The sequence below is a fragment of the Anolis sagrei genome, chromosome 7 (assembly GCF_037176765.1).
Source record: "Anolis sagrei isolate rAnoSag1 chromosome 7, rAnoSag1.mat, whole genome shotgun sequence".
NCBI lineage: Eukaryota > Metazoa > Chordata > Lepidosauria > Squamata > Dactyloidae > Anolis > Anolis sagrei.
This window is the reverse complement of record NC_090027.1, coordinates 19,557,561-19,666,143: the sequence shown is the minus strand read 5'-3', so window position 1 is coordinate 19,666,143 and position 108,583 is coordinate 19,557,561. Positions and strand designations below refer to the sequence as shown.

General features: G+C 42.1%; 2 protein-coding genes across 2 annotated transcripts; both read left to right on the top strand.

The window, feature by feature from the left end:
- The first annotated feature begins 17,964 nt into the window (after positions 1–17,964).
- On the top strand, positions 17,965–54,044 carry LOC132782532 (kunitz-type serine protease inhibitor bitisilin-3-like). Its single transcript, XM_067470852.1, has 7 exons — positions 17,965–18,131; positions 22,613–22,792; positions 31,413–31,592; positions 39,630–39,677; positions 45,842–45,871; positions 47,465–47,492; positions 53,933–54,044. Exons 1-7 carry the CDS (start codon positions 17,969–17,971, stop codon positions 54,042–54,044), a joined length of 741 nt encoding a protein of 246 aa, XP_067326953.1. The 5' UTR covers positions 17,965–17,968.
- A 19,175-nt stretch (positions 54,045–73,219) lies between these two features.
- On the top strand, positions 73,220–105,090 carry EI24 (EI24 autophagy associated transmembrane protein). The gene is made up of 11 exons (XM_067470705.1): positions 73,220–73,398; positions 77,986–78,133; positions 81,564–81,709; positions 82,816–82,876; positions 85,462–85,528; positions 89,496–89,620; positions 91,724–91,843; positions 95,124–95,235; positions 97,530–97,641; positions 100,771–100,845; positions 103,593–105,090. The coding sequence occupies exons 2-11, from the start codon at positions 78,092–78,094 to the stop codon at positions 103,753–103,755; spliced, it is 1,023 nt and encodes a 340-aa protein (XP_067326806.1). The 5' UTR covers positions 73,220–73,398; positions 77,986–78,091; the 3' UTR covers positions 103,756–105,090.
- Positions 105,091–108,583: the final 3,493 nt, after the last annotated feature.

Sequence of the window (108,583 nt, the reverse complement as noted above, 5' to 3'; positions counted from 1 at the left end):
TATCCAGGAAGTCAACAAGCTCGTACATTCCTCTTTCTTTCCTAATTTTTCTTTTTTTTTCTTTCTTCTTTCTTTTTGTTTCCTTCTCTGTTTCTTTTCTTTCTTTTCTTTGGCTATCCAAAGATTTTATCTATACTATTTTGTGTTTTTATGGAAAATTTTAATTAAATATTATATATATAGAAAAGAAACAAAATCTGGCTACCAGTATTAAAAAAAACTCTAAAATCATAACAGTAAATAAAGAACAACACTCAAAAACAGGGGAACTCCAGACAAGAACCATCCAGAACGCTAAGATCTTCTGGGGAGGCCCTGCTCTCGCTCCCGCCTTCCTCACAGATGCATTTGGCTGGGACGAGAGACAGGGCCTTCTCAGCGGTGGCTCCTCGACTGCAGAATGCCCTGCCTAGAGAGAAAAGATCAGTCCCCTCCCTCCTGTCCTTTCGAAGAATGGTGAAAACCTGGCTTTTTGAACAGGCCTTCCCAAACATGGCACAGATCTATGATATTATGGACAACTGACGACGCAACCGGACAATGATTTGAGACGGAGATGCTTTCAAAATGTTTTTAAATGCTGTGTACGATTTTTATGTTTTATATTGCTGTTGGTATTTTGGAGTATTTGTGATTGTTTTGGTTTGTTGTGGCTGCGCCGGCATCGAATTGTTGCCAATTGTTGACCACTCCGAGTCGCCCTTGGGCTGAGCGGGGTGGTATATAAATGTAGTAAATAAACAAATTAGAAACAATCGGGGACAGCTAATCACCTCTCAACCAAGGATTCCCCCAGGCAGTAAGAAGCCACACCTTGAAACTGCTAGGCCATTAAATGCTAATCAATGGAAATATTCACACCTTTGTCCAAGAGACAAGAGTTCTTTTTCCCCACCCTGGACATTTTCCTAGTTTCCAACAGGCCTCTGAGGATGCCTGCCATAGATGCAGGCGAAATGTCAGGAGAGAATGCTTCTGGGACATGGCCATACAGCCCGAAAAACTCAATTTTCTAATTTTGTTCTGTATTTGTTCATATAATTGAGATGTTATTGATATTATAGAATATGTGGGTTGCATGATTTGTAAATAGTAAGGTAAACAATGACAATACGAGGAACAGCAGAACAACATTACTACATATTTACCATCAGAGCCTTCTCGCTCGGCTCATATTTGCAGTTGGTGCTCGCTCACCATCATTGCGTTTCTATGTTGACATCAGCATCACTACAGGATGCCAAATTTTGGTGCTAGTGTGCTAGCTTCCCTTAAAGTTCCAGAAAGAAAAATGTGAATTTTGATTGTTTGGTTTTTTATTAGATATCCAAAAATGTGTAAACATGCAGCAATAAGGAACAGAAGGTCTAATGTCAGAGTAGAAGAACCAGTTTCTCCAGTACATGTTCTTCCTACGTGAAACTGCCTCCTTTTCAGAAATGAGGATTATTATTAGATATAAATAGAAAGTGCTGGTGATAAAGCTCTCTAAGGTTTAGTTGAAGGATCATAACCTCCCATACAAATGCCGTTTTTTGATATATTCTGGAGAGATTTTTCCCTCTCTGAAGCATCAACAAAGAGAGATCTCTTTCCAGAGAAGCTAGACTGGCATTTTTAAAATGATGTTTCCCCTTTTTGTTCCATCTGACCTTAGAGAATTGATTTTTCAGGTAAACTCAGTGTAGTGGTGCAGTGGGTTAAACCGCTGAGCTGCTGAATTTGCTGGCTGTAATGTTGGCAGTTCGAATCCAGGAAGTGGGGTGAGCTCCCGCTGTTAGCCCAGCTTCTGCCAAGCTAGCAGTTCGAAAACATGGAAATGTGAGTAGATCAATAGGTATCGCTTCAGCAGGAAGGTAACTGCACTCCATGCAGTCATGCTGGCCACATGACCTTGAAGGTGTCTACGGACAACGTCGGCTCTTTGGTTTAGTAATAGAGATGAGCACCACCTCCCACTGTTAGCCCCAGCTTCTGCCAAGCTGGCGGTTCAAAAATATGCAAATGTGAGTAGATCAATAGGTACTGCTTTGGCAGGAAGGTAACTGCGCTCCATGCAGTCATGCTGGCCACATGACCTTGGAGGTGTCTATGGACAACACCGGCTCTTTGGCTTAGAAATGGAGATGAGCACCAACCCCCAGAGTCGAACACGACTGGATCTAATGTCAGGGGAAAACCTTTACCCTACCTTTACTAATCTCCTTCAGAGCTACACTAGTGGAGCGCCAGAAAACTATTTTGCATTATAGATGCTTGGCTGGGCATTGAGCACATTGGTTTAGAAATAGAGATGAGCTCCCCCCCCCCCCCCCACTGTTAGCCCCAACTTCTGCCAAGCTAGCAGTTCAAAAACATGCAAATGTGAGTAGATCAATAGGTATCGCCTCAGCAGGAAGGTAACTGCACTCCATGCAGTCTTGCTGGCCACATGACCTTGGAGGTGTCTATGGACAACACCAGCTCTTGGCTTAGAAATGGAGATGAGCACCACCCGCCACTGTTAGCCCCAACTTCTGCCAAGCTAGCAGTTCGAAAACATGGAAATGTGAGTAGATCAATAGTTATTGATTCAGCAGGAAGCTAACTGCACTCCATGCAGTCATGCTGGCCACATGACCTTGGGTGTCTATGGACAACGCCGGCTCTTTGGTTTAGAAATAGAGATGAGCACCACCCCCCACTGTTAGCCCCAGCTTCTGCCAAGCTAGCAGTTCGAACACATGCAAATGTGAGTATTTTATTTGTTGTGTCAGAGCAGCCAGTCCATTATATTACATTTCTAACAGAACAAAGCAAACAAACAGAAAAATACACAACTTGTGAGTTTGGTAGCTGGTTAAATGTCCTTTGACCAGTATTTAGCCACTTGGAGTGCTTCCGGTGTTGCTGCAAGAAGGTCCTCCATTGCGCATGTGGCAGGGCTCAGGTTGCATTGCAGCAGGTGGTCTGTGGTTTGCTCCTCTCCGCACTCGCATGTTGAGGATTCCACTTTGTGGCCCCATTTCTGAAGGTTGGCTCTGCATCTTGTGGTGCCAGAGCGCAGTCTGTTTAGTGCCTTCCAAGTCGCTCAGTCCTCTGTGTGCCCAGGGGGGAGTTTCTCATTTGGTATCAGACATTGGTTGAGGTGCTGGGTTTGAGCCTGCCACTTTTGGACTCTCGCTTGCTGAGGTGTTCCAGCGAGTGTCTCTGTAGATCTTAGAAAACTATGTCTAGATTTAAGTCATTGGCGTGTTGGCTGATACCCAAACAGGGGATGAGCTGGAGATGTCTCTGCCTTGGTCCTTTCACTATTGGCTGCTACTTCCCGGCGGATGTCAGGTGGTGCAATACCGGCTAAGCAATGTAATTTCTCCAGTGGTGTAGGGCGCAGACACCCTGTGATAATGAGGCATGTCTCATTAAGAGCCACATCCACTGTTTTAGTGTGGTGAGATGTGTTCCACACTGGGCATGCATACTCAGCAGCAGAGTAGCACAGAGCAAGGGCAGATGTCTTCACTGTATCTGGTTGTGATCCCCAGGTTGTGCCAGTCAGCTTTCGTATGATATTGTTTCTAGCACCCACTTTTTGCTTGATGTTCAGGCAGTGCTTCTTGTAGGTCAGAGCACGGTCCAGAGTGACTCCCAGGTATTTGGGTGCGCTGCAATGCTCCAGTGGGATTCCTTCCCAGGTGATCTTCAGAGCTCGGGATGCTTCTCTGTTCTTGAGTATGTGAGTAGATGAATAGGTATTGCTTTGGCAGGAAGGTAACTGCACTCCATGCAGTCATGCTGGCCACATGACCTTGGAGGTGTCTACGGACAACGCCAGAAATAGAGATGAGCACCACCCCCCAGAGTTGGACATGACTAGCCTTAATATCAAAGGGAAACCTTTACCTTTACTTAGGTGTTGTATAATGTCCTAAACATTTGTTTTATTCGGTTTCAATTTTATGATGTTTTAATTGTTTCTTAACTTTAATTATTAACTGATTCTTTTAACTATTGTCTGTTGTCATGAGTCCCAAACTGGAGAAAAAAAATGGTGGTGATAATTCTTGTAGTAGTGATGGTGATGATGATGATGATAGTGTTGTGATATTTCTTCAAAGCATTGCCAACAATATACAACCTTCCCTTCCATTTATATAGATGGTCACTCGTTGGCCTGAGAGGTGTCTTGTGTCCAAATTTGGTGTCAATTCGACCAGTGGTTTTTGAGTTTTGTTAATCCCACAAACGGACATGACATTTTTATTTATATAGATTCTGTTGTAATTTTTACTTATTCTTGTCTCCTGAAGCCCTGCTAACAGTATGCAGCCTCCCTCCAGCCAAAGGACCTTGCCCCAACCGATTGACCCGTTATTACTATAACCATAATCGCAAACAATGTGAATCCTTTGTTTATGGTGGCTGCCTGGGCAATGGAAATAAATTTCCAACACTTGACAGCTGCGAAAAAATGTGTGAAGTCTCAAAAGGTACGCAATTTTCATATCGGAATATGTTTGTAGACACAGTGATGCTGGATTTCTGATTTTAAAAATACAAAGTGATGTAACAAGTGTGTGCAACACTCATGTGGGAATGAAGGATCTATGGGAATTCCTTCTGATCCACAGAAGTAAGATCCCATCACATTTTAGGAATCTTAGGATGAAAAACTCAGCATTGAAAAGAGTGAAACCATATATTTTCTTATTTTTATTTATATTGTCGAAGGCTTTCATGGCTGGAATCACTAGGTTCTTGTGGGTTTTTTCGGGCTATAGGGCCATGTTCTAGAGGCATTTCTCCTGACGTTTCGCCTGCATCTATGGCAAGCATCCTCAGAGGTTGTGAGGTCTGTTGGAATTAGTACAATGGGTTTATGTATCTGTGGAATGGCTGGGGTGGGGCAAAGAGCTCTTCTCTGCTGGAGCTAGGTGTGAATGTTTCAACTGACCACATTCATTAGCATTTGAAGGCCTGGCTGAGCCTGGGAAAAATCTTTTGTTGAGAGCTGTTAAGATCCACAAGCATGTGGACAGCATATTATTTGAGAGCACAGAAATGCTGGACCACTCTCACAACCACTATGTCAGACTACACAGGGAAGCCATTGAAATGCACAAGCATGTGGACAATTTCAACAGAAAGGAAGAGACCATGAAAATGAACAAAATCTGGCTACCAGTATTAAAAAACTCTAAAATTACAACAGCAAAACAGCAGAGAGGAAACAACCAGGCACATCTTAACACCTCTCAACAAAAGATTTTCTCAGGCTCAGCCAGGCCTTCAAATGCTAATGAAGGTAGTCAGTTGAAACATTCACACCTAGTTCCAGCAGAGAAGACCTCTTTGCCCCACCCAGCCATTCCACAGATACATAAACCCATTGTCCTAATTCCAACAGACCTCACTACCTCTGAGGATGCTTGCCATAGATGCAGGCGAAACGTCAGGAGAAATGCCTCTAGAACATGGCCCTATAGCCCGAAAAAACCCACAAGAACCTAGTATTTAAATTTCGCCCTTCTCACCCCGCAGGGGACTCAAGGCGATTACAATGTACATATACATGGCAAACATTCAATGCCATAGACATACAACATATATAGACAGACACAGAGGCAATTTAACATTCCAGCTTTTCTTGAGGGTATTTTGGCCACTAGGAGAGCTGTCGCTTCACCATCCAATGCTCTGAACTATAATCCCAGTAACTACAACTCCCAAATGTCAAGGTCTACTTTCCCCAAAATCCACCAGTGTTCCCATTTGGGTATATTGAGTCTTGCAAAGTTTGGTCCAGATCCATAATTGTTTGAGTCCACAGTGCTCTCTGGATGCAGGTGATCTACAACTCCCAATGACCACCAAACCTTTTCAGTATTTTCTGTTGTTCATGGGAGTTCTGTGTGTCAAGTCTGGTTCAATTCAATCGCTGGTGGAGTTCAGAATTGTTGCAACCCAGAGCAGGAAACTGGACCCTCAGACAACAATCCACCACACTTGGCTTCAGGAAAACAATCCTTTTTTATTAATGAAAGATGAAAACAAAATAGAGGAAAAATGCAAAGGTAAAAAGTCACAGGAAAAATCAAAAACAAGAAATGTCCATAACAAGATCATAAAACCCACAGCAAAACTGCTGAATCCTGGAACCTGTTAGCAATCCACTAACCGTACTTGGAGCAACTAGAAAAACTCCAAGGAACAAGGCCATTTGAATCAGGAGACTTGCATGAATCTGGAACGATGCCTGGTCTGAAGCTGTATTCAGGCCAGGCATACTTAAGGCCAAGAAATCTATTGTGAGACACGCCTGAAGTTTTTGTTTGGATTTCTCTCAATCTAGCTGACCTACGTAAACTTTGTGCTTCTCCCCGAGTCTGCCAAATCTGCCCCCGCCTATCCTCATTAGGCAGGCCAGGTGTCAGATTCTCTGGAGAACTGAGACTGGGAGGACAAGGGAGTGAAACGTCTCCGCTCGGCTCAGAATCTATGTTCTCATGGGAATCTTGACTTTCACTTTCCAAGGCTGTAGGATTTTCACTACTCAAACCATCATCATCTAAATTGGCCTGAGAATACACATTGACATCTACATGGGCATCAGGAAATACAATCAGAGAATCAGGTTCAGGGCTAGGCAAAACTACGGTGAGGTGGATCAGTAATTGGTTACATGGACGAACCCAGAGGGTGCTCACCAATGCTTCCTCTTCATCCTGGAAAGAAGTGACGAGCGGAGTGCCATCAGCAGGGTTCCGTCCTGGGCCCGGTCCTGTTCAACATCTTTATTAATGACTTAGATGAAGAGCTAGAAGGCAGGATCATCAAGTTTGCAGACGACACCAAATTGGGAGGGATAGCCAATAGTCCAGAGGACAGGAGCACAATTCAAAACGATCTTGACAGATTAGAGAGATGGGCCAAAACTAACAAAATGAAGTTCAACAGTGACAAATGCAAAATACTCCACTTTGGCAGGAAAAATGAAATGCAAAGATACAGAATGGGGGACAATGCCTGGTTTGAGAGCAGTACGTGTGAAAAAGATCTTGGAGTCCTCGTGGACAACAAGCTAAACATGAGCCAACAATGTGATGTGGTGACAAAAAAAAGCAAATGGGATTTTGGCCTGCATCAATAGGAGCATAGTGTCTAGATCTAGATCTAGGGAAGTAATGCTACCCCTCTTTGGTTCGACTACACCTGGAATATTGTGTCCAATTCTGGGCACCACAATTGAAGAGAGATATTGACAAGCTGGAATGTGTCCAGAGGAGGGTGACTACAATGATCAAACGTCTGGAGAACAAGCCCTATGAGGAGCGGCTTAAGGAGCTGGGCATGTTTAGCCTGAAGAAGAGAAGGCTGAGAGGAGATATGATAGCCATGTATAAATATGTGAGAGGAAGTCACAGGGAGGAGGAGCAAGCTTGTTTTCTGCTTCCTTGGAGACTAGGACACAAAACAATGGCTTCAAACTACAAGAAAGGAGATTCCATCTGAACATGAGGAAGAACTTCCTGACTGTGAGAGCCGTTCAGCAGTGGAACTCTCTGCCCCGGAGTGTGGTGGAGGCTCCTTCTTTGGAAGCTTTTAAACAGAGGCTGGATGGCCATCTGTCAGGGGTGATTTGAATGCAATATTCCTGCTTCTTGGCAGCGGGTTGGACTGGATGGCCCATGAGGTCTCTTCCAACTCTTCGATTCTATGATTCTATGATTCACACACAGGCTGAACCCCAACAAGGATGCTCTTCGATTGTAGATGAACTATAAATCCTAGCAACTACAACTCCCAAAATTCCAAAGAAATCCCAACAGTATAAAATTTGGGCATATCAGGTATTTGTGCCAAATTTGGTCCAGTGAATGAAAATACATCCTGTGTACCAGATATTTACATTACAATTCATAACAGTAGCAAAATTTGCGTTATGAAGTAGCAACTAAAATAATTTTCAGGTTGAGGGTTAGGGTTAGGGTTGTGTTGGATGTGTTGCAATAGCAGATTCTCAGATTAGTTTAGTGTTTACACCTTATTTTATTTTTCTGGTTATTTAATATTTAATGTTTATTTTACTTAAGTGATATTTGTTTTTACTGTTCTCATGTAGTACAAATCCTATGTAAAATCATACCATGTATTTTGATATTAATATTGAAATCTGAAATATATACAGAAACTCTTCCAACTCTATGAATATGTGATTCTATTATTCTACAATTCTATAAAAGCAGGTAAACCCTACTTTGTGCCAAATTAATTAGATACCCCATTAGACTTCGGCCTTCCTGAAAGGCCCAGGTCAAATAGGGTATTGGGTCAGTGGGGACTAACTTTTGCATAGTCTTGGGACTACTCAAGGATCAGTCCCCAAAGCCCTCTTGCTTTTTCAGGTTCCGTGAGCTCTGAAAACCAAGAGGGCACCCACCCCTTCCACCAACCCCTCCTCAAACCAGTCTTAAAATTGTAAAAAATGTACCCGGCTGCTCTGGTAGTTCTCCTGACATGTAGAAATGACATGCCAGGAGCCACTCTAAACACCTTCGCAAAAGCATACAAGAAGCTCGGCCTGTCATTGAACATCAAGAAAACCAAGGTGCTTTTCCAGCAGTCATCAGCCAATCCCTCTCCAATGCCAGAAATACAGCTTAATGGTGTAATATTAGAAAATGTTGACCATTTCCGCTATCTTGGCAGCCAACTCTCCACAAAAATCAACACTGAAATACAACACCGCCTGAGCTCTGCGAGTGCAGCATTTTTCCAAATGAAGCACAGAGTGTTTGAGAACCGGGACATCTGTAGGGAGACCAAGGTGCTTGTTTATAAAGCACCTACATGAAGCCGCTGGGCGAGATCATCCGGAGTTTCGGAGTGCGATGTCATCTGTACGCAGATGATGTCCAACTCTGTCACTCCTTTCCACCTGCTACTAAGGAGGCTGTCGAGGTCCTGAACCGGTGCTTGGCTGCTGTGACGGTCTGGATGGGGGCGAACAAATTGAAATAGAATCCAGACAAGACAGAGGTACTCCTGGTCAGTCGCAGGGCCGAACAGGGTATAGGGTTACAGCCTGTGTTAGACGGGGTCGCACTCCCCCTGAAGACACAGGTTCGCAGTTTGGGTGTGATCCTGGACTCATCGCTGAGCCTGGACCCCCAGGTTTCGGCGGTGACCAGGGGAGCATTCGCACAGTTAAGACTCGTGCGCCAACTGCGACCGTACCTTGGGAAGTCTGACTTGGCCATGGTAGTCCACGCTCTGGTTACATCCCGCCTTGACTACTGCAACGCTCTCTACGTGGGGTTGCCTTTGAAGACGGCTCGGAAGCTCCAACTAGTCCAACGGGCGGCAGCCATGGTATTAACAGGAGCAGGGCGCAGGGAGCATACAACTCCCCTGCTGTACCAGCTCCACTGGCTGCCGATTAGCTACCGGGCCCAATTCAAAGTGCTGGCATTGGCCTTTAAAGCCCTAAACGGTTCTGGCCCAACATATCTATCCGAACGTATCTCGGCCTATCAGCCCACCAGGACCCTAAGATCTTCGGGAGAGGCCCTACTCTCTATCCCACCTGCTTCACAGGTGCGGCTGGCGGGAACGAGAGACAGGGCCTTTTCTGTGGTGGCCCTGCGGCTTTGGAATGCCCTCCCTGTAGAGATAAGATCAGCCTCCTCACTGATGGTATTTCGAAAAAAACTGAAGACATGGATGTTTGAACAAGCATCCGGCTAATCCGGTGCGATGAAGTTCATGATCAAGGACTGGCAATCACAGACAACGAAATTGGATTATGATTTTAATTAAGAGATGCTTTGGTCTGTATTGGTGGCCCAATACTGTGTATTGTATATGTACTTGTGTTTTATATTTTTAATCTGAATATTGTTGTTTTTAAATGTTGTAAACCGCAATGAGTCGCCGATTTAGGCTGAGATATTAGCGGTATACAAGTGTACTAATAAATAAATAATAAATAAATAAATATTGTCCTCCCAACCCTGTTATACACCTGCGAGACGTGGACTATCTACAGACGCCACATGCAACTCCTAGAATGATTTCATCAAATGTCAGTGTGCTGGAAGAAACAAAGACCACTAGCATTGAAGCAATGGTCTTCCACCATCAACTCTGCTAGACCAGCCACATTGTCCGGATGCCCGACCACCATCTCCCAAAGCAGTTGCTGTACTCTGAACTCAAGAACAGAAAACAGAATGTTGGTGGGCAGGAAAAGAGATTTAAAGATGGGCTCAAAGCCAATCTTAAAACCTCTGGCATAGACACTGAGAACTAGGAAGTCCTGACCCTTGAGCGCTCCAGCTGGAGGTCAGCTGTGACCAACTGTGCTGTGGAATTTGAAGAGACACAAATGGAGGGCAAAAGAGAGAAATGTGCCAAGAGGAAGGTGTCAGCTCACAGCAGCCGTCCCCAATAACGACACAGGACTCCGATCCGTAATCAACTAGAAACTTTACTGCAGGATGCTCAGACATAACAAAAGCCGAGATTGACCAGCGGCCGCTGGTCATCCCCTTTATACCCACCCCCACATTTGAAAATACTCTTCCCGCCAAATGGTAAATCCCGCACAACTCTCCCGCCAAATGCCAACTGCCTTCCCCCGAGGAAACCAGCTGCAATGTCCTTACCAGTGCTCTACGTCAGGACCCTGGTTTTCAGCGCCAAAACTGAAGGTCTGGAAACCGGTTCCTGACAGGAAGGTGTGTCAAGCCAACCTTGACCAGAACCGCCTTCCACCTGAAAGCCAATGCCCTCACTGTGGGAGAAGATACAGATCAAGAATAGGTCTCCACAGTAATCTACGGACCCACGGCCAGGACACGAATCTTGGAGGACAACCCTACTTGTATAACGAGGAATCACCTAAGTGAGTTAGTATGCAGCTCTGGTAGTTCTAACATGTAGAAATGATGTGCCAGGAGGCAGTGGGGGCCGAGGGGGGGTGAGGAGCAAAATCACTCCTGTTCCTCCCCCCCCCCACCCCCCCGCCGCCTCCTGGCTCATCATTTCTAAACACAAGGAGGACTACTGGACAGTGTAATAGTGGCCCAGTGGGGGTTTGAGTGTTTCCCCACTGGAAAAGCCTGGTTTTTATTTATGAGTGTGTGGTAAGAAATGTTTACAAAACCCGCTTTGGCTCGCATTACTGTCAAGTCTGGAAGTGCCCTTACACACTATGGAGGTTGGGAGATACAGTGCAGCTGCTCTCAACCTCGGCATGTGGACTTTCCTGACTCTGTCAGTAGCCTGTTTTGTCATGCTTGTGGGTGTGTGGTTTTGTTATTGCATCAGTGGTCTGCTCCACTGTATTTTTGTTCTCACCATCTCTTTTTGTACTATTTACACCATTATCAGAAAAGCTTCCAATGCCAGGTCCTTCTACAAGACCAGTGCCAAGTACTCCTGAAAGGCCAATGCCAGGTCCTCTTACAACAACAGTGCCAAGTACTCCTAAAAGACCAATGCCAAAACCTCCTACAACACCAAGGCCAAGTCAATCTCCAGGATCAAATCAGGACCAGTCTGTTGGTAAGACTTTGAGGAAAAATAATCAAAATGAGACTTTTGTGATACTTTGTACTTTTTACTTTCTGGGTATGTTGTTGTGCAGTGAACATACAGATAGAAGGTAATATTGAAGAACAAAGTTAATGTGAAGGGTCGGGGTTATCAGGCATCTTCTATCCTGATTTAGGTTTTGGCAGCCCCCCAGGCCACTGTTAGGCAGGATAGACAGAACAGGAAATCCATCAGAAGTGTAGCATCTCATCTCAGATGAGTCCCTGGGTTTGGGGTCCTGGGTCTGCCATTCGTCAAAGAGAGCTTCCTCGTCTTCAGAAGTTGGTCAGGATACCTTCTGAGACAGGCAGCTTGTTGTTGTTCATTCATTTAGTCGCTTCCGACTCTTTGTGACCTCATGGACCAGCCCATGCCAGAGCTCCCTGTCGGCCGTCGCCACCCCCAGCTCCTTAAATATCAAGCCAGTCACTTCAAGGATACCATACATCCATCTTGCCCTTGGTCGGCCCCTCTTCCTTTTTCCTTCCATTTTCCCCAGCACAATTGTCTTCTCTAAACTTTCCTTTCTTCTCATGATATGGCCAAAGTACTTCATCTTTGCCTCTACTATCTTTCCCTCCAATGAGCAGTCAGGCTTTATTTCCTGAAGTATAGACTGGTTGGATCTTCTGGCGGTCCAAGGCACTCTCAGATCTTTCCTCCAACACCACAGTTCAGAAACATCGATCTTCCTTTGCTCAGCCTTCCTTATGGTCCAGCTCTCACATCCGTAGCTGACTATGGGGAATACTATTGCTTTGACTATGCGGATTTTCATTGCCAGTGTGATGTCTCTACTCTTCACTATTTTATCGAGATTGGACATTGCTCTTCTCCCAAGAACTAAACATGTTCTGATTTCCTGGGTGCCGTCTGCATTTGCAGTAATCTTTGCACCTAGAAATACAAAGTCTGTCACGGCCTCCACATTTTCTCCTTCTATTTTCCAGTTGTCAGTCATTCTTGTTGCCATAATCTTGGTTTTTTTTATGTTTAGCTGCAACCCAGCTTTTGCATTTTTTTCTTTCACCTTGATTAGAAGGCACCTCAGCTCCTCCTCGCTTTCAGCCATCAAAGTGGTGTCATCTGCATATCTAAGGTTGTTAATGTCTCTTCCAGCAATTTTCACCCCGGCCTTGCATTTGTCAAGCCCCGCATATCGCATGACTGCAGCCATGAAATCAGGACATGCTTACTTCTTGGGAGGAGAGCAATGTCCAATCTCGATAAAATAGTGAAGAGTATAGATATCACACTGGCAACAAAGATCTATATAGTCAAAGCAATGGTATTCCCCGTAGTCACCTATGGATGTAGAAGCCCCCGGTGGCGCAGTGGGTTAAAGTCCTGTGCCGGCAGGACTGAAGACTGACAGGTCGCAGGTTTGAATTCTGGGAGAGGCTGATGAGCTCCCTCTATCAGCTCCAGCTCATCATGCAAGGACATGAGAGAAGCCTCCCACAAGGATGATAAAACATCAAAATCATCTGGGCGTCCCCTGGGCAACGTCCTTGCAGACGGCCAATTCTCTCACAACAGGAGCGACTTGCAGTTTCTCAGGTCACTCCTGACACGACCAAAAAAAAAAAAAACCCTATGGATGTGAGAGCTGGACCATAAAAAAGGCTGAGCAAAGGAAGATAGATGCTTTTGAACTGTGGTGTTGGAGGAAAGTTCTGAAAGTCCTTGGACTACGAGAAGATCCAACCAGTCCATACTTCAGAAAATAAAGCCCAACTGCTCATTGGAGGGAAGGATAGTATAGGCAAAGATGAAGTACTTTGGCCACATCATGAGAAAACAAGAAAGCTTAGAGAAGGCAATGATGCTGGGGAAATTGGAAGGAAAAAGGAAGAAGGGCCGACCAAGGGCAAGGTGGATGGATGGCATCCTTGAAGTGACTTGATTGACCTTGAAGGAGCTGGGGGTGGTGGCAGCTGACAGGGAGCTCTGGTGTAGGCTGGTCCATGAGGTCACAAAGAGTCGGAAATGACTGAACAAATGAACTACAACATTGGCAATTTGGTCTCTTGTTCCTCCGCCTTTTCTAAACCCAGCTTGTATATCTGCCAACTCTCTCTCCATGTATTGCTGGACAGGCAGCTATTTGCTACAAATTATTCAATATCACCTTGTTGAATAAAATAATTACCAAATTGCATTGGTTATAGTACTATTATCCCAAATTTAACTTTAATGGCTGCATCCCATGAAATTCAGGAGTTTATAGTTTAGCAAGATCCAAGAATTCTCTGGGTGAGACTTCTAAATGCCTTTCCCTCGACTGCTAATGTCAGGATTCCATAGGATGTTGCCCTGGAAGTTCAGGCAGTGCAATAACAATGCAGTGTCTTAAGGAGTGAACTCTATGAACCTCAGAAGGCAACTTATGCTTCAATGGATTGGTTAGAAACACTTGTTAAGAAAGGGAGATGTAAGTTTCACTCCCAACCGCCCCAGAAACTTTCTGCATGAGGGACATCTGTAGAGTACTTGCATGTCCAAAACTGGGATTATTTATTACTAGCTGTACCCGCCACACGTTGCTGTGGCCAACATTCCCTCCCTTTTTCTCTCCTTCTTCCCTCCCTCTTTCCTTCCTTCCTCCCCTTTTCTTCTTTCCTTCTCTCCTTCCTTCCTTCTCTACCTCTGTTCTTCCTCTCTTTTTCTTTTCCTTCCCTTTCATAGAATCAAAGAGTTGGAAGAGACCTCATGGGCCATCCAGTCCAACCCCATTCTGCCAAGAAGCAGGAATATTGCATTCAAATCACCCCTGACAGATGGCCATCCAGCCTCTGTTTAAAAGCCTCCAAAGAAGGAGCATCCACCACACTCTGGGGCAGAGAGTTCCACTGCTGAACGGCTCTCATAGTCAGGAAGTTCTTCCTCATGTTCAGATGGAATCTCCTCTCTTGTAGTTTGAAGCCATTGTTCCGCGTCCTAGTCTCCAGGGAAGCAGAAAACAAGCTTGCTCCCTCCTCCCTGTGGCTTCCTCTCACATATTTATACATGGCTATCATATCCCCTCTCAGCCTTCTCTTCTTCAGGCTAAACATGCCCAGCTCCTCATAGGGCTTGTTCTCCAGACCTTTTATCATTTTAGTCGCTCTCCTCTGGACACATTCCAGCTTGTCAATATCTCTCTTGAATTGTGGTGTCCAGAATTGGACACAATATTCCAGATGTGGTCTAACCAAAGCAGAATAGAGGGGTAGCATTACTTCCCTAGATCTAGACACTATGCTCCTTTCTCTCCTTTCTTCCTTCTCTGCCTCTTTCCCTCCTTTCGTCACTTTTTGTTTCCATACTTCCTTCTGTCTTTCCTTCCCTCCCTCTTTTTCTCCTTTCTTCCTTCTCTACCGCTTTCCCTCCTTCCTTCGCCCCTCTTTCCTTCCTTTCCTTTTTCCTTTCCTTCTCTCCTTCCTTTCTTCTCTACCCCTTTCTTTCCTTCCCCTTTTTCTTTTCTTCTTTCTCTTTTCTTCTCTGCCTCTTTCCTTCCTTCCTTTGCTTTTTGCTTCCATCCTTCCTTATGTCTTTCCTTCCCTCCCTCTTTCTATCTTTCTTCCTCTTCTTCCTTCGCTCCCTCTTTCCTACCTTTCCTTTTTTTTCTTTCCTTCTCTCTTTCTTTCTTTCTCTACCCTTTTCTTTCCATCCCTTCTCTTTTCCTCTTTCTCTCCTTTCTTCCTTCTCTACTTCCTTCCTTTCTTATGTCTTTCCTTCCCTTCCTCTTTCTATCTTTCTTCTTTTTCTTCCTTCGCTCTCTCTTTCCTACCTTTCCTTTTTTTCTTTCCTTCTCTCCTTCCTTCTTTCTCTACCCTTTTCTTTCCATCCCTTCTCTTTTCCTCTTTCTCTCCTTTCTTCCTTCTCTGCCTCCTTCCTTCCTTCCTTCCTTCCTTCCTTCCTTCCTTCGCTCTTTGCTTCCATGGTTCCTTCTCTCTTTCTCCCCTTCCTTCCCTTTTTTCTGTATCGTCATTTAGCTTTTCGTCATTTAGCCTTTTGGGGTTTTTAAGTCCTTTCTACTTTTTTTTGGGGGGGGGGGTTATGAGTGATGGTCACTTGTTGGTGTGTTAGGGGTGTAGTGTCCAAATTTGGTGTCATTTCGTCCAATAGTTTTTGAGTTATGTTAATCCCACAAATGAACATTACATTTTAATTTATATAGATGGTCACTCGTTGGCCTGAGAGGTGTCTTGTGTCCAAATTTGGTGTCAATTCGCCCAGTGCTTTTTGAGTTTTGTTAATCCCACAAACGGACATGACATTTTTATTTATATAGATTCTGTTGTAATTTTTACCTATTCTTGTCTCCTGAAGCCCTGCTAACAGTATGCAGCCTCCCTCCAGACAAAGGACCTTGCCCCAACCGTTTGACCCGTTATTACTATAACCATAATCGCAAACAATGTGAATTATTTGTTTATGGTGGCTGCCTGGGCAATGGAAATAAATTTCAAACACGTGACAGCTGCGAAAAAATGTGTGAAGTCTCAAAAGGTACGCAATTTTCATATCGGAATATGTTTGTAGACACAGTGATGCTGGATTTCTGATTTTAAAAATACAAACACAAAGTGGTGTAACAAGTGTGTGCTTTAGTGAGCTGATTTCAGACAACAGCTGCAATGCTGTCAACACTCATGTGGGAATGAAGGATCTATGGGAATTCCTTCTGATCTACAGAAGTAAGATCCCATCACATTTTAGGAATCTTAGGATGAAAAACTCAGCATTGAAAAGAGTGAAACCATATATTTTCTTATTTTTATTTATTTATTTACAGTATTTATATTGTCGAAGGCTTTCGTGGCTGGAATCACTAGGTTCTTGGGGTTTTTTTCGGGCTATAGACTACGTTTAGATTACTGCAACGCTTTCTACGTGGGGTTGCCTTTGAAGACGGCTCGGAAGCTCCAATTAGTCCAATGTTCGGCAGCCATGATACTAACAGGAGCGGAGCGCAGGGAGCATACAACTCCTCTGCTGCACCAGCTCCACTGGCTGCCGATTTGCTACCGGGCTCAATTCAAAGTGCTGGCGTTGGCCTTTAAAGCCCTAAACGGTTCTGGCCCAACCTACCTATCCGAACGTATCTCTGCCTATCAGCCCACCAGGACCCTAAGATCTTCTGGGGAGGCCCTGCTCTCTATCCCGCCTGCTTCACAGGTGCGGCTGGCGGGGACGAGAGACAGGGCCTTTTCTGTGGTGGCCCCTCGGCTATGGAACGCCCTTCCCATGGAGGTAAGATCAGCCCCCTCGCTGATGGTGTTCCGAAGAAGATTAAAAACCTGGATGTTCAAACAGGCATTTGGTTAATCGGTGCAATGAATGTGATGATTACAGGAATGGTAATATGGACGACGAAACTGGATCACGATTTTAGTCATGAGATGCATTGGGTTGTTATTGTTGTGTCAATATTGTGTATTATGCTTTTATGGTTTTAAATTGTATATTGTTGACTGTTGTACCTTGTTGTAAACCGCGTTGAGTCGCCTGTTAGGCTGAGAAACTGCAGTATACAAGTAAAGTAAATAAATAAATAAATAAATAAATAATGTCCTAGAAGCATTTCTCCTGACATTTCTCCTGCATCTATGGCAAGCATCCTCAGAGGTAGTGAGGTCTGTTGGAATTAGGACAATGGGTTTATGTATCTGTGGAATGGCTGGGGTGGGGCAAAGAGCTCTTCTCTGCTGGAGCTAGGTGTGAATGTTTCAACTGACCACCTTCATTAGCATTTGAAGGCCTGGCTGAGCCTGGGAAAATCTTTTGTTGAGAGGTGTTAAGATCCACAAGCATGTGGACAATTTCAACAGAAAGGAAGAGACCATGAAAATGAACAAAATCTGGCTACCAGTATTAAAAAAAACTCTAAAATTACAACAGCAAAACAGCAGAGAGGAAACAACCAGGCACATCTTAGCAGTGGGGGCAGAGGGGGGATGAGGAGCAAAATCACTCCTGTTCCTCCCCCCCCCCCCCCCCCCCCACCGCCGCCTCCTGACTCATCATTTCTAAACACAAGGAGGACTACTGGACAGTGTAATAGTGGCCTAGTAAGTTTTTTGGGGGGGGGTTGGGGGTTTGAGTGTTTCCCCACTGGAAAAGCCTGGTTTTCTTTGATGAGTGTGTGGTAAGAAATGTTTTTAAAACCCGCTTTGGCTCACATTACTGTCAAGTCTGGAAGTGCCCTTACACACTGTGGAGGTTGAGAGACACAGTGCAGCTGCTCTCAACCTCGGCATGTGGACTTTCCTGACTCTGTCAGTAGCATGTTTTGTCATGCTTGTGGGTGTGTGGTTTTGTTATTGCATCAGTGGTCTGCTCCACTGTATTTTTGTTCTCACCATCTCTTTTTGTACTATTTACACCATTATCAGAAAAGCTTCCAATGCCAGGTCCTTCTACAAGACCAGTGCCAAGTACTCCTGAAAGGCCAATGCCAGGTCCTCTTACAACAACAGTGCCAAGTACTCCTAAAAGACCAATGCCAAAACCTCCTACAACACCAAGGCCAAGTCAATCTCCAGGATCAAATCAGGACCAGTCTGTTGGTAAGACTTTGAGGAAAAATAATCAAAATGAGACTTTTGTGATACTTTGTACTTTTTACTTTCTGGGTATGTTGTTGTGCAGTGAACATACAGATAGAAGGTAATATTGAAGAACAAAGCTAATGTGAGGGGTTGGGGTTATCAGGCATCTTCTATCCTGATTTAGGTTTTGGCAGCCCCCCAGGCCACTGTTAGGCAGGATAGACAGAATAGGAAATCCATCAGAAGTGTAGCATCTCATCTCAGATGAGTCCCTGGGTTTGGGGTCCTGAGGCTGCCATTCGACAAAGAGAGCTTCCTCGTCTTCAGAAGTTGGTCAGGATACCTTCTGAGACAGGCAGCTTGTTGTTGTTCATTCATTTAGTCGCTTCCGACTCTTTGTGACCTCATGGACCAGCCCATGCCAGAGCTCCCTGTTGGCCGTCACCACCCCCAGCTCCTTCAAGATCAAGCCAGTTACTTCAAGGATACCATCCATCCATCTTGCCCTTGGTCGGCCCCTCTTCCTTTTTCCTTCCATTTCCCCCAGCACAATTGTCTTCTCTAAACTTTCCTTTCTTCTCATGATGTGACCAAAGTACTTCATCTTTGCCTCTACTATCTTTCCCTCCAATGAGCAGTCGGGCTTTATTTCCTAAAGTATGGACTGATTGGATCTTCTGGCAGTCCAAGGCACTCTCAGATCTTTCCTCCAACACCACAGTTCAGAAGCATCGATCTTCCTTTGCTCAGCCTTCCTTATGGTCCAGCTCTCACATCCGTAGGTTACTACGGGGAATACCATGGCTTTGACTAGGCAGATCTTCATTGCCATTGTGATGTCTCTATTCTTCACTATTTTATCGAGATTGGACATTGCTCTCCTCCCAAGAAGTAAACATCTTCTGATTTCCTGGCCACAGTCTGCATCTGCAGTAATCTTTGCACCTAGAAATACAAAGTCTGTCATGGCCTCCACATTTTCTCCTTCTATTTGCCAGTTATCAATCAGTCTGGTTGCCAGAATCTTGGCTTTTTTTTATGTTTAGCTGCAACCCAGGTTTTGTGCTCTCTTCTTTCACCTTGATTAGAAGGCACCTCAGCTCCTCCTCGCTTTCGGCCATCAGAGTGGTGTCATCTGCATATCTGAGGTTGTTAATGTCTCTTCCAGCAATTTTCACCCCGGCCTTGCATTTGTCAAGGCCCGCACATCACATGACTGCAGCCAGGAAATCAGAAGACGCTTACTTCTTGGGAGGAGAGCAATGTCCAATCTCGATAAAATAGTGAAGAGTAGAGATATCACACTGGAAACAAAGAGCAATGGTATTCCCCGTAATGTGAGAGCTGGACCATAAGAAAGGCTGAGCGAAGGAAGATAGATGCTTTTAAACTGTGGTGTTGGAGGAAAGTTCTGAGAGTGCCTTGGAATACGAGAAGATCCAACCAGTCCATACTTCAGGAAATAAAGCCCGGTGTGAAGAACCCTTACCTTAGTTATAGCCAGGATGCAGGGCCAGGAAAGCTGTAAACCTAGAAAGATAGAGAATTGGTAAAGCGAAGCATCAGCAGCCATTTTGGAGAAGGGAGACGCCACCTTGAGCGTAGTTCAGAGTAGGGGCGTGTCTTAGGCATTAGACGGCAGGGAATGGCCGGGATTGGTGTAGAGAAAGGGGGCGGAGTTTAGGAGAAGCTGAGAGGAAAAAAGCAGCGTTTTAAAAATCCTGAGGGGAGAGTTGGAGTTGGGAGTTAGGGAGAGCAGTTGTAGATTTGGAAAGCAGTGAAGATTTAGGAAGAAGTCTAACTTAGAAATAGATTCAGATAGTGACTTCAGAAGAAGGATTGTTTCTAGACAGACCCTGTGTAGTGGGCTGTTTGTAGGGAAGAATCCATAAATTCTCAGTTTGAAAGTTATGACTGGAACTTAATTCAAGCACTGTATGATTTTAACGAAACCAATAAGCATTCTGTACCTGAAGATTTTCAAGATTGTTTAATAAACGTTTCATTCTATTTTTACTACCACAGATTGTGTGTGAATACTTTAGATAAGCATTTAATCTCTCTGAAAAACAAACTGCATTGTAACACAAAAGGTTGTGTTACTAGGTTTCCTCAGTTCTAAAGGTAGAAAAGCATCAGACAAGCAGAAGAAACAGTTTCAACAATTCTCAGTCATCAGTAATTATATAGCCATAACTTACTCAGTTTATGTTTCTCCCTATTAGACCTAAGAAGAGTTCTTTCCTGAGTAAAAAGAGCCTAATAATCCGGTTTAGCCCTTAACAATTGGTGGCCACTCTACACATTGGTGTCTATCAATTGAATGGTGATCATTACATATTGGTTTACAGCATTTTATATTTGGTCTGTAAATCTCTATAATTTGATTTGGCAGCTGGTGAAATCAATTATTGATCCGGAATATAATATTGGTGGCAGCTTGAGTGATTGTTTGGCCAAAACCATATAGTTAAACGGTCATTTGATCTATCGGTCCTTTATAATTTGGTGTCAGAGATTAAGATTGATTTGCCGTTCTTTATACCCGACGGCTCACTGGAGGGAAGGATAGTAGAGGCAAAGATGAAGTATTTTGGGCACATAATGAGAAAACAGGAAAGCTTAGAGAAGGCAATGATGCTGGGGAAATTGGAAGGAAAAAGGAAGAGGGGCCGGCCAAGGGCAAGATGGATGGATGGCATCCTTGAAGTGACTTGATTGACCTTGAAGGAACTGGGGGTGGTGGCAGCTGACAGGGAGCTCTGGTGTGGGCTGGTCCATGAAGTCACGAAGAGTCGGAAACGACTGAACAAATGAACAACAACATTGGCAATTTGGTCTCCTATTCCTCTGCCTTTTCTAAACCCAGCTTGTACATCTGGCAACTCTTTCTCCATGTATTGCTGGACAGGCAGCTATTTGCTACAAATTATTCAATATCACCTTGTTGAATAAAATAATTACCAAATTGCATTGGTTATAGCACTATTATCCCAAATTTAACTTTAATGGCTGCTTCCCATGAAATTCGGGAGTTTATAGTTTAGCAAGGTCCAAGAATTCTCTGGGTGAGACTTCTAAATGCCTTTCCCTCGACTGCTATTGTCAGGATTCCATAGGATGTTGCCCTGGAAGTTCAGGCAGTGCAATAACAATGCAGTGTCTTAAGGAGTGAACTCTATGAACCTCAGAAGGCAACTTATGCTTCAATGGATTGGTTAGAAATATTTGTTAAGAAAGAGAGATGCAAGTTCCCCTCCCAACCGCCCCAGAAACTTTCTGCATTAGGGACATCTGTAGAGTGCTTGCGTGTCCAAAAGTGGGATTATTTATTACTAGCTGTACCCGCCACACGTTGCTGTGGCCAACCTTCCCTCCCTTTTTCTCTCTTTCTTCCCTCCCTCTTTCCTTTCTTCCTCCCCTTTTCTTCTTTCCTTCTCTCCTTTCTTCCTTCTCTGCCTCTTTCCCTCCTTTCTTCGCTTTTTGTTTCCATACTTCCTTCTGTCTTTCCTTCCCTCCCTCTTTTTCTCCTTCCTTCCTTCTCTATCGCTTTCCCTCCTTCCTTCGCTCCCTCTTTCCTTCTTTTCCTTCTCTCCTTCCTTCCTTCTCTACCCCTTTCTTTCCTTTCCCTTTTTCTTTTCTTCTTTCTCTTTCCTTCTCTGCCTCTTTCCTTCCTTCCTTTGCTTTTTGCTTCCATCCTTCCTTCTGTCTTTCCTTCCCTCCCTCTTTCTATCTTTCTTCCTCTTCTTCCTTCGCTCCCTCTTTCCTACCTTTCCTTTTTTTCTTTCCTTCTCTCCTTCCTTCTTTCTCTACCCTTTTTTTCCATCCCTTCTCTTTTCCTCTTTCTCTCCTTTCTTCCTTCTCTACCTCCTTCCTTCCTTATGTCTTCCCTTCCCTTCCTCTTTCTATCTTTCTTCTTCTTCTTCCTTCGCTCCCTCTTTCCTACCTTTCCTTTTTTTCTTTCCTTCTCTCCTTCCTTCTTTCTCTACCCTTTTCTTTCCATTCCTTCTCTTTTCCTCTTTCTCTCCTTTCTTCCTTCTCTCCTTCCTTCCTTCCTTCCTTCCTTCCTTCCTTCCTTCCTTCCTTCCTTCCTTCGCTCTTTGTTTCCATGGTTCCTTCTCTCTTTCTTTCTCCCCTTCCTTCCCTTTTTTCTGTATCATCATTTAGCTTTTAGTCATTTAGCCTTTTGGGGTTTTTAAGTCCTTTCTACTTTGGGGGGGGGGATTATGAGTGATGGTCACTTGTTGGTGTGTTAGGGGTGTAGTGTCCAAATTTGGTGTCATTTCGTCCAATAGTTTTTGAGTTATGTTAATCCCACAAATGAACATTACATTTTAATTTATATAGATGGTCACTCGTTGGCCTGAGAGGTGTCTTGTGTCCAAATTTGGTGTCAATTCGCCCAGTGGTTTTTGAGTTTTGTTAATCCCACAAACGGACATGACATTTTTATTTATATAGATTCTGTTGTAATTTTTACCTATTCTTGTCTCCTGAAGCCCTGCCAACAGTATGCAGCCTCCCTCCAGACAAAGGACCTTGCCCCAACCGTTTGACCCGTTATTACTATAACCATAATCGCAAACAATGTGAATCATTTATTTATGGTGGCTGCCTGGGCAACGGAAATAAATTTCCAACACCCGGTAACTGCGAACAAAGGTGCAAAGTATCAAAAGGTAAGCAGTTTTCGCATGCTAATGCTGAGTTTGTAGCTATTGAACAGAAATAATTAGCCACAAAGTGCTATAATTTTGTATAGTGAAAAAAGAGACAGGGAGAGATGCAGTATGCTTGCTGCTTAGCTTCCAAGACCTCTATACATATTTCCACACCATCTGGATCTATTTGGTGAACTTTTCCCCTGCCATTCCCATAAAGGGAGTGTTGAATATTGTTTAGTTGAATACCTAGGCTAAGGCAGTCTATGGATCTCATTAGATGCAATCTTCTTTGCTTCTGTGTATTGTCGAAGGCTTTCATGGCTGGAATCACTAGGTTCTTGTAGGGTTTTTTGGGCTATATGGCCATGTTCTAGAGGCATTTCTCCTGACATTTCGCCTGCATCTATGGCAAGCATCCTCAGAGGTAGTGTTGGGGTTCAGTCTGATCCTGATATGTGTGAACAGGATTCTCTGATAGTTTTTCAAACTGAGCAAGCTCTCCCTGACTATGACAGTGTGGAATCTGTTGTTGATGCAGAGGTCAGTGGGAATGAAAACGAAACCCAGCAGTTAGAAGAGAATGTTTTGGAAGTTAACCGTGATATCTCCCCACCTGGGCTTGATAATGAGGTCCGAAGAGAACAGATAGTGAGAGATAGATTTGTTTCCCAGTCTGTACAAAGGTCACAGCGTATCCAGCAGAAAGAGGCCCAAACAGAAAAGTCAAGGGGCGTTTCTAAGAATAGCTTCTTTGGTATAAGAGCATCCCTGCCGGGTGCTTCTTTGGGTCAAGCAACATTCGGGACTGTGGCTGGTCTTGGCAGAATTCCTGTGTTCCATGGCCAGTAATCCCAGAGGCTTGTAGTTTCCAAGTTCATGGTTAGTAAAAGGCTAACAGACTCCTGGTTATTGTTTTGTGGCTTTTGAAGTTTTGCTCAAGTTCAGAGATCCTATTGACTACTGTGTTTTTCTGTGGCTTTTTTACTCTGCATTTACCTTTCTTTTGTAACCAATTTTTCATCAATAAACAAGGATTGCTTTTCCTACAGTCCAGAGTGGTGGATTTAATCTTATGGTCTTGTTTCTTGAACTGGGATGCAACAGGTAGTGAGGTCTGTTGGAATTAGGACAATGGGTTTGTATATCTGTGGAATGGCTGGGGTGGGGCAAAGAGCTCTCTGCTGAAGCTAGGTGTGAATGTTTCAGCTGACCACCTTCATTAGCATTTGAAGGCCTGGCTGAGCCTAGGAAAATGTTCTGTTGAGAGGTGTTAAGATGTGCCTGGTTGTTTCCTCTCTGCTGTTTTGCTGTTGTAATTTTAGAGTTTTTTTAATACTGGTAGCCAGATTTTGTTCATTTTCATGGTCTCTTCCTTTCTGTTGAAATTGTCCACATGCTTGTGGATTTCAATGGCTTCTCTGTGTAGCCTGGCATGGTGCTTGTCTATGTGGTCCAGCATTTCTGTGTTCTCAAATAATACGCTGTATCCAGGCTGGTTCATCAGGTGCTCTGCTATGGCTGACTTCTCTGGTTGAAGTAGTCTGCAGTGCCTTTCATGTTCCTTGATTCGTGTTCAGGCATTGCTGCGTTTGGTGGTCCCTATATAGACTTGTCCACAGCTGCATGGTATACGGTAGACTCCTGCAGAGGTGAGAGGATCCCTCTTGTCCTTTGCTGAACGTAGCATTTGTTGGATGTTCTTGGTGGGTTTGTAGATTGTTTGTTTCCTCATCAGCGTCTCTATGCAGTCAGTGGTTCCCTTGATGTATGGCAGAAACACTTTTCCTCTGAGTGGATCTTCATCTTGACTCTCGTAGCTTGTTCTCGGTCTTGCAGCTCTTCTGATGTCTGAGGTGGAGTCTCCATTGGCCTGGAGAGCCCAGTTGAGGTGGTTCAGTTCATCTTGGAGGAGGTGGGGTTCACAGATTCTTTTTGCACGGTCTGCCAAGGCTTTAATGGTGCTTCTTTTTTGACTTGGGTGATGGTTGGAGTTTTTATGTAGATATCTATCTGTGTGTGTGGGTTTTCTGTAGACGGTGTGACCCAGTTGTTGATCTGGTTTGCGGATGACTAGGACATCTAGAAAAGGCAGTTTTCCTTCATTTTCTTTTTCCATGGTGAACTGGATGTTTGGGTGGATGCTGTTAAGATGGTCCAGGAACCTGTTGAGTTCTTCTTCTCCATGGCTCCAAATGGTGAAGGTGTCATCCACATATCTGAACCATATCGTGGGCTTTTTGGTTGCTGTCTCCAGGGCTTGTTTTTCAAAGTGTTCCATGTAGAAGTTAGCTATGACCGGATTGAGAAGGCTCCCCATCGCTACTCCATCTTTCTGTTCGTAGAATTCTTTGCTTCTTCTCTCCGTTTTCAGGCACTGGCAAGCCATAGTCCAAAAGACAATATTCAACAATATAGTCTAATTCCAGCAGCTGCCAATGGGAATCCGTGTTGCCTGAAAACAGATAGAAGACTCCATTTTGTATATTACATATAATAATATTACTACTATTACTAATAATATTACAATATACCGGTATAGTACAATATAAAAGGCAAAGGTTGTCCCTTGAAATTAAGTCCAGTTGTGTCCGACCCTGGGGGTTGGTGCTCATCTCCATTTCTAAGCCGAAGAGCCGGCATTGTCCGTAGACACCTCCAAGGTCATGTGGCCGACATGACTGCATGGAGTACCGTTACCTTCCCGCTGGAGTGGTATCTACTAGGGCTGGGCGGTTTCGTTCGTTAATTTCGTAATTCGTTATTAATTCGTCTTTAAATTAGTTTACGATCCGATATTGAGCCATGCAGGAATAGTGTGAGGAGTAAATTAGATTCGAAACAATTTTTTTCAATTTATTTCGTTACTGTTTCGTTATTATTTTGAAATTGTTTTGTAATTATTTCGTAATTATTTTCACATGTCTGGTGCAAGTTTTATAGTTGTTGTTTGTTTTATCACACCAACAGTCAACAACAGAGGGAGAGGGAAGCTTCAGAAGTTCCCCCTGTCCCATTTGGAGGTTTTTTTAGTATATTGTGCAATCGCGTCCGCCATTAACAAATCGATTTGAAATTAACGAAATTTCGTAAATAACAAAATTTTGAAATCTCAAAATTTCGGAAGTATTTAGAATTTGGAAACGCTAGCACCCCCTGGAAACGAATCGAGTTTAGAAACAATTTTTTCCGTGGTTACCCAGCCCTATCTACTGATCTACTCACATTTGCATGTTTCAAACTGCTAGGTTGGCAGAAACAGGGGTCTTCAAACTATGGCCCGAGGGCCGAATACAGCCCTCTAATGTCATTTACCCGGCCCTCTCTCAGGGTCAACGACTTGAAACAATTTGAAAGCACACAACAACAACAACAACAACAACAACAACAATCCTATCTCATCAGCCAAAAGCAGGCCCACACTTCCTATTGAAATACTAATATGTTTATATTTGTTAAAATTATTCTTCATTTTAATTATTGTACTGTTTTTGTTTTTTTGCACTACAAATCAGATATGTGCAGTGTACATAGGAATTCATTCATGTATTGTCGAAGGCTTTCATGGCCGGAATCACTGGGTTGTTGTAGGTTTTTTTGGGCTATATGGCCATGTTCTAGAGGCATTCTCTCCTGCCGTTTCCCTGCATCTATGGCAAGCATCCTCAGAGGTAGTGAGGACATCACTACCTCTGAGCACTGAGCTGCTGAGCTTGTTGATCGAAAGGTCACAGGTTCGAATCCGGGGAGCGGCGTGAGCTTCCACTGTCAGCCCTAGCTTCTGCCAACCTAGCAGTTTGAAAACATGCAAATGTGAGTAGATCAATAGGTACCGCTCCGGCGTTCCATGCAGTCATGCTGGCCACATGACCTTGGAGGTGTCTACGGACAATGCTGGCTCTTCAGCTTAGAAATGGAGATGAGTACCACACCCCAGAGTCAGACATGACTGGACTTAATGTCAGGGGACCTTTATCTTTTATATATATATATATATATATATATATATATATATATATATATGCCTTAAATGAAATGGTAAATTAAATATCAAAATATTATTTTGCAATGTTACTTTATTGTTATTGCATTATTATTATTATTAGAAATACATTAAATAGCATATTAAATGCTAGAAATACATTTAAATTAAAATAAATAATATTTTGTTGGGTTTTTAAAATTATATTTTTATTAAACACTCCGAAAAGGATATTATTTACATAAAGAGAGGTAGAGCAACATGATAAGAGAGAAAGTGGGAATTACAAATATATATATTTTGTTATTTAAACTAAATATTGCAAAATTATGGTTTTTTTCTTGAAGTGACACACCACCTGAATTATGCTCAGTTTTTTGGCGAATTTTGACACACCACGCTCAAAAGGTTGCCCATCACTGACCTAGGAGGATGTGAAATTTTTTTTAACTGTAGAAGTAAACTGGAGATGTGTATTTGTGTTTTGTGGGAAATACAACTCTTTGAGTTCCAATCAAAAGCTAGTGCAGCCCCTAACTGTCACACAGTTTCCCGCAACCAATGAATGCTTGAGAGAGGCTTGCATCAATTCTCTTAATCCTCAGCTTTCCTCAGTTATGTTGTCCACATCAATTACACAAAGAATTCTGGAGGCAGCTGATGGTCACTTTCTTTGTAGTGCCCATGCACACATATGTATAGCAGAATTGGCTTGATCAGACTCCTTTTCTTACAGTCTCATCAGTGTCTCACCGTCACGGTGGAGTTTGAGAGATACCGCGCAACTGCTCTCTTGCCTGGCATGTGGACTCCCCTGACTCTGTCAGTGGCATGTTCTGCGGGTTTGTGGGTTTGTTATTGCATTTGGTCATCTGACCCAGCATGGCTCTTCTTCCGTTCTTCTGTTCTTCTGCTCTCACCATCTCTTCTTGTACTATTTACAACATTGTGAGAAGTGCTTCTAATGCAAAGTCCTTCTACATCGGTGGTTCCCAACATTGATTTATTTTATTTTTTGTTATTAGCACGGACCACAAGGTTCAAGAATAGTAAACTGTGTTAACACTGTTCAACGGAGAAAATGTTGTGGGCCTGAAAATAGTTGTTCTTTTATGATTTTGGGGTGCCGAAAACGAAAATGACATTTAAAAATGTATATTGGCTCTAGTTTTTATGATATAAGCAATCACGTGATATCGTATGGTTGGAAAAATGCATGTTGCGACTTACACTATGGAAGATTCTAGAATACTCTAGAAAGTTTGATGACGCAGTATTAGTGCCGTGTGCAAAAGCCAGGAAGCCCTATATAAGGCCAGACTTTTGAATGGTGAGGGTCAGTCAGTTGAAGACTGAGACAGTATCGTTAAACATCGTTTTACATTGTTCTTTTTACTGTAGTTATTAGGCTTGGGCGGTTTCGTTCGTTAATTTCGTAATTCGTTATTAATTCGTATTTAAATTAGCTTACGATCCAATATTGAGCCATGCAGGACTACTGTGAGGAGTAATTAAAAATTGAAACAATTTTTCCAATTTATTTCATATTGTTTCGTAATTGGTTCAAAATTGTTTCGAAATTGTTTCGTAATTATTTCCGTATGTCTGGTGCAAGTTTTATAGTTGTTGTTTGTTTTATCAGTGATAAAAAATAAATTATCACACCAACAGTCAACAACAGAGGGAGAGGGAAGCTTCAGAAGTTCCCCCTGTCCCATTTGGAGGGTTTTTTAGCATATTGCGCAATTGCGTCCGCCATTAATGAATCGATTCGTAATTTTACGAAATTTCGTATATTTTGAACTTTTTAAAAGAAAATTTCGGAATTCTTTAAAAAAAACGAAACACAAGGGCCCCCTAAAAACGAAACGAGTTTAGAACCAAATTTTTCCGTGGTTACCCAAGTAGTTATGCCTCGCACGTGTGTAAATAAAGCACTATGGATAAAAGATATCAAGGCAAATGGACTCCGTCAATGCTGTCAGACTACTGCTGGAGCATTGTAAGAGACAATCCTTTCCTTGAATACAAAAGGAAAGTCAAGAGAAGCAAACAGGATATAAACTAAAGTCACGATTAAAGCGACATTTAAACTTTCAGACTTTTCAACTGCATTAGGCCTACTAATATAGTTTCTTGCTGCACAAACATAAACAATAGACTAATTAAATAAATATTTCCCATGTATAAACTATTGGCAATATAATTTGACTAAAATTTAGTAAATATTCACGGTTTATATTCATGCAGTAAGGTTAGGCGCATTATCATAATATTAACGAATTACCTATTGTGGAGAAAATTGAAATAGCTGTTGCATAAAAACCAGAACCAATTAACACATTTAATTATTATATTTGAATTCAGCATATTAAATTTATTAAGAAACGGCACGTTTCGTTTCCGCAACTGAGAAAAACGAAAAATTTGTAGAACAGTGTAATCTGGGCCAGAACCGTTTAGGGCTTTAAAGGTTAAAACCAGCACTTTGAATTGTGCTTGGAAGCAGATCAGCAGCCAGTGGAGCTGGCATAACAGAGGAGTTTATGCAGAGACGGCTCTAGGTAATTTTCAATGGTAAGCAAACAGTATTTTGGCACACATCCCCCCCACCCCCAACTAATCACTGATATATATTTTCTGTTCGTTGTGGGAGTTCTGTGTGCCATATTTGGTTCAATTCCATCATTGGTGGAGTTCAGAATGCTCTTTGATTGTAGGTGAACTATACATCCCAGTAACTACAACTCACATATGTCAAGGTCTATTTTCCCCCAAGAGCGCCTCAAGTGCGCCCCTGGGCAAAATCAACTATACTGCAAATGCTTACTTTGCGTAATGGGTTGAGCCAACCCTGGTCGTATGGTCCCTGTACACCGCTCCAGTAAGTAACCTGGCTGCTGACCATTGGATTAATTGAAGCTTCCGAGAGGTCTTCAAAGGCAGCCCCATGTAGAGGGCATTGCAGTAGTCTATTCGGGATGTAACAAGAACATGGACCACCATGGCCAAGTCAGACTTCCCAATATAACTGCATGGAATTCTGGAATTTGTAGTTTAGGGAGGTCCAACAATACTCTAGGTGAGACTTCTAATGACCTTATCACAAAATTGGTATCATGTGCCAGTTTAGTCCAGATCACCCAATGAGTCTGCCAGCTCCCATCAAATGATGCCAGTGGGGCTCCATGGGTGAAGTACAGCAGAGCCGGTGCATAACACCGCCACGGCAACATGGAAGGCTTCATTGCAATTCATGCGGGGAAGCTGAGTACTCCACATGCGCTCCCTGTTTCCCCCCATGGGATCGCCTTTGGCTGGAGCCAGGCGATGTGGAGCATGGGGCACTGGGTTCCCCACGTCCCCTGATGAAGTGGAATGTCTCTGGTGGCCATGTGAAAAAGTTATAAATATCTTACTAATCCCAGGATTCCATAGGTTGTTGTAGACTATTTATTTATTTATCTATCGTGTCATCAGCGACCATACCATTGTGTTACAATTCTAACAGAGCAAAACAAACACACAGATTAAAAAGAAAAAGAAAAAAACACACAGATTTTGCAAATTTGGTAGTTGGTTAAATGTCCTTTGACTATCTGGCCACTTGGAGTGCCTCTGGTGTTGCCGCAAGAATGTCCTCCATTGTGCATGTGGCAGGGCTCGGGTTGCATTGCAGCAGGTGGTCAGTGGTTTGCTCTTCTCCGCACTCGCATGCCGAGGATTCCACCCTGTAGCCCCATTTCTTAAGAGTGGCTCTGCATCTCGTGGTGCCAGAGTGCAGTCTGTTCAGCGCCTTCCAAGTCGCCCAGTCTTCTGAGTGCCCAGGGGGGAGTCTCTCATCTGGTATCACCCAGGTGCTGGGTTTGGGCCTGCCACTTTTGGACTCTCGCTTGCTGGGGTGTTCCAGCGAGTGTCTCTGTAGATCTAAGAAAACGATGTCTTTATTTAAGTCGTTGATGTGCTGGCTGATACCCAAACAGGGGATGAGCTGGAGATGTCTCTGCCTTGGTCCTTTCACTATTGGCTGCAACTTCCCGGTGGATGTCAGGTGGTGCAATACCGGCTAGACAGTGTAATTTCTCCAGTGGTGTGGAGCGCAGACACCCTGTGATAATGCGGCATGTCTCATTAAGAGCCACATCCACTGTTTTAGTGTGATGAGATGTGTTCCACACTGGGCATGCATACTCAGCAGCAGAGTAGCATAGCGCAAGGGCAGATGTCTTCACTGTGTCTGGTTGTGATCCCCAGGTTGTGCCAGTCAGCTTTCGTATGATGTTGTTTCTAGCGCCCACTTTTTGTTTGATGTTCAGGCAGTGCTTCTTGTAGGTCAGAGCACGGTCCAAAGTGACTCCCAGGTATTTGGGTGTGTTGCAATGCTCCAGTGGGATTCCTTCCCAGGTAATCCTCAGAGCTCGGGATGCTTGTCTATTGTACTAATAGTACAATAACAGTGTAGTATCATAAGGAGTGAAGTCTATGGTTCTCAGAAGGAAACTTAGCTTCAATGGATTGGATAGAAACACTTACAAGTTCCCTTCCCAACTGCCCCATGATCTTTCTGCACGAAGGACATTGTAAAGTGCTTGCATATCCAAAATGGGGTTATTTATTATTCTGTTGTAATTTTTTACCTACTCTTGTCTCCTGGAGCCTCGCCTACACTATGCAGCATTCCCCCATCCAAAGGACCTTGCCCGAACCGTTTGACCCGTTACTATTATAACCAGAATCGCAAACAATGTGAAACATTTATTTATGGTGGCTGCGAGGGCAATGGAAATGCGTTTGAAACACTCGAAAGCTGTGAAAAATGGTGCAAAGTTTCAAAAGGTAAGCAATTTTTGGAGTCTAGTGCTGTTGAACAGGAGTTATTCATCCAGAAATGCTATAGTTTTGTATTATGAAAAAGGAATCAGGAAGGGAGAGTTGTAGTACTTGTTGCTATGCTTACAGCTTAGCTTCTAAGACTCCTGTATATATTTCCACGCTGTCTGGATCTCTTTGATGAGGGTTTCCTCTGCCATTTCGGTGGCACTGATCAGTGTTTCTCAACCTGGGGGTCGGGACTTCTGGAGGGGTCGCGAGGGGGTGTCAGAGGGGTCGCCAAAGACCATAGGAAAACAGTATTTTCTGTTTGTTATGGGGTTCTGTGTGAGAAGTTTGGCCCAATTCTATCATTGATGGTGTTCAGAATGCTCTTTGATTGTAGGTGAACTATAAATCCCAGCAACTACAACTCCCAAATGTCAAGGTCTATTTCTTCCAAATTCCGCCAGTGTTCACATTTGGGCATATTGAGTATTTGTGCAGATCCATCATTGTTTGAGTCCACAGTGCTCTCTGGATGTAGGTGAACAACAACTCCAGAACTCAAGGTCAGCCCTAACCCTAACCCTCACCAATACTCTTTGTTGGTCATGGGAGTTCTGTGTGCCAAGTTTGGTTCAGTTCCATCATTGGTGGAGTTCAGAATGCTCTTTGATTGTAGGTGAACTATAAATCCCAGCAACTACAACTCCCAAATGTCAAGGTCTATTTCTTCCAAATTCCACCAGTGTTCACATTTGGGCATATTGAGTATTCGTGCAGATCCATCATTGTTTGAGTCCACAGTGCTCTCTGGATGTAGGTGAACTACAACTCCAGAACTCAAGGTCAGCCCTAACCCTCACCAGTACTCTTTGTTGGTCATGGGAGTTCTGTGTGCCAAGTTTGGTTCAATTCCATCATTGGTGGAGTTCAGAATGCTCTTTGATTGTAGGTGAACTTTAAATTCCAGCAACTACAACTTCCAAATGATGAAATCAACCCCCCCCCCCAACCCCACCAGTATTCAAATTGGGATGTATTGGATATTTATGCCAAATTTGTTCTAGTGATCCATTCTCTTGTTACATCCCGAATAGATTACTGCAACGCACTCTACGTGGGGTTGCCTTTGAAGACTGTTCGGAAACTTCAACTAGTCCAGCGGGCGGCAGCCAGATTAGTCACCAGAGCGTCATACAGGGAGCATACCATCCCTCTGTTATGTCAGCTCCACTGGCTGCCGATCCAGTTCCAAGCACAATTCAAAGTGCTGGTTTTGACCTACAAAACCTTATACGGTTCCGGCCCAGTGTACCTGTCCGAACGGATCTCCCTCTACATCCCACCTTGAAGTTTGAGATCTTCTGGGGAGGCCCTGCTCTCGACCTCACCTCTATCACAAGTGAGATTGGTGGGGACGAGGAGCAGGGCCTTCTCGGTGGTGGCCCCTCACCTGTGGAATTCACTCCCCGGGGAAATTAGGTCATCAACATTCCTCCTCTCTTTCAGAAGGAAATTAAAAACATGGTTGTGGGACCAGGCTTTCGGGCAATCTGGCGGTTAGATAAGGACAATGACGACCAGAATCAATAGTACTTGACAATGTGGAATGAATTTACGGACTCTGAGATGGCGAACACTGAGCATTAGATTGTTTTTATTGATTTTGATGTATATACTGACTGTTTTGATTGTTATAATTGCTGTTTACATGTTTTATCCATTGTTATGTTTATGCTGGCATCGAATTGTGCCTTTGTAAGCCGCCCTGAGTCCCCCTTCGGGGGTTGAGAAGGGCGGGGTAGAAATGCCCGAAATAAATAAATAGTGAATGAAGTACATCCTGCATATCAGATATTTACATTACGATTCACAAAAGTAGCAAAATTTTTAACAACAATACAATAAGCCTTTATTGGCATGACATGGCAGAGAGTATAAAAACATAGTACACGTAATAAAAAGGGCTTCTCGTTTGCTACACATTCAGTTTGCAGACTTCATTCAGGAATCTTGCCACTGAAAGGCAGCAGCTAAAGTCCTGGCAATTTAAAAGCAAAATCACTTTGTCAGAATCGCTGCGGTTCTTCAGTGAATCTATGGCTTGTGTTAGCAGACTGGATCTTAGCTCCTGGTAGAGTGGACAGTGCAGGAGAATATGCGGTATGGAGTCTAGCTGTCCTGTGCTGCAGGGGCAGACCCTCTTGTCGCTTGGGAGGCCGTTGAGTCTTCCTCTATGGAGCGGCGATGGCATGATGTTAAATCTAGCCAGCATGTAGGCTCTTCTGTAAGAGGGGTTGGTGAGCTCTGTGATGTAGAAGGCTGGATTTCCCTGTGTGTATGGAATTGCCAAGTTAATAGGTGAGCAGGATTTGTTTGCCAAGCTCAACAATTGGTTGTGGTCCCTTTCTAGCAGCCTCCTTTTGATGAGGGTAAAAATCTCGGAAAAAGATAGTAGGGTCAGGAAATCGCTGTCGTAGCCCAATTCCCCGATCTTTGCTAGGACAGTTGAGCACCATTTGGAGTGGTGGAGTTCGCTCAAGGTGAGTTGAGTCAGAGAGTCGCTGGGACTTTGATAGTGTACAGATAGCCAAAATTTAATGACGGTTAGCCAGATAGTAGCCTCAATAGAATATTGCCCAGATTCAAGACAAAGAACTGCATACGGGACACAGTTGGGGGCACCATATAGTTTGTGGAGGAATTTCGAATGTAAAGATCTGATGGCGCTGTTATTGGGGGTTAACCAGATGGGTGCTCCATAGAGAAGTTGTGACATCGCCTTTGCTTTGAAGACTTGCAGAGCTAGGGGATATATATTGGTTACCCCTGGAGTGGAAGAACCTCCTGGTCGCACTGCCACTCGATTTGGCCCGGGCCAGTGTATATTTTAAGTGGGTGGACCATGACAAGTTGTTGCTAAACCAGAGACCTAGGTATTTGAAATGTTTTACTTGCTCAATATAATGGCCCTTTATCTTCCAGACTTGTCTTTTGTTGTTTTTCCCAAATGCCAAGATTTTGGTTTTATCGTAGTTCACCTGCAGTTCGTTCATCTCGCAAAAATCAACAAATTTATGCAGGAGTAGCAAAATTATGAAAATAATTTTATGGTTGGGGGTCACCACAACATTAGGAATTCTATTAAGGAGTCGTAGCATTAGGAAGGTTGAGGAACACTGTCATGGCAGTTTGTCTAGCACTGAAGGAAACCTTGGAGAGGACTTGAACGACATCCATCAAAAAGCACTTTGTAATTGACTTCATGTTCCAAGTGCATGAACAGAAATAGGGAACAGGAATATTTTTAATGGAAGAACATGCTGCCTCCTCCAGACCAAAAAATACGTAAATTCCTAATCCCAGTTGCCTTGGGCTGTTTCGTGCAAGTATCCTGTTAAGAATGAAACTACTTTATTAATACTGTGTGCCATCATAGAACAAAGAAGGATCTGAACTCTACATCAGGCAGTAGGCCCAGCAAAATATCAAGAAAGGACAATCCCTGAGGCCTTATTACATGATGTAGAGTTCTGCCCCTACTTTGTTCCATTATGGCACATCGTATTAATGAAAAGGCTTTATTCCTAATGGAATATTTGCATGAAATCACCCAAGGCAGAGCAGCCTCTCTTTTGTTATACATGTTGGTGCCAGTCCATCTCCGAGCACAATTCAAAGTGCTGGTTTTGACCTATAAAGCTCTATATGGTTCTGGCCCAGCTTACTTGTCCGAACGCATCCATCCCTACGTCCCATCTCGTAATCTAAGATCATCCGGGGAGGCCTTCTCTCGCTCCCGTCAATTGCGCAAATGCCTCTGGCGGGGACAAGAGACAGGGCCTTCTGAGCTGTGGTCCCTCGCCTATTTATTTATTATTTATTTATTTACCTTACTTATATACCGCTGTTCTCAGCCCGAAGGCGACTCACAGCGGTTCACAACAAATACGAACAGCAAAAATTCAGTGCTACAGTATAGAAACAGTTAACAACCTAACACATTACACAATTAATAAACAATTACTACAATACCCATTCACTGTCGTCCCATCATCAAAAACATGTTCCAGATTCGTCATCCATTGTTCCATTCCAGTGTTCATTAACCAATCATTGCACTAATTATTCGAACGCCTGCTCAAACAGCCAGGTCTTCACTTTTTTGCGGAATACCAATAGAGATGGTGCTAGTCTAATGTCCGTAAGAAGGGCGTTCCACAGCCGAGGAGCCACCACCGAGAAGGCCCTATCTCTCGTCCCCGCCAGCCGTGCTTGAGAAGCAGGCGGGATTGAGAGCAGGGTCTCCCCGGAAGATCTCAAAGTCCTGGTGCGTTCATAGGCAGAGATGCGGTCGGATAGTAGCTTGGGCTGGAACCGTTTAGGGCTTTAAAGGCCTATGGAACACACTCCCAAATGAGGTAAGATCTGCTCCCTCCCTCCTGGTTTTTAGAAAGAGATTAAAATCATGGCTTTGGGATCAGGCCTTCGGACAGTAGATGTTTGTAGAGTTTAAAGGACATGGACTAGAATGACAATACGATTGGCAAGACTGTTTTTATTATTTACTAGCGGTGCCCTGCCATGCGTTGCTGTGGCCCAGTCTGTTGATCTGGAAAATAAAGTAATGAGAAAATGTTGGTTTTTAATATATGTAATTCCTTTATGCTTGTGAGTAAACAGTACTTCTTGCTGTTTCTTTGTCAGTGTTGATGTGGAGAGAGTCTGGTTTGCCTACTCTGGAACATGCAACATATTATTGTCCTTCTTTAGGGGTGCCTTTCAAATCTATGATACTATATCTGTGTGTCTGTGAATCATATCTATCTGTCTATCTATCTATCTATCTATCTATCTATCTATCTATGCCTGGATTGAGAGCAGTGCATGTGAAAAAGATCTCAGAGTCCTCGTGGACAACAAGTTAAATGTGAGCCAACAATGTGATGTGGCGGCAAAAAAGGCCAATGGGATTTTGGCCTGCATCAATAGGAGCATAGTGTTTAGGTCTAGGGAAGTCATGCTACCCCTCTATTCCGCTTTGGTTAGACTACACCTGGAATATTGTGTCCAATTCTGGGCACCACAATTGAAGAGAGATATTGACAAGCTAGAATGTGTCTAGAGGAGGGCGACTAAAATGATCAAGGGTCTGGAGAGCAAGCCCTATGAGGAGCGGCTTAAGGAGCTGGGCATGTTTAGCCTGAAGAAGAGAAGGCTGAGAGGAGATATGATAACCATGCATAAATATGTGAGAGGAAACCACAGGGAGGAGGGAGCAAGCTTGTTTTCTGCTTCCTTGGAGACTAGGACGCGGAACAATGGCTTCAAATTACAAGAGAGGAGATTCCATCTGAACATGAGGAAGGACTTCCTGACTGTGAGAGCCGTTCAGCAGTGGAACTCTCTGCCCCGGAGTGTGGTGGAGGCTCCTCCTTTGGAAGCTTTTAAACAGAGGCTGGATGGCCATCTGTCAGGGGTGATTTGAATGCAATATTCCTGCTTCTTGGCAGGGGGTTGGACTGGATGGCCTATGAGGTCTTTTCCAACTCTTTGATTCTATGATTCTATGATTCTATCTCTATCTATCTATGGCTGGATGGCTCTTTGTCAGGAGGACTTTGATTACGTTTTCTTGCCGTGATGAAGGGAGTTGGATTGGAAGGCTTAAGTATTTTGTGATGGTCATAGGGGTTCTGTGTGGGAAGTTTGCCCCAATTCTGTCGTCCATGGGGTTCAGAGTGCTCTTTGATTGTAGGTGAACTGTGGGTGAACTATAAATCCCAGCAGCTACAACTCCCAAATGACAAAATCCTAATTTTTAGAGTGATGGTCACTCCTTGTGTTGTGAGACGTTTTGTTGCCAAATGTGGTGTGATTTCGTGCATTGGTTGTTTTGTTTTTAAGGTACTCCTTATGCACAGAGCATTTATATATAGATAGATGCATCTATCCATATGTATGGGTGGATTAGTCTTTGTCAGGAGAAGTGTGATTGCGTTATCTTGCCCTGGTGAAGGGAGTTGTAGTGGATGGGCTAAAGTTTTTTCTGTTGGTCATGAGGGTTCAGCTGGGAGAGACCCACCTCCCACCGGGCAGGTTTGGAGGTCGCCGAAGGCAAGAGGGGTGTCGGGCCGCCGTAGAAATCAAGGTCCCGGCTTAGAGAAGACGGCGGGCCTCCCGTTTCGTGTTGTTTTTGTTGCCCTTGGCGGCCCCCCGCAGCTCCCATGCCCTCCCCGGCCGTTTGTGCTTACATCGGCCTGGTGGGCTTTCTCAGGCTGGGCTCGCAATCTTTCCTGATCTTTTTCCATCTGTGTATGTGAGGCAGCGGTGGGAGCGATGGGGTAGAGCAGTGCTTCTCAACCTGGGGGTCGGGACCCCTGGGGGGGGGGTTGCGAGGGGATTTCAGAGGGGTCGCCAAAGACCGTCAGAAAACAAAGCATTTTCTGTTGGTCGTGAGGGTTCTGTGGAGGAAGTTTAGCCCAATTCTATCATTGGTGCGCTTCATAATTCTCTGATTGTAGGTGAACTATAAATCCCAGCAACTACAACTCCCAAATGTCAAAATCTATTTTCCCCAAGCTCCACCAGAGTTCATATTTGGGCATATTGAGTATTCATGTGAAATTTGGTACACATGATATGGATCTAAAATATTGTGAGAGAAGGATCTCTTATTGAATCCTAGGTTTCCATAAGATTTGAGATCCCACTGAAAACCAGAAATCTCACAGGGTGGTGTTTCTCAATCTGGGGGTCAAGACTCCTGGGGGAGGGGTGCAAGGGGGGATGTCAGAGGGGTTGCCAAAGACCATCAGAAAACACAATATTTTTATTTATTCTGTTAGTCGCGGGGTTTCTTAGTGGGAAGTCTGGCCCAATTCTATCATTGGTGGGGTTCAGAATGCTCTTTGATTGTAAGTGAACTATAAATCCCAGCAACTACAACTCCCAAATGTCAAGGTCTATTTTTCCCAAACTCCACCAGTGTTCACACTTGGGCATATAGTGCCAATTTTGGTCCAGACCCATCATTGTTTTATAGTGCTCTGTGGATGTAGGTGAACTACAACTCCAAAACTCAAGATCATTGCCCACCAAATCCTTCCAGTATTTTCTGTTGGCCATGGGAGTTCTGTGTGCCAAGTTTGGTTCAATTCCGTCGTTGGTGGAGTTCAGCATGCTCTTTGATTGTAGGTGAACTATAAATCCCAACAACTACAAATCCCAAATGACAAAATCAATTCCCCCAACCCAACCAGTATTCGAATTTGAGTGTATTGAGTATTTGTGTCACTTTTGCTCCAGTGAATGAAAATACATCCTGCATATCAGGTATTTATATAATAACAGTAGCAAAGTTGCAGATATGAAGTAGCAATAACAATAATTTTATGCTTGGGGGTCACCACAACATGAGAAGCTGTATTAAGGGGTCGTGACATTAAGAAGGTTGAGAACTACTGGGGTAGAGGGAGGCAGGCATGCGGCAGTGTGCATGCGGAGGGCGACTTGGGCGCAGGGGAAGCTGGGAAATGGAGTCCTTCCTCCTCATCGTATTCCTCCTGAGACTTCTGCGCATGCTCCGTGTTTTTAGGGTATTGTGAGTTTGTGTTGTTGCGTATTGGTGTTTTGAGGGTTGTTGGTCATACCTTGGGGGAAGAGGTATTAGCAGGGCAAATTTGGTGAGATTTCATCCGGTGGTTTCTCTGTTTTTGAATGCCTAACTATGCCCTTAAGCTTTTTATATATATAGATTGTTTTAATGATTGCTTATGTACTGTCTAATTATGATTTATGTTTAATTGTGGTTTTATTATTGTGGTTGTTATGGTTGTCCAATGTATGGCACTGAAGTTTTGTCAGTTATGTGTAAACCACTTTGAGTCCCCCCTAAGGGTGAGAAAAGTGGTATAGAAATACTGTAAATAATAATAATAATAATAATAATAATAATAATACGTTGAACTAGATGGGTTATTGCATTGATCCAACATGGTTCTTCTTTATCTTCTTATGTCTTTCCGCTTTTATGCTATCTTCTTGGGCTACTAACAGAAGTGCTTCCAACACCCACTACACGACCAGATGAGGAAACGACCACTGGTAAGACTCAGAAAAACCATCAAAATGAGATGTTATTAATCCTAACATGGTAGTTTCCCACTCTGTATTTTTTTTTAGTAATTGTGGGAGGTTTTTTGTGTGCTACATACAACAAAATTATACACACTTCAACCAAAGTATCAGAGAAGGGCAGGAAAAAATAAACATAAACAAATATGAGAAATATGTATAAAATTCTATAGCTATATAAACATGAATTAAAATAAGGATAAATGACTTATTTGTTTATTTATTGCATACTATCCGTCCCCTGCCATGCGTTGCCGTGGCCCACTTTGGTGATCTGGAATGAGAAAGTGTTGGTTTCTAATATATGTAATTCCTTTAGGCTTGTGGGCAAACAGTATTTCTTCTTGTTTCTTTGTCAGTGTTGATGTGGAGAGTGTCTGGTTTGCCTACTCTGGAACATGCAACATAGAATTGTCCTTTCAAACCTATGATACTATAGCTGTGTGTGAATCATATACTGTATATCTATCTATATCTATGGCTGGATGGCCCTTTGTCAGGAGGGCTTTGATTATGTTTTCTTGCCCTGGTGAAGGGAGTTGGACTGGATGGCCTTAAGTATTTTCTGTTGGTCATGGGGGTTCTGTGTGGGAAGTTTGCCCCACTTCTGTCATTTGTGGGGTTCAGAATGCTATTTGTTTGTAGGTAAACGATAAATCCCAGTAAATACAATCCCCAAATGTCAGGGTCTATTTCTCCCCAAACTCCATCTGTGTTCATATTTGGGCATATGGAATATTCGTGCCAAGTTTGGTCCAGATCCATCATTGTTTGAGTCCACAGCGCTCTCTGGATGTAGGTGAACTACAACTTCCAAACTCAAGGTCAATGCCCACGAAACCCTTCCAGTGTTTTCTGTTGGTCATGGGAGTCCTGTGTGTCATATTTGGTTCAATTCCATCATTAGTGGAGTACAGAATGCTCTTTGATTGTAGGTGTATTATGAATCCCAGCAGCTACAACTCCCAAATTACAAAATCAATTTTTTTGAGTGATGTTGCCCCTTGGATTAGAAGGTGTCTTTTGTCCAAATTTGGTGGCAATTCGTCTAGTGATTTTTGAGTTATGTCAATCTCACAAACGAACATTACATTTTATATGTAAATAAAAATGTAATGTTCGTTTGTGGGATTAACAGAACTCAAAAACCACTGGGTGAATTGACACCAGATTTGGACATGATACCCCTAACAGACCAACAAGTGACCATCACTCATTTAAAAAAAACAAAAATAGCAGAAAGGACTTAAAACCCCCCAAAAGCTAAATGATGAAAAGCTAAATGACAATGCAGAAAAATAGGAAAGGAAGAGGGAGGGAAGGAAGGGATAAAAGAAAGGAAGGAGAGAAAGAGGGAGGGAAAGAAAGAAGGAAAGAGAGAAGGATGGATGGAAGCAAAGAGCAATGGAAGGAAGGAAAGAGGTAGAGAAGGAAGAAAGGAAAGAAAGGAAGAAAGAAAGGAGACAAAGAGGGACAGCGAGAAAGAAGGAAAGCAAGAAGGAAGGATGGAAGCAAAGAGCAAAGGAAGGAGAGAAAGAAGTAGGGGGAAGGAAGTAAAAAGATAGAAGAGGAAGGAAGGAGAGAAAGAAAGAAAAAGGGAAGAAAGGAAAGAAAGAGGGAGCAAAGGAAGGAGAGAAAGGGAGGGAAGGAAGAAAGATGAGAAAGAGGGAGGAAAAGAAAAAGGGGAGAAGGAAGGAAAGAGGTAGTGAAGGAAGGAAGGAGAGAAGGAAAGAATAAAAAAGGGGAAGAAAGAAAGAGGGAGCAAAGGAAGGAGGGAAAGAAGCAATGCGTGGAGGGTATAGCTAGTTATTTATATAGATTTATGCTGCCTTTCTCCCATAATGGGACTCAAAGTGGTTTCCAGCCTTGGAGTAGAAGTACATGCAGCATCTAACAACGCCCTATTTCCCCTGATACGTAATGCAGTTTCAAACTGCATGATATGGGGCCATTCCACAAGCCCTATAGCCCAGGATATCAAAGCAGAAAATCCCACAATATCTGCTTTGAACTGGGTTATCTGAGTCCACACTCAGATAATGTGGGATTTTTTGCCTGGATATTCTGGTTTGTAGGGCTGTGTGGAAGGGCCCTGAATCAGTGTAGTAGAACTCATATAATGCAGTTTAATTGCACTGAACTGCCCGAGTTAACACTGATCATATAATATAGTTTCAAACTGCATTATATGGCAGTGTAGATGTGGACTCTATCTGTCTCTTAGAATGTGTTTGACATGTCGTTTAATCCAGAGAGGAGCTGGATCAGCTCTGAAGTCATTATATTAGAAGGGTGGACGCAGCTCCCAAGCCAGCTCAGGGACTGTCAGGATTCCTGCCCCAATGCAGATCCGGAGTAGCCCACTCTGGATCAACATTGGGCTAACTGTCCTGTCAAGATGTAGTCACCCACCAGGCAAGCCTATATTCCAATTTTTTTCTGCCAAATGAAGCTGTTTGGAAGCTGGGCTTCAAGTTTTCTTTGGTGGACATGAGATGTTTAGTACACAGGAAGATGGAGCCTGTAATGTAAATCCAATTACGAGAGTGATAAGCAGGAACAAACCGAGGCGGCCCTAGGTAATTTTCAATGGTAAGCAAACAGTATTTTGGCGCCCCACCCCCAACCAATCATTGCTATATATTTTCTGTTTGTCGTGAGAGTTCTGTGTGCCATATTTGGTTCAATTTCATCATTGGTGGAGTTCAGAATGCTCTTTGATTGTAGGTGAACTATACATCCCAGTAACTACACTTGCCACATTTGCTCCCTTGCCTGGCTCGTTTTGGGTCCGGAGGCATGCCTGAAGACCCCGACCAAAAGTTGCCTCTTCTCCTGACTTTCAAACATGCCTCCGGACCCAAAGCGGGCCACGTGCGGTTGCTCCACCCCTTAGCCCACCCGCAGATTGGGGAGAGGAGAGGAGGCGGGTGGAGAGCCGGGGGATCGGGAAAGGGAGCCGGTCATGGGGAAGGGATCGAATGCGGAGAACAATTGAGTGCCTGCTCTGCTCGCGCACCCAGTGGCCGGGTGGAGCAGGAATGAGAGGGGCTAGGTGAGGCTCAAGGACCCGGCCCCTTTGGGAAGATGATCACCCGGCAGCGAGGCAAGAAAGCCTAGGCTCCCCCCCGGCTGTTGTGAGCTGAGGGGGCGCTCCTCAAATGGCAGTCGAGGGGCATTTACAGAGGCGCCTCTGCGCCCCTGGCAAAAAAAAGTGTTCTGCGGCCGCTTACTTCGCGTAATGGACGAGCCGCCCCTGGGAACAAATTAGTCCAAGGTAGGGTTCAGCAAAGTTCAAAAACAAAGTACAGACTTCTCTAATAAAATCCAAAGAAACAAGGAAACGGTGATCCAAGGCATGAATAAGTAATCACAAGAGACTACGAGTCAAACCAGACATCAAGAAGTCCTTAACATAAATCTTCCAAGCAAGGCTTACATGGGACAAGAGCAGGAACTTTGCATGAATCTGAAACAATGCTTCATCTGACTATTTCCCATGGTAGGAACTTAATATTCCCTCGTTAATTCCAAGTACTCAGAAACTGTTTTTGTTTTCCCTGAATGCCTCTCATTCTTATCTGTCAAAGCCTGGCAGAACAGCGAAGGCCTTGGCCAATCTGTTTGGCTACTTTCCATCCGTCTGTCTATATGCTTATTATCTATATGCTCATTAGTTACTCCAGGCGCCAAGTTGTTTTCAAATCCCAAATCCTGGGAACTCTCTGGGAGCAATCCAGGAAGTAAATTATCATCCCTATTCCCTATAGCAGGGGTCCTCAAACTATGGTCCAGGGCCGGATGCGGCCCTTCAAGGTCATTTACCCGGCCCTCACTCAGGGTCAACCTAAGTCTGAAACGACTTGAAAGCACACAACAGCAACAACAATCCTATCTCATCAGCCAAAAGCAGGCCCACACTTCCCATTGAAATACTAATAATTTTATATTTATTGTCGAAGGCTTTCATGGCTGGAATCACTCAGTTCTTGTGGGTTTTTTCGGGCTATATGGCCATGTTCTAGAGGCATTTCTCCTGACGTTTCGCCTGCATCTATGGCAAGCATCCTCAGAGGTGAGGTCTGCTGGAACTGGGAAAAAAAGGGGTTTATATATCTGTGGAATGACCAGAGTGAGACAAAGGGCTTTGTAAGTTGGGCTAGGTGTGAATCTTTCAACTGACCACCTTGATTAGCATACAATGGGCTGACTGTGCCTGGAGCAAACTCTTCTTGAAAGGTGATTAGATGTCCCTGCCAGTTTTTCTCTCTGCTGTTTTTGCTGTTGCAATTTTAGAGCTTTTTAATACTGGTAGCCAGATTTTGTTCATTTTCATGGTTTCTTCCTTTCTGTTGAAATTGTCCACATGTTTGTGGATTTCAATGGCTTCTCTGTGTAGTCTGACATGGTGGTTGTGAGAGTGGTCCAGCATTTTTGTGTTCTCAAATAAAATGCTGTGTCCAGGTTGGTTCATCAGGTGCTCTGCTATGGCTGATTTCTCTGGTTGGAGTAGTCTGCAGTGCCTTTCATGTTCCTTGATTCGTGTCTGGGCAATGCTGCGTTTGGTGGTCCCTATGTAGACTTGTCCACAGCTGCATGGTATACGGTAGACTCCTGCAGAGGTGAGAGGATCCCTCTTGTCCTTTGCTGAACGTAGCATTTGTTGGATTTTCTTGGTGGGTTTGTAGGTGGTTTGTATGTTGTGTTTCCTCATCAGCTTCCCTATGCGGTCAGTGGTTCCCTTGATGTATGGCAGGAACACTTTTCCTCTGGGTGGATCTTCATCTTGACTCTCGTGGCTTGTTCTTGGTCTTGAGAACACAAAAATGCTGGACCACTCTCACAACCACCATGTCAGACTACACAGAGAAGCCATTGAAATCCACAAACATGTGGACAATTTCAACAGAAAGGAAGAAACCATGAAGATGAACAAAATCTGGCTACCAGTATTAAAAAATTCTAAAATTAAAACAGCAGAGAGAAAAACAGGCAGGGACATCTAATCACCTTTCAAGAAGAGTTTGCTCCAGGCACAGTCAGCCCATTGTATGCTAATCAAGGTGGTCAGTTGAAAGATTCACACCTAGCCCAACTTACAAAAGCCCTTTGTCTCACCCTGGTCATTCCACAGATATATAAACCCCTTTTTTTCCAGTTCCAGCAGACCTCACCTCTGAGGATGCTTGCCATAGATGCAGGCAAAACGTCAGGAGAAATGCCTTTAGAACATGGCCATATAGCTCGAAAAAACCCACAAGAACTGAATTTTATATTTGTTGAAACTGTTCTTCATTTTAATTATTGTACTGTTTTAAAGTGTTTTTTGCACTACAAAAAAGATATGTGCAGTGTGCATAGGAATTCATTCATGTTTTTTTCAAATTATAATCTGGCCCTCCAACAGTTTGAGAGACTGTGACCTGGCCAGGCCCGTAGCCAGGATTTTGTTTTTTTTTGGGGGGGGGGGGCTGAGTTTGGTTCGGGGAGGGGGACTGAGTCTGAGTGAAAGAGGGTCTACCCTAGCAAACCTTTTGTATCGTTACCCCAATACCCCATGCATATGGGATATATTGAGCATGGTGATCAGATCATGATATGAATAAACATAACAGTTTAAATAATGTATCAGTAAGGCCTTCTCGCGGACCACCATGAGAATTTGGGGGGGGGGCTGAAGCCCCCCAAGCCCTCCCTTGGCTACATGCCTGGACCTGGCCCTCTGTTTAAAAAGTTTGAGGAACCCTTGCCCTATAGGAACATTCTCATGGGAAACTACACTTTGAACCGGTGTCTCTATGTCATTCTCTGCATTAATATCATTGACCAGACCATCACCATCTTGACCCTCATTGACATCATTCCCCACATCTAAAGCACCTTGATCTTGAAACACAATCACAGGCTGAACTCCAACAGATAGGCTCATTGTACTTCGTCTATGAACTGTTTTAAAAGTGCATGGAAATCGGGGAACAGGGCGGACTTGCATGAGATGAACCCTTTGTCAATCAGTTGTGTCTGTGTAGATTGCTGTGTGACAAAGTAGGTTTTTTTTCACTAATCCATCATGCATCTTCTTATTTTCCTATGTTCTTCCATTCTTCTTCTTGGACTACTGATACTCTGACCAGCACCTTCAATTAAAGACGTCTCGCCTGCAGGTGAGAACCATTCATCCTGCTACTACTACTGTAATGGACTACTGTATTTATTACCTTTGATGATGCCAGACACCGCCAAACGTATGATTATGAAAATGAAGTGAGGTGGCTGGATGATTTTAAATGGCTTAACCAAAGCAATGCCATAGATGTCACTTTCTGAAACACAGTTTGCCATTTTCTATTTGTTTCTGATTCTGTTTGTAACAAAAATGGATGGCATTCCAACAGTAACGTACAGGGGCAACATTGAAAAGTACTCCTAGAACTGATGAGAGAGGACAAGGAGCATCCTTCTCAGATCCCAACACAACTATGGGAAGACAGGAGTTTTGTTTGTTTCTTTATTGAATTAATATCCCATTTTTCTCTCAAAATGGGATACTTCTGGACCTACTTTTGAGGTCCAGGAAGATAGTATCAACTTCCTGAAATCAACTGAAATCTGTAATTGGTTAAATGGACGAACCCAGAGGGTGCTCACCAATGCTTCCTCTTCATCTTGGAAAGAAGTGACAAGTGGAGTGCCATCAGCAGGGTTCCGTCCTGGGCCCGGTCCTGTTCAACATCTTTATTAATGACTTAGATGAAGGGCTAGAAGGCAGGATCATCAAGTTTGCAGACGACACCAAATTGGGAGGGATAGCCAATACTCCAGAGGACAGGAGCACAATTCAAAACGATCTTGACAGATTAGAGAGATGGGCCAAAACTAACAAAATGAAGTTCAACAGTGACAAATGCAAGATACTCCACTTTGGCAGAAAAAAACAAAATGCAAAGATACAGAATGGGGGACAATGTCTGGCTCGAGAGCAGTACGTGTGAAAAAGATCTTGGAGTCCTCGTGGACAACAAGTTAAACATGAGCCAACAATGTGATGTGGCAGCAAAAAAAGCCAATGGGATTTTGGCCTGCATCAATAGGAGCATAGTGTCTAGATCTAGGGAAGTCATGCTACCCCTCTATTCTGCTTTGGTTAGACCACACCTGGAATATTGTGTCCAATTCTGGGCACCACAATTCAAGAGAGATATTGACAAGCTGGAATGTGTCTAGAGGAGGGCGACTAAAATGATCAAGGGTCTGGAGAACAAGCCCTATGAGGAGCGGCTTAAAGAGCTGGGCATGTTTAGCCTGAAGAAGAGAAGGCTGAGAGGAGATATGATAGCCATGTATAAATATGTGAGAGGAAGCCACAGGGAGGAGGGAGCAAGCTTGTTTTCTGCTTTCTTGGAGACTAGGACGCGAAACAATGGCTTCAAACTACAAGAAAGGAGATTCCATCTGAACGTTAGGAAGAACTTCCTGACTGTGAGAGCTGTTCAGCAGTGGAACTCTCTGCCATGGAGTGTGGTGGAGGCTCCTTCTTTGGAAGCTTTTAAACAGAGGCTGGATGGCCATCTATCAGGGGTAATTTGAATGCAATATTCCTGCCTTTTGGCAGGGGGTTGGACTGGATGGCCCATGAGGTCTCTTCCAACTCTTTGATTCTATGATTCTATGATGCCATCAACTTCCTGAAATTAACTGTGAGAATGCAAAATCATTGCTGCTTGACTACCTCTCATGTTTCCCCCATTCTCCTTCAGCTAGTGATGGTCATGAGCTGGAAAGCAGGTAGGTTGAGTACTTAAGGAGGAAGAAGACACACAGCTACACCTGTTGGGGATTTACACTTTACCAGTGTGATATTTTCTCATTTGAAAAGGTTTCCATGATTGCGATTTATTTAACTTTAGCACCACAATCAGCACTGGTTGCAGATGTTGTTGGTGTTCTGGATCCAAATGTTGTTGCTGTTGTTTGTTTGTGTGTTTTATGTGGCATCCTGATGGTCAGACGACTGCTCATGTTTTATAAGATGTGTAAACAAACAGGCAAATGATAGATGATAGGGGAAAGCAGTGCTTAGTATTATCATGCCTCTGCTGCCACACAATCCCAGTTATTGCTTCTTTTCTTGCTATGAGAGCCTTCTCGGCCATCTCTTCTTCTCGGCTGTCACTCCCATTTCAACAGAAAGGAAGAGACCATGAAATTGAACAAAATCTGGCTACCAGTATTAAAAAACTCTAAAATTACAACAGCAAAACAGTAGTTGCTGATTTAGGCTGAAAAATGCGGTATAGAAATAAAGCAAATAAATAAATAGAGAGGAAACAACCAGGCACAGCTTAACACCTCTCAACAAAAGATTTTCCCAGGCTCAGCCAGGCCTTCAAATGCTAATGAAGGTGGTCAGTTGAAACATTCACACCTAGCTCCAGCAGAGAAGAGCTCTTTGCCCCACCCCAGCCATTCCACAGATATATAAACCCATTGTCCTAATTCCAACAGACCTCACTACCTCTGAGGATGCTTGCCATAGATGCAGGCGAAACGTCAGGAGAAAATGCCTCTAGAACATGGCCCTATAGCCCGAAAAAACCCACAAGAACCTAAAAAAGGTCTTATCTAGGTCTAAATTGTCCTGGGGATGGGGCATGGGTGAGGGAGTTACACAATATGTAATGAAAATGCTATCCCAAAAGAGGGCATTTGGGGGCAAAAATGTTTTTTCTTCTCTTTCTTTTTTTCCTGCAATGTTGTTTTATCGTTTGGAGACTATTGGAACCTCCAAACATGGGGGAAATGCCCTCTACACCCCAGAACCATTTATGCATTACTTTGTACCTTTGAAACCACAAAAATTGTCCAGTGGGGGAACATGTGGCTGCATTTTGATTACTCCTAGACTAAAACTACCCTCCTCCTCCTCACAATCTAAACATAGCAGCAGTGAGTAGCCTCTGAGCAACAAATTCTACCAAAACCCAATTGATGAATGTTTTCATTTGGAGAGCTCCTAGTAGCATCAAGGAGAGGACTTTCCTGTTCTATCTTTCCCATCTCATTTCAACTATTACTACTACAAAAAGAAAAACTGAAGACCTGTGGCACAGTGGGTTAAAGCACTGAGCTGCTGAGCTTGTTGATCGAAAGGTCGCAGGTTCGATTCCAGGGAGCGGTGTGAGCTTCCGCTGTCAGCCCTAGCTTCTGCCAACCTAGCAGTTCGAAAACATGCAAATGTGAGTAGATCAATAGGTACCCCTCCAGCGGGAAGGTAACGGCGCTCCATGCAGTCATGCCAGCCACATGACCTTGGAGGTGTCTACGGACAACGCTGGCTCTTTGGCTTAGAAATGGAGATGAGCACCATACCCCAGAGTCAGACATGACTGGACTTAATGTCATGGGACTACCTTTACCTTTTACATGTGAGATGACATATGGAAGAAGGTGCCACCATCTGCTGGACATTCTGTAAATTTCCATCTTCAAGGCAGGTTGATTGCATTATAATCACAATTGAAAACATCCGGGGAACTTGCAATTCTACATAGTTGGCTATTGGCTGATATTGCTAGAACTCACATGAAAACGGGTGACTTTATCACACTAGGAAGGCAAACCAGCATTGCCTATCACATGACACCATGTGCATCACACTACTGGGTTGCCTCCCCTCGATTCTTCCGTTCTTAACAATTGATGGGTAAAACTCATGAATAGCTGCCAATCTTTCAATATTCCTGTCACCTGCTTGGATGAAATGGACCCAATCCACTTCTTTGCTGGCATTGCAGCATAGATTCTTCTCCGCTCCCCTCTATCTCCTCTCTATTCCCAACTTGGACTTTCCCCTTTTATTTCATATTTATCTTGACTTTTGCTTTGTTTATGATGCTGAAATGGTGCAATTGTGCTAACACTAATAATACAATTAGAGCAACCACAGTCATGCAGAAAGGAGGGGTACAATTGTGTACAGGAATATGATGACCGGATCACAGAATGGCAAATTAGCACAACTTTTCCTACTGAAGAGAGGAGGTGATATTGAAAGAGCTTGGTGGGGAATGTATTTACTATCTATTGGTAACAGCGTTGTAGGGAAAGAGTGTGTTGGTGTGTTAACTGTAGTCGTCAGGCTACAGTTAACAGAGAGAAACCATAATAATAATAATAATAATAATAATAATAATAATAATAATAATAATAAACAGCAGAAGAGGGCCATGCCTCCAACACAAGATCATTCTAGATGGGTGCACACATTTGGGAAATAGAGACCATTTACTTATCCTTGTTTTCTGGCAAACCTCCCTACAAAAATAATAATGATGATAATAATAATAATGATAATACTTTATTTGTAGACCACCCTATCTCCCCAAAGGGACTCAGGGCAATATGCAAACTCCCTTCCGACAAAGGGCCTTGCAAAGCGCACCATACCCGTTATTACTACAACATCAAGAGCCACAAATGTGAAAAGTTTGTTTATGGAGGCTGCCCAGGCAATGGAAATAGATTTCTCACTATTGGGGAGTGCAAAAAGAGGTGTAGTCTCAAGAGGTAAGAACTCTTTGATCCAGGTGTGGTTCATGGTTACCTGGCCTGTCATGTTGGATTTCATGCCTGGAATCAATGGGTTGCTGTAAATTTTTCGGGCTGTATGGCCATGTTCCAGAAGCATTCTCTCCTGACGTTTTGCCTGCATCTATGGCAGGCATCCTCAGAGGTTGTGAGGATGCCCGCCATAGATGCAGGTGAAACGTCAGGAGAGAATGATTCTGGAACATTGCCATACAGCCTGAAAAACTTACAGCAACCCAACTTTGCTTTTAAGAGGACTATAGATTTCAAATGTACACTTCTCCAGTTTCAGAGGCTGTGCCCCACTTTCCATCAATTCCTGGGGAACTGGGAAGGGGGATGCACTGGCATTCCTTTCCTCTATGCCACTTCCCATAAACAACAAATTGGCCACTAGGAAAACAGCTGGTGAAACTAGCATGGCTATTCTGATGTCCTTATATTTATTTATTTATTTATTTATTTATTTATTTGCTGCATTTGTTGACCGCCATTCTCAGCCCTAGGGCGACTCACGGCGGTGTACAACATATAAAAGACAATTTACAATAAAGCCATAACGAAAAAACCAACATATCACTAATACACAGTCATATAATTACACTAAAATAATCCGCTCCGTCTTATCGTAGAATCATAACCAATCTCGTAATCCATATTCCGTTCCAGTTGTCATTACCAGTTAATATAGCACTCAGTTAAATGCCTTCTCAAATAGCCATGTCTTTAGGCTCTTACGGAAAGACATAAGGGAGGGCGCCTGTCTGATGTCAACAGGGAGGGTGTTCCACAGCCGGGGGGCCACCACCGAGAAGGCCCTCTCTCTCGTCCCCGCCAGACGTGCCTGTGAAGCAGGCGGGATCGAGAGAAGGGCCTCCCCAGACGATCTCAAGGCCCTCATGGGCTCATATATTCTTCTCTTTCCTTCTCTTCTCTTCTTTCTTCTTGACATTCAGAGTATCTGACTCACAAAACCTCTGGAAAGACTACTACAGGTGAGAGCCAGTCATCCTGCTAGCCCACAGGAGATGCTAGCAGCATCTCTGCTGATCAGAGACCTCCTTCATCTGGCCAAACAGAATACATTTGTAAATTGAAAGTAAACTGGTTGAGTGTTCCAAATCATTTGGGCAAATCAAGGCCACCAGTTAAACTATCTGAACAGCTTAGCATTCTCTGTTTCTGAATCATGAAAAGAAGCAGGGGAGCTGAGGGATGATTTATTGTTGCCACCAAGGAACCAGTATTGAAAGGAACCAGTATTCAGGAGATTTTACCCCAGTTCCCAATTTTAAAAAGACTTAGCCAATTTGCAATGGAGGTTGCCGATTAGGAACCAAATTTACCATCAAGTTAGAAGGGTGGCTGTTCAATTGCACCTCCTCCTTTATTAAGAAAGTAATAACTTAGTAGTAATTACACAGTATATACTGTAGCGTTACTGGCGAGAAGAATGTAGATTTATTTGGTTACTTTTCCCTACGTTTCTGCCACCACATGAGGTAAGTTGCAATATTGCGAGAAATGGCACTTTGTACACAGAATAGACGGAGCTGAGGCAATCTTCAAATAAAAGTTAACAGTTTTATTAAGTACACAGCGTGTGGTTGCAAGATGTAACTTTTCCTTGTTGCACTTGGAATAATACTTGTAACTTTATTAGTTCATTCTTTCAAGTAACACAGTATCTTTCTGACGTAGAGCACTTGTTTCAGACAAAGTTTCCATACAGGGATGTTTCCCTTAGTTGATCCTCCCTAGATCAAATACTAAGTAAACTATTCTTTAGCCTCTCCTTAGACTAAAAGAATTCCAGCTATGTTTCACCATTCGGCTGCATTAGCCTGAGAAACTTCCAATAGCCAAACCCAGCTTTTCAAAGCCTTAAATTTTGCTTCACAAGTCACTCCGCCACCTTTCCTTTCCTTCTCTCCCAACTCCTAACTCCTCACTCCCCTGAACTTAACTCCTGACTGCTCACTCCTCTAAACCTAAACCCCTAACTGATTTTTTAACTGTCATTTTTTTCAAACTCTCCCCTCTAAGCTCCTCCCACTTCCCTCTCTCCAGCATCGGTCTCCATGGCAACCACAAGCACATGGAGGACTCCTCTGACTTAGGCCGCTCCAGCATTACTGCAGCCAATCTAAACACAAATACAGTTAAAATCATACAATTTATAATCAACTCCTGTACAGATCAATTTGCAAAACAATGTCTCTAGCAAATCTTGAGACCCTTTGGAGTGATGAACAACATGTAGCACCAAAGAAACTGACTAAAGTTGTTGTCGAATGTTGACAACAAAACCAGTGCTGGATTGCCAGTTTGGATGTTGTTGTAGTACCTTCAATGCCTGATTTATTGTAATGTGTGTATAATGAACATTCAAGTGGACAACAGCCAATAGCGGGGTTAATGTTGTCAGCAGCTGTTGTTGTTGTTGTTGTGCATCTACTGAGACACTGCCCCCAGCAATGGACCATTGGAAACCAGAAATTGGCACCATAAACTATTGAATTTGATACAAAAACATGTTTCCGAAAAATATGGACACATTTTACAGTGGGGAAGTTGGAAATTGCCTTACACAATAGGACCAAGATCCTGATGAGATTCTGTGTGGAAAAAACAAATTAGATATCAATTGATGTTTATATTTCTAGCCAAAGTTTCTAAGTAATGATACTGTATCAACTAGATACAGTGATTCTGTTGCAGTTTCTCGCATGAATCTTGATATGCTAGAGCAAAGTTTCTCAAACTGGGGGTCGGGACCCCTGGGGGGGGGGGTCGCGAAAGACCATCAGAAAACACAGTATTATCTGTTGTTCATGGGGGTTCTGTGTGGGAAGTTTAGCCCAATTCTATCATTGCTGGGGTTCAGAATGCTCTTTGATTGTAGGTGAACTATAAATCCCAGCAACTACAACTCCCAAATGTCAAGATCTATTTTCTCCAAACTCCACCATATTTGGGCATATTCATATTTGGGCATATTGAGTATTCATGCCAGGTTATAAAGTAAATCTTCAATTATGTGTGTGTGTGTGTTGGATATTGGTGATGTTGGAGAGAAACACACAGGGCCAAGGGTGGCTGGTGGATTCACCACCTTGGAGTGGGGAAATCCATAATGGTACCTCTACCAGCTGCTCAATCTATCTCAAGTTAATAATAATAATAATAATAATAATAATAATATAATAAAACTCTATTTATACCCTGCTACCATCTCCCCAAGGGATTCAGTGTGGCTTACATGAGGCCGAGCCCAAAGTACATCAACAGTAAAAGCAATAAGAAAACAATCAATACAACAGTTAAAATAAATCTCATAAACAAAAGTAAACAATAGACAGTAACAATAACAACAAGCATTTAAAACCTATGGCTGGGCCAAATGTAATAATTTAAAATTAAAAAATAATGCTGGACATGGACAAGGTAGGATATAACTGGGATAGAGTTTTCAGGTAGAGATGGGGCGCACAGACAATCCTAAATCTGTGATAAAGTGCATTTAGGGACCTATTGCTGAGGGTATTTCCTTATTCTGGGAAGGCACACTGGAATAACCACGTTTTCAGGCTCCTCCTAAAGACTGCCAGAGTTGGGGCATGTCTGATGTCCCTGAGGAGCGAGTTCCAGAGTCGAGGGGCCACCACCGAGAAGGCCTTCTCCCTTGTCCTCACCAATCGTGCTTGCGATACAGGTGTGAGCGTGAGCAGGGCCTTTCCAGATGATTAAAGAGATTGTGTGGGTTTTGAACCATCATTGTTTGAGTCCACAGTGCTCTCTGGATGTAGGTGAACTACAACTCCAAAACTCAATGTCAATGCCCACCAAACCATTCCAGTATTTTCTGTTGATTGTGGGAGTTCTATGTGCCAAGATTGGTTCAGTTCCATCCTTGGTGGAGTTCCGAATGCACTTTGATTGTTGGTGAACTATAAATCCCAGCAACTACAACTCAGAAATGACAAAATCAATCCCTACCAACACCACCAGTATTGAAATCTGGGCATATTGGATATTTGTACCAAATTTGGTTCAGTGAATTATAATGCATCCTGCATGTCAGATATTACTGCAACACTCTCTACGTGGGGCTGCCCTTGAAGACGGCCCGGAAGCTCCAGCTAGTCCAACGCGCGGCAGCCATGTTACTAACAGGAGCGGGACGCAGGGAGCATACAACGCCCTTGTTGTACCAGCTCCACTGGCTGCCGATCTGCTACCAGGCCCAATTCAAGGTGCTGGTGTTGGCCTACAAAGCCCTAAACGGTTCCGGCCCAAAATACCTGTCTGACCGCATCTCGGCCTATGAGCCCAAGAGGACTTTGAGATCGTCCGGGGAGGCCCTTCTCTCGATCCCGCCTGCCTCACAGGCACGCCTGGCGGGGACGAGGGACAGGGCCTTCTCAGTGGTGGCCCCCCGGCTGTGGAACACCCTCCCTGTGGACATCAGACTGGCGCCCTCCCTTATGACATTCCGCAAGAGACTAAAGACGTGGTTGTTTGAGAAGGCGTTTGAGTAAGTGCTGCAACAATTGGCAATTGACGATCGGAACGAAACATGGATAACGGGATTCGGATTGTGATTCAATGATGAGACGTCGCGAATGATTTAGCGTAATTGTATTATTGATAGTGATGTTGTTTAGTGTTGTTGTGATATTGCTTATGTTGTAATTTGTACCTGTTTTTACATGTTGTACACCGCCGTGAGTCGCCCTAGGGCTGGGAACGGCGGTCTACAAGTGCAGTAAATAAATAAATAAATAAATAAATAAACATTCATAACAGTAGCAAAATTACAGTTATAAAGTAGCAACAAAAATAATGTTATGGTTGGGGATCACCACAACATGAGGGGGCCACGACACTGTACTAGAGAATATGTAAAATGTGTTCATATGAATGTATTTGCACAGAAGGGGGAAAGGAGGCAAGGCTTTGGGAGGGAAATATGGACATTGGCTCCTACATGACATTTTCCTAATAGCTCCCCACATTTCCCCACTCGACATACAAAGAAAAGGGACAGGTAAGATGAACAAATGAATGCATAAAAACAAAACAAATGAAAGACTTCTGAATGTGAAAAGTTTTCAATGCCTTAATCTTTACAATTCTAGAGACTTGACGGATGGAGAAACATTTCATTTGGAGAGGACAGAATCCCTATCATAGCTATACACCTGAGATCACAGGATGTGGATGCCAGAAACTGAAATCACCTTTACCAACAGTTTTCTTTCTCTTGTTGCTCTCCTGCTTTTCCAGGCAGAGTAATTTTACCTTCAGTATGCAAACTGCCACCTGAACAGGGGAGATGTCAGGCAAATCATACTCGCTACTACTATAACATGGAGAAACATGCGTGTGAAAAGTTCATTTATACTGGCTGCTTGGGTAATGCAAATCGATTTCTCACAGCTACGAAATGCAGTCAGAGGTGTAAAGCGATAACAGGTAAGGGAAAATAACGTTTAATTCTACATACCATGGGGTTTCTTGAAATGTGACTGAACATTTTTGAAAATTAGAGACTTCTCTCTCTTTGCCTCCCCCTTTCTAATTGTTTTTACCTTTTTATTAAATTGAACCATCTGTTATTAACCATCCGTTATTAACATTCTCCTATATTTGTTCCATACTTCTAATATATTGCTCAACATTGGGTTTCTAATTTCCCTAATTTCTTTTCTCATAAACTGTTTAAAAATATATTCCAAATTTGTTCCTCCACTTCTTCTGAATCCTTACTTAGTAGGCTTGGGCGATCCAGTTCATTAATTTCGTAATTCGTTATTAATTCGTATTTAAATTAGCTTACGATCCAATATCGAACCATGCAGGAATATTGTGAGGAGTAATTAAGAATCGAAACAATTTTTCCAATTTTTGTAATTATTTCCTAATTATTTCCTAATTATTTCCTAATTATTTCCTAATTATTTCCTAATTATTTCCTAATTATTTCCTAATTATTTCCTAATTATTTCCTAATTATTTCGTAATTATTTTCGTATGTCTGGTGCAAGTTTTACAATCTCGCATTTACCCCACTTCCGGTCCCTTTGCTCTGCTGCTTCCCTCCTCTTTCCTCATGCTTCTTCTTGCCTCACTCTAATATACAATACTATAATATAATACATGATATAATAATATTATTATATTATATTATTGTATATTATATTATATTATATTATATTATTATAATACTATTATATTATAGTTGTTGCGACCCAAGGAACACAGATTGTGCCAGAATGCTGAGTCTCAACAATAGTATTGTATATATTATATTATATTATATTATATTATATTATATTATATTATTATATATTTTATTACTATATTATTATATTATATTATAATTGTATAATATAATATAATATAATTTATAATATATTTATTTATTTATTTATTTGCTTTACTTCTATACCGCCTTTCTCAGCCGAAATGGCGACTCAAGGCAGTTTACATAGTAAAGGTTAACACAACAACATCAAAAAGGCAATTAAAAACACATTATACAAACATATCAATATAATATATTATAAAGTAATATAATATTATAATAATATAATATAATATATATATATATATATAATATACAATAATATAATATAATAATATTATTATATAATATAATATACAACAATATAATATAATAATATTATAATAATATAATATAATATAGTTGTTGTTAGTTTTATCACACCAACAGGAAACAACAGAGGGAGAGGGAAGCTTCAGAAGTTCCCCCTGTCCCATTTGGAGGTTTTTTTTAGCATATTGCGCAATCACGTCCGCCATTAACGAATCGATTCGTAATTTACAAAATTTTGGAAATTTCGAAATTTTGAAATCTTAAATTTCGGAAGTCCTCAGAATTTAGAAACACTAGCGCACCTTAGAAATGAAATGAGTTTAGAATCAATTTTTTTCTTGATCGCCCAAGCCTTTATTAGCCAATCTACTCCCTCTTTTTTATCATTCCTTCTATAACCAATCTTAATCTACTCGCTTCGTAATATTTTTTAATATTAGGGAGTGCTAATCCTCCCTCTTTTTGCAATCTGTACCATAACTGTTTGTTTAATCTATTTCTTTTACTACCATTACAATATTTATTTATCATTTGTTGCCATCTATTTAGCTCTTCTTCTGTAATTTGAAGTGGCAGCATCCTAAATATAAAATTTATCTTTGGAAGTATTTTCATTTTTACTAATGCTATCCTTCCAAACCAAGATAAATGTATATTTTCATAATCTATTAACGTTTTTTGAACAACTTTTCTCAATGTTACTACATTTACCTCTTCCATTTCTTTTAAATCCTTTGTTATTACTCCCAGGTATTTTAATTTATTCTTAATTCTAATTCCCATTTTGCTCTGTTCTATAAAATCTTTTTCTTCTTTCTTTGTATAATTAAATAGCATCATTTCTGACTTATTCCAATTAACTTGTAAACCTGTTGTTTTCCCAAATATCTCTAAATGATAATTTATTTTCTCCATTTTACTTACTATGTTTTCAATAAATAACAATATATCATCGGCAAATAGACTCACCTTCTGTTTTTCCTTTTTTTCCTAGCCCTTCTAAGTTCTTATCTTTCCTAATGGCATTTGCAAATAATTCTATCACCATAGCAAACAAGATTGGTGATAGAGGGTGTGCAGAAGTCATTGATACTGTGTATATGTTTAATTGTTAGAATATATTCATGTTGGTAACAGTAGCTGAGAGCTAGAGTTAACTGGTTGTATCCACAGGAGGTTGCCAAGGAGACTAGGCAGGGGAGTGAGAAGTGGGTGGAGCCAAGCAAGAAAATGTTATCTGCGTCTTTGAAAAGAAGCAGTTCAGTTTAGAGTTGACAGTGAAGAGTTGAGAGTGAAGGGTGGAGAAGCAGCGTGTGTGAATAGCCGGAGGTTTCTTCAGTCTAGGAAGGCTGAAGGGAGAAACCTAAATAGTTTCTTTAGTCAGAGAGGACTAAGAGAAGCTCGTTTAGATCATTAGTCAGGGAAGGACTAGAGATCTGGGATTTGATCAAGAAAAGATCACATCGGAAGGCTATTCACATTAGGAAACATTGTTTAATAAAGTGCTTCACCTCAGTAAAAGTCAATCACAAATTGTGTCATCTAGAAGAGTGAACTGTATTGCAAACCAAGTTACATTCAAAGTTCTATAAGTTATTCCAAGTTATTTCACAGCCTGCAACCATACACTTTGTACAAAATAAACTTATTAAGTTTTGTTGAAGACCGTGTCATCCCCATTAATCTGCATCTGTGGAGCCAGATCTCATCGGCAGTACCTCACGTTGGTGGCAGTTACCTTAATTACATCCATAATCACTCACACCTGTATAATTGGTGGCAGAGTTTAAGAACAGTCTGTGCATTTGGTGACAGCGGGTGGGTTCTTTAAAGTTAAAAACCCTATACCCTATCTGTTGTTGGAATTGCAGCACCTTCACAATTGGCACAATTGTACAACTGGTGCGTGCAGACTTCGCAGAGGGCAACCTTGTCTTGTTCCCCTTGCCACTTTTATTTCTTTTGTCACTCCATCATTTATAGTTACAACTGCTGAATTTCTTGAATAATATTGTTCTAATATTCCTTTTATTCTACTTCCCATTCCAAATTTATTCGTAATCTCCTTTAATGTCCCCCATTCCACACAATCAAAAGCTTTAAAAATGTCTAATGATAATATCCCTACTTTTATCTTCTTCTCTTGAGCCAAACAAATTTTATTTAATACTCTCCCTATCAAATTTGACATTTGTCATCCTTTTACAAACCCACACTGATCTTTTTTAATATACTTGTACATGCATTTGCTCATTCTATTGGCTATTATAGCAGATAAAATCTTTGCATCTTGATTAACTAACGATTTGGGCCTATATGACCCTGGATCTGTTAAATCTTTATCAGGTTTTGGTATTAATATTATTAATGACTTCATCCATGATTCTGGCATCTTATCTCCTTTCATTATTCCGTTATACAATTCTAATAATTTTGGAATCAAAACTTCTCTAAAACTTTTATAATATTCTGTTCCCAGACCATCCAAAACTGGTATAATTCATTGTAAAACTCTTCGAAAACCTTCAATTTTTCTTGCATAGTTCTACACATTTTACATGTTTTATCTTTTATCATACTTATTATACCTTCCATTTTTTGGTGTGGATTTGGCTAACATCTTTGAATTACTATCACTAAATTCAAAAAATTCCCTCCTTAAATATATTAGATTTTCTTGTACTTTATCTATTTCCATTTTATCCGATTCCTCTTTTTTAGCTCTCAACCTTACATAAATTTGTATATCTCTCTTTATGACATTCTTTTTCAATCTCCTCTATTTCTTTTTATAGATTTCTTTTCCTTTCTTCTTGCCTTTTTTGAGGTTAATTGTCTCTTTTATACATAAGTGAAATATTTGTAATAATAAATGAATACAGTAGAGTCTCACTTATCCAACATAAATGGGCCGGCTGAACATTGGATAAGTGAAAATGTTGGATAATAAGGAGGGATTAAGGAAAAACCTATTAAATGTCAAATTACGTTATGATTTTACAAATTAAGCACCAAAACATCATGTTTTACAACAAATCAACAGAAAAAGCAGTTCAATACATAGTTCATTATGTAGTAATTACTGTATTTAGGAATTTAGCACCAAAACATCACAACGTATTGAAACAGCTGTGGATCTGGGTGGGAGGCAAACTGCTTTGGATAATACAGAACATTGGATGAGCGAAGGTTGGATAAGCGAGACTCTACTTTAGCTCTAATACTTAATAGTGCATTATTAACCAAGATGACATTAAAAGTGAGGTATGTCCACTTAATCAATATAACTTACCAATTGTCTTTGATTTAATGCATCTACTCTAGTTGATTAGCCATAGGATTGTGTATTGATAATTAGCTTGAGCGTAAGGCCCCTTCCACACAGCTGAATAAAATCCCACATTTTCTGCTTTGAACTGGAATATATGGCAGTGTGGAGTCAGATAACCCAGTTTAAAGCAGATATTGTGGGATTTTCTGCCTTGATATTCTGGGATATAGGACTGTGTGGAAGGGCCCTGAGATATGAATGAGACGAGAGCCAAAAGGACATAAGTGATAAAGTTCAAGGTTAGTTCCAAGACTTAGAATAAATCTCATTGGATTCTCCCCTTGATTTCTCAAGTTAGATCTACACTGCCATGTAATCTAGTTTTAGAATCCCTATTAACTACTTTGAACTGGATTATACGAGTCTACACTGCTATATAATCTACTTCAATGCAGTTAATTTGCATTCAGAACCTAGATTATATGGCAGTGTAGATGGAGCCACAGTTGACATGCGCAGAGGTAGAATTGAGCTGCAAGATTGTATTTGTGAAAACTCTGTGTACCTCAGACCAGTTATCTTTGTTTTTCTCCCCGTCATTCAGGGATACCTACAATATGTACAGTCCCTAAAAATTCAGGGCCGTGTTCAGAAAAAAATAGCCGCTATTACTATAACCAGAAGAGCAAACAGTGCGAGCAATTCATTTATGGTGGCTGCGGTGGCAATGCCAACAACTTTCAAAGTTCTCAGGAATGTAAAAAGATATGCCAGGTTTAACAGGTAAAGAGAAAAACAATTCATTCTTATTTTGGTGACTGTATACGCTTGTATGAGACTGCCTTTTTTCTCACACAGTGCTTAAAGTGATAACCTTATGCTTCGTACAAAAAAAGGCAGGTATGATAATGACCTTTGCCTGTCATATTCTGGACATTCACAATGACGCTTGGATGGTCTGGGGAGATTAAAACAATGGAGTCACACAAATGGAACAAAGTTGATCAAGTATTTATGTTTGCTCTCTTTCAAAAACAAACAGGATTGCTCAGTATCCTAGAGTGGAAGGTGTATGTGTCTGAGCCAGTTTGGCAGGGCTTCCATTCAGGAGAAGCTAACGAGACAGTAAAGTACTGATTGCTCTCCTGAACGTAGCAATGAGACCATTTCTTTGTCAGCAGGAGGGAGGGCATTTTGAAGGAAATGTTCAGTTTGTACTTTAATTCAAGGTTTGATTTCTTCCAAGATCACCAGAAATCCTTGTGCTGTTGTTGTGGCTGATAGGAGGGATAATACCAAGAGCGATCGTTTCGGGGAGACAGAAAAGTACGTTTATTTTCAGCTGAGACTCTGGTGTGGAATCTCATCCAAAAGCGAACCAGAGTAAGGATAAAGGCATTGATTTTCCCTTTTATACATCTTCAAATGCAGGCAAACAAAGAAACATGCTTCTACATACATTAACATCATTACTACGTCACTTTAGCATCATAAAAGTATCAAATTATATCTTCTACATGCAAGGGGTGTATTGTTGCAACTCAAGGTAGGCTTCACCTTGCTTTCAAACACCACCACACAAGAGCTGTAGTTTTATAGTTTATTGAGGAAGAAATACAAGTCAAAACCAAGAATAAGCCTTGCAAAGTTCCAAAGATTAAGATTAAATGCAGGATACAGTTCCAGAGATCTTCAGGTAAAAGCAGGAGACATAATCCTATTGGCAAAGTTCAAACCAGAGTCCCAGGTACAAGCACGGAAACTATTGCCCCAAGAATCACGATGTAAGAAGTCCCAAGCGTACCGCTCCAGGCTAAGGTTATTCCATGAAGCTTTCAGGCTAATAAGCTATGTTGAACTGACAGTTTCGCTTCCTTTGTGAGAAGCCTAAATAGCGTTTTCTAAGCATGAAAACATCCTGCTCTCACAGTGGTCCCATGCTTCTACATACATTAACATCATTACTATGTCACTTTAGCACGACACCTGACCTCTCGTCTACAGATCAAGGCCTCACTATCAGTGTGGAAAGACACCTGGGCGCTAACTCCCTTATTGGCATTCCTTTCTTGTGAGAACCACTTGCTTGAATCTCCCCTGTCTGTGAGAGCCTCGGGCTGAGGCACAAAAAAACAGCCAGGAATCTGAATCCCATCATTCTCAGCACACTGAGCCACAACACGTATCTTCATATATTTTTTTCTAAAGCAGATTACAGCAAGTTAGAGATAACTAGGATTCAGCTTACACAGATCCATCAGGGGCCTACTTTTGACCTGTCAGGAGGGACGGAGAGAGACTCCTTACTTTTAGAAGTGAGAAGGTATGGCCTGTGTTATGCTGTACCAGTCTCTGTATAGATAAAAGGCCTCCCTTCTTCTCCCTCTTTCAACACAGATCTCCTTCAGCATTCTTTCTGGCCTGTCAACTTGGCTTCCTAATACAAAGAGAACCTGATTTTTCTATATTTCAGTGCTTCTAATGTATATACAATCTATATATATATATATATATAAATGCTCTGTGCATAATGAGTACCTTAAAAACAAAAAACAAAAACCAATGAACGAAATCACACCAAATTTGGCAGCAAAATGTCTCACAACACAAGGTGTGACGATCACTCAAAACATTATGATTTTGTCATTTGGGAGTTGTAGTTGCTGGGATTTATAGTTTACTTACAATCAAAAAACATTCCAAACTCCACCAATGATGGAATTGAACCAAACTTGGAACACAGGATTCCCATGACCAACAGAAAACACTGGAAGGGTTTGGTGGGCATTGACTTTGAGTTTGGGAGTTGTAATTCGCCTCCATCCAGAGAGCACTGTGGATTCAAACAATGATGGATCTGGACCAAACTTGGCACAAATATTCCATATGCCCAAATATGAACACAGATAGAGTTTGGGGGAAATAGACCTTGACATTAGGGAGATGTAGTTACTGGGATTTATAGTTCACGTACAATCAAAGAGCATTCTGAACCCCTCCAACGATAGAATTGGGGCAAACTTCCCACACAGAACCCTCATGACCAACAGAAAATACTGTGTTTTCTGGTGGTCTTTGGTGACCCTTCTGACACCACCCTGGTGACCCCCCCCCCCCACTCCAGGGTCTTGACTTCCTAGGTTGAGAAATGCTGCCTTAAGGCCATCCAGTCCAACTCCCTTCGCCAGGGCAAGAAAACATAATCAAAGCCCTCCTAACAAAGGGCCATCCAGCCATTCACACACACACTTATATGACAGATACAGTATCAAAGATTTGAAAGAGACCCCTAAAGAAGGACAATTATATGTTGCATGTTCCAGAGTAGGCAAACCAGACAATCTCCACATCAACACTGACAAAGAAACAACAAGAAATACTTTTAACCCACAAGCATAAAGACATTACATGTATTAGAAACCAACATTTTCTCATTACTTTATTTTCCAGATCACCAGACTGGGCCACAGCAACGCGTGGCAGGGGACCGCTAGTATATGTATAAATATCTATATTTCTAATATCTCCCCATCACTGTATCCTGACAACATGCCTCTTACAACAGGTTTGGACTCTGGCAAGAGGCAGCTTCCTACCTAAACCATCAAAGTCTGCTGCAATTCCTATTTGCTGAGCCTTGCCCATAACACATGAATAGAATTTATTAGACTTCATGGGGACAATCTTATACAATATTTAGTATTCAAACCTTGCGAGGCTTGATAGAATCAATGGGAAGAAGTACTGGACTAGAACAAGCAACATAAGAGAGTGAGGGCAAAGGAGATGCATGTTGTACTCCAGAATAGGATCCTTGCTGATTTTAAACACCACACAGATGGGTTAAAATAACAAGCAGTCTATTGAGGATAATAAAAGCCAAAGCAATAAAAAGGTAATCTAATCGTTTAGGAAGAAACAGGAACCAACAGTCCAAAGAGAACTAGTCCAAAAGAAGTCAATGAAGCTAGATACTTGATTTCAAAAGCAAAGGCACTTAAATCCATGAATCAAACAAAAACAAGAGTCCAAGAACTTGGCACGAAGATCTTAACATGAATCCAACGTTGCTTCGTCTGAAGCCAGATTCCGTACTTGGCACTTATATCCCTGCCCTAATTCCCAGACAGCTAGGAAAGGATTCTCATTTAATTTTGGTTTCACTTCTAACTTCTGCTGTAATCTGGCTGAGCGCCGCAATTGTTGACCTGTTTGTCTTTGCTGACTAAAAGCACTTCTCCTGTTCAAGGCTTCACTGCTACTCCCTTCATTAAAATCTCCACCTTCAGATAACTGACCAGGAAACTGCGGCACAGAGCCTTTTACAAGCTCAAGACTTTGAGAATCCTCTTGCAGCAATACAGACCTCTGCGACCCACCATCTAAATTGCATTCAGGTCCCACATCTCCAAAACCAGGTTCAGGAAGCAAGACATCATCCCCATTCCCTTCAGAAACATCTTCATGGACAGCATCCCCATTTTCATCAGAGAAATCAGCTTGAACATTAACATAATTAGGTTCTTGTGGGTTTTTTCGGGCTATAGGGCCATGTTCTAGAGACATTTCTCCTTACGTTTCGCCTGCATCTATGGCAAGCATCCTCAGAGGTAGTGAGGTCTGTTGGAATTAGGACAATGTTTATATATCTGTGGAAACAACCAGGCACATCTTAACAGCTCTCAACAAAACATTTTCACAGGCTCAGCCAGGCCTTCAAATGCTAATGAAGGTGGTCAGCTGAAACATTCACACCTGGCTCCAGCAGAGAAAAGCTCTTTGCCCCACCCCAGCCATTCCACAGATATATAAACCCATTGTCCTAATTCCAACAGACATCACTACTAGGCCTGGGTAACAACGGAAAAATTTGTTTCTAAAATCGATTTGTATTTGGGGGGTTTTTTTGTTTCGATATTTAAAATAATTACAAAATTTTCCTTTTAAAAAGTTCGATATTTACAAAATTTCGTAAATGTGAAAAAATTTACAAAACATTAACGAATCGATTTCCAAAACAATAACGAATCGATTCGTTAATGGCGGACGCGACTGCGAAATACGCTAAAAAACCTCCAAAAACTTCTGAAGATTCCCTCTCCCTCTGTTCTTGACTGTTGGTGTGATATTATAATTTTTTTTCACTAATTAAACTTGCCCCAGACATGCGGAAATAATAACGAAACGACCTCAGAACAATAACGAAACAAATACAATAACGAAATACGAAGCATTTACAAAACGTGTTTAAAAATTCGTTTTTTAAAAAATTGCTCCAGAATGGTTCGTTATCGTTTTGTAATTGGAAAAATTAACGAATTATTAACGAATTACGAATTAACGAAACGAAACCGCCTAGCCCTAATCACTACCTCTGAGAATGCTTGCCATAGATGCAGGCGAAACGTCAGGAGAAATGCCTCTAGAACATGGCTCTATAGCCCGAAAAAACCCACAAGAACCTAGTGATTCCAGCCATGAAAGCCTCGACAATACATTAACATAATTGTTATTCCCATCATCCAAAGCAACCTGACCATCGGACACAATCACAGGCTGAACAGGCTGAGATACAACAATGCAAATGCAATGCACAAGAAATGTTCTGTCAATGTAAATCATTTTTGAATGCTATGAATAAGGTTTAGATGAAGAAGCGAAACAGATTAATATGAAATCGATCCTTAAGATGAATATAGGGCCCACAATTAACCTGAGATAGATTGAGCAGCTGGTAGAGGTACCATTATGGATTTCCCCTCTCCAAGGTGGTGAATCCACGAGGCACCCTTGGCCCTGTGTGTTTCTCTCCAACATCACCCATATCCAATACTTTCTTTTTAAAAATATTTTTATTGAAGATTTTTATATACATATTGTTAAAAGCAAGAGAGGGGTACAAGGTAGATAAGAAGAATAGATATGAATTAAAAGTGTTGGAGAAAGGGGGAATATGGTAAATAGAAAAAGGGGAGAGGAAGGGTTGGGGACTAGGAGAATTTTAGACTTCATTAGGGAAAGATGGGTTAAGGAAAAGAAACTGGGAAGGGAGAACAGAAAAAGGAAAGATGGGGGAATTGGGAGGTTTGTCGTCTTCCAATCTTTTACTTCGTCGTTACATTGTAATCACTAGTCTCTTATTCTTCAGATACTATGCTTCTCCTTTTTGTTCTTTTTCATTAAGACTCGCTTCTTTATCGTTCTCTATTTGATTTGAGTTATAGTATCTATTCTGCTTTGGTTAGACCACATCTGGAATATTGTGTTCAATTCTGGGCACCACAATTCAAGAGAGATATTGACAAGCTGGAATGTGTCCAGAGGAGAGCAACTAAAATGATAAAGGGTCTGGAGAACAAGCCCTATGAGGAGCAACTTAAGGAGCTTGGCATGTTTAGCCTGAAGAAGAGAAGGCTGAGAGGGGATATGATAGCCATGTATAAATATGTGAGAGGAAGCCACAGGGAGGAGGGAGCAAGCTTGTTTTCTGCTTCCCTGGAGACTAGGACGCGGAACAATGGCTTCAAACTACAAGAGAGGAGATTCCATCTGAACATGAGGAAGAACTTCCTGACTGTGAGAGCCGTTCAGCAGTGGAACTCTCTGCCCCAGAGTGTGGTGGAGGCTCCTTTTTTGGAAGCTTTTAAGCAGAGGCTGGATGGCCATCTGTCAGGGGTGATTTGAATGCAATATTCCTGCTTCTTGGCAGAATGGGGTTGGACTGGATGGCCCATGAGGTCTCTTCCAACTCTTTGATTCTATGATTCTATTGTTACTTTTTTCTCCAAATTCATATAATCTTTGAATAGTTTCCAGTTTGTCATTTTCTTAGGTTTCCATTGATTCTTTGTCTGTAATTGTGATAATTTATCCATATCCATAATTTCCAAAAATTTTGTCAGCTGTTGTTCTTTTGTTCTCCAATTTCTCAGATTCTTGCTATAGTTAAATTATAAAAGAATATATTTGTATCCATGTCTATGTCTGTTATTTCTAATAAAAATATTCTGGTTTAATTTGAATTTTGATATTGAGTATCTTCTGGGATATTTCCTGTAGCTCTTTCATGCCTTTCCTTACTTTCTTGCATGCCCACCACATATGATAGAATGTACCCTCTTGGGTACATTTCCAACACTTGTTATGCATTGTTTCATTGAATATTCCCAGCTTCTTTGGCACCATTATCTAACACTTTTTATTCTCCTGGATCTATGTTAATTGATTCTTTATTCTTTTCTCCTCAGAGCACCCTATGAGCTGCTCAGACTAGCTTCTCTATGAAAACACTGATGGACTCACGGAGTATGTGACCGGATTCCAAGGAACAGAGACAACAAATTACGATGGGATTTTGGGATTTTATTCTCTTATGAAACCTTCTCCAGATGCTCCAGTAAATGCTCTTCTTTCTTGTCATCCCACTGGGTATGGTTCTTACTGATTATTTAGCAACAATAACTGTGCCGTCCACCCAGATGCTATAAAAAATAAAACTGCGACGTGCTTCTCTCTATGTCTGAGCGAACTGCAGGTGTCTTTCTTGAGAAGCTTGAGATACTGAGCAACTGAGGCTATTACTGGTTTTAAACATCAAAAAAGGATATTTATTTATACAAAGTCCTTGCAGACTTGGCACAGTTCATCAAAGTTACAAATGGTCAATTGGTAAAGCATAGAGATGAGTTTTTCCCTTCCTCCAAAAGGTAAAAGGAATTCTGGAATCCCTTACCCTAACCCTGAGCTCCTATGGTCAGAAAAAAAGCAGGTTTCTTCCCTATCTATTGCTCAAAGTTAGCTTTGGATGTAAATGCTCAATACTATCTATCTAACTCAATAGTTCTTTCTCAATAAACTCAATACTCAAAACTGCAAAGTCTATCTCACCTCTGACACCAAATTTGCGATGTCTGCACGCACCAGTTGTACAATTGTGCCAATTGCTAAGGTGCTGCAATTCCAACAACAGACAGGGTATAGGATTTTTAACTTTAGAGAACCCAATCACTGTCACCAATTGTAAAGACTGTTCTTAAATTCTGCCACCAATTATACAGGTGTGGATGATTATGGATGTAATTAAGGTAACTGCCACCAATGTGAGGTATTGCCGATGAGAACTGGCTCCCCAGACGCAGATAAATGGAGATGACACGGTCTTCAACAAAAGTTAATAAGTTTATTTTGTACAAAGCATATGGTTGCAGGCTGTTAAATAACTTGGAATAACTTTGAATAACTTATAGAACTTGGAATGTAACTTGGTTTGCAATACAGTTCTCTCTTCTCGACGACACAACTTGTGATTGACTTTTACTGAACAGAAGCACTTTATTAAACAACGTTTCCTAATGTGAATAGCCTTCTAATTTGATCCTTCTTGATCAAATCCTAGATCTCTAGTTCTTTCCTAACTAGTGATCTAAACAAGCTTCCCTTAGTCCTCTCTGACTAAAGAAACTAATTAGGTTTCCCCCTTCAGCCTTCCTAGACTGAAGAAACCTCCGGCTATATCACACACACTGCTTCTCCACTCTCCACTCTCCTCTCTCAACTGTAACTCCGAACTCCTAACTCCCAACTGAACTACAACATTCTCTTGCTAGGCTCCGCGCACTTCTCACTCTCTCCTGCCTGGTCTCCTTGGCAACGCCACTGTGGATACAACCAGTTAGCTCTAGCTTCAGCTACTGTTACCAACACGAATATATTCTAACAGTTAAACATATACACAGTATCAATAACTTCTGCACAAAACTTTCTCAATAGCTTTTCTATTAATCTAGCTATAATTTCTCTATATAGCTCAATACACAATATACTATCTATATTAACTTAATATAGCTTAATATACAATACACAATATATAATGTATAGCTTAACACTCAATATATAATATATAATATACTATCTATAGCTTAATATAGCTTACTCAATTTATAATGTATAGTTTTTGCAATGGTTTTCCCAGAGCTACCTGCCTAACCATCAGCACATCTGAAGTCTTTCCTCTAAACTGAAAAGGCAGGGGAGATTCCAAAATGGAGATCTCTTCCCTGGGAGAAAAGGCGGTCCCTAGACCCTTTCTGAACCAATAGCTGCAAAGGAGGCCTGCAGACTGGCTTTGCAGACACTGATACTAATAACTTTTAGGACTCTTTCAAAGCTGCAGCAGCCCTGGGAGAAAATGCAAGACGGAGCAACCTCCAGCAACTGTAAAGTAAGGCAAATCAGGCTCCTGGGAGACGGAACAATAACAGCCATTCATGTGCAGCCCCAAATTCCATACCTAAATGGGGCTCTCCTTTTGGATGTTTATTTTAATTTATTTTGTTATTTTATTTTATGTTGTTCAAAGGCTGAAACTGAATGTCTAGGAGGGACGAAGTGTTATAGCATAAAGGGCTAAAAAGACAGTTTTCCATCACTTAAGATTATATCGAACATAAGCAATGTATTCCTTTCCCTTACACTCTCCAACTCACTCCCTAATTATTGGCAACTCTCTAAAGAACCGGGACATTGTCTTGTCTATCTATTTATCAAAGTATTCACAACTATCAGAAACCAAAAAAGGGGGAAGGAACCCACATATGGTGGCTGCGGAGAAATAAGAATAGATTTGAAGGCGTCAGCAATGCCACTTCCATGGGTGTTCTGGAAGGCTGGGAGGGCAAATTGTTTGTGCTTGGTTTTCTATATCCGCTCTTATCCGGGCTATAGAGTTAACCGAAAAGTGTTGAAAACTACAAGTTGGCCGACATCAGTGGAGCAGCAAAGGAAGAGGGCAGCAGCTAAGGAGGAATAATAATAATAATAATAATAATAATAATAATAATAATAGATATGAACTCCCACAAATATATCTCGTTTGCTGTATCATACTGCATTTTTGTGTCAGTAAAATAATAATAATAATTTAAAGATCGAACTGCAAAGACTCTGGCACAAGCCAGTAAAAGTGGTCCCAGTAGTGATTGACACACTGGGTGCAGTGTCTAAAGGCCGTGGCCTGCACTTAAACACAATCAGCGCTGACAAAATGACCATTGGTCAGCTTCAAAAGGCCACCCTACTGAGATCTGCACACATTATTCGCCAATACACCAAACAGTCCTAGACACTTGGGAAGTGTCCAACGTGTGATCCAATACAACAGCCAGCAGTGTCACATTAAAATAAGCATTGCACTTCTTTCCTTTTCACTCTCCCCTCCAGTCCCTAGATCAGTGTTTTTCAACCTGGAGGTTGGGACCCCTGGCGGGGTCATAAGGGGGTTTCAGAGGGGTCGCCAAAGACCATCAGAAAACACAGTGTTTTCTGTCAATCATGGGGAATTTTGTGTGGGAATTTTGGTCCAGTTCTATCATTGGTGAGGTTCAGAATGCTCTTTGATTGTAGGTGAACTATAAATCCCAACAATGACAACTCCCAAATGTCAAGGTTTATTTTTCCTAAACCACCAGTGTTCCCATTTGGGCATATGGAGTATTTGTGCCAAGTTTGGTCCAGATCCATCATTGTTTGAGTCCACAGTGCTCTTTGGATGTAGGTGAACTACAACTCCAAAACTCAAGGTCAGTGCCCACCAAACTTTCCCAGTATTTTCTGTTGGTTATGGGAGTTCTGTGTTCAGAGTTTGGTTCAGTTCCATCGTTGGTGGAGTTCAGAATGCTCTTTGATTGTAGGTGAACTACAACTCCCAAATGACAAATTCAACCTCCCAACCCCACCAGTATTCAAATTTGGGTGTATTGGTGCCAAATTTGGTCCAGTGAATGAAATTAAACCCTGCAGATCAGATATTTACATTACGATTCATAACAGTAGCAAAATTACAGTTATGAAGTAGCAACAAAAATAATTTTATGGTTGCGGGGTCACCACAACATGAGGAATCGTATTAAGGGGTCATGGCATTCAGAAGGTTGAGAACTACATACAAAGTTTGTATGAAAATGTGACTATTTCCTGTGCTGGTCAATGACCGAAATAATGATTTGATTTGATTTGTTTTGATACTGCCCTAGATGCTCTGCCTGATTTCTGCATGCTCCTTGAAAACCAAAGAAACTGCCTTGCCTACATACCAAAGTATTACTATAACCACCAGAAGCAAAAAAATGTGAGGGATCCCTTTATGGTGGCTGCGGAGGGAATGAGAACAGATTTGAGAGTGTTCTCAGTGAATGTCACCAAGCATATGAATCTTAATGGTCTTTTTTCATGTTATGAGTGACTTGAGAAACTGCAAGTTGCTTCTGGTGTGAGAGAATTGGCTGTCTGCAAGGATGTTGCCCAGGGGACATTGCCCGGATGTTTTGATGTTTTTGATGCTTTACCAGCCTTGTGGGAGGCTTCTCTCATGTCCCCGCATGGGGAGCTGGAGCTGTCAGAGGGAGCTCATTCATGCTCTCCCCAGATTTGGACCTACGACCTGTTGGGTCTTCACTCCTGCCAGCACAAGTGTTTAACCCATTGTGCCACTGGGGGCTCCTACCTTAATGGTTAGAAGCCAGAGGAGCTGTTTCGTTCCAATGTGGTGATTGCATGCCTAGCACCTAATACCAACCACAGATTAGAACTTAGTGCTGTAAAGATATACTAAGGAAGGAAGTTTTGTTACAGTAGCAACAACAACAACAACAACAACAACAACCAACAACAACAACAGCCAGAAAATAAAGCAAAAGCATATGTTTTGTCGAAGGTTTACTTGGCCGGAATCATCGGGTTGCTGTGACATTTGGGAGTTGTAGTTGCTGGGATTTATAGTTCACCTACAATCACAGAGCATTCTGAACCCCACCAACGATAGAATTGGGCCAAACCTCCCACACAGAACCTCCATGTGGGCCACAGCAACGCACGGCAGGGGACGGCTAGCATATATATATGCACATACACACACAAATATACACATACACACACATATACATACACACAGATATACGTATACATATGCACACACAAATATACACACATATATATATGCACACATATACATATACACAAGGCAGCAGATCACATACACACAAATATGCATATAGAGAAGCACACACATATACACAATATGCATGTGCACATATAAACACAGAAATACACAAATATATATACATATATACACACCGATGGCGCAGTGGGTTAAAGCACTGAGCTGCTGAGCTTGTTGATCGAAAGGTTGCAGGTTCGATTCCGGGGAGCGGCGTGAGCTTCCACTGTCAGCCCTAGCTTCTGCCAACCTAGCAGTTCGAAAACATGGAAATGTGAGTAGATCAATAGGTACCGCTCTGGTGGGAAGGTAAAGGCGCTCCATGCAGTCATGCCAGCCACATGACCTTGGAGGTGTCTACGGACAACGCTGGCTCTTCGGCTTAGAAATGGAGATGAGCACCACACCCCAGAGTCAGACATGACTGGACTTAATGTCAGGGGACAACCTTTACCTTTTTACACATATATACACCCACACACACATATATATGCAAACACACATATATACACAAATATATACATACACCTAAACACAGACAGGGCCACAGCAACACATGGCAGGGGATGGCTAGTGTAATATAAATTATATAATATCATATTATTATTACTATTAGTATTATATTGTATTACATTATAATATTATAAATATTATATGTATATACCATATATTATATTATATTATATTATATTATATTATATTATATTATATTATATTATATTATATTATATTATATTATAAGCATAGCACAGGTGACAAGGTGGAACTATCTCCTGGCCCCCTCTTTCTTCACTCTGGCCCACTGATTCAGACTGAATTATAGGTGTCTACACTGTGCATATAATGCAGTTTGAAACCTCATGAGGGGGAGCTGTAAGAGAGTGTGGACATGTTGCCATAGCAACACTAAACCCGCCCCCCCTTCCCATTGGAGGCAACGCGCTCTCTTGTTTCCCCCTTAGTTAAAGGTTCTATCACTGCGCGTGCGCTGTTTACAAAGCCGAAGGGCGCATGCGCTCCTTGGGGAAGCAAGACCAAAGCAAGCGGGCCCTTTTGAGGGATGCTCGCCTTAGCAGCCTCGGCCTGGCTCCTTCCAATCCTGGAGGGAGGGAGGGATTTGGCGGCGCATGCGCAGTGGCTTTTCCTCCACTTCTGCCCGAGGAGCTTCCTTGGAGGCCTGTCACTCTCCTTTTTCGGGCTGCAGGCCCTTCTTGAGCTGGCAAGTATGGGGATCCCCTGTGGTTGGGTGTTGTTGGGGGGCCCCTTGGCCTGGGAAAGGAGCCCTCATTTGGGAAGAGGCTCCCCCTCCCCCTCCTCAGCCCTTTCCTTCTTCCACTTGTGTCCTAACAAGGCTTCTGCATCCTCATATCACACCATTGCTATGTTGTCAACCATGTTATTGCTCAATATCACATCCTCTTCATGCAACAATACAGTCACACTTTCCATTATTGGGTTGCTGTAAGTTTTTCGGGCTGTAACACTGGATTATTGTGTCTAATTCTGGGCACCACAATTGAAGAGAGATATTGACAAGCTGGAATGTGTCCAGAGGAGGGCGACTAAAATGACCAAGGGTCTGGAGAACAAGCCCTATGAGGAGCGGCTTAAAGAGCTGGGCACGTTTAGCCTGAAGAAGAGAAGGCTGAGAGGAGACATGTATAAATATGTGAGAGGAAGTCATAGGGAGATGGGAGCAAACTTGTTTTCTGCTGCCCTGGAGACTAGGACGCGGGACAATGGCTTCAAACTACGAAAAAGGAGACTCCATCTGAACATCAGGAAGAACTTCCTGACTGTGAGAGCCGTTCAGCAGTGGAACTCTCTGCCCTGGAGTGTGGTGGAGGCTCCTTCTTTAGAATCATAGAATCAAAGAGTTGGAAGAGACCTCATGGGCCATCCAGTCCAACCCCATTCTGCCAAGAAGCAGGAATATTGCATTCAAAGCACCCCTGACAGATGGCCATCCAGCCTCTGTTTAAAAGCTTCCAAAGAAGGAGCCTCCATAATGTATATTATTATGTTACAATATTATTATTATTATTCTATTACAGTATTATTGGTATATCATTGTGATGGTGTTGTATATTGTTATTATATTACAATATTATTAGTATTATTGTATTACGATATTATTAGTATACCATTGTGCAGGAGTTGTATATTGTTATTCTATTACAAAATTATTAGTATTCTATTACAATATTATTCGTATTATTATATGACTATATTATTAGTATATCATAGAATCAAAGAGTTGGAAGAGACCTCATGGGCCATCCAGTCCAACCCCCTGCCAAGAAGAGGAATATTGCATTCAAATCACCCCTGTCAGATGGCCATCCAGCCTCTGTTTGAAAGCTTCCAAAGAAGGAGCCTCCACCACACTCTGGGGCAGAGAGTTCCACTGCTGAACAGCTCTCACAGTCAGGAAGTTCTTCCTCATGTTCAGATGGAATCTCCTTTCTTGTAGTTTGAAGCCATTGTTCCGCGTCCTAGTCTCCAGGGAAGCAGAAAACAAGCTTGCCCCCTCCTCCCTGTGGCTTCCTCTCACATATTTGGAAGCTTTAAAACAGAGGTTGGATGGCTATCTGTCGGGGGTGCTTTGAATGCAGTTTTCCTTCTTCTTGGCAGAATGGGGTCGGACTGGATGGCCCATGAGGTCTCTTCCAACTATGATTCTATGAATTTATTAATATTAACTTATATTAATTTAATATTACAATTAATATTGGCCATGTTCTAGACCAAGGGTCCTCAAACTTTTTAAACAGAGGGCCAGGTCATAGTCCCTCAAGCTGTTGGAGGGCTGGATTATAATTTGAAAAAAAAATATTAATGAATTCCTATGCACACGGCACATATCTTATTTGTAGTGCAAAAGACACTTAAAAACAATACAATAATTAAAATGAAGAACAATTTTGACAAATATAAACTTATTAGTATTTCAATGGGAAGTGTGGGCCTACTTTTGGCTGATGAGATAGGGTTGTTGTTGTGTTGTGTGGTTTCAAGTCGTTTCAGACTTAGGTTGACCCTGAGTGAGGGCCGGGTAAATGACCTTGGAGGGCCGCATCCGGCCCCCGGGCCTTAGTTTGAGGACCCCTGTTCTAGAGGCATTCTCTCCTGACGTTTCACCTGCATCTATGGCAAGCATCCTCAGAGGTAGTGAGGTCTGTTGGAACTAGGAAAATGGGTTTATATATCTGTGGAATGACCAGGGTGGGACAAAGGACTCTTTTCTGTTGGAGTTAGGTGTGAATGTTTCAAGCTGACCACCTTGAATGGAGCTAGGTGTGAATGTTTCAACTGACCACTCAGTGGTCAGCTGAAACATTCACACCTCGCCCCAACAGACAGGAGTCCTTTGTCTCACCCTGATCATTCCACAGATATATAAATCCATTTTCCTAGTTCCAACAGACCTCACTACCTCTGAGGATGCTTGCCATAGATGCAGGCGAAACGTCAGGAGAGAATACCTCTAGAACATGGCCATATAGCCTGAAAAAATTTACAACAACCTAGTGATTCCAGGCATGAAAGCCTTCAACAATAAATTAATATTGACTTTCTATTATATTATTGTATATTATTAATGCAATCATAATAGTATTGCTGTATTATCACTGCATATCTGTGTCCTGCTTTTATCTCTGTGATTCTGGTTGGTTGCATATTGCAAGTCGCTCACTGCTCAAGCAGGGAGCTTTGAGATGGTTGAACAGAAGTTCTCCAAAGCTTTAGGTGCTCTTACTGCCTATTGCAGAGAAAAATAGTTGATTCCTAACCCATCTAAAACACAGACAAGTGCTTTCCAACTTAAGAAAAACAAGCATCTTGAGCTCTGAGGATTACCTGGGAAGGAATCTCACTGGAACATTGTAGTGCACTCAGATACTTTGGAGTTACCCTGGACTGTGCTCTGACTTATAAGAAGCACTGCTTGAATATCAAGCCAAAAGTGAGTGCTAAAAATAATGTCATATGAAAGCTGTCTGGCACAACCTGGGGATCACAACCAGACACAGTGAAGACATCTGCCCTTGCACTTTGCTAATCTGCTGCTGAATATGCATGCCCACTGTGGAATACATCTCACCATGTTAAAACAGTGGATATGGCTCTTAGTGAAACATGCAGCATTATTGTTTTTGAGTGTTATTTGCACTACAAATAAGATATGTGCAGTGTGCATAGGAATTCATTCATATTTTTTTTAAATTATAATCCGGCCCTCCAACAGTTTGAGGGACTGTGACCTGGCCCTCTGTTTAAAAAGTTTGAGGACCCCTGATCTAGACCATGGGTCCTCAAACTATGGCCCGAGGGCCGGATGTGGCCCTCCAAGGTCATTTACCCGGCCCTTGCTCAGGGTCAACCTAAGTAAGTCTGAAACAACTTGAAAGCACAGAACAACAACAACAACAATCTTATCTCATCAGCCAAAAGCAGGCCCACACTTCCCATTGAAATACTAATAATTTTATATTTGTTGAAATTGTTCTTCATTTTAATTATTGTATTGTTTTTAAGTGTTTTTGCACTACAAAAAAGATATGTGCAGTGTGCATAGGAATTCATTCATATTTTTTTTCAAATTATAATCCGGCCCTCCAACAGTTTGAGGGACTGTGACCTGGCCCTCTGTTTAAAAAGTTTGAGGACCCCTGATCTAGACACTATACTTCTTTTGATGCATCTCCAAATCCCATTGGCTTTTTAAGCTACAGCATCACTTGCTGTCCATTAAGACTTCAAGATGTCTTTCCCATGGGTGGTTGTTGAGCCAGGTGTCACCCATCCTGTATTTTTGCATTTTGTTTTTTTCTGCCTAAATGAAGTATCCTATATTTCGCAAAGATCCGCCTAGTCAAAGCCATGGTATTCCCTGTAGTCACCTACGGATGTGAGAGCTGGACCTTAGGGAAGGCTGAGCGAAGGAAGAGAGATGCTTTTGAGCTGTGGTGTTGGAGGAAAGTTCTGAGAGTGCCTTGGACTGCGAGAAGATCCAACCAGTCCATCCTCCAGGAAATAAAGCCTGACTGCTCATTGGAGGGAAAGATACTAGAGACAAAGTTGAAGTACTTTGGCCACATCATGAGGAGACAGCAAAGCCTAGAGAAGACAATGATGCTGGGGAAAGTGGAAGGTAAAAGGAAGAGGGGCCGACCTAGGGCAAAATGGATGGATGGCATCATTGAAGTGACTGGACTGACCTTGAAGGAGCTGGGGGTGGTGACTGCCGACAGGGAGCTCTGGCGTGGGCTGGTCCATGAGGTCACGAAGAGTCGGAGACGACTGAACGAATGAACAACAACAAAATATTTCTCTTAGTTAGGCTTCGCCTAAGTTCTTCTAAAGGCTGTTATGCTTATTTCTAGAGCACATACTGTAACACCTCTCCTTCAAAGCAATCCCTATCAACAGTCAAGAGAATCCAGTTCTGTTTGAGCTTTTCTTGAACATTGCTATCATGTTTTCACATCCTAAAATTGTGCACAGAATGACAGGACAATGTGCTAAAATCTCTTTGATGGTGGTTGCTATGGCAAATGGAACATTTTCCGAGTCTTTCGTGTTGTTTGGGTGTGGGCTGCAACAAGCAAGGATAGGCAGGGTCTCAGAACTCTGTCCAAGCTGGAGATTTATGATCAATATGATCAGATTAAACAGATTTAATGGTCAGTTGTAAATTGCATTTATTACTCAAAGTGATACAAGCTTCAATAAATACACACAGACTGCCACGCATGGTTTTGTTCCTTATATAATTGTAATTTTTCTTTCTTCCTCCTATCAGACTCTACCAGTTTCCCATCCCTTCACAATGAGACAGGGCTGGGTTCATTTCTTCCCTTCACCCTGTAGTTGATATTTCTAAATGTGGAGAAAGTGCTGGATTAGAGATGGCAGATAGTGTCAAGATCTTCCTTAATGATGTCATCAGGGTAAGTATTTCTTTTTCCTTTTGATCCTTGGCTTGATCTAGCTGTCATTTTGTAGCTTGGAGAAAAGAACAGTCTCCTCCTCCGTATTGTCGAAGGCTTTCATGGCTGGAGTCACTAGGTTCTTGTGGGTTTTTTCGGGCTATAGGGCCATGTTCTAGAGGCATTTCTCCTGACGTTTCGCCTGCATCTATGGCAAGCATCCTGAGAGGTAGTGAGGTCTGTTGGAATTAGGACAATGGGTTTATATATCTGTGGAATGTCTGGGGTGGGGCAAAGAGCTCTTCTCTGCTGGAGCTAGGTGTGAATGTTTCAACTGACCACCTTCATTAGCATTTGAAGGCCTGGCTGAGCCTGGGAAAATGTTCTGTTGAGAGGTGTTAAGATGTGCCTGGTTGTTTCCTCTCTGCTGTTTTGCTGTTGTAATTTTAGAGTTTTTTAATACTGGTAGCCAGATTTTGTTCATTTTCATGGTCTCTTCTTTTCTGTTGAAATTGTCCACATGCTTGTGGATTTCAATGGCTTCTCTGTGTAGTAGGCTATATGAGTAGTTTAAACTAGTCAAAGCTATTCGGTTGGCAGCCACTTAAAATAACTACAAGGCGGTCCGCTCTTTTATTTTTGCCACAGTGAATTATACCATTATTAGAAGCTGTTTCCCTCCCAGGAGAAGAAACTAATTATTTTTTGATGCCAGTTTTATGAAGGCTTTGAACACTTTATGATTTTGTTATAGGTCACTTGGCTACTAAAAGGGGATAGTGCTCATGAATTTGTTTGTGGCTGAAACTGAGTATTTCAGTAGGCATTGGCACTCACTCTCACTTGAGAAAATGTCAAAAAAAGAAGAAGAAAGCAGATGAATTTTTGTATGTTTTTTTGTATTTTTGTATGTTCTGAACACATGAGGTCAAATTGGGAGGGATAGCCAATACTCCAGAGGACAGGAGCAGGATTCAAAACGATCTTGACAGATTAGAGAGATGGGCCAAAGCTAACAAAATGAAGTTCAACAGTGACAAATGCAAGATACTCCACTTTTGCAGGAAAAACGAAATGCAAAGATACAGAATGGGTGACAATGCCTGGCTCGAGAGCAGTACGTGTGAAAAAGATCTTGGAGTCCTCGTGGACAACAAGTTAAACATGAGCCAACAATGTGATGTGGCGGCAAAAAAAGCCAATGGGATTTTGGACTGCATCAATAGGAGCATAGTGTCTAGATCTAGGGAAGTCATGCTACTCCTCTATTCCGCTTTGGTTAGACCACACCTGGAATATTGTATCCAATTCTGGGCACCACAATTCAAGAGAGATATTGACAATGTGTCCAGAGGAGGGTGACTAAAATGATCAAGGGTCTGGAGAACAAGCCCTATGAGGAGCGGCTTAAGGAGCTGGTCATGTTTAGCCTGAAGAAGAGAAGGCTGAGAGGAGATATGATAGCCATGTATAAATATGTGAGAGGAAGCCACAGGGAGGAGGGAGCAAGTTTGTTTTCTGCTTCCTTGGAGACTAGGATGCGGAACAATGGCTTCAAACTACAAGAGAGGAGATTCCATCTGAACATGAGGAAGAACTTCCTGAGTGTGAGAGCCATTCAGCAGTGGAACTCTATGCCCCGGAGTGTGGTGGAGGCTCCTTCTTTGGAAGCTTTTAAACAGAGGCTGGATGGCCATCTGTCAGGGGTGATTTGAATGCAATATTCCTGCTTCTTGGCAGGGGGTTGGACTGGATGGCCCATGAGGTCTCTTCCAACTCTTTGATTCTATGATTCTATGATTAAGAGACTGTATTTTCAGGCTTCTCAATTATCTATGTTATATTCAAGACAATTTCACATTATTGCTCATGTTAGTTTTTCTTAACCTTTATCTTTGAAGATGTGTTGAAAACATAGACAAAATGTCTATTTCAAAAACTCAGCAGGAGTTGCTGGCGTAGTTCTAGTGATTGGCTCTGCATATCTCTTTAGAAGTCTTAATAGCGTATACATAATTTGCAGTACTTAATATTTGTGGCATCTGGAAATGATGTTTTGTTGTATATCCTACAATAATTTATGCAAAAAAGCAAAATGGCATGGATTTGTATAATCAAGATAATCCTTAAATATTTTGCCTTTTCACGGCACAGAATGTGGACTAATTTATCATTTAAGTAATCCCTATTTAGTATGTTAATATGAACAAAAGTCACAAAACTACAATGTCAACTCAGTGCCATATCTGCTACAGTGTATCAATCACTTAGTAATTCTCCTCTGAGTATGTTTCCCTGAATGATCTTTCATCTCAGGCTGTGTCCTTATATTCCTCATTAATTTGGATATACGAGGATTAAATGAAAAGTAATGCCTCCACCTTTGTTACTTGGGTTTGGATGGGAATATTTCAATAAACCAAACACAGAAATAATCCTTAGAATGTCCTCTTTAACTACCACTATTCACTTTTCCACATAATCACCAGACAATTGGATACATTTCTGCCAACGATGAACAAGTTTTCTGAAGCCGTCGCGGAAGAAGTTGACACTGTTTCTTCAACCAGCATCTCACAGTTCTCTCAATGTCTTTATCAGAAGCATAATGATGTCCCAGCAGATCTTCTTTCATTATCCGGAACAGATAGAAGTCAGACAGTGCTAAATCTGGACTGTATGGAGGATGTCATATGGTGGGGAGATCCAGTTTCTGAAGTTTCAAGTCTGTGTGCTTTCATTTCAGGCGTCAGCATCCTGGGTACCCATTGTGCACAGATCTTCCGATAGCCAAGCAAAGCAGTAATGTGACCCACATGTTCTTGTGAAATGCCGATTATGCTTGAAATTTCTCTCTGAGTGATACGACAATCGTCCTGAATCAATCTGTCAACGTTTTGCTTGTGAAATTCGGTGGTTGCTGTCATAGGACGTCCAACTCTTTGTTTGTCACACAAGTCAGATGTTCCCACCTCAACATCTTTAAACATAACCACACAGTACTCACATCAACACAATCACCATAAACAGCTTGCATTCTCTGAGGAATCTCCTTTGGGGTGACACCTTCTGCTGTCAAGAATTCAATGACTGCACGTTGCTTAAGTTGCATTGACCGATCGTCCGCACAGGGTTCCATACTTTGCACTTTAACAACACAACCGTTCAATGCTAAGGCTTCCCACCAAAATAGAACTGTAGAGGAGAGTCTACTGAACAAGCTAGTACCTGCCACATACCAGTACGGCTATCTGTTGAGGAGTTACGAAGGTGGAGGCATTACTTTTCATTCAACCCCCATAAGAGGAAAGGAAGTTAGTCTCCTTTCTCTTTCCCAGAGTCAGCCAACACCTTTAAAACTGACATGTCACCATCAACAAGTCTTCTAAAAGTCTTATTATTCTTTTTGATGTATGTCAGTCCCCTCCTGATGCCCTTTTTGTGTTCACAGGGAATTAAAGATTCCATATGGGGGATCTGCACTATCTCCAAGCTGGATGCTCGGATCCAGCAGAAAAGGGAGGAACAGCGAAAAAGGAGAGCAAGCAGTGTCCTTGCCCAGCGAAGAGCACAGACCGAGGAGAGGAAGCAGGAGACGTGAGTGCAGAGGCACCTGGGTGGGAGGCGGTTGCTGGGATTTATAGTTTACCTACAATCAAAGAGCATTCTGAACTCCACCAATGATGGAATTGGGCCAAACTTAGCATACAGGACTTCCATGACCAACAGAACACACTGGAAGGGTTTGGTGGGCATTGACCTTGAGTTTGGGAGTTGTAGTTCACCTACATCCAGAGAGCACTGTGGACTCAAATAATGATGGATCTGGACCAAACTTGACACAAATATTCCATATGCCCAAATATGAACACAGATGGAGTTTGGAGGAAATAGATCTTGACATTTGGGATTTGTAGTTACTGGGATTTATAGTTCACTACAATTAAAGAGCATTCTGAAACCCACAAATGACAGAAATGGGGCAAACTTCCCACACAGAACCCCCATGACCAACAGAAAATACTTAAGGCCATCCAGTCCAACTCTCTTCACCAGGGCAAGAAAATGAAATCAGAGCCCTCCTGACAAAGAGCCATCCAATCATAAATATAGATAGATATGATTCTCACACACACACACAGATATAGTATCATAGATTTGAAAGAGACCCTTAAAGAAGGACTATGATGTGTTGCATATTCCAGAGTAGGCAAACCAGACACTCTCCACGTCAACACTGACAAAGAAACAACAAGAAATACTGTTTACTCACAAGCAGAAAGGAATTACATATTAGAAACCAACACTTTCTCATTACTTTATTTTCCAGATCACCAGACTGGGCCATAGCAATGTGTGGCAGGGGACAGCTAGATATATATATATATATATATATATATATATATATATATATATATACACACACACACACACACACACACACACTATTACATTTGGCCCGGCCATAGGTTTTTAAATGCTTGCGTGTTACCATCTATTGTTTATCGTTTATTTTTGTTTATATGTTTTATATTCATTGTATTGTATTGATTTTTTGTTATTGCTTTTGTTTATTGATGTACTGTGGGCGTGGCCTCATGTAAGCCACACTGAGTCCCTTGGAGAGATGGTAGTGGGGTATAAATTAAGTTTTTATTATTATTAATATTATTATTGCTATTATTTCCTTTGTTTCTTTCTAGTGAACCGCGGATAGTAAGTCGAATATTTCAGTGTTGTGCGTGGAATGGAGGTGTATTCTGGGTAAGTGGTGGTTTTGTTTTTTTTTTTTTGTAAACATGTGAGCCTCATTTGAAATGTTGCACTGCTTCGTTGTATGTGCATTGACTAATCTGGGTGGTGCAGCAAATGGAGAAAGAAACAAATGAATGGTTAAAATATTTACGTTTGACAGAAACGTAATATGACTTATAAAGTCATATTCCGTTCTTTCGTATGGTGGTCTGCTATTATAAAATCCAAATCAGATTTTCCCCCTTTTAAATTGATCCTTATTTCATAAGGAAGCCAGCTTAGTTCTTGTTCTGCACTGCAGAAGCTGTCCATTTGGTCAGTGCTTTACTAGTTTGCTGTGAGGTTTCCAGGCTGCATGGGCATGTTCCAGAAGCATTCTCTCCTGACGTTTCGCCCACATCTATGGCAGGCATCCTCAGAGGTTGTGAGGTCTGTTGGAAACTAGGCAAGTGGGGTTTATATATCTGTGGAATGTCCAGGGTGGGAGAAAGAACTCTTGTCTGTTTGAGGCAAGTGCAAATGGCGCAATTGGCCAGCATGATTAGCATTTAATGGCCTTGCAGCTTCAAAGCCTGGCTGCTTTCTGCCTGGGGAAATCTATGTTTGGAGGTGTTCGCTGGTCCTGATTGGTTATTGTCTGGAATTCCCCTGTTTTTGTGTGTGTTCCTCTCTACTCTCCTGATTTTAGAGTTTTTTTTAATACTGGCAGACAGATTTTGTTTATTTTCATGGTTTCCTCCTTTCTGTTGAAATTGTCCACATGCTTGTGGATTTCAGTGGCTCCTCTGTGTAGTCTGACATGGTGGTTGTTAGCGTGGTCCAGCATTAACACACGTCTCCTCTTGTCTGTTTGAGACTAGTGTTAATGCTGGGCCACTCTTAACAACCACCATGTCAGACTACACAGAGGAGTCATTGAAATCCACAAGCATGTGGGCAATTTCAACAGAAAGGAGAAAACCATGAAAATTCTTTCTCCCACCCTGGACTTTCCACAGATACATAAACCCCTCTTTCCTAGTTTCTAACAAACCTCACAACCTCTAAGGATGCCTGCCATAGATGTGGGCAAAATGTCAGGTGAGAATGCTTCTGGAACATATGATGATGATGATGATGATGATGACTACAGCCTGGAAAACTCACAACAACCCAATGATTCTGGCCATGAAAGCCTTCAACAACACAATCCTTTACTGGTCGATTTAAGTTCGAGAATCATGTCCGTAAGAGTCTCTTCATTTTTAAATCATTTTTCTAGTATACACCAAATACATTTGTACAGCTAATTCTAGACATTGTCTTCAGTGGTGTACTCCTGAGCAGATTAGTGTATTAGCTAAGGTAAAGGTAAAGGTAGTCCCCTGACATTAAGTCCAGTCATGTCTGACTCTGGGGGTTGGAGCTCATCTCCATTTCTAAGCCGAAGAGCCAGCGTTGTCCATAGATACCTCCAAGGTCATGTGGCCGGCATGACTGCGTGAAGCGCCGTTACCTTCCCGCCGGAGCGGTACCTATTGATCTACTCACATTCAGGCCTGTAGCGAGGGGGTGGTTTTAGGGGTTCAAACCCCCCCGAAATGTTTCAGATTTTTTAAAAAAACCCGGTTTACTCATGAATTTTAACTGGTTAACCAAATCCCCATGCTAAGTCTATGAGATGCAAAAAAAATAAGAATCCCTCCAGAACTGTAAGCACTATCTCAAGCAAATATTGACAATTTATTCACACTTGCAGCAATAGCCGATGTAGTGAAGCAACCAAGTTGGGGGGGGGGGGTGTTGAATGCTCTCATTAAGGAGGCCAGACTTGGTGGAGGTGGTTGACAGGGGTGGAGCTGCAGGCTATTGAAGGTTGCTCTGCCCCCTGCTGTGCTCTTTGCTTCAGCATGAGCTAGGAGGCAGGTTTCAACCCCACCCACCCCAAAATTTTCAACCCCCCCCCCGAAATTTTAACCCCCCCCCCCCAAATTTTCACCTCCCCCTCCCCAAAATTGTCAACCCTCCCCGAAATTTTTTTCTGGCTACGGCCCTGCTCACATTTGCATGTTTTCGAACTGCTAGGCTGGCAGCTACATCTGATATAATAGAGGTTTCATAGCTTTGGTTATTTGTTTTCGGCAATAATAATAATAATAATAATAATAATAATAATAATAATCTTTATTTATATCCCACCACCATCTCCCCAATGGGGACTTGGAGCAGCTTACATGGGGCCAAGCCCGAACATGAATTACAATATAACAATACAAATTGCAATAAAATAAACAACATAACATTAAAATAAAACATCAAAGCATAAAAAATATACACAGAACATAGGAACTAAACATAATAACAAAATGACAGAGGGCGGGCCGCATGTACATAAAATGATTTAAAAACCCCCGGGTGAGATAAGGGGGCAGAACTAATTGTAAGAGAGAACTCATAGAGAGATAGGAAAATAATCAATCCTTCCTACATAGGGGGGACTCCTGGGACAAGAACGTTGGGGGAGCACTAGTATAAAATTATTCTTTAATCTTCCATTTAGACTGCGGTGCTGTCTACACAGGCCTCAACATGATTCTTTTTTCTTTTTCTTTTAGCTTAGTCTCTTCTTGTTCTATCGAGTGTTCATCCCTGTTCTTCAGTCAGCAACAGCACATATAATTGGTAAGTTCATAAGTGCTAATTTGGTTAACCGTGTTGATTTCTTGGGTCTTGCAAGAGCCTTTTCATTTTGAAGAAATACTTGGACTTGTGTTTCTTGAATTCTTTAAGCATGGCATAGCTTTTTTATAAATTGGTAGGAAGTTCTGGGCCTGGTTCTGTTCAACATTTTTATTCATGATTTAGATGAAGGGTTAAAGGCATGATTATCAAGTTTGCAGATGACACCAAATTGGGAGGGATAGCCAATACTCCAGAGGACAGGAGCAGGATTCAAAACGATCTTGACAGATTAGAGACATGGGCCAAAACTAACACAATGAAGTTCAACAGTGACAAATGCAAGATACTCCACTTTGGCAGGAAAAACGAAATGCAAAGATACAGAATGGGGGACAATGCCTGGCTCGAGAGCAGTACGTGTGAAAAAGATCTTGGAGTCCTCGTGGACAACAAGTTAAACATGAGCCAACAATGTGATGTGGCGGCAAAAAAAGCCAATGGGATTTTGGCCTGAATCAATAGGAGCATAGTGTCTAGATCTAGGGAAGTAATGCTACCCCTCTATTCTGTTTTGGTTAGACCACATATGGAATATTGTGTCCAATTCTGGGCACCACAATTCAAGAGAGATATTGACAAGCTGGAATGTGTCCAGAGGAGGGCGACTAAAATGATAAAAGATCTGGAGAACAAGCCCTATGAGGAGCGGCTTAAGGAGCTGGGCATGTTTAGCCTGAAAAAGAGAAGGCTGAGAGGGGATATGATAGCCATGTATAAATTTGTGAGAGGAAGTCGCAGGGGGGAGGGAGCAAGCTTGTTTTCTGCTTCCTTGGAGACTAGGACGCGGAACAATGGCTTCAAACTACAAGAGAGGAGATTCCATCTGAACATGAGGAAGAACTTCCTGACTGTGAGAACCGTTCAGCAGTGCAACTCTCTGCCCTGGAGTGTGGTGGAGGCTCCTTCTTTGGAAGCTTTTAAACAGAGGCTGGATGGCCATCTGTCAGGGTTGATTTGAATGCAATATTCCTGCTTCTTGGCAGGGGGTTGGACTGGATGGCCCATGAGGTCTCTTCCAACTCCTTGATTCTATGATTCTACGATTCTATGATAACCAATACTCCAGAAGACAGGAGCAGAATTCAAAACCATCTTAACAGATTAGAGAGATGATTGGCCAGAACTAACAAAATGAAATTCAACAGGGACAAATACAAGATACTCCACTTAGGCAGAAAAAATTAATTGCAAAGATACAGAATTTATTTGTTTATTTATTTAAAACATTTATATTCCTCCCTTCTCACCCCGAAGGGGATTCAGGGTGGAGCACAGCATATATACGGCAAACATTAAATGGCGGGACACAATTCAAATACACATACATAAACATTAAAAACATGGGGACGCCATGGGGAGAGCAGTACATGTGAAAAAGATCTTGGAGTCCTCGTGGACAACAAGTTAAACATGAGCCAACAATGCGATGCAGCACCTAAAAAAGCCAATGGGAGTTTGTCCTGCATCAATAGGATATAGCGTCTAGATCCAGGGAAGTCATGCTTCTATTCTGCCTTGGTCAGACCACACCTGGAATCACACTGTGTCCACTTCTGGGCATTGCAGTTGAAGGGAGAGGTTGACAAGCTGGAATGTATCCAGAGGAGAGTGACTCAAATGATCAAGGGTCAGGAGAACAAGCCCTATGAGGAGCGGCTTAAAGAGCTGGGCTTGTTTAGCCTTCAGAAGAGGAAGCTGAGAGGAGATATGATGTCTATCTATAAATATGTGAGGGGAAGTAATAAGGAGGCGGGAGCAGGCTTGTTTTCTTCTGCCCTGGAGACTACTAGGACACAGAACAATGGCTTCAAACTACAAGAAAGGAGATTCCTCCTGAACATGAGGAAGAACTTCCTATCTGTGAGAGCCATTCAGCAGTGGAACTCTTTGCCCCAGAGTGTGGTGGAGGCTCCTTCTTTGGAGGCTTTTAAACAGAGGCTGGATGGCTATCTGTCGGAGGTGCTTTGAATGCAGTTTTCCTTTTTCTTGGCAGAATGGGGTCAGACTGGATGGCCCATGAGGTCTCTTCCAACTATGATTCTATGAATTTATTAATATTAACTTTTATTAATTTAATATTACAATTAATATTGGCCATGTTCTAGAGGCATTCTCTCCTGACGTTGGAGTGTGGTGGAGGCTCCTTCTTTGGAGGCTTTTAAACAGAGGCTGGATGGCCATCTGTTGGAGGTGCTTTCATTTCGTGGAAGTGGGTTGGACTGGATGGCCGATAAGGTATCTTCCAACTCTATGATTCTATGAATCTGAGAATGTGTTTCAAACATATCATATGTTGCAGTCTGCTGTCATTGTTGAGAAGGTTAAGAGGTCCATGTTCTTGCTTTCTAATGGAAGAAAGGATTTTGGACCCAGTGTTTCATCTTTATTTGTTAACTCTTGCATCAAACACTGTAGAATCCATAAGGACAATTCTTCTCTGCCTTGATGCTGGTTTTGGTTTTAAAAAACAAATAGGGATAGGTAATCGGGAACCTATTCAATCTTACATTCTGTCTTTTAAAACTTCAGAGAATGAAAACAGGCCACGGTGCTATTATCCTGTCAAAACACAGCATGGTTTCACTAACCCACATTCCAAAAATATTCCCACCTGGAACAGTTTGTGGGCCTCTCTAGGTCCACCCTGCCATATTGTCATGTGCTTCTGACTCAAGTATTTTTTAAAATGCAGGGTTCGCTATTCCCTGTTTTAACTTGTTGTTGTTCATTCGTTCAGTCGTCTCCGACTCTTCGTGACCTCATGGACCAGCCCACGCCAGAGCTCCCTGTCGGCCGTTACCACCCCCAGCTCCCTCAAGGTCAGTCCAGTCACTTCAAGGATGCCATCCATCCATCTTGCCCTTGGTCGGCCCCTCTTCCTTTTGCCTTCCACTTTCCCAAGCATAATTGTCTTCTCTAGGCTCTCCTGTCTCCTCATGATGTGGCCAAAGTACTTCAACTTTGTCTCTAGTATCTTTCCCTCCAGTGAACAGTCGGGCTTTATTTCCTGGAGGATGGACTGGTTGGATCTTCTCGCAGTCCAAGGCACTCTCAGCACTTTCCTCCAGCACCACAGCTCAAAAGCATCGATCTTCCTTCGCTCAGCCTTCCCTAAGGTCCAGCTCTCACATCCGTAGGTGACTACAGGGAATACCATGGCTTTGACTAGGCGGATCTTTGTTGCCAGTCTGATGTCTCTACTCTTTACTATTTTATCGAGACTGGACATTGCTCTCCTCCCAAGAAGTAAGCGTCTTCTGATTTCCTGGCCACAGTCTGCATCTGCAGTAATCTTTGCACCTAGAAATACAAAGTCTGTCACGGCCTCCACGGTTTCTCCCTCTATTTTCCAGTTGTCAATCATTCTTGTTGCCATAATCTTGGTTTTTTTGACGTTTAGCTGCAACCCGGCTTTTGCGCTTTCTTCTTTCACCTTGATTAGAAGGCTCCTCAGCTCCTCCTCGCTTTCGGCCATCAGAGTGGTGTCATCTGCATATCTGAGGTTGTTAATGTTTCTTCCAGCAATTTTCACCCCAGCTTTGCATTCATCCAGCCCCGCACATCGCATGATGTGTTCTGCATACAAGTTAAAAAGATTGGGTGAGAGGATGCAGCCTTGCCGTATGCCTTTCCCAATCTTGAACCAGTCTGTTGTTCCGTGGTCAGTTCTGACTGTTGCTACTTGGTCCTTGTACAGATTCCTCAGGAGAGAGACCAGGTGGCTTGGGATGCCCATCCCACTGTTTTAACTATCCCTTGCATATTATACATGGGTCGTACTGTACATTCTGAGCCCTTGGCCATTGATCTTGACTTAATATTTTGGTAGAAAGGTCACAGGAATTGAGGCGATCAGCCCATGTTCTATGTACAAGTTCCTTATGACATCTTTTTCTCTGCTTGGAAGGTGACCCCTCCTTACATGGTGATGTCTGGTCATGGTTGGAATTCATCCTCACGTCCATCTTCAGTGCCCTTTGGGTCCTTCCTCTCTTTGTTCTTAGCAAAGTTGTCAATGCCATCTGGTTTCAGGTAAGTGATTGTTCTCATCAGAGTATGAGGGAAAAATTAGAGAATGTTTCGGTCCAGAATTAGTTAAATAAAATACAGGCAAAAGCTTTTTATGAAAAATAAAGTTAGAGAGAGGAGAAATACAATTTGTTTGAGGCTATATTCAAGCCATTTATTGGCGATACCATATGTACTTGAGTATAAGCCGAGTTTTTCAGCCCTTTTAAAAGTTATTTATTATTTTACTCCATTATTATTGTTATTATTATATTTATTATTTCACTCTATTTATTATTGTTATTGTTACATTTACATTATTTTACTGTATTGTTATTTTTATTGCATTTATTTTACTTGATTTATTATTGTTATTACATTAAAATTTACTCTATTATTATTACAGTTATTATTTTACTCTATTATTGTTACATTTAATATATTACTCTATTATTATTATTACATTTATTATTTTACTCTATTATTGTTATATTTATTATATTACTCTATTATTATTACATTCATTATTGTTATATTTATTATATTACTCTATTATTATTACATTCATTATTTTACTTTATTATTTTTTATTATTTATTATTATTTATTATTTTACTCTTTATTATTATTACATTTATTATTTTACTCTATTATTGTTATATTTATTATATTACTCTATTATTGTTACATTCATTATTTTACTTTATTATTTTTTATTATTTATTATTATTTATTATTTTACTCTATTATTATTACACTTATTATTTTACTCTATTATTGCTATTACATTTATTATTTTACTCTTATTACTATTATTACTATATTTCAATTATTTTACTCTATTATTACTTTTATTTATTATTTTACCCTCTATTATTATTGGAAGGATACGTAGGCACATTTACATTGAAGGTTAGAATAATAGTTTAATCAGAGTTGGAAAGTCTTATTTTAAATTACAGTTTTATGTAAATATTCAAAAACATTTAACCTACTGATGACTCAATTAATGGCATTTTTATTTTGAAATTTACCACTAACTGCTACATTTCCCATCCTCGACTTATTCTTGATTCTTGATTCAATACATTTCCCAGTTTTTTGTGGTAAAATTAGGTGCCTCGGCTTATATTTGGGTCGGCTTATATTTGAGTATATACAGTATATACTAGGGCGTCCCCTAGTATATACTATATACTAGGGGCAACATCCTTGCAGGTGGCCAATTCTCTCACACCAGAAGCAATTTGCAGTTTCTCACATTGCTCCTGATGCAAAAAACAAAAACAAACAAAGAAAGAAAAATAAGGACAATAGCAGATCTAAATCACTCTTACATCAGGTGACATTTTGAATAAATGAGATGGGAAATATATTTATTCATTTATTTCATATACTTGTACCCCATCCTTCTCACCCCCGAGGGGGGACTCAGGGCAGCCTCACAGCAAACACCATTCGGGTCCATTGTAATGATAAGAACAATCAACTAATTCATTAAAACAAAACATTAAATAAACAGTTGTTAAAACATGCCAATTAAAATCTGGGTCCGGGTCAATTCATTGTCACTTCGAAATTGCTTATGTCTTCTTCATACAAGTCGCTATTCGATGGTCAAATGCAAGGTCCCACAGCCAAATCTTGAGTTTCCTTCTAAAGGACAGGACAGAGGTGGCCAGTCTGATGTCTTTGGGGAGTAAATTCCACAGATAGGGAGACACTGTTGAGAAGGCCCTGTCTCTTGTCTCCACCAATTGCGTTTGCGACGGTGGTGGGATCGAGAGCAGGGCCTCTCCAGATGATCTTAAACTTCGTGATGATTTGTAGTAGGAGATACGTTTGGACATGTATTCTGGGCCAGAACCGTTTAGAGCTTTAAAGGTTAAAATCAGCATAATATATTACTATTCAAATAGATTTTAAGTAGAGGAAAATCTATGTGACAATTGACAAGGAAGTATTTAGTATGCCTCTATGATTGGGGGAAGGAGCGGTGTGCTAAAAGGAAGAATTAGATTATGATTTATTGTTGTAGTTTTATATTGTACATACTATTATAAAAAAAGAGAATGTTTTTGAAAAATAAAAAATGGAGATATGCTGAAACGTTGAATTGTATTTCAGGATATTGCTGATCTGGCATTTGAAGTGTCGGGAAGGAAGCCCCAGCCTTTTCCCAGTGTCAGTAAAATTATTGCTGATATGTTGTTTAACCTTTTACTGCAAGCTCTCTTTCTCATCCAGGTAAGATTCAGACTGCATCAGGACATTAAGAAACAATAGAAAATGGGATATGAAGAACATTTAGACCAGTGATTCTGATCTTTAACTCCTCCAGATGTTTTATACTCCCAGTTGTCAGAACTGACCATTATCTGTGACAACCAGGGTTGCTGGGAACTGAAGTTTGACATATCTAGAGGGCCACTGACCTCATCTTTTAAGACAGAATTAGGCAAGCCTTTGAATAATTTAGGCTGTAGGGTCTGTAAACAGTGAGCCTTCGTAGAAAGAAGAAGTCAGAGTGATCATTGCCATGAGGCAATAGCCAATCTGACTTAGATGGTGGTCCGTTCCTAATCACAAACAGTTTGATGATCAACCACCCCGTGTAGTCTTCTATATAAATAAAAATTTAATGTTTGTTTGTGGGATTAACATAACTCAAAAACCACTGGACAAGTTGACACCAAATTTGGACACAACACACCTATCAGGCCAACAAGTGACCATCACTCATGAAAACACTGAAAAACACAGCAGAAGTGACTTAAAAAGCCAAGAGATAAAAAATACATTACAACGCATGCGCAAAACCGCTTATATTTATGTGTATATATGTGTGTTTGCGCATATATATATATATATACGCCGTCCCCTGCCACTCGTTGCTGTGGCCCACATGGGGGTTCTGTGTGGGAGGTTTGGCCCAATTCTATCATTGATCGGGTTCAGAATGCTCTGTGATTGTAAGGGAACTATAAATCCCAGTAATTACAACTCCCAAATGTCAAGTTTCTATTTTCCCCAAACTCTACCAGTGTTCACATTAGGACATATTGAGTATTTGTGTAGAGTTTGGTCCAGATCTATCATTGTTTGAGTCCACAGTGCTCCCTGGATATAGATGAACTAAACTCCAAAACTCAAGGTCAATTCCCACCAAACCCTTCCAGTATTTTCTGTTGGTCATGGGAGTTCTGTGTGCCAGGTTTCGTTCAATTCCATCGTTGGTGGGGTTCAGAATGCTCTTTGATTGTAGATGAACTATAAATCCCAGTAACTACAACTCCCAAATGACAAAATCAATGTTTTTGAGTGAAGGACATACGTTGGGTTGTTAGGTGTCTTGTGTCCAAATTTGGTGCCAATTCGTCCAGTGGTTTTTGAGTTATGTTAATCCCACAAACGAACATTACATACATACATACATACATACATATACATATATATATATATATATATATATATATATATATATATAAAATATATATAATATATATATATTAGGGCTGGGTAACCACGGAAAAATTTGTTTCTAAACTCGATTCGTTTCCAGGGAGTGCTAGCGTTTCTAAATTCTAAATACTAAATTCTAAATTTGAGATTTTAAAATTTCTATATTTACAAAATTTTGTAAATATACGAATCGATTCGTTAATGGCAGACACGATGTGAAAAAAAACCTCCAAACGGGACAGGGGGAACTTCTGAAGCTTCCTTCTCCCTCTGTTGTTGACTGTTGGTGATAAAACTAACCAAAACCAAACTCCAGTCCTTAAAACGCTTTGGAACGGCTTGTCTAAACCCTGGCCCAACAGTTTAAAACTATTATTATTATTATTATTATTATTATTATTATTATTATTATTAGGGGTGCTTTAATTTGATATTCCCAGCATGAAGGCAGAAGGGGGTTTGTGGTTGATATTATTATTATTATTATTATTATTATTATTATTATTATTAAGAATGAGATGTGTGGTCCATCCAAAAACAATCCAGAGTCAGAATGGAGGAGTCAACACTCACACGATTCCTTCTTCCTGGCCCAACAGTTTAAAACTATTATTATTATTATTATTATTATTATTATTATTATTAAGAATGGATGGCCACCTGTCACGGGCATTTTAATTTGATATTCCCAGCATGAAGGCAGAAGGGGGTTTGTGGTTGATATTATTATTATTATTATTATTATTATTATTATTATTAAGAATGAGATGTGTGGTCCATCCAAAAACAATCCGGAGTCAGAATGGAGGAGGCAGCACTCACACGAATCCAGTCTTTAAAACGCTTTAAAATGGGTTGTCTAAACACAGCTAAACGTCTTCTTCCTGGCCCAACAGTTTAAAACTATTATATCCCAAGATCTGATCCAGGTTATCTGCTTTGAACTGGATTATATGAGTCTGCACTGCCAAATAACCTGGGATAAACAGAAAATCTGGGATCAGACCTTGGGATATATGGCCTGCCTGGAAGGGCCCCTAGACCCTTCGAGACTGTCCTTATATCCCAAGATCCGATCCAGGTTATCTGCTTTGAACTGGATTATATGAGTCTGCACTGCCAGATAACCTGTGATAAACAGAAAATCTGGGATCAGACCTTGAGATATAGGGCCTGCCTGGAAGGGCCCCTAGACCCTTTGAGACTGTCCTTATATCCCAAGATCTGATCCAGGTTATCTGCTTTGAACTGGATTATATGAGTCTGCACTGCCAGATAACCTGGGATAAACAGAAAACCTGGGATCAGACCTTGGGATATAGGGCCTGCCTGGAAGGGCCCCTAGACCCTTTGAGACTGTCCTTATATCCCAAGATCCGATCCAGGTTATCTGCTTTGAACTGGATTATATGAGTCTGCACTGCCAGATAACCTGTGATAAACAGAAAATCTGGGATCAGACCTTGGGATATAGGGCCTGCCTGGAAGGGCCCCTAGACCCTTTGAGACTGTCCTTATATCCCAAGATCCGATCCAGGTTATCTGCTTTGAACTGGATTATATGAGTCTGCACTGCCAGATAACCTGGGATAAACAGAAAACCTGGGATCAGACCTTGGGATATAGGGCCTGCCTGGAAGGGCCCCTAGACCCTTTGAGACTGTCCTTATATCCCAAGATCCGATCCAGGTTATCTGCTTTGAACTGGATTATATGAGTCTGCACTGCCAGATAACCTGGGATAAACAGAAAACCTGGGATCAGACCTTGGGATATAGGGCCTGCCTGGAAGGGCCCCTAGACCCTTTGAGACTGTCCTTATATCCCAAGATCCGATCCAGGTTATCTGCTTTGAACTGGATTATATGAGTCTGCACTGCCAGATAACCTGTGATAAACAGAAAATCTGGGATCAGACCTTGGGATATAGGGCCTGCCTGGAAGGGCCCCAAACCCTTCGAGACTGTCCTTATATCCCAAGATCCGATCCAGGTTATCTGCTTTGAACTGGATTATATGAGTCTGCATTGCCAGATAACCTGTGATTACTTCTTGCTCTCCACAGGGGATGATTGTAAGTTTGTTTCCCATTGATATCATAGGCCAGCTGGTCGGCCTGCTTCATATGTCGTTGCTCTACTCTCTGTACTGTTTTGAGTACCGTTGGTTTAACAAAGGTTAGTGCGCCTGTTTCTTTCAAAACCTTCCAAATTAACGTTGCAGAACATGTTTTCTGTTTGGATTTTCTTTAAAGACCTGTAAATATTTTCTGTGCCTTGTCTTCTTCTGCTGAGAGGTTTCTGTTCCATGTTGATTTTGTGAAATATATGAAAAAGCCTGGCACTGTCAGGCACACTATCGGGTTGCTGTGAGTTTTGCGGGCTGTATTGTCATGTTCCAGAAGCATTCTCTCCTGACATTTTGCCCACATCTATGGCAGGTATAAGGATATTCTGGAACGATCAAGTAGTAGACAGAAGATTTTAAATAATTTGAATTTATCAAACAGGGCAAGATATAGAAATAATTGTATTGTCGAAGGCTTTCATGGCTGGAATCACTAGGTTCTTGTGGGTTTTTTCGGGGTATAAGGCCATGTTCTAGAGGCATTTCTCCTGACGTTTCGCCTGCATCTATGGCAAGCATCCTCAGAGGTAGTGAGGTCTGTTGGAATTAGGACAATGGGTTTATATATTTATATGCTGACCACATAGGGAAGCTGATGAGGAAACACAACATAATGGATACTCCACCTCAGACATCAGAAGAGCTGCAAGACCGAGAACAAGCCACGAAAGTAAAGATGAAGATCCACCCAGAGGAAAAGTGTTCCTGCCATACATCAAGGGAACCACTGACCGCATAGGGAAACTGATGAGGGAACACAACATACAAACAATCTACAGACCCACCAAGAAAATCCAACAAATGCTACGTTCAGCAAAGGACAAGAGGGATCCTCTCACCTCTGCAGGAGTCTACCGTGTACCATGCAGCTGTGGACAAGTCTACATAGGGACCACCAAACGCAGCATTGCCCAGACACGAATCAAGGAACATGAAAGGCACTGCAGACTACTTCAACCAGAGAAGTCAGCCATAGCAGAGCACCTGATGAACCAGCCTGGACACAGCATATTATTTGAGAACACAGAAATGCTGGACCACTCCAACAACCACCATGTCAGACTACACAGAGAAGCCATTGAAATCCACAAGCATGTGGACAATTTCAACAGAAAGGAAGAGACCATGAAAATGAACAAAATCTGGCTACCAGTATTAAAAAACTCTAAAATTACAACAGCAAAACAGCAGAGAGGAAACAACCAGGCACATCTTAACACCTCTCAACAGGGGATTTTCCCAGGCTCAGACAGGCCTTCAAATGCTAATGAAGGTGGTCAGTTGAAACATTCACACCTAGCTCCAGCAGAGAAGAGCTCTTTGCCCCACCCCAGCCATTCCACAGATGTATAAACCCATTGTCCTAATTCTAACAGACCTTACTACCTCTGAGGATGCTTGCCATAGATGCAGGCGAAACGTCAGGAGAGAATGCGTCTAGAACATGGCCATATAGCCCGAAAAAACCCACAAGAACCTATAGAAATAATTGCCCCTCACTGCTTCACCAATTATAAGGAGCCTGGGGAAAACTGTACCAGCCAATTGCCATTAATTTTAAGGATCTTAGCAGGGTAAGGAACAGGGAATTTTAAAATAGTAATTCCCACCAGCTGCCAACCAACTTATATATAGGTGCAGGGGAATATTTTAAAGTGGGAAAGAGACAACTGGGAGATCTTGAAACTGTTTCTTTAATTGTTTTCGCTGCCACCTTTTCGTTTGGTGTTCAGGCTGAGTTGTATGTGAAGAGTATACTTAGTAACACCCTTTTGTGTTACAATAATGTTTGTTTTCTCTAGAGGGTTTAAATCACAAGAAGCAGGAACATTGCATTCAAATCACCCCTGACAGATGGCCATCCAGCCTCTGTTTAAAAGCTTCCAAAGAAGGAGCCTCCACCACACTCCAGGGCAGAGAGTTCCACTGCTGAACGGCTCTCACAGTCAGGAAGTTCTTCCTCATGTTCAGATGGAATCTCCTCTCTTGTAGTTTGAAGCCGTTGTTCCGCGTCCTAGTCTCCAAGGAAGCAGAAAACAAGCTTGCTCCCTCCTCCCTGTGGTTTCCTCTCACATATTTATACATGGCTATCATATCTCCTCTCAGCCTTCTCTTCTTCAGGCTAAACATGCCCAGCTCCTTAAGCTGCTCCTCATAGGGCTTGTTCTCTTAAAGACTTCCAGAGTTGGGGCATGTGTTCTCTTGCTACTTGTATATTTTAAATTCTTTTTTTAAAAAAAACGTGAAGCAGCGAGGGAACACTGTATACAACTGTGGAATAAAACATCACCGTGCTTCTACTTCGATTCTGTTAAGACTTTGGGTTTTTTGTTTGTATTGACAGGAATCGAAATGCATCAACGATTATCCAATATAGAAAGGAACTGGCCCTATTACTTTGGATTCGGTTTACCACTGGCCTTTCTCACTGCAATGCAGTCTTCTTACATTATCAGGTGAGTTGAGACATTCTATTCTTTGGGTTGTAGGTTTTTTCGGGCTGTATAGCCATGTTCTAGAGGCATTCTCTCCTGATGTTTTGCCTGCATCTATGGCAAGCATCTTCAGAGGTAGTGAGATCTGTTGGAACTAGGAAAAAGGGTTTAAATATCTGTGGAATGACCAGGGTGAGACAAAGGACTCTTGTCTGCTGGAGCTAGGTGTGAATGTTTCAACTGACCACCTTGATTAGCATTTGATGGCCTGGAGTGGCCCTGTTTGTTTCCTCTCTGTTGTTTTGCTATTGTAATTTTAGAGTTTTTTTTAATACTGGTAGCCAGATTTTGTTCATTTTTATGGTTTCTTCCTTTCTGTTGAAATTGTCCACATGCTTGTGGATTTCATCTTTTCAGAAAGGAGGAAACCATGAAAAAGAACAAAATCTACCAGTATTTAAAAAAACTCTAAAATTACAACAGCAAAACAACAGAGAGGAAACAATCAAGGACATCTAATCACCCCTCAACAAAAGATTGCCCCAGGCACTGCCAGGCCATCAAATGCTTATTAAGGTGGTCAGTTGAAACATTCACACCTAACTCCAACAGACAAGAGTCCTTTGTCCCACCCTGGTCATTCCACAGATATATAAACCCTTTTTCCTAGTTCCAACAGACCTCATTACCTCTGAGGATGCTTGCCATAGATGCAGGCGAAACGTCAGGAGAGAATGCCTCTAGAACATGGCCATATAGCCTGAAAAAACCTACAACAATCAGTGATTCCGGCCATGAAAGCCTTCAATAATACATGCTATCCTTTTTTTTTCTCCGTCTGTCAGAATGACAGGGAAATTTAAAACACTTCTTTAAAAAATGCAGCAGGTAATAGAAAGGAGGAAGATGTGGGGTTAGTGGAAAGGGAATTTTGCAGATGGGCAGAAAACAAAATGGGAGGGATGAGAAAGAGAGAATTTCAGTACCAAAGGATTGGCAAGATCTGTTTTCCCTATATAAAGAATGCCTATATAATATTGCCTAATAATCCCTTGCAATGTTGCCTCCCTCTCCCCATTTGCAAAGGCCATAGGGGCCATTATTATTATTAGGTGGAGCAAACTGGTAATAATATTTATTTATTTATTATTTATTTATTTCGGTTTCTTCTACCCTGCCCTTCTCACCCCGAAGGGGACTCAGGGCGGCTTACAAAGGCACAATTCGATGCCAGCATCACATAACAGTAGTAAAACAAAATAACATCAATTAAACAGTTAAACAGTTGAACAGTTAAACAACAGTTGCTGCATTACATCCCTAAAACCAATAAAACAATACAAACCCAATTACTCCTCATAGCCGGTCAGCGTTCGCTATCTCATAGTCCAAATTCCAATTCCACATTGTCAGTCCTGTCAGTCCTAGTCGTTTGATTGTCCTTATCTAGTTGTCGGATTGCCCGAAGGCCTGGTCCCACAACCACGTCTTTACTTTCCTCCTGAAGGAGAGGAGGGATGTTGATGCCCTAATTTCCCCCGGGAGTGAGTTCCACAGGTGAGGGGCCACCACCGAGAAGGCCCTGCTCCTCGTCCCCACCAGCCTCACTTGTGATAGCGGTGGGGTCGAGAGCAGGGACTCCCCAGATGATCTCAAATTCCGGGGTGGGATGTAGAGGGAGATACGTTTGGACAGATACACTGGACCGGAACCGTACAGGGTTTTGTAGGTCAAAACCAGCACCTTGAATTGTGCTCGGAACTGAACCGGCAGCCAGTGGAGCTGACACAGCAAGGGGGTGATGTGCTTCCTGTATGTCGCTCCTGTGAGCAATCTGGCTGCCGCTCGCTGGACCAGTTGAAGTTTCCGAACAGTCTTCAAGGGCAACCCCACGTAGAGTGCGTTGCAGTAGTCTATTCGGGATGTAACAAGAGCGTGGACCACTGTGGCCAGATCAGACTTCCCAAGGTACGGGCACAGCTGGTGCACAAGTTTTGCCTAATATTGCCTAATATTCCCTTGCAATGTTGCCTCCCTCTCCCCATTTGCAAAGGCTATAGGGGCCATTATTATTCTTAGGTGGAGTAAACTGGTATTATTATTATTATTATTATTTATAATAATAATAATAATAATAATAATAATAATAATAATAATACTTTATTTATAGCCCGCTCCATCTCCCCCAGGGACACTTGGGGCGGCTTACATGAGGCTATGCCCATCAGTACAGAAAACACAATATTACACAAAAGCATAACACAATATAACACCAAAGCATAACAGAACTAAAAAATAAAAAAAAACATAAAATGCAAAACCAATATAATAAGCAACACAGGATTACACACACAAATTTAAGGATAAAATTTTTAACATTTTAAAACACTGGGAGATTGGGCAATGGAAATAATTGGGGAGGGAGACCCGGGTTGAGGAAGGAATTAATTGCATGAACCATAAAATAAAGTGCTTCTGAGGACATTTGTGTGAAATTTGGTCAGGGAGTATCTTACATTCAGTCATTGAAGGCACATTGAAATAACCAGGTTTTCAGGTTCCTCCTGAAGATTGCCAGGGTGGGGGCTTGCCTAATATCTCTGGGGAGTGAATTCCAGAGCCGAGGGGCCACCACAGAGAAGGCCCTCTCTCTCGTCCCCACAAGTTGCACTTTTGATGAGGACAGGAGCGAGAGAAGGGCCTCTCCGGAAGATCAAAGAGGTCGTGTGGGTTTGTGGACGGAAATGCGGTCACGCAGGTAGGCGGGTCCCAAACCGTTCAAGGCTTTGTAGTCAAAACCTGCACCTTGAATTGGGCCCAGAAGATAAATGGCTATCAGGTGTATTAAAAGAATCATAAGCCTCAGGTGGTTCTGTTATTTTATCATTGGAAGGTTTGCAGCAAAAGACAACAAAAAGATGAAATTTATTTGGGTGGTGAAAAAGTGACTTAAACCTGTGTTAGCAGTTAGCTACTTTCTGCTGCCAGATTTTGCTATGTGGGAATTACACTAGTTTCAGATTGCTATAATGATAGACGTGTCTAGTGTGGTTGTGGTTGCATCCTAGTTGGGCCTTTTGGAGATGGCGTTAAGAGAATCATCTTGCAACAAAGGATTCTTTGTTGATTTCATCTTCTGTTTCTCTTTAGCGGCTGCCTGTTTTCCATCCTTTTCCCTCTGTTTATCATCAGCGCCAATGAAGCAAAGACACCGGGAAAAGCATAGTATGTATACTTTCTCCTCCCCCTAAAAGTCATTATGAAATGGTGGTTGGGCAAATAGGCTTATTAACAAAAGGAGATTCCATCTGAACATTAGGAAGAACTTCCTGACTGTGAGAGCCGTTCAGCAGTGGAACTCTCTGCCCCGGAGTGTGGTGGAGGCTCCTTCTTTGGAAGCTTTTAAACAGAGGCTGGATGGCCATCTGTCAGGGGTGCTTTGAATGTAGTTCACCTAAATCTAGAGAGCACTGTGGACTCAAACAATGATGGATCTGGACCAAACTTGGCACGAACACCCAATATGTGCAAATGTGAACTCTGGTGGAGTTTGGGGAAAATAGACCTTGACATTTGGGAGTTGTAGTTGTTGGGATTTATAGTTCACCTAAAATCAAAGAGCATTCTGAACCCCAGCAATGATAGAATTGGACCAAACTTCCCACACAAACCCCCATGACCAACAGAAAATATTGTATATTCTGACGGTCTTTGGGGACCCCTCTGAAACCCCCTCGTGACCCCCCCCAGGGTCCTGACCCCCAGGTTGAGAAACACTGCTCTAGACCAGTGTTTCTCAACCTGGGGGTCGGGACCCCTGAGGGGGTCATGAGGGGGTGTCAGAGGGTCGCCAAAGACCCTAAGAAAACCAGTATTTTCTGATGGTCATAGGGATTCCATGTGGGAAGTTTGAGCCAATTCTATTGTTGGTGGAGTTCAAAATGTTCTTTGATTGTAATGAACTATAAATCCCAGCAACTACAACTCCCAAATGTCAAGACCTATTTTCTCCAGACTCCACCAGTGTTCACATTTGGGCATATTCAGTATTCGTGCCATGTTTGGTCCAGATCCACCATTGCATGAGTCCACAGTGCTCTTTGGATATAAGTGAACTACAACTCCCAAACTCAAGGTCAATGCCCATCAAATCCTTCCAGTGTTTTCCATTGGTCATGGGAACCAAGTTTGGTTCAAATACATCGCTGGTGGAGTTCAGAATGCTCTTAATTATAAGTGAACTATAAATCCCAGCAACTACAACTCCCAAATTACAAAATCAATCCTCCCCCAACCTCACTAGCATTCACATTTGGGTGTATTGGGTATTTGTGCCCAGTTTGGTCCAGTGAATGAAAATGCATCCTGCATATCAGATATTTACATTATGATTTATAACAGTAGTAAAATGACTGTTATGAAGTAGTAATGAAAACAGTATTATGGTTGGGGGTCACCACAAGATGAGGGACTGTATTAAGGGGTCATGGCATTAGAATCATAGAATCATAGAATCAAAGAGTTGGAAGAGACCTCATGGGCCATCCAGTCCAACCCCCTACCAAGAAGCAGGAATATTGCATTCAAATCACCCCTGACAGATGGCCATCCAGCCTCTGCTTAAAAGCTTCCAAAGAAGGAGCCTCCACCACACTCTGGGGCAGAGAGTTCCACTGCTGAACGGCTCTCACAGTCAGGAAGTTCTTCCTAATGTTCAGATGGAATCTCCTCTCTTGTAGTTTGAAGCCATTGTTCCATTGCGCCCTAGTCTCCAAGGAAGGAGAAAACAAGCTTGCTCCCTCCTCCCTGTGGCTTCCTCTCACATATTTATACATGGCTATCATATCTCCTCTCAGCCTTCTCTTCTTCAGGCTAAACATGCCCAGTTCCCTAAGCCGCTCCTCATAGGGCTTGTTCTCCAGACCCTTGATCATTTTAGTCGCCCTCCTCTGGACACATTCCAGCTTGTCAATATCTCTCTTGAATTGTGGTGCCCAGAATTGGACACAGTATTCCAGGTGTGGTCTAACCAAAGCAGAATAGAGGGGTAGCATTACTTCCTTAGATCTAGACACTATGCTCCTATTGATGCAGGCCAAAATCCCATTGGCTTTTTTTGCCGCCACATCACATTGTTGGCTCATGTTTAACTTGTTGTCCACGAGGACTCCAAGATCTTTTTCACACGTACTGCTCTCGAGCCAGGCATTGTCCCCCATTCTGTATCTTTGCATTTCGTTTTTCCTGCCAAAGTGGAGTATCTTGCATTTGTCCCTGTTGAACTTCATTTTGTTAGTTTTGGCCCATCTCTCTAATCTGTCAAGATCGTTTTGAATCCTGCTCCTGTCCTCTGGAGTATTGGCTATCCCTCCCAGTTTGGTGTCGTCTGCAAACTTGATGATCCTGCCTTGATGATCCATCATTGTTTGAGTCCACAGTGCTCTCTAGATTTAGGTGAACTACAACTCCAAAACTCAAGGTCAATGCCCATCAAGCCATTCTAGCATTTTCTGTTGGTCATGGGAGCCAAGTTTGGTTCAAATCCATCGCTGGTGGAGTTCAGACTGCTCTTTGATTATAAGTGAACTATAAATCCCAGCAACTACAACTCCCAAATTACAAAATCAATCCTCCCCCAACCCCACTAGCATTCACATTTGGGTGTATTGGGTATTTGTGCCCAGTTTGGTCCAGTGAATGAAAATACATCCTGCATATCAGATATTTACATTATGATTTATAACAGTAGTAAAATGACTGTTATGAAGTAGTAATGAAAACAGTATTAGGGTTGGGGGTCACCACAAGATGAGGGACTGTATTAAGGGGTCATGGCATCAGGAAGGTTGAGAACCACTGCTCTAGACAATGGCCATATAGCCCGAAAAAAACCTACAACAACCCAGTGATTCCGGCCATGAAAGCCTTCGACAATACATGGGAAGCTAATTGTTGTTGTCTTTGTGTTCCAGCCACTTCCAGTTGCGCCTCTTTTCCCTGGTGGTCTTCCTTAGCAACAAACTCTTTCATAAGACAGTCTACCTTCAGTCTACTCTGAGCAGCTCATCTTCAGCCGATCGCCTGCCGTCACCACATTCGTCGCCCGCCCGGCAAAAGGCTGCTTTGGCACACTGAACCACCACCAAAGCAGGGAGGGACGGAGGGAGGGCACCATCCCTGGCTAATTTGTGTGTGTTTTCCTGTGATCCAGGGAAAGGCAGTCAGCAATCTGCCAAAAGGGACTTGTGCGTCTTCTCTTCCAATCATTGTCGTAAGCTCCAGTTGGACACTGGTTTTGAATAATGGGGGGGAGTGTGAAGAAAATTAAATGTTTTGCGGGCGAGGGAGGGAGCAGTAGAGCCTGGGTTTTTAACAGCTCTGTCCGTTTTTAAGAAGCCAGGTTCTTTGCTTGGTTTTTTTTTTTTTTAGTGTGTAACGAACCTGTGCCTGTACTGTTTTTGTATACCCTTCTCCTGTGCCATTTCCCCTCCTCTTCCCAGAACGTATGGAGGGGTATTTTTTTTTGTAGCACATATTTTGTTGTAGCTTTGTGATGATGCTAAATGGGGTCTTTATGGTGAGTGTTGGGGTTTTTTTGTGTCAATGATCATATAGTTCTTTGTATATTTCAACTCAGGTCAGGGTTTTGTAATCCCTGTTGTGTTTGAAATGAAAAGTGGGTCGTGGTCAAGATACGGAATGGGGTGGGGGTGGGGAATTTTGTTTAGTATCTAGCGACATCAGCACAATCTGACATACTTTGGCCATGTCGTCATGGAAGGACCTTCTACGTGTGTCAGAAGGGACCCACTTTTGATGGATGATACAAATTCCTAACCTTAACAGCAGAATGTATGGATTTTTTAAAAGAAAAAAAAAATAACACTACATCCTACTACACTAAAAAAGTTAATAACTTTCAAAGGGAAATGAGAAAGCGTACGGGTGAAATGGAAACATACTGAATCTGTAGAGTTGTGAGATTTACACTATAATGTTTTCGTCTTGGCACAAGTACCTGCTTTGGAAAAATAGTCTCTTTCTAGATCCTAGCGATAGCTGAATTGCGGTTCCAAAGGATAACCATGGAAAAAAAATCAAGACATTACTAGTTTGGTTTCTATAAGACTTCTGCACAGAGCTTCACAGAGATGATTGACTTCCTGTATGATGGATTTACCTTTGTAGCAAAAAAAAAAAAAAGACTGGTTTACGTCAGGGTTAAACAATAGCTTTACTCGTGACCTGACACGCAACTGTTTTCCCATCCGAGTTACAATGATGTACACCGAAGTGCTCCTGTGTGGTTCTCGTCGAAGCTGAAGCGAACTCATCAGCACAAGATGTGTGATTTTTGTGTTTGTCTGTGTGTACATATGTAATTGTGTGCACAAAGGGAGTGCAGCCCCTGATTTTAAGACAGTGTTCCTCATGCATGTCAGATTTCTGTAGGGCCGATGACATTTTTTTTTTAAAAAGTCATTTGAATCTTATTTTCTTTTCTTTTCTTTTGGCACAACTGAGGTCCGTCTACAGATAACCTTTTTTCTCTAGTATTTTCACAATGAAATATTAAATGAACATGGGAGAAAAAAAAAACCCAGACAAGTTGTGATTGTGTGACTGAACTGGGAAGCTGACTTCAGTAGGGTGGTGGGAGTGGGGTGAACACCGGGGTGTTACTTTTCAATAATTTTAAAGCATAGGTTCTTTTTATTGCAATTTTCTAGTAAGAGAAAGGGTACCAGAACTTTTACAGTTTTACACAAAGAACTACATTAGACATCCAGACTCTATGTAACTACATCAAACTCCACAAAAAACAACCTACAGTTACATTGGCAAACAAACAAATGGGGAATTACATTTTCAGCATACATATAAACATTCATCAATCACCATGCATACATCACCAGCTGATCCCCAACCCATCTAAAACACAGACATGTGCCTTTCATCTCAAGAACAGAGAAGCATCCCGATCTCTGAGGATTACTTGGGAAGGAATTCCACTGGAGCATTGCAGCGCACCCAAATACCTGGGAGTCACCCTGGACCGTGCTCTGACCTACAAGAAGCACTGCCTGAACATCAAGCAAAAAGTGGGTGCTAGAAACAATATCGTATGAAAGCTGACTGGCACAACCTGGGGATCACAACCAGATACAGTGAAGACATCTGCCCTTGTGCTGTGCTACTCCGCTGCTGAGTATGCATGCCCAGTGTGGAACACATCTCACCACATTAAAACAGTGGATGTGGCTCTTAATGAGACATGCCACATTATCACGGGGTATCTGCGCCCTACACCACTGGAGAAATTACACTGTCTAGCCGGTATCGCACCACATGACATCAGCTGGGAAGTGGCAGCCAATAGTGAAAGGACCAAGGCAGTGACATCTCCAGCTCATCCCTTACTTGGGTATCAGCCAGCACGTCAACGACTTAAATCCAGACATAGTTTTCTAAGATCTACAGAGACACTCGCTGGAACGCCTCAGCAAGCAAGAGCCCAAAAGTGGCAGGCTCAAACCCAGAACCTCAACCAATGGCTGACATCAAATGAGAGACTCCCCCCTGGGCACACAGAGGACTGGGCGACATGGAAGGCGCTGAACAGACTGCGCTCTGGCACCACGAGATGCAGAGCCAACCTTCAGAAATGGGGCTACAAAGTGGAATCCTCAACGTGTGAGTGTGGAGAGGAGCAAACCACTGACCACCTGCTGCAATGCAACCTGAGCCCTGCCACATGCATGATGGAGGACCTTCTTGCAGCAACACCAGAAGCACTCCCAAGTGGGCAGATACTGGTCAAAGGACATTTAATCAACTACCAAACTCACACATTTTGTATTTTCTCTGTTTGTTTGCTTTGTTCTGTTAGAAATGTAATATAATTGACTGGCTGCTCTGACACGAGAAATAAAATCACAATTTTACCATTCTTCCTCCATGAAGAACATCTCTTAGGCCAGACTGCTTCCTTGCAAATCTGCCAACACATAGTTACAAAACTCCAAAACGTCAAAACGCATCCTTTCCCCAAGAACAATGCCAAAACGCACACTCCTTTTTCTTCCCTTGAGAAAAGGAGCCCAAGTGTCTAGACTTCTGCTTTCCATTGCAGATCTGCCACTCCCAAATACACCATCTCTCTCGAGCATAGCGGGTGAGCCAGACTCCTCTGGTCTGCCACAATTTTTGGACTGTAATAAGGTCCCTTATATAGCAATATTTTGCTGATGTAGCCGTCTTTCCAGCCTGAAACATGTTGATTCCTGGCAGTTGTTTCCTGGCAGATGTTGACTCATTTTAATTGGTGTTGAAAAACATAAGCAGCCTTGTGTTGACTTCTTAACATGTGGAATCTTGTAAAAATTTCCTTAACTTAAAAGAGCAATTGTCTCTGATAAACAGACGTGTTTATGTTGTGTTTTCCCCCAAAAGTTAATCAGTTAATCATTTGTCACAGTTCTTATGAATGTCAGCAGTTCAGCAAATTTTAATTACTTACTTAGGTGATCCCTTGTTGTTCGAGTAGGATTGTCTTCCAAGATCGGTGTCCTGGAAGTGGGTCTGTAGGTGACTCTGGAGCCCTATTCTTGATCTGCATCTTCTCCTGCAATGAGGGCATTGGTTTCCAGGTGGAAGGCGGTCCCGGTCAGAGTTGGCTTGATGCACCTTCCTCATGGCACATTTCTCTCTTTCACCCTCCATTCGTGCCTCTTCAAATTCTACAGCACATCTGACCTCCAGGGCCAGAGCTTCCCAGTTCTCAGTGTCTATGCCAGAGTTTTTAAGGTTGGTTTTGAGCCCATCTTTAAACCTCTTTTCCTTCCCACCAACATTCCGTTTTCCATTCCTGAGTTTGGAATAGATCAACTGCTTTGGGAGATGGTGGGGCATCCAGACAACGTGGTCAGTGCAGTGGAGTTGATGATGGAGGACCGTCGCTTCAATGCCGGTGGTCTTTGCTTCTTCCAGCACGCTGACATTTGAAACATGTAAACAGATGTAAACATGTTTTCCCCAAAAAGTTCATTTTTTTAATTACAGTTTAGCAAGCAGGCAGTTGTTCTCCAGGCCTCAATATTTAGGGTGGTGTCTTCAAAATTATTAGGTCTCCTTCCTTCCTTCAATTCCATTCAAACCATATATCATATTTTTTTATCCCCTAAAAATTCAATAAAAATTACTTTAAAAAACAATAAAACTGTATATCATTATATATTACATATTACCAGTCATATAATATTTAATGTATTTTTGTTGTTTATTCGTTGATTCTGACTTTTTGTGACTTCATGGACCAGTCCACGCCAGAGCTCCCTGTCGGTCGTCACCACCTCCAGCTCCTTCAAGGTCAATCCAGTCACTTCAAGGATCCCATTCAGCTTGCCCTTGGTCAGCCCCTCTTCCTTTTTCCTTCCATTTCCCCCAGCATCATTGTCTTCTCTAAGCTTTCCTTTCTTCTCATGATGTGGCCAAAGTATTTCATCTTGGCCTCTACTATTCTTCCCTCCAATGAGCAGTCAGGCTTTCTTTCTTGAAGTATGGACTGGTTGGATCTTCTTGCGGTCCAAGGCACTCTCAGAACTTTCCTCCAGCACCACAGCTCAAAAGCATCGATCTTCCTTCGCTCAGCCTTCCCTAAGGTCCAGCTCTCACATCCGTAGGTGACTACGGGGAGTACCATTGCTTTAACTATGCAGATAGAATAATAGAATCATAGAATCAAAGAGTTGGAAGAGACCTCATGGGCCATCCAGCCCAACCTCCTGCCAAGAAGCAGGAATACTGCATTCAAATCACCCCTGACAGATGGCCATCCAGCCTCTGTTTAAAAGCTTCCAAAGAAGGAGCCTCCACCACACTCTGGGGCAGAGAGTTCCACTGCTGAACGATTCTCACAGTCAGGAAATTCTTCCTCATGTTCAGATGGGATCTCCTCTCTTGT

Coding starts and splice junctions, on each gene's coding strand:
- LOC132782532 (XM_067470852.1), top strand. CDS start 17,969: ATGCCAGGTCCTTCTACAAGACCAGTGCCAAGTACTCCTGAAAGGCCA. Junction 31,593..39,629: donor ATGGTGCAAAGTTTCAAAAG/GTAAGCAATTTT, acceptor GGCTACTAACAG/AAGTGCTTCCAACACCCACT. Junction 47,493..53,932: donor GGTCATGAGCTGGAAAGCAG/GTAGGTTGAGTA, acceptor GATGTCCCTGAG/GAGCGAGTTCCAGAGTCGAG.
- EI24 (XM_067470705.1), top strand. CDS start 78,092: ATGGCAGATAGTGTCAAGATCTTCCTTAATGATGTCATCAGG. Junction 78,134..81,563: donor TCCTTAATGATGTCATCAGG/GTAAGTATTTCT, acceptor TTGTGTTCACAG/GGAATTAAAGATTCCATATG. Junction 100,846..103,592: donor AAGACACCGGGAAAAGCATA/GTATGTATACTT, acceptor TTTGTGTTCCAG/CCACTTCCAGTTGCGCCTCT.